General features: G+C 43.7%; 1 protein-coding gene across 2 annotated transcripts; it reads right to left on the bottom strand.

The window, feature by feature from the left end:
- Positions 1-18,258: 18,258 nt before the first annotated feature.
- dna2 (DNA replication helicase/nuclease 2) lies at positions 18,259-94,005 on the bottom strand. Of its 2 annotated transcripts, XM_078565844.1 has the most exons (22): positions 93,927-94,005; positions 91,380-92,650; positions 85,551-85,724; positions 80,813-80,996; positions 80,021-80,169; positions 72,218-72,349; positions 68,053-68,278; positions 65,224-65,341; positions 62,211-62,376; positions 56,086-56,280; positions 54,978-55,208; positions 47,859-47,975; positions 38,438-38,547; positions 38,039-38,148; positions 37,508-37,732; positions 33,419-33,612; positions 30,251-30,340; positions 29,984-30,170; positions 26,060-26,149; positions 22,085-22,270; positions 20,662-20,808; positions 18,259-19,463 (listed from the first exon to the last, which is right to left on the bottom strand). In XM_078565844.1, exons 1-22 carry the CDS (start codon positions 93,954-93,956, stop codon positions 19,419-19,421), a joined length of 4,377 nt encoding a protein of 1,458 aa, XP_078421970.1. In that variant the 5' UTR covers positions 93,957-94,005; the 3' UTR covers positions 18,259-19,418. The 2 variants fall into 2 exon arrangements, with proteins under 2 accessions (XP_078421970.1, XP_078421971.1); XM_078565845.1 differs by lacking the exon at positions 54,978-55,208.
- Between the last annotated feature and the right edge of the window lie 17,814 nt (positions 94,006-111,819).

Genomic DNA, 111,819 nt, shown 5'->3' with positions numbered 1-111,819 from the left:
TGAGGGGATGAGCAGCATCCTGGTTGGGGTAGAGGCTGAGGGGGTTGAGCACTCACCTGGTTGAGGGGTGGGATGAGTTGTATCCTGTTTGACAGGGGAAAGGTGTGAACACTGTCCTGGTTATGGGGCAGGGGTGATTTGTGCCCTGATTGCGGCGGGTGGTGTTGTACCTAACAGACAGGGTCATTTAAAAGCTCTACAAGTCATTGAACTGAAGTCAAACCTCATGGGGAAACCTTAGCGTCTTCAGTTTATGACAACAATGTGGAAGTGGCTTCACTGTAGTTGTTTTTCTGCTCCTTGATTGATTCAAATTGGAGCCAAGACAGGAAGGTCCTCAGGCTCCAACCTAAAAAAATAAGGGCACAGTTTTGAATGTGGTCTGTGGAGTGTGTTCCTACTCCGCCACTGACTCGAGAGTCTGGACCAATATGCTCAAAATACTCAGCAGTTCAGGAGGCATAATAACATAAAAAGTAGGAACAGAAGTAGCCCAGGAGCAGGGAGACAGGACCATAAGTGGAGTTAAGGCCACATTAGACCTGCCATAACCTGGCAGTGCAGGCTCGAGGGTGCAAATGGCTTATTTGCACCCTCGAGCCTAGCATTTTTAGTTTTTACTTCAGATTTTCGGCAGCACTATTTTGTTTTTATGAATCTTTTGGATTTGATTGCAGTCCTCTACCTTCTCTTGCACAGTTTGGTGTCATCTGCAATTTTACTGACCATACTCCCAAGATTACTGTCCAGATCTTTAATAAAGACTATGAAGAATAACGTTTTAGAACCAGTCCCTGCGGGATCTACGAGTAACATGTCTTCAAGCTGAACCACATCTGTTAACTACAACTACTTTTCTGTGAGATTGAAGCCAATTCCTATTATCAGCATTTCCATTTCTACTGAGATTACAAGCTGTTACCCTGTGAAGGAACTTAGTGTGAGTTACCTTATGGAAGACTTCCTGAAAATCCAGGTAGCCGAGTCAACCTGATTTTCTTCATGCACAACCCCAATGACCTCAAACTCATAGCAAATTTGTACAGCACAACTTACTTTTTTGGAAGCCATGTTGTCAATTTCTAATGGTTCCTTCCCTTCGCCAGTGATCATGAACACTATCTTTTGCTCTGAGGTCATTGCTTAACAGATTAGGAACCTTTTAATGAAGAGATTTATGTCCCTGCAATGACACTCCTAGGTCCAAACCCTTCATGGTCTTTATTAATGACCTAGACCATGGTTTTGATGTGTGGTCAGTAAGTTTGCAGATGACACCAATATTTGTGCAAGGGTTAAATGGTAGAGGGGTAATCAGATCGGAAAACATGTAAATGTGCTAATGGGCCACAGGATGGCAAATGGCATAAAATTTAGGTAAATATAGTGTAATGCACATTGGTTGGGCAGAATCCATCTATATTCGCAGTAAACAAGAGGTTTAGGGAAGGAAAGATCTTGGTGTTAATGTGCACAGATCATTGAAAGTTCAATGTAGAGAAACTAGCTAAAGTTTGTATTAAAGTTTGTTAGAATCATTCAGTATAAAAAATATGCCCGGGTGCCTAGCAAGGAAGTTCGGAGATGTGCTAGAATTCGTGGAGTCCCTGAGAAATACGTATTTTTTTCATTCATTCATGGGATTTGGGTGCCACTGGCTAGGTAAGCATTTATTGCCCATCCTTAATTGCCCTTAAAAAGATAGTGGTGAGATGCCTTCTTGAATCACTGCAGTCCATGTAGTGTAGTGCTGTTAGGGAGGGAGGGAGGTCCAGGATTTTGACCCAGCAACAGTGAAGGAACAGCGATATATTTCCAAGATAGGATGCTAAGTGGCTTGGAGGGTAGCTTCCAGGTGGTGGTGTTCCCATGTATCTGCTGCCCTTGTCCTTTTAGATGGAAGTGGTCGTGGGTTTGGAAGCTGCTGTCTTAAGGAGCCTTGGTGGGTTTCTGCAGTGCATCTTGTAGATGGTACACACTGCTGCCACTGTGTGTCGATGATGGAGGGAGTGAATGTTTGTGGATGGGAGCCAGTCAAGCAGGCTGCTTTGTCCTGGATGGTATCAAGCTTCTTCAGTGTGTTGGAGCTGCACTCATCCAGTCAAGAAGACAGTATTCCATCACACTACTGACTTGTGCCTTGTAGATTGTGGACGGGGTTTGGGAAAACAGGAGGTGAGTTACTCCCTGCAGGATTCCTAGCCTCTGACTTGATGAGTTGATACAGGGGGAAAATTGGACAGCGTTATAGAATCAAAGAATCATTATAGCACAGAAAGTAGCCATTCAGCCCATCCGTTTGTTCTGGCTCTCGTAAGGAGAAATTCATGTACTGCCATTCCTGTGCCCTCTCCCCACATTCCAACACATTCCTCTTTTTGAGACATTTAGAAAATTCAGAAAAAGTAGAAAAATTTGCAGCAAAGGAGGCCACTCTGGCCATCGTGTCTGCACCAGCTGCAAGCCAATATAGATCAATGAGCCCAGGGGCGATAGGGGAATGGGAGTAAGGATATAGGCAGCAGAGATTTGGATGACCAGACCTATGGAGGGTGTAATATGGGAGACCAGCCAGGAGTGCATTGGAATAGGCAAGTTTAGAGGTAACAAAGGCATAGATGAGGGTTTGAACAGCATTTTCGTTTGTTCATTCAACGGACGTGGGCTGAATCCTCCAGCCATCTGGTCTTTTCGAACTGCCGAGTACATCCAGGTCCTGTACACCCTTTAGAATTGTACGCTTTATTTTATATGTCACTCTGTGTTCTTCCTACTAAAGTGAATCACTTCACATTTCTCTGCCTCAAAATTTCATCTTTCACTTGTCCACCCATTCCACCAACCTATCTTATGTTCTTTTGTAGTTCTACACAGTTCTTCTCAATGTTCACAATGCTTCCAAGTTTTTGTATCATCTGCAAATTTTGAAACTGTGCCCTGTACACCAAGTCATTAACATATATCATCAAGAGCAGGTTTCCAAACACAGCCCTGAGAACTCCACTATAAACCTTCCTCCAGTTCAAAAAACAACACTCTATTCTCCGTTTGCTGTCACTTAGCCAATTTTGTATCCATGTTGCTACTGTACCTTTTATTCTATGAGCTCTAAGTTTGCTTACAAGTCTGTTGTGTGACACTTTATCAAATGCTTTCTGGAAGTCCATGTACACCACCTCTACAGCATTACCCTCATCAACCCTCTGTTACCTCATTAAAAAACCTCAAAGCAAGTTAGGTAAGCATGATTTCCCTTAACAAATCCCTGCTGGCTTTCCTTAATCAACCCGCATTTGCCCAAGTGACTATTATAGTTGCTAGGCTTATCTTTAAACCCTTTTTGAACAAGGGTGCACATTTGCACTTCTCCAGTCCTCTGGCACCACCCCTGAGTCTTAGAAAGACTAGAAAACTATGGCCAGTGCTTCCACAATTTCCACTCTCACTTCCCTTTCGTATCCTTGAATGAATCTTATCTGGTCTTGTTGTCTTATCAGCATTAAGTACTGTCAGTCTATTCAATTGCTCCGCATCGATTTTAAACCTTCAAGTGCCTGAAGTACCTCCCCTTCACCATAACATGCGCAGCATCTTCTTCACTGATAAAGACAGATGCAAAGTATTCATTTAATACCCCTACCTCCATGCATAAATCCCCTTTTTGGTCCCTAATTCGCCCCATGCCTCCTTTTACTTTTTTTGTCTATAAAGGCTTTTGGATTCCCTTTTATGTTAGATGTCAATCTCTTCTCATATTCTTTGAATCTTATATTTGCTTTTTCAATTCCCCTCTGAACCTTATACATTCAGCCTGGTTCTCAGTTGTATTGTCCACCTGACATAAGCACTTTTTTTCATCTTAATCTCTTTTGTCATCCAGAGAGCTCTGGATTTGTTTTCCCAATCTTTCCTCTTTGTGGGAATATATCTTAACTGCACCCAAATTCTCTCTCTCTTAAAGGCAGCCCATTGTTCAGTAATAGGCCTGCCCTGTCAACCTTTGATTCTTATTTATCTGGGTCAGAACCATTCTTATCCCATTGAATTTGGCTTTCTCCCAGTTAATTATTCTTACTCTGGATTGTTTTTTGTTCTTTTCCATTGCCAATCTAAACTCCACGTTACAATGATCAGTATCGCCTAAATAGTCCTCTACTGACACTATCTACTTGGCCTTCCTCATTCCCAAGAATCAGGTCCAGCAATGCCTCCTTTCTTGTTGGACTGGAAACATTGTTATTATCGTAATCTAAGTGCCGCAGAGTGGCATAGGTGACCGTGGTCTTCCAAATTTTCCAATCGTGGTAACAGTGAATGACCTCGTTATTGGAGTTCAGGTTATGCCAGTCTTTAATGTTGCCGAGCTGCTTCCTTTGCTGTCGGCCTCTTGCTCTTCCTTCTGTTAATCCTCCTGGTGGTGATTAGGCACTCCAACCCTTATGCCCAAAGCACTCAATTTGTCTTCTTTTGATATTATTTAAGAGTTCTTGTTTTTCTGGCCTCATTCAGTACTTCTTCATTAGTTCTTTTCTCTACCCAGCTTACCCTTAGAATCCTTCTTAACGACCACTTTTCAGAGCTGATTTTTTTTCTTCCTCTTTACAAATTCTCCAAGCAGTTGAAAATTGTCCTGAACACACTTGAGAAATTCTTGCCCTTTACATTGCTATTAATTATGGAAAATAACTGGGATAAAGTCCCCCATAATAACAGCTCTATAATTCTTGTACCTCTCTAATTTCCTTGTAAATTTGTTCTTCTACATTTTTCCCACTAGTTGGTGGCCTATAGACTACACTGTGCAATCTAATTGCACCTTTTTTGCTCCTTAGCTCTAGCCACATAGTTTCTGTCCTTGACCCCACTGGGACATCATCTCTCTCCAGCACTGCAATGTTCTCCTTAATCAATACTCCCCTCCCCGCCTTTCCTGAACACTTTAGATCCATGAATATTTAATCCTATTTATCTTTGGGTCAGGTCTCCATTATTACCGCAACTTCATATTTCAATGTGCTTGCACTCAAACAGAGGAGAGACCTCATCTTGAGTGAGACACAGCCAGAGTGAGTGTGGGTATTGGCAATTTGATGCACAGTGGGAATTCGGTGCAGAGGGGAAGAAGTGCTCTTTGCATTTTTTCTTTGCTATCCAGCTTCTTCAATCTTCAGAGAGTGGTCTTGCCCTGCTGCAGCAGTAGAGGCTACAAGGAAGAGAAATGGCTGGTAAGTAGTGAGTAAGGTCAAGTAAGTATTTACTACTTTTATCGCTTATAGTTTAAGGTCTTTTTGTGGTTTACAGTTTGTATATTCTGTAGTAACAAGGATCAGGAAAGAAGGGCCCTAGAGTAATTGATTTAAAAGGTTTAATTTAAAGGGATAAGTCATGGCAGGAGAGCTCAAAGCCGTGGTGTGCTCCTCGTGCTCCACATGGGAAGCCGGGAACATTTCCAGTGCCCGGGACCAGCATGTGTGCAGGAAGTGTGTCCAGCTGCAGCTCCTGGAAGCTCGGGTTTCAGAGCTGGAACGTCAGCTGGGGACACTGTGGAGCATCCGCGAGTCTGAAAGCATTGTGGATAGCACATTTAGAGAGGTGGTCACACCGCAGCTGAAAGGACTTGAGGAAGGAAGGGAATGGGTGACCACCATTTTGGAGGCTGATGAGGGCGCTGGTTCCTCCAGGGAGTGCAGACAGAGCCAAGCTTCTGGCACTACAAGCAGCCTGTCTGTGAGGGGAGGAAGAGAGGAAGAGCAATAGTAATAGGGGATTCTATAGTCAGGGGAACAGATAGGCGCTACTGTGGCCGTCAACGTGACTCCAGGATGGTGTGTTGCCTCCCTGGTGCCAGGGTCCGGGATGTCATTGAACGGCTGCAGTGCATCCTGAAGAGGGAGGGTGATAAGCCAGAGGTCATGGTACATGTTAGTACCAATGACATAGGTAGAAAGAGGGATGAGGTCTTGCATCAAGAATTTAGGGAGTTAGGCAGTAGACTAAAAAGCAGGACCTCTCGGGTTGTAATCTCTGGATTACTCCCAGTGCCACATGCTAGCGAGCACAGAAATAGGAAAATAATGCAGATGAATACGTGGCTTAAGAGTTGGTGCAGGAGGGAGGGTTTTAGATTCCTGGATCACTGGGACCATTTCTGGGGAAAGTGGGACCTGTACAAGTGGGACAGTCTACATCTGAACCAGAGCGGGACTAACATCCTTGTGGGCGGGTTTGCTAATGCTGTTGGGAGGAGTTTAAACTAATTCGGCAGGGGGAGGGGACACAGAATGTCAGCAGAATAGGCACACATCATAATACAGTAAAACAATCAAGTCAGAGGGAGTACATCTGCATTAAGTTTCAAGGGAGTAAGGCAATGCTGGATGGCCTCTACTTTAATGCCAGGAGTATTGCAGGTAAAACGGATGAGTTAAGGATGAGGATTGACACATGGAAATGTGATATAGTAGTTATCACAGAGACGTGGTTGAGGGAGGGGCAGGATTGGGAACTCAACGTTCCAGGATATAGAATCTTCAGGTGAGACAGGGCAGGGGGTAAAAGAGGAGGAGGCATTGCATTATTAGTTAAGGAGCCAGTTACTGCAGTAAGGAGAGATGATATCTTGGAGGGGGCATCAAATGAAGCTTTGTGGGTAGAGTTTAGGAATAAAAAAGGGGCAGCCACATTGTTAGGTGTTTATTAAAGGCCCCCAGATAGTCAGCGGGAAATTGAGGAGCAAATATGTGCACAATTTGTGGAGGTGTGTAAAAACAATAAAAATAGGGTAATTATATTAGGTGATTTCAACTTTCCCAACATTAATTGGGATTAGTGTTAAGAGCTTGGATGGAGTGGATTTCTTGAAATGTGTACAGGAGAACTTTTTAGGTCAATATGTAGAGGGTCCAACAAGGGATGGCGCAGTGCTGGATCTAATTGTGGGGAATGAAGCCGGACAGGTGGTTGAGGGGGAGCATTTTAGTGATAGCGACCACAACATGGTACAATTTAAGCTTGTTATGGACAAAGAAATAGACAAGTTGCAAAAAAATGTTTTGGATTGGGGGAGAGCGGATTTTGGTAAAATAAGGCAGGATCTGGCTAAGGTAGACTGGGAATAGCTACTTGTGGGGAAATCTACAGAAGAGCAGTAGGGGACATTCAAAAAGGAAATGGGGAGGGTACAGGCTCAACATGTCCCCTCTAGGGTGATAGGAAGGAGTAACAAGCTCAGAGAACCATGGATGACCAGAGATATTCAGGATACGATGAGAAGGAAAAGAGAGGCTTTTAGCAGGTACAAGGGGAGCAAATCAGCAGAGGCATTAGTGGAGTACAGAAAGTGCAGGGTGGAGCTTAAGAAAGCAATTAGGAGAGCAAAGAGTGGATATGAGAAAGCTCTGGCTGGTAAAAGTAGGGAAAATCCAAAGATATTCTATAAGTATATCAATGGGAAGAGGATAACCAGGGAAAGAGTAGGGTCCATTAGAGACCAAGGGGGCAATCTATGGGTGGAGGACGTTGGTGGAGTGTTGAACGAATACTTTGCAGCTGTCTTCGCCCAAGAGAATGAGGATGAAGATATGGAACTTGGGGAGAGGGACTGCGAGTTTCTTGACCAAATTGATATAGGGAGTGACAAGGTATTGGAGGTGTTGGCAGGCTTAAAAGTGGACAAATCTCCAGGTTCGGATGATTTGTGTCCTAGACTGCTGAGGGAGGCAAGGGAGGAGATCGCAGGGGCTCTGTCCCAAATTTTTAATTCTTCGCTGGCCACGGGGGAGGTGCCAGAGGACTGGAGAACAGCTAATGTGGTTCCGCTATTTAAGAAGGGTTGTAGAGATAAGCCAAGGAACTACAGACCAGTGAGTCTCACGTCAGTGGTAGGGAAACTATTAGTGAAAATTCTGAAGGAGAAAATCTATCTCCACTTGGAGAGGCAAGGTTTGATCAGGGATAGTCAGCCTGGCTTTATCAGAGAGAGGTCATGCCTTACAAATTTGATTGAATTCTTTGAAGAAGTGACTAGGTGCAGTTGATGTAGTTTATATGGATTTCAGCAAAGCCTTTGAGAAGATCCCACATGGGAGACTTATAAAGAAGGCAAATGCACATGGGATACAGGGTAAGAAAGAATAAAGAACAAAGAAAAGTACAGCACAGGAACAGGCCCTTCGGCCCTCCAAGCCTGCGCTGATCACATTGCCCGTCAACTAAAACATTTTGCACTTCCGGGGTCCGTATCCCTCTATTCCCATCCTATTCATGTATTTGTCAAGCTGCCTCTTAAACACCACTATCGTACCTGCTTCCACCACCTCCTCTGGCAGCGAATTCCAGACACTCACTACCCTCTGTGTAAAAAACTTGCCCCGCACATCTCCTTTATACTTTTCTCCTCTCACCTTAAATCTATCTCCCTTAGTAATTGACTCTTCCACCCTGGGAAAAAGCTTCTGACTGTCTACTCTGTCCATGCCACTCATAATTTTGTAAACTTCTATCAAGTCGCCCCTCAATCTCCATCGCTCTACTGAGAACAATCCGAGTTTCTCCAACCTCTCCTCATAGCTAATAACCTCCAGACCAGGCAGCATCCTGGTAAACCTCCTCTGCACCCTCTCCAATGCCTCCATATCCTTCTGGTAATGTGGTGATCAGAATTGCACGCAATATTCCAAGTGTGGCCTAACCAAGGTTCTAAACAGCTGCAACATGACTTCCCAGCTTTTATACTCAATACCCCTGCCAATGAAGGCAAGCATGCCATATGCCTTCCTGACTACCTTATCCACCTGCGTTGCCACTTTCAGTGACCTGTGGATCTGTACACCCAGATCCCTCTGCCGGCCGATGCACTTAAGGGTTCTGCCATTTACTGTATAATTCCTGCCTGTATTAGACCTTCCAAAATGCATTACCTCACATTTGTCCGGATTAAACTCCATCTCTCCATTTCTCCGCCCAAGTCTCCAACCGATCTATATCCCGTTGTATCCTTTGACAATCCTCTTCACTATCTGCAACTCTTCCAACCTTAGTGTCGTCTGCAAACTTACTAATTAGCCCAGTTACATTTTCCTCCAAATCATTTATGTATACTACAAACAGCAAAGGTCCCAAGCACTGATCCCTGCGTAACTCCACTAGTCACAGCTCTCCATTCAGAAAAGCACCCTTCCACTGCTACCCTCTGTCTTCTATGACCAAGCCAATTCTGTAACCATCCTGTCAGCTCACCTCTGATCCCGTGCAACTTTATCTTCTGTACCAGTCTGCCATGAGGGACCTTGTCAAAGGCCTTTCTGAAATCCATGTATATAACATCCACTGCCCTTCCATCGTCGATCATTTGACAAGGTGGATTCAAAATTGGCTTAGTTGTAGGAGACAAAGGGTAATGACATTAGGCTGCTTTAGTGACTGCAAGCTCCGAGGACAATCCCTCCATCCCAGGAATTAATTTAATGAACTTCCCTCTATGGCAAGTATATCCTTCCTTAGGTTAGGAGACCAAAACTGTACACAATAGTGAGTGGAAGCCAGTGTCCAGTGGTGTATCACAGTGGTCTGTGCTGGGTCTCCTATTATTCGTCATTTATATAAACAACATAGATGACTATGTGGGGGGTAGGATTAGGAAGTTTGCGGATGAACAAAGATTGGCCAGGTGGTTAATAGTGAGGTTGAGTGTCTTGGGCTACAGGAAGATATAGATGGGATGGTCAAATGGGCAGATAAGTGGCAGATGAAATTTAACCCTGAAAAGTGTGAGGTGATACACTTTGGAAGGCGTCATTTGACATGGAAGTATTCAATGAACGGCATGACACTAGGAAGTTCTGAGGAACAAAGGGACCTTGGCGTGTGTGTCCATAAAGCTCTGAAGGCAGAGGGGCATGTTAGTGGGGTGGTGAAAAAGGCATATGGGACACTTGCCTTTATCAATCGAGGCATAGATTACAAAAGTAGGGAGGTCATGTTGGAGTTGTATAGAACCTTGGTGAGGCCACAGCTGGAGTACTGTGTGCAGTTCTGGTCGCCACTTTACAGGAAGGATGTGATTACACTGGAAGGGGTGCAGAGGAGATTCACCAGGATGTTGCCTGGGATGAAACATTTAAGTTATGAAGAGAGGTTGGATAGACTTGGGTTGTTTTCGTTGGAGCAGAGAAGACTGAGGGGTGACCTGATCGAGGTGTACAAGCTTATGAGGGGCATGGATAGGGTGGATAGGGAGCAGCTGTTCGCCTTAGTTGAAGGGCAGTCACAAGGGGACACAAGTTCAAGGTGAGGGGCAGGAGGCTTAGGGGGGATGTGAGGAAAAACGTTTTTATCCAGAGGGTGGTGACGGTCTGGAATGTGCTGCCTGGGAGGGTGATGGAGGTAGGTTGCCTCACATCCTTTAAAAAGTACCTGAATGAGCACTTGGCCCATAGCCTTGAATGTTATGATGTGCCAAGTGCTGGTAAATGGGATTAGGTAGGTAGGTCAAGTGTTTCTCACATGTCAGTGCAGACTCAATGGGCTGAAGGGCCTCTTTTGCACTGTGTGATTCTGAATGTAGCTATCTGCACCTGCAGCTCATCAATCCTGTTTTATCTCACTTCACACATTCACATATGTGCATAGTAACCCAATTTAGACTTTATTACATGCCCCCTTATGATGAACCCACTGAATACTTTACTATTTGCTACTCTGGTGCTACCTGTCTTTCCCAGTATTCTGTGCACCATGATATACCTTTCCACTATTACCTCCTCATTCCCACAACCCTGCCAAGTTAGTTTAAACCGACCCTAATAGCCCTAGCAAATCATCCCGCAAGGAAACTCATCTCAGTTCAGTGGGACCTGTCCGGCCTGTACAGGTCCCATCTCCCCCCCAGAACTGTGCCTAATGTCCCAGGAATCTAAAGCCCTCCCCCCTGCACCACCTTTACAGCCATGCATTCATCTGCTCTATCCTTCCACTTCTACACTCACTTGTGCATGCTACCGGGAGTAATGTAGAGATTTCTGCTTTTGAGGGCCTGCTTGCCACCTAGCTCCCTAAATCCTGACTGCAAGACCACATCCCTCTTTCTACCTATGTCGTTGGGAGGCAACATACCATCCTGGATTCATGTCTACAGCCAGACAAACTTCTGTCCGTTCTCCTATCAAATCATCTACCAGTATTCCTCTTCTAGTCTTCTTCGTTCTCCATCGTTTGCTGAACCAGGCTTAGTGCCATGGACTAGGCTCTGGCTGCATTCCCCAGACGAACCATCACTTTTTGGTTAGAGAGTGAGATGCACTCAAGGGATTCCTGCACTACTTGCCTGTTTCTCCTTAACTGCCAAAGAGAAAATTCAGATATAAATTGGTCCAACAGAGGGCGGTAGTGAGAAGTGACTGAGAAGCATTCTGGGAGAAGTCAGCACAGTCAGTGCAACTCAGAAGGGGATTGAGAAGGACTCTTGCCCTCAACAGGAGGAAGAGCATCCAACAGATGGCGGTAGTGAGAAGTGACTGAGAAGCATTCTGGGAGAAGCAGTCACTGCGACTCAGAAGGGGATCGAGGAGGACCCACTGTCAAAGAACGGAATAGCCCTAAGCATTACAATGTTGTAAAAACAAAAAGCTAAAAGCTACTGCGGATGCTGGAAATCCAAAACAAAAACAGAATTACCTGGAAAAACTCAGCAGGTCTGGCAGCATCGGTGGAGAAGAAATCAGTTGACGTTTCGAGTCCTCACGACCCTTTGGCAGAACTGAAGTATAGTTAGGAGAGAGGTGAAATATAAGCTGGTCTAAGGTGGGGGGCGGGGGGAGAGAGAAGTTGAGGGTGGGGTGGTTGTGGGGATAAGCAAGCAGTGATAGGAGAAGATAATCAAAAGATGTCACAGACAAAAGGATCAAAGAGGTGTTGAAGGTGGTGATATTATCTAAGAAAAGTGCTAATTAAGAATGGAAGGCAGGATACTCAAGGTACAGCTCTAGTGGGGGTGGGGTGGAAAGACTAACAAAGTTTTAGTTTTAGATTTAAAATAATGGAAATAGGTGGGAAAAGAAGAATCTATATAAATTATTGAAAAAAAGGGGGAGGGGGAAGAAACGGGGTGGGGAGGGGGAGTTTAAGATCTAAAGTTGTTGAATTCAATATTCAGCCCGGAAGGCTGTAAAGTGCCTAGTCGGAAGATGAGCTCAGTACAGGAAGTTAGGAGATAAATTAAAATGCAAGACCTCAAATGTAGTAATCTCAGGATTACTCCCAGTTCCACATGCTAGCGAGAGCAGGAATAAGAGGATAGACCAAATGAACACGTGGCTGGAGAGATGGTGTAGCCAGGAGGGATTCAGATTCTTGAGGCACTGGGACTGGGTTTGGGGAAGGTGGGACCTGTACAAACCGGACGGGCTGCACCCAGGCAGAGCTGGGACCAGTGTCCTTGCGGGGGCTTTTGCTAGTTCTGTTGGGGAGTATTTAAACTAGTGTGGCAGGGGGATGGGATCCTAGGAGTAGGATCAGATAGGTCAGATTCAGATCAGAAAAATGGAGGTAGAACATTAGCAAGGGATGTTGTGGTCGACATGGAGTTACAGGAGAAGCAAAGTTTACAAATTATCCAGCAAGGGAAATTGATGGGGTTAAACTATTTATACTTCAATGCAAGGGGTATTACAAACAGGGTAGATGAGTTAAGGGCACAGGTAGACACATGGCAGAAGAATGTCATTGCTATAATGGAGACTTGGCTAAAGGAGGGACAAAACTGGCAGCGAAATATCCCTGGTTATAGAGTCTTCAGCCACTATAGAGTAGGAGAAAAAAAAGGAGGGGGGTAGCACTAATGGTTAAAGAATCAATTCCAGTTGTGAGAAGGGATGATCTACTAAATGCGTCAACAAATGAGGCTTTATGGATTGAGCTTAGAAATAAAAAAGGGGCAGTCACACTACCGAAAGTATACTACAAATCCCTAAATAGTGAAACGAAGATAGAAGAACAAATATGTAGGCAAATTTATGCTTGTAAGAACAAGAGGGCAATAATAATATCAACTGGGATTCAAACAATATAAGGGGCACTGAGGGAGAAAAATTTATGCAGTGTGTCCAGGAAATTTTTTCAACCAATTTGTGACAAACCCAACGAGAGGAGATGCAATTCTAGACCTAGTCTTGGGGAACGAAGAAGGGCAAGTGGGTGAAGTGACAGTTGGCGACCATATCGGGGACAGTGATCATAATTCAGTTAGATTTAGCATTACCATGGAAAAGGACAGAGATAAGGCAGGAGTAAAAGTCTTGAACTGGGGGAAGGCAAATTTTGCAGAAATGAGAAGGGACTTGGCTGAGGTGGACTGGACAGCACTGCTGGAGGATAAAACAGTGGGAAGCACTAAAAAGCAAGATCCTAATTGTACAAAGTAGACATGTCCCCGACAAAAATAAGAGTGGTACTGCCAAATCTAGACCCCCCTGGCTGTCTAGAGGAATACAGGGGAAGATCAAACAGAAAAATAAAGCGTACGATAGGCACAAAGAACTAAGCACTGCAGATAGCCTAGACGAATATAGGAAGTGCAGGGACGAAGTAAAAAAGGAAATAAGGAAATTAAAGAGAGGGCATGAAAAAAGATTAGCAAGTAAAGTTAAAGATAACCCAAAGATGTTTTACCAATACATTAATGCTAAAAGGTTAGTTAAGGAAAAAGTGGGACCTATCAGAGATGAAGATGGAAACTTGTGTGTAGACACAGAGGCTGTGGGAAGGGTTTTGAATGAATATTTTGTCTCCGTGTTTACAAAGGAAAGGGAGGATGTAGATTTGGTAGTCCAGGAGGAAGACTGCAAGATATTGGATGGGATAGTCATAAAGAGAGAGGAAGTACTAGAAGGGTTGAAATCCTTGAAAGTGGATAAGTCACCAGGGCCAGATGGATTGTTTCCGAGGCTGCTGAAGGAAGTCAGGGAGGAGATAGCAGTAGCTCTGAGGATGATTTTCCAATCTTCATTAGATACAGGGGAGGTACCAGAAGACTGGGGAAATGCAAACGTAGTTCCATTGTTTAAAAAGGGATCAAAGGAAATGCCAAACAGTTATAGGCCGTTAGTCTTACATCGTTGGTGAACAAATTAGTAGAATCAATCCTGAGAGATAGGATTAACTGTCATGTGGAAAGGCATGGACTAGTCCGGGATGGTCAGCATGGATTTGTTAAAGGAAGGTCTTCCTCACAAATTTGATTGAATTCTTTGAGGAAGTGACAAGAAGGGTTGATGAAGGTACTGCAGTAGATGTTGTGTACATGGATTTTAGCAAGGCACGGTCCCACATGGCAGATTGGTCAGGAAAGTAAAAGCCCATGGGATTCAGGGTAATGTGGCAAACTGGATAAAAGATTGGCTTTGTAACAGGAAACAAAGGGTAATGGTCGATGGATGCCCTTGCGACTGGAAAGTTGTCTCAAGTGCTGTTCCACAGGGCTTGGTGTTGGGACCCTTGCTGTTTGTGTTATATATTAACAATTTGGACGTGAACGTGGGGGACAGAATTGGGAAATTTGCAGATGACACAAAGATTGGCTGAGTAGTGGATGATGTAGAGGATAGCCAAAATCTCCAAAAGGATATAGATGGGTTGATGGAGTGGGCGGTAAAGTGGCAGATGGATTTTAACATAGAGAAGTGTGAGGTCATACATTTAGGGAGGTCAAACAGTTACAGGGATTACACAATAAATGGGAATATACTAAGAGGGGTAGATGAAGCGAGAGATCTTGGTGTACAAGTACACAGGTCCCTGAAGGCAGCAGTTCAAGTAGACAAGGTTGTAAAGAAGGCATATGGAATGCTCTCCTTCATTGACAGAGGTATAGAATATAAAAGTAAGGATATAATGTTGGAATTGTATAAAACACTGGTGAGGCCACAACTGGAGTATTGTGTGCAGTTCTGGTCACCACATTACAGGAAGGATGTAATAGCTCTGGAGAGAGTGCAGAGGAGGTTTACAAGAATGTTGCCAGGGTTAGAAAAGTGTAGCTATGAGGAGAGATTGGATAGGTTAGTGTTATTTTCCTTAGAACAAAGAAGGCTTTGAGGTGACTTGATTGAGGTGTACAAAATTATGAGGGGAATAGATAGAGTGGACAGGATAAAATTGTTTCCCTTGGTGGAGAATTCTTGAATCAGGGGACATAGATTCAAGATAAGTGGCAGAAGGTGTAGGGGGGACATGAGGAAGAACTTTTTTACGCAGAGGGTAGTGGGTGTCTGGAATTCGCTGCCCAAGTTGGTGGTAGAGGCAGAAACTCTAAACTTTTAAAAAGTACCTGGATCTGCACCTTAAGTGCTGTAAACTGCAGGGCTATGGGCCGGGTGCAGTAAGGTGGGATTAGAAAGAGCACCTGGGTGTCCTTGGGCTAGCATGGACAAGATGGGCCGAATGGCCTCCTTCTGTGCTGTAACTTTTCTATGGCATTGAAAATTCTGATTGGTCAGGATTTGTGTGAATCTTAAAAACTTGGAACTAAAGTTAACGTTTCAAGTTGATAACATTTCATCAGAAACAAGTACACAGCCAAAGGGGGCAATGAAGAACAAAAGGGAAGGTATGTGATAAAGTGAAAAGCAAATAGAAAAGGTTAAATACAAAAGGGATGATAGTGCAAGGTGAAACAGGATGGCGATGGGTCAAATTTTTAAAAATAAGTCGAGACGAGGTATAAACAATTACTCTGAAAGGAAGGAAGCATGGAAAATAAAGCCCAGGAAGTTTGCAGGCTAACCCCAGGGTGCGTAAATCACCCTTCTGGCCATGTATAGAGGGGTTCCCACTCCAAGCACTGCTCTGCTAATGTGGACCATGGAAGAATGTTCGCTACAGAATCCTGAAGGGGAATGGGAAGATGTTTTTAGCGGTAGCATCTTGCTGGAGATAGCAGAAATGATAGAGAATGATCCATTGAAAGTGGAGGCTGTGGGGTGGAAGATGAGAACAATGGAGATTCCATCATGATATCTTCCACAAACAAACAACTTCTGCAATGTCTTAATTTTTCTTCTGCTGACGATTCTCCTTCACCATGGTTGACAGAACCTTTGATTGCATTGTCCCATTTCCTGCATTCAATTTTGATTGGCTCCTGGCCAGGTTGTGTGTGAGTTTAGTACAGTAGATCAGCTCCTAGCCTGAAGAGAGAAAAGACCTTAAACTTCCCTGTGTTTTGTAAGACTCCAGTAATCCTGCCATAGTAGCTAGCTGGCTATTCCTCATATCCCTGTTTCCTACTTTCTTTGAGACCCCCTGTCAGGAGGAAAAGGGGAAAAATCACCAGTAGAGGCATTAAAAAAGTTTCAACTAGAGAACCACAGACTGCGAGTGATGGGAGACCACCTCGTGTCAGCCTCCAAGAAATTTGGAAGAAAGCAATCAAAGTCAACCCATCTAATCCTGAACTCCGGATTGGTGCTATTGAACTGTTTTACCTCACCCTTAAAATCCATGTTTTGCGTGTCTTATATGTATGTGGGTGTGATTGTGTATTGGGGTTTAAGAAGGGGTAGTGTTTAAGTTATAGAGTTAAAAGTTAGCAGTTCGTATTTTATTTTGCCACTGATTACCGACAATTTGTTTAATAAACAGTTATTTACTTGTAAGTTTACAAACCTGGTGCCCGTATTGTTCATTTAAAGTAAACAATTAGGTAGAATTGGGACAATTTGGTGGTCTGATTAAACTTCCCACAATTGTCACGGCTCAAGGAGCAGTGAGACTTGATACAACAGCGCGCTATCCCCAGTGAGTCATGATATTCTTCCAACATAGCGTATTGTATTGTGTTCACAATATATCTCTACACTGGAGACACCAAACACATTATATTTACTGTTTTTCTCTCTCCAGATGCTGCCAAATCTGCTGAGTGTTGCTAGCGTTCTATTTATTTCAGATTTCCAGCATCTGCAGTATTTTACTTCTTGTTGAAACAAAATAGTCCCAGGTATAATATTTGAAAAAGGGGAAAAAAATCAACGAATATCAAGGATTCAAACTTGAGTTTTGTTTTCATTCTCAGAATATGGATTCTGTTGGCAAGGCTGGCACTTATTGCTTATCCCGGTTTCCCTAAGCAACCACTGAAGTGTGTGTGGTGAAAGTACTGCCACAATGGCATTAGGTAGGAATTTTCAGATTTTGGCCCAATGATGATGAAGGAATGTCAGTATGTCCAAGTCAAGGTGGTGTGCAACTTTGAAATGGTGGTGTTCTCATGAACCTGCTGCCCTTTTCTTCCAGGTGGTGGAAGTTGCGAGTTTGGGAGTTGATGTTGAAGAAGCCTTTTAAACTGCAGATTGTACACCATGCAATCACAATATGCTGGTGGTGAAAGGAGTGCTGTGCAAATGGTCTGCTTTATCCGAGATGCTGCTGAGTAGCTTCGAGTATCTTGCACCCATCCAGACAAGTGTATACCATCACGTTCCTGACTTGTGCCTTGTTGGTGATGAAAAGGTTTTGGAAATCAGGAGGTGAGCTACTCATTGTAGAATGGTCAGCCTCTGACCTGCTCTAGTCATCATGGCATTTATGCAGCCAGTCCAGTTGAGTTTCTTATCAATGATGACGCCCCCAGGATGTCAGTGGTGGGGAATTTGGTGATAGCAATGCTGTGGAATGTCAAGCAGAAATGGTTCAACTCAGTCTTGTTGGGGATGGTCATTGCCTGACATTTGTGAGATGCAAATGTTATTTGCCAGTTATCAGCCAAGTCTGAGTGTTGTGCAGGTCTTGTTCAATGAAGGCATGGACTGCTTCAGTATTTGAGGATTTATGAATAGAATTGAACATTGCAATCATCAACAAACATATGAGGTTCTGATCTCTGATGGAAGGAAGGTGATTGGTCAAACAGCAGAAGATGCTGGACATCTAAGAAATTCCTGCAGTGATGTCCTGGGGCTGAGGTCATTTGCCTCCAACAACCACAACCATCTTTCTTAGTGCTAGGTAAAACTCCAACTTGTGGAAAGTTAGTTCCTGCTTTCAGAGCACCAAATAGTGAGCAAATGAGATTTGCAGCAAGTAACAAAACGTTAATAACTAGGGGCTTCAACTAACCTGAAGTAGACAGGATTAAGACAAAAGTTTGTGGTCAAAATAGAAGGAGCTCTGTTCCTGCTAAGTAATCAGACTCCCCACAAATTGTATATCTTGTTCCCTTCTAAGGAATCCTCATTGCAGAACAAAATAAGACTGCTGCAATGTAAAAATGAATAACCACTTTAATTTTTCTAACACATTATTGAAATTACAGTGCAACTGCAGCATCAACTTATGCTAAAATAGGTAAATCAGCAGGTATGGTATTTAATAGACAGGAAATTCCTCAAATAGTAATTAGTTCACAGCTTGTTTAGGAGCTCTCGTCAATCTTACATTATATGAAGTGTTGCACCATCCCCGACTCCAGAGTAGAAGAAATAGTGTTCCACACCATCAGACATACAGCATACTCCTCTTCCACCCCCATCATATGACAAGGATTTAATGCACCTCTTCTTTCCACTAGGCATAAAGGTACTGCAATAGTTGTGAAGGGTGGCCATTAAATGAGAAACAAATGGTTATACACAGCTCAGCTGCAGAAAGGTAAAACAGGAAGTATAGTTTGAATATACGTGGGCTGAATGAAATCTATTCTAGACAGTCCATTCCCCTTTAAGTTCTGTAATAACTAAAATCCCCCCCGTCATAGTGAAAAGTTATCAGAAATGTTTGAAATCTTTCAGGGTTAGAGAAGAATGTTGCATTGCATTACCACATGATTTGGGGAATATTATGATACAGTTTCAGGGGATGTTACAATAATGATTCAGGAGTTGTTACAGCAATAACATAGGTGTTACACATTTTGTTCAATACGTTTTGGTGTTCCACATCAATATGATGCAGTGTGGGATGTTACATTAACGGTATGAAGTTTGGGGTAGGGTATGTGTTACAGATTAATACGATGCAGTTTGAGGCTGTCACACATGTTAGTTAATATGATGCAGTTTGGGATGTGTTAGTGTTACGATTCAGCTTGAGCAGTGAGATGCATGTTGATGGAAAATAAAAGAACTTGCATACAGTTATTTTTAGATGACCTGGGTAGTGATTTTGTGTGTTGGAAATCTAAGTCAAGTTAAAGGAATTCAAACCTATTCAGAACTGACTAAACAATACAAGATTTTCTGATCAATTGGTTTGAACTTGTCTTTTGGAGGTAATAGATCCAACTGAATAACAGACTAAGTTAGACCAGAGCAGCAGTGCTTGTCCAGGAGCTAGGTAGAGGTTCAGCTGAGACGCAAATACATCCTTGTCGTAGGCATGTAGCACCAGCTCTCCCATATTCACATTATTCAGGAGGATGAATGCACTCACTTCACAGTGATTGTGTGCGCTGCAGGGGGAAGATCAATGATGTAAAGCTGGTTAAGGAAAAGGAAGAAATGTCATAGCCCTACATTGTGGAGAGACCGAAGTCCATAGAATCACTCAGCTGTTAAGTGAAATTAGCAACCAGTGATGACCAAGGCTCCCCGTGGGTGAAGAGTCAGCGGTTTGCCCAGGCTGGTGTACACAGTCCTATAGACGGGCACCAGTCACCCTCCCACAAGGATCTGTGATCATCCCACAGCATCCCTAGTGCGCTCTTAGTACCTACAGAGATTATTCACAAAGGACTTGAGGCAGCGGTTGGATGGAGGGGTGGCAATGTAATTTGAGCCAGGAACTTGTTAAACAATGACATGAAAGCACACTAGTGGCTTCTACCAGCTGTGCAAAAAGTGATCCGATTTAACACAGCACTTCCAAGAAATGGTGGGATACACAGATGCCCGGCCCTGTCTCCCCGACGGCCCAGGTCCCAGCCCTGTCTGCAGGACAATCAATTCTCAGCCCATCTGGAAGATCGGTCAGTGCACAACCCCATCTGCGGGACAGCCCATGTTCACGCTCTCCATCCCCGTCATGCAGGAATGTGGCAGCTCCGATTTAAAGCAGTGTGAGCTGATGCATTCAGAGAAGAAAAACAAGGTATGGGAAGAGGCATGACGTGGAGAAACAAAGACTAAATTGTAGTCCAGATACATAACTCCTTGAAAGTGCAGATGTGCTATAAAGAGACCAGCAACACTTTTGGCTTTATAAATAGGGACAGAGTGAAAAAACAGATCTATACAAGGGAAGAGTCAGAGGACTGCACAGTTCTAAATGCATTACAGAAAGGGTATTAAAGCTATAGAGAATGTAGAGCATGGATTCACCAGGATGCTATCAAGGATGAAACATTAGTTACATGGAGAGAGATGCGAGACATTTCCAATGGACAGGGAAAGCCACAAACTGATACCTTTATCTCCTATGACACAGCTAATTTCCCAGCAATTTCTGTTTGCTGCCTGGGTGAGATTGCTGATTAATGATTAAGGATCCCATGAGGAAGTGCAATGAAACTGTCCAACACATTTCTGAGGCCCTTACAGCCAGTCACAGGTGATTCTGTCTCATCAGTCTGAGTTGCATCTCAGCCCAGTCTAACCCATTACCTTCAATACTTGATTCCTGGCCTTTATATATTCTTTATTCTAATAATACATTATCACTTATAAAGGATATCATTTCTTCAGTTTTTAAGTGATCAAGTAATTTTTTAAAAGGAGCATATTGACATAGCGTCGGCATACATCCCATCATAACCAGCTTGTGCTTGGGTCGAGTCAGGGCTACGTTGAGTCTTCGCCAGTCCTTCAGTAACTCTCCAAGCTGTTAAGAAAGTTCAGTGCAGTTATCGCCTTTGATGTAACATACATTTCATCGTGGAAATACCATTGACAGTATATGTAGTTTCAGATGTGTGTGTTTCATTCTCAATCATATATTTTAATTATAAGAACGATTTCTTTCTCAGCTTTGAAGAAAACTCTAAAGCCAAATCAGATTAACAATGCCTAGTCCTGTCCACTCTTATGATGATTCTTCATCTTCTGTTACATGGCCTCAGCGCACTCAATTTCCAGCCCTAGGTATGACGACTGAATGTTACATCTTGATTGCCCTTCAGCCTTTGATAGGGCAATGAAAATGAGGCTGAGGTGTTTCTTAATGTTTCTCTCAATTCTAACTAGCAACTAACCGCTCTCCACTGTAACACCTCCAACTATAGTCCTCCTCAATTCACTGACATTTGTTAACCTCACTGTTTCTCACTTCCTGATCACTGAATCAACCTGTAAAGAGTTTGGTTTCCTCCTCTATGCCTCTTTTCAAGAATTATTAACTTTCGACAATGTCCATGTGTTGAAGGCTTGAATAGTGCCTCTCAAACCTGTGATGGCTTCACTGACATCTGTAATAAATAGTCTTTTGCTACAGGATATAAGAAACAGCTTCTTGCTTGATGGGCAGTCTCTCCCTTAACCCATCACTTTTTTCTTATTGCTCTTTCTCAACAATCCAATGGTCAACCTCCCTCTGAACTTTTCTCTACCATCCATCACACTCTTCTTCCCCCCCATATGTTCTTAGTGTGAAAATCAAGGACCTGAACATCCTCTGTTCTCATTGATTTCTAGGACTTCAAAACTGGAACTCAATTCTCAGATTTCCTTTCCTTAGTTCAGCTCAAAATTTCAAGTGAATACTTCTCAATTCACTTCATCTTCCCTGTTACTCTTGCTCTCTCGGCCCTGGCCATTCACCTGGGCTTTAAATGAGTGTCCACAACTGCAAACCCCAAAAGGAATTCTAATTATGAATCACCTCATCACAGAGCATTCTTTAGAAGTTGGGAACAATGTCCATTCCAATGAAATCAGCCTATTTGAGATAGACAAGACATCATACCAAAACCACAAATGCATCCTTTAGCTCACCTTTAATAATTATAATTGATTTTCAAGTAAAGTCTGATTTAAGGCTGGATGGATATTAAAAACAGATCCAGCTCTCCTGGGTTGATGTTAACATCCTCCCTCAGGATTACACACATTTACAGCATGGATTTGTAACAATACACAGTAACAGGCATCACTTCACTCACCTTTCCCTCTCTGTTACTCCTAACAAAGGACACAATGATAACACTTTTGTCTCTCCCCTGGTACTTGTCCACCGTATTGACCTCAACAGCACTGAAGGCCTTGTCCTGCATCAGCACGGCTGAGACTGCTTTAAGCTGCTGTCTGTATGGTGCAATAATCCCAATGTTACAGGGCTTGCATCCAACCTGCATATAAAACAAACCCAACAGTCTGGGTCAGCCACAGAAACATCAACCACAGCTTCCTTCCCACTTTAGGAAAGCTGTCTCACACTGTCACTTCACCAAACTAACTTTGGCAATGAAGTAACAGAGCAATTTAGAACATTAGCTTATTTATAGAGTGAGGTATTTAAATAATCTAATACCCCTTAAATGTTTTAAGAGTACTGAATTCAGCTATCAGCTGTCTCAGGGTTCTTGTTTCAGAGTCAAAAGATCTTGGGTTAAGTCCTACTCCAGAGACTTGAGGTTATCATCGAAGCCGACACTCCAATGCAATACCGAGTGAGTGCTGCACTGTCAATCAACATCACTAAAGCGAATTATCCAATCATCATCACACTGCTGTTTGTGGGAGCTTGCAAATTAACTGCCACCATCTACTGTTATGATCCCCAGCTGAGATTACCGCTGGACAAGCCTGATCTCAGGGTGGAACTCGGCTTGATCGATCCTAACTTTTATTTGTTTGTTTAGATATATGGAGAGAGGCCATTGAACAGAGTCAGCTAATGAACTTTTAACAAAAGCGTAAAACATTTATTCAACAACAAAAGACGAGCTATATTACAATACTCCTTCACCCACAACTATACCTTTACAGATATATACAGATTTGTAAGGATAACACAAGTTGCAAAAGCTATCTTATACTCTAATGTTCACAGTTAGTCCAGTCCACGTAAACCAATAGGCAACCTGTGTTCAGGCTTTAAATCTGCTTTCGACGGCTTTTGTCTCTTTAAATCTGAAGCTTGGAGCCTTTGTCTTTGCCCCCCTCTCTTAACTCACTTAACAGGACCTTTTCCAGGTTCCTGTCCTTCCTTTGACTACAAGGTCTGCTTGGGACTTTCTCTTGTTCCACTCCCCTAGATTTTGGAGTCTTTTCCTTAGCTTGGGACTGGCTATCTGTCCCCAAAGTACTCCAGCTGAAGCTGAAAGGGCTGTTAGACAGAAAACAGGACACGGACAATGTTGTAAAGTGCAAGTAAAACAAGTAAATTAGGATATCGTGGTTAGATTATAGTCAAGACAGGTTTCCAGAAGCTTAAACATTATAGGAGACAGAAAAGATGGTGGGCCAAAGAGTGCCACAGTTTATAATGTTAAGATTAAGGAAGATATTCAAACACATTGACTAAAGTTTGAACTGCATCTTAGTCCCTCCCTCCAACCTAACACACAAGCCTGATCCTATCTTTACGTAACATCTAGACAAGAACACCACTCAGGAGGGTAAATGGCCAGGAGTAGGGATTCTGGATGAATGGATTTTCATAGCACAGGAGCACGATGACCAACTGTGCTAACAAACTAGAAGTGGAAGCACTGGGCCTTCCTGATCTGCACAGCTCAATTTAAAATCCTGCAGTCACCAAAGGAGCCAAACTGTAGAATGTGGGAGAAATATTCGACTTGAGTATAATGCACAGAAAATAAACTAGCTTCTGTTAAGTCAGTAGCCACTGGAACAAACCCTGAGGTATATTTTGCACAATATGGATACAAGTTCAAAATCGATGGGGAGACTGCATTATTCACACAAGCTAAGGAAGTTAAAAGAAAGTTAAATTGCTATACTATGCCACAGTTCTGTGAGGATCTGAATGAACCAAATCAGCACAGGCAGCGAGGGTCAGAGCATCATCCCATGCATGCACCCACTTACCACACACTGCGTAATACACTTATAAATACACGTATATACACTTATAAAGTGTATACACTTTATATTTACACTATTTACACAGTAAATACACTTATAAACATAAACAATAGGAATAGAAACAGAAGTTGCCTATACAGCCTCTTGAGCATGCTCTGCTATTTAACACAATGATAACTGAACTTCTACTTCAACTCTATGTCCTATCCCCATAACCCTTGGCTCCCTTAGTAACCAAAAATCTATCAGTCTCAGCCTTGGATATACTCAACAATTGAGCATCCCTGTGGGGCAGAGAATTCCAAAGGTTCAAAATCTTAAGCAAAGAAATTTCTCCCCATCAGTCCTAAATGGCTCACCCCTTATCCCCAAGAATGTGACCCGAGACTCTCCAGCCAGGGGAAAAAGGCCTCTCAGCATCCGCACATTCAAAACTTCTAAGGATATGTTTCAATCAAATCCCCTCATTCTTCTAAACTCCAGAGAATATAAGCCCATTCTACTCTATCTCTCCTCATCTGAGAGTTCTCACACACCAGGAATCGCTCTATTGAATCTTTATTGCACATCTTCTAAGGCAAGTATATCCTTCCTTGGGTAAGGAGACCAAAGCTCTACATAATATACTCCAGGTGTTTGTCTCACTAAATCACAGAATTATTATGGTGCAGGAGGCCGCCATTAAGCCCATAGTGTCTGACTAGTCAAAACAGAAAATGCTGTAAATACTAAACAAGTCTGGCAGCATTTGTGGAGAGAGGAACAGAGTTGTTAGAATGTTTCAGTTCTGATGAAAGGTCAACTTGAAACGTCAACTCTGTTCCTCTCTCCACAGATGCTGCCTGACCTGTTTATTTCCAGCATTTCCTGTTTGTATTTCAAATTTCCAGCATCCATAGAATTTTGCTTTTCTATTAGTGCTCGCTCTAAAACCAGGTATGGTTGCAGCAACACCCCTTGACTCATACTCCAACCCTTTACAATAAATGCTAACTGACCATTTGCCTTCCTATTTGCTGCTGTACCTGTATATTAACTTTTAGTGAAGTGCAGGACACCCAAATCCTTCATTTACTAGTCTCTCCTCTACTAAAAATATTGTTTTTCCGTTTATCCCAAAGTGGATAATTTCTTATATTCCTTATATTATACCCCCATTTGTCACCTTCTTGACCATCACTTCCTCAGTCTACATCCCTTTTCAATCTCTTTGCATCTCTCAAATCATCGTAATTTTCGAAGTGCCCTGTTTGTGTCCTTAATAACAGATTCTAACATTTTGCCTTCTAATATCAGCCTAACTGGCCTGATTTCTCCTCTTTTTTTTTAAATTGCAGGGTGATATTTGCTTTTTTCCGATTCACCAGGACCATTCCAGAATCAAGAAAATTTTGGAAGATCACAACCTGTGCATTCACTATCTCTGCATCTTTTAGAGTCCTAGGATAAAGGTCATCAGGTCCCTGGGTATTTGTCAACTTTCCCGTCCCATTAATTTCTCCTGTACTTTCCTTTTGCTAATATTAATTACTCTCAAGTTCCTCACTCTCATTACAGCCTTAGTGCCCCACAATTTCTGTGAGTCCTCTACTGTGGAGACAAACAAAATAATTATTTAATATCTCTGCCATTGCCTTACCCCATTATAATTTCTCCTGTCTCTGCCTCTAAGGGACTCACATTTATATTCACCAATCTCTTCCTTTTTACATACAATGTATATTTTTGTATTTCTTTCAAGTTTAACTCTCCCATTTGCTCCCTCTATTGATCTCTTGTTCATGCATTCAATTTGCATCCATGTGTGCTCTCCCTCACTAAATAATTACGGACATACTACTGTCTCCAGCGAGCTTTAATTAAATAGGGACACAACAAATACCTCAACTCACTCACTCGATTCTGTTTGACCAATTATAAAACCAGGTTAGAAAAGATTTAATTTGTGCAGGAACATAAATGGAACGTTGTGAAATGTGTGATTTCCATGACTGCCATTTTTGCCTAGAGTGCTGTTGGCTTCAATATTTCATCTTAGTACTGATCAGTGTGATGCACACTGTCCCCTCAGGGTCGGAGACACATACCTTAAGCAGCACCTTTGTCAGGCAGTATACCAGGTCAGCTTCGGTCAGGTTACTCAGTCCACATTGCTCGTCTGTCTCTGGGGCTGGTACCTTGCATATAAGGCAAACACATCAGACCCCAAATGAAATGCACTGTACAGTCAGCTGGTAACAAATGCTTTTCAACAAATAGAGCACGTAACCCACACATAGTGCCTTTAACATAATACAACATCCCCAAGGCACCACAGGAATACCACAAACAAAATTTGACACTCAGCCACATAAGGCAATATTAGGGCAGATGCCCAAAAGCCTGGTCAAAGAAGTAGGTTTTGAGGAGTGTCTTTAAGAAGACAGACAGAAAAGTGTAGGAAGGGAATTCCAGAGTTTGGGGACTAGACAGCTCAAGGTCACAGCTGCTAATGGTGGAGCGACCAAAATTGGGGATCCTTGGAGGCCAGAATTAGATGAGTGCAGATATCTGATGGTTGTGGAGCTGAATCAGATTACAGATATAGGGAGGGGCCTGGCCATGGGGGGGATTTGAAAACAAGGATGAGAATTTTAAAATCTAGGCTTTTGACTGGGAACCAGTGTAGGTCAGTGAGCATAGAGGTGATAGGGGAATGGGAGTAAGAATATAGGCAGCAGAGATTTGGATGACCAGACTTATGGAGGGTAGAATGTGGGAGACCAGCCAGGAGTGCACTGGAATAGGCACGGTTAAAGATAACAAGGGCACAGAATGAGGTTATGAACAGCATTTTTTTTATTCATTCAAGGGATGTGGGCTTCACTGGCTAAGCCAGCATTTATTGCCCATCCCTAACTGCCCTGGAGAAGGTAGTGGTGAGCTGCCTTCTTGAACTGCTGCAGTCCATGTGGTGTAGGTACACCCACAATGCTGTTAGGGAAGGAGGTCCAGGATTTTGACCCAGCAACAGTGAAGGAATGGCGATATATTTCCAAGTCAGGATGCTAAATGGCTTGGAGGGGAGCTTCCAGACAGCGGTGTTCCCTTGTATCTGCTGCCCTTGTCCTTCTAGATGGTAGTGGTCGTGAGTTTGCAAGTTGCTGTCTAAGAAGCCTTGGTGAGTTCCTGCAGTGCATCTTGTAGATGGTACACACTGTTGCTACTATTCGTTGGTGGTGGAGGGAGTAAATATTCGTAGATGGGTGCGAATCAAGCAGGCTGCTTTGTCCTGGATGGTGTCAAGCTTGCTCAGTATGTTGGAGTTGCACTCATCCAGAGGAGAGCATTCCATCACACTCCTGACTTGTGCCTTGTAGATTGTGGACAGGCTTTGGGGAGTCAGGAGGTGAGTTACTCGCCACAGGACTCCTAACCTCTGACCTGATGAGTTGATACATGGGGAAAGTTAGACAATGTTATAGAATCAAAGAATCATTACAGCACAGAAGGCAGCCATTTGGCCCATTGAGTCTGCACTGGCTTTCTGAAAGCACGTTCAACCTAGTCCCACTTCCCTGCCTGATCCCCATAACATTGCACATTCTCACTTTTCAGGTAGCAATTAAATACCTCAATTGAACCTGCCTCCACCACCCTTTCAGGAAGTTTGTTCCAGACTACAACCATCCTCTGGGTGATAAAATGTTTCCTCACAACACTTTTATTCCTTTTGCCAAATATTTTGAATCTGTGCCCTCTAGTTCTTGATATTCTCAAGTGGGAACAGTTGCTCACTATTTACCCTACCCAAACCCCTCAGGATCTTGAACACCTCTATCAAGTCTCCTCTCAGCCTTCTTTTCTCCAAGGAAAACAGTCTCAACTTCTCCAAAACAAAAACAGAATTACCTTGAAAAACTCAGCAGGTCTGGCAGCATCGGCGGAGAAGAAAAGAGTTGACGTTTCAAGTCCTCGTGACCCTTCAACAGAACTGTTTGCTTCTGTTGAAGGGTCACGAGGACTCGAAACGTCAACTCTTTTATTCTCTGCCGATGCTGCCAGACCTGCTGAGTTTTTCCAGGTAATTCTGTTTTTGTTTTGGATTTCCAGCATCTGCATTAGTTTTTTGTTTTCAACTTCTCCAATCTTTCTACATAGCTACAGTTCTTCATCCCGGGAATCATTCTTGTGAATCTCCTCTGTACTCTCTCCACTGCCTTCACATCCTCCCTCAAGTAAGGTGCCCAGAACTGGACACACTACTCTAGGTGAGGCCTAACTAGTGTCTTATACAAATTCAAGATGACCTCCTTACTCTTGTACTCAATGCCCTTATTAATAAAGCCTAAGATACTATATACTTTATTAACTGCTCTCTCAACATGCCCTGCCATCTTCAGTGACCTATGTACGTATACACCAAGGTCCCTCTGTTCCTGCACCTCCTTTAGAGGCTCTCTCTTTATTTTATACTGTCTCACCATAACTTTCCTGCCAAAATGAATCACCTCACATTTCTCTACACTGAACTTCATCTGCCACTTGTCTGCCCAGTCCACCAAAATGTCTATGTCCTTTTGAAGTTCAAGACTATCCCCATCACAGTTGACAACATTTCCAATCTTTGTATTATCTGCTAATTTTGAAATCATGCCCTGCACACCACATTCTAGGTCATGAATGTTTGTCAGGAAGAGCAAGGGTCCCAATACTGACCCCTGAGGAACTCCACTGTAAACCTTCCTCCAATCTGAAAAACCATCATTTATCACCACTCTTTCCTGTCACTCAGCCAATTTCTTATCCAAGTGCCTACTCTCCCTTTTATTCCACGACCTAGAATTTTGCTCACAAGTCTGTTGTGTGGCACTGTATCAAATGCCTTTTGAAAATCCATATACACATCAACAGCGTTTCCTTTATCAACCTTCTCTGTTACCCCTCAAAATACTCCAGCAAATTAGTTAAACATTATTTTACTTTGATGAATCCATGATGGCTTTCCTTAATTATCCTGCATTTGTCCAAGTGATTATTGATTTTATGCCGTACTATAGTTTCCAGAAGTTTCCCTACCACCGAGGTCAAACTGAATGGCCTGTAGTTGCCAGCCTTATCCTTGCATCCCTTTTTGAACAAGGGTGTAACATTCGCAGTTCTCCATTCCTCTGACACCTCCCCTGTGTCGAAAGAAGACTGGAAGATTATCACTGGTGTCTCTGCAATTTCCAATCTCGCTATCCTTACTTAAAACAGATAAGGTACCAGGACTGGATGAGATGCATCCAAGGGTACTGAAAGAAGTGCAGCCCCACCCAGCTAAGTGACAGTTGGAGGTGGATGATGTGAGGTCAACCACATCAAAGGCTACATAGACAGGTCAAGAAGGACAAAGAGGGAAAGTTTACCTTTATCACAGTCACAAAGGCTGTCAGGGTTGGGGGTGGGTGGCGAAATTTAGAGGACTTTGACTCGATGGGCCAGTGGAGGGTGGGGGGGAAATGTGGCAGAGGCAGCTGATGAGATGGTCTCACACTGCAGTTCCTTACTCAAGCGAATTGCTTTGTCACCTCTCCTCTCCTGCTCTGACTGCCTCAGATCCATAGGCATTTGCTTATCAAATTTATGTGAGAAAATTATCTCCTTATAACACTCCATTCCCATACTGGAGAGCAAGAAAAGCATGGGAACAGTCCTGAATGCAGTGGCTTTAATGCATGGAAGCTCTGTGCCGAGAGCCAGTTTGTAGGAGGGACAGTGACTTGGAACTGAGGAATGGGAGAGGTGAGCTCTGGGCTGGGGATGGGGGAGGTAAGCTTCAGAATAAGGATGGGGAGGCAGGCACCGCAATGGAGGACTGGGGGAAGGTGGGCTCTGAGCTGTTACGAGCATCAGTGCTGCTGACTCACACTGTTTCTAGACATAAGCACACCAATACTTTGAGTGTTAAGGATGCCTTTGTTGGTTTAACATAACATAACTGAAAACTGTGTGAGCTACCATGACTGCGGAATTGAATATCACCTCACCTTTTCAGTGTTAAGGAAACAAACAGGTTTATTTGGTTCCAAAGCTTCTTGTAACCAAGTATCTTGCAGGCTGAGTACAACCAGCTCACTCCATTTGGGCAGCTGTAATGTTGCAGTTGCTATTTGTTCTGAGCCACATACCAGCTTTCCCTCGTATATGAGCTTGTTGCTGAGTGACATAATTGTGCTGTGGAGATTAATAAAGGGTTGTTATGGGACAGTAGAATTCATTTGAAACAAATCAAGTGTTGTATTCAAAGCAACTACCTGTTCATTCTGTACTGAACATTCAGCTGAACGACTGCATCAAAATTTTGCTCCAGATGCTTAAATAAGCTCTCATCCATTCCCAAAGCTCTGTTGACACAAACATATTAAATTAGCAGTGTGTGGTGTGTCATGTGTTGGCGTGCAGCTGTGGGCACAATGCGAGCGTGTGTCATGTGTTGGCGTGCAGCTGTGGGCACAATGCGAGCGTGTGTCATGTGTTGGCGTGCAGCTGTGGGCACAATGCAAGCGTGTGTCATGTGTTGGCGTGCAGCTGTGGGCACAATGCGAGCGTGTGTCATGTGTTGGCGTGCAGCTGTGGGCACAATGCGAGCGTGTGTCATGTGTTGGCGTGCAGCTGTGGGCACAATGCGAGCGTGTGTCATGTGTTGGCGTGCAGCTGTGGGCACAATGCGAGCGTGTGTCATGTGTTGGCGTGCAGCTGTGGGCACAATGCGAGCGTGTGTCATGTGTTGGCGTGCAGCTGTGGGCACAATGCGAGCGTGTGTCATGTGTTGGCGTGCAGCTGTGGGCACAATGCGAGCGTGTGTCATGTGTTGGCGTGCAGCTGTGGTCACAATGCGAGCGTGTGTCATGTGTTGGCGTGCAGCTGTGGTCACAATGCGAGCGTGTGTCATGTGTTGGCGTGCAGCTGTGGGCACAATGCGAGCGTGTGTCATGTGTTGGCGTGCAGCTGTGGGCACAATGCGAGCGTGTGGCGTGTTGGTGTGCAGCTGTGGGCACAATGCGAGCGTGTGGCGTGTTGGTGTGCAGCTGTGGGCACAATGCGAGCGTGTGGCGTGTTGGTGTGCAGCTGTGGGCACAATGCGAGCGTGTGGCGTGTTGGTGTGCAGCTGTGGGCACAATGCGAGCGTGTGGCGTGTTGGTGTGCAGCTGTGGGCACAATGCGAGCGTGTGGCGTGTTGGTGTGCAGCTGTGGGCATAATGTGAGCGTGTGGCATGTTGGTTTGCAGCTGTGGGCACAATGCGAGCGTGTGGCGTGTTGGTATGCAGCTGTGGGCACAATGCGAGCGTGTGGCATGTTGGTGTGCAGCTGTGGGCACAATGCGAGCATGTGCCGTGTTGGTGTGCAGCTGTGGGCACAATGTGTGGGTGGGCGAGCAGGGGGACGTAAGGGCACATGGATGTACATATTGAAACAGGAGGGGGATCAGTTATACAACTGGTTAATTCTAATAAATACACATAACACCCATGGGGTTACATCCTCATGAAAGATGGCCCTTACTTCTTGGAGTGCTTAAAATTAGAACTAGAAGCTGTTGTGAGGGGGTTTTGACTGCAGTGAGTTCAAAAAATTTGCTGGGCCTCTCACTGTAAAAGAGGTCATCCCAAACTATAAAAAAAGGTTGTGACTGGTTAAATATTCAAAACCTTGTCTGACTGAATGTATTCAGTTTAGGCAATGCTTCCACTAAGCTGCAGTGGTATGCAGACCACACTTTGTGATAAATAACATACAAGAAAATTTAAAGGGACGATGCACTAAAAAAAACAGGCCACATGCAACAACTAAATTTTAATAGGAACATTGGTTGTAGGGAGTAACTGATATAAATGCAAAACCGGTAACCAGCAGGAACCACCTGGTATGTTTCATTTTCTCACAAAGCTATAATTCAAAGTGACCAAGTCCTGAAAAATTACCCAATTATTTCCTCTTCATTCGTGAAGACAGATGCAAAGTACTCATTCAGTATCTCAGCCATAGCCTCTGACAGCCTTTTTCACCTTTTCCCCTAATCGGCCTCACCTTTCCTTTGACTACCCTATTACTATTTATATGTTTGCTGAAGACTTAAGTGTATCCTTTTACACTACCTGCAGAGCTTTTCTATTTGCCCCTCTTATCCCCGTTTTCTGTTCTCCTCTTCACTTTCTCTGTTTGTCTTTATTCTCTATTGTATTATAAAACTGAAATTTATCATAAGCATCTATTTTCTCTCTCACTTAAATCTCTCCATCTTCAGTCATCAAGGGAGCTCTAATTTTAGATGTCCTTCCTTCTCCATCCCCTCACAGAAATTTGTCTACTGACCTGAACTATTTCCTCTTCGCAGGTCTCCTACAGCTCATTTACAATGTTATCCGATAATTTTTGTTTCTAATCCACCTGAGCCAAACCACCTTTCAACTCTCTGAAATACCACTTAAATATCTTCACATCAGATTATTCCTTTTCCATAAGTAAACATATTGATATTATGGTCACTCTTGCCCCAATAATCTCCCATTAAAACATGCTCCACTTGTGCCACTTCATTCCCTAGAACCAGATCCAGCACTGCTTCATTCCTTGTTGGACTAGAAACCAAATCATCAAGCAAGTTTTCTTGTACACATTTCAGGAATGTTCCACCTCCCTGCCTTTTACATTGTTTTTCCCCAGTCTGTATTGGCATAACTGTAGTTCCCCATTATCACTACATTATTTTTTTCTGAAAATTTGGGGACCTTTCCACTATTTGGTGGCCTATAGTATACAGCCAGTCACAAAAGAGATCCTCAACTTTGAACAAATAGAGTATGCCTTAGAACGTTCAAAAACATTATCCCAAGGGTACTAAATTAGTATTTTTCATCTGTCTTCACTAAAGTGCTATCAGTTTGTCTTTGACCAATATTGCCATCCCTTCTTCTCATTTTCCTCCTGAATACATTGCAGCCAAGAATTTACATTCTGGCTCACGTTTGAGCCAGGTCCCCGTTATTGTAACAATATCATAATCCCATGTGACAAGTGTGCCTACCAGCTTATCAACTTTATTTACCAGGCTCCCTACATTTACACACATGTACTCCAAAACAATTTTAGTTCGCTTTGCATTTTTCTCCTTTCTGATTCCTCTTCTTTCTGGACTACTCTTTATTCTCATGCTGCTCATCTCACCCAGTCTTCTACACATCTTTTTACCATCTTCTAATTCTTCATCCTGGTCCCTCTCACCTGCCAAATTAATGTAACTCTCCCCCCGCAGCACTGGTTAACCACTCAACAAAGACATGGACCTCAGCCCTGGTCAGGTGCAATCCGCCCACTTTGTAAGCTCCCTCCTGTGAGAAGATGGCTTCTCTATTTGACACTATTCATTACAGACTAGCTGGCTTTCGAATGCAGCTCAGATTGAAGTTGGTAAAGGATCATACCTGGCTTCCGAGCTCTGAATGATGGGTGGCAGCTGTTGATGATCTCCCACCAGCACAAACCGATCAGCAGCAAATAAGGGGCCCAGGCAGATCAGCTGGTTGATCTGAGATGCCTCATCCACAATACATAAGTCAAATCTCCTTTGACTGAAGATTGGGTGCTTCATTCCCATACAGGTTGTTGCAACCACCAGCTGTAACAAAATGACCTACCATTAAAACTAGATCACCTTTGGTGCCACTGATTGTGGCTAAGAAAGACAGACTTGCATTCATATAGTGCCTGCACACTTTCACAAACACTTCACAGCCAATCAAATGCTTCTGAAGTGATCCCAGGTACAACACTGAATGCCCAGGTGTAAAATAAGGTGGTAGTTTTAATGGATGCAACAACTCAAATTTGGCTAGGGTACAGAAGACAAAGAGCAGGAAGAATGAATGTTTTTGCATTTGTAGAAAGTGGACAGTGACGTACCCCAGCAACCTGTTGGGAATTCTATATAAAAAAAAGTGTGCACATGTACACTGTCAGGGGCTAAGACTTCACACTCTATATTTTTATATATATCTCTCAAAATGGCTGAAGCTATGTCTGTGACTGTCAAGCAATATCAGCTAATATGGCAGTTTTGCAGAAGCTAACACCTCGTTATCTCTGAAGGGACCCTAATAACCCTGTGGGCTGCAGGGACCAAATTCAAAAGGAACTGTACAAAGGCCATCTACATTTCATAAGCCAAGCCTGGCCAACTGGAGCTGATTCATCTGCTAGGACAAAGGACCCCGCAATTTCCCTTTAAGCTTAATGGTTGGAACTTTAATAATCTCAGGGAGCCAAACAAAGGGATACACACCCTTTGTCAGGTTAGTGGAACCATTAAGTGCCTCGCAGAGCTACAAAGCTCAGTCTGCAATCTTTCCATCTACCGCACAGCAGCACAGAAAAGGGGCTCAGTCCAGGTTGGAATGCCTATACTATTTCTACTGAAACTTCCCCCAGACGCTTGTTCACACCGTGAGCCAACTTGTCTCACTGCACTCTGTCTTTCACAAGTGGATTTCCAATCTCTACTCTCCAAGACCTCACCTTGGAATCTTCTCCCAAACCAATGCTTTCTCTCAGGCCCCTTCTGTAAGGGCTCACACTTCCAGGCTTTCAAACTCTCCTTCCGATGTTCCTCTCCCCTGGGTCACCACATGCATTCAAGCTGTCTTCCATGCACTCTCTCTCACTGACTCAGCTATCAACAGTACCACTGCTTCACGTGCAAAGAGTTATAGACCTTCAGCCATCCCTTTGGTCCTTCTTGCCTCTTGCAAGCTGTTCTTGCTTTAAATCTGCATTCTGCAGCTCTTTAAATCTGAAGCTTGAAGCGTTTCTCTCTCTGCCCTTCACCCTTAACTTCACTTAACAGGACCTTTTCTGGGTTCCTGTCCTTCCTTTGACTAGGAGATCTGCTTGGGACTTTCTCTTGTTCCACTCCCCTAGACTTTGGGGTCTTTTCTTTAGCTTGGGACTGGCTACCTGTCCCCTTTTTGTCCAGTCTCTCTCTGGCAGCTACTTTCAAAACCAGCTGAACTCCAACAGCCTCCAAAACAAATTGCTGTTTCTAGCTTTTGTGTGTGTGTATGTGGGAAGGACTGCCTCTCTGGACCCTGTTGCTAGGCAATAGCCCAATTCTTCCACCCTTGTTTGTTTATCTTTGCTGCAACAGTCGTAAAAAAAACCATTAGAAATGCAGGCACCTTTTTGAAGTAAAACTAAAACTCAATTTGACCTTTAACACACAGATACAGAAATACAAATCAAACTTAAACTTTAAAGTCAAAACTCATTCCTAACACCCACAAATACAACTTAAACTGTCTCTATTTCCTAACAGAAGGGCTAAGTGAACTTGTGTTGGATTCATGTGATTCTAATGTCGCTTTTTAGTACCTTTGATATACTATGAATTATTGGTTGTCTGCCTGGAATGTAGAGATCAAGGCAAGATCAGTATAAGACAGACTCTTTATGCACTCAATATGGAATCAAGAAAGATATCTGAGCACTCATACTGTAATCGTGAAGTATGATGACTTAATGAAGAACTGATCCTGCATGTGTACACCCTGGTGTTTAAGTAAGACAATCATAAGAAATAGGAGGAGTAGACCATCAGGCTTACCAAGCCTGCTCTGCTATTCAGTAAGATCATGGCTGATCTGCTTGCAGCCTTAAAATGACAGGCAAGAAAGTGAAGTTAACTTTTATTTTTGGACTCAATTTCTCGTTTATGATCTGTGTGCGCATGTTGCATTTTTATTATTTTTTCTCAGGTTTTAGTAACTAATAAACTTACTTTTTCTATGTCTCAAGAAAGCCTGGTTAAATTGGCTCCTTCTAAAACATAATAAATTTGGACTGGGAAAAGGTATCCACAAGGGAAGAGATCCCTTTTAAATTAAACCTCGTACGACCAACGGTGGGGGCTGAATAAAGAAGGGGAGCCAGCTCATTCCTCCTTACCATGCAGGAAGTTAACAATTTGGAGTATCACATCCGGGATCATAATAAATTGGGGGACCTCACCCAGGGACCAGGTGTAACACAATAAAGATCAACAACCCATTTGCCTTTCTAATTACTTGCTGTACCTTCATGCTAACTTTTTGTGATTCATGTACAAGGACACCTAGATCCCTCTGTACTTCAGAATTCTGCAGTCTCTCTCCACCGAGAAGGCACAGAATTAAATAATTGGCAAAAGAAGCAAAGGCAACATGGGGAAAAGCTTCTTCACACAGCAAGTGGTAAAGGTTTGGAATGCACTGCCCGAGCAAGTGTGGTAGAAGCAGGTTCAATCAAGGAATTCAAAAGCGATTTAGATTGTTATTTGAAAGGAAGAATGTGCAGGGTTACAGGGAGAAGGCACGAAGTGAATTACTCATTCAGAGTCGGCGTAGACACAATGGACCTCCTTCTGCGCCATAATTCTGTGATTCAGTGAAAATTCTGCTTTTCTATTCTGTCTGCTAAGGTGGGCAACCTCACATTTTCCACATTATACTCTATCTGCCAATATTTTGCCTACTCACTTACTTATCTATATCCCTTTGCAGGCTCTTTGTATCCTCCTCACAACTTGCTTTCCTAACTATCTTTGCATCAGCAGCAAATTTGGTTACAATCCAGTCGGTCCCTTCGCCAAGCCACTAATACAGATCATGAATAGTTGAGGCCCAACACTGATCCCTGTGGCACTCCAATAGTTAGTTTGCCAAACTGAAAATGACCTGGTTCCTGTTAGTTAGCCAATCCTCTATTAGCACAAGATTAAACCTCCCAGAAGTTTGTTCAAAATTAAATTTGTGTGTGTCAAACAATCTGGATTAAATTATTTTGAAAGATAATCCTCTATCCTTGCTATTATATCACCTCCAACACCATCAGTTTTTATGCAGTAACCTATTATGTAACATCTTGTTGAATGCCTTTTGGAAATCCAAATATATCACATCTACTGGGACTTTATCCATCTATTTTATCCACCCTGCTGGTTACATCCTCAAAGGACTCTAATAAAAACGGTTGGGCCTAGGAGACTACCCTGAGGATCTCCTGTAGCGATGTCCCGGGGCTAAGATGATTGGCTTACAACAACCACAAGCATCTTCCTTTGTGCAGGAATGACTGCAACTGCTGGAGAGTTTTCCCTGATTCCTATCAACTTCAGGTTTGCTAAGGCTCTTCGATATCACACTCGCTCAAATGCTGCCTTGATGTCAAGTCACTTGTACTTCAGCTGGCCTCAACCAGTTAAGGAGGAGGTAGAATAATTAAAAAGCGAACAGGGTGCCCACTCCTGATCAATATCCTGTGCTTGCTAATGGGGAATGCACTGACTTGCTTGTTGAATGAGAACAGGATCAGGCTACTCTGTGATATATTCCACAGTAAAAGAGGCCACAGGCTAGATGCAGACAAAGAAATTGGCCACCTGAGAGAAATAGAAGAGGGCACCCAGGAGCTGTGGACCTACTATTGCAACACACGGCACAATGAGACTAAACCAAAGCATCAGCCAACATTGTTACACTTACTTCACTCTTGTACAGCCCTTCCAGCTCAGTCAGAGTTTGAATGGATTTCCTTCTGCAAATATCTTCGTCTGTGAATTTCCGAATGTCAGGATGGACCTTCTGGTAACGTCCCAACCGCAGGAAGCCAACCTTGAATCGAGCCAATTTCAGCAAAATGTTATCAACAGCTGAGTGAGTGTAGCTAGTCAAGAGGACACTGAAACCACAGGCGTGAAGGATTCGAACCTGAAAGAACAGAAAAATAGCCACTAAATATATCTGAAAATTAAAATCGAAATAAGCTTTTCATATCAACAGTAACATATTGGTTTTATTATTTACAACATAGCAATGACACACTGAACTCCCCAGCAGACTTTGCTGATACAGCTGGAGACGCAGCTAAGGTTCTCCTTTCTTTGCCACATCCAGAGCCGACATGGATCAGTGGACCCTGCTGCAGGCAGCCAACACCCACATGAGAAAAAGAGCATTGGCCATTTTCCTACGAGTGTAACACTATGCTCTACCATCCTGGGTGCTATTCCTTACCAGGGTACAGATGGTGGTAGTTTTGCCTGTTCCAGGCATGCCCACGATCAGCGTGTAGTCCTTGGAAAGCAAAACCCGCTTCATTGCTTGTTTCTGAGGTTTGTTCAGGCCTTGCGTAGAAGAAAACAAGAGGAGTGTTTCAGTGGCTGAACAAGAAGTGGGGGGGGGGGGGGAGAGAAGCTGCGCGTAGGGGCGGGGCCACACGGGCTCGCAGGCGGTGGGGCCGCACGGGCGGGGAGTCAGGGGGGGTGGGGGGGGCGCACAGGCGGGGCCGGGGAGAGCACTAAACAGGGGGTGATAGAGAGGGGTAACCACCTGTATTCCAGTCCATTAAGCCTGATTTATTAATATAAACTTCACAAAAACACCAGCAGCAAATTTAAAAAGCACACAGCATACCTCGCAGAATATTGGCCACGGTTTCCTTGGCTTCCCGTGGGAGTACAGTGCTCAGGTAAGGAATGAACTGCGGAGGCCTGAGTCCTATGATCAGATCCCGGAGTTTATTGCTAAGGAAATACAGAACAGCTCATTATTTTGATACTATATTATATCAAACAGAAATGTAAAAAAACTGCATTGGGTTTTTATTTTGAGATGGTGTTCATAGGGTGTCATGCAGCTTGTTACCAAACACTGCCCTGTGTCCAATTGCTTTAACTCTGAACCTAACTTGTCCTGTATCTGTAAGTGTTTTATGCAACAGTATGGATCATAGAATCTTACAATACCACAGCACAGAAAGAGGCTAAGTCGTTCATTGTTTCAGTGCCGCCTCTTTGATGGAGCTATCCAATTAACCTGCATTTTCCTCATAGCTGTTTTTTTTCCCAGATCACAACTTGCTGTGTAAAACGTTTCCTCCTATCATCTCTGGTTCTTTAACTTTAAATCTGTGCTGTCTGGTTACTGACCCTTCTACCACGAGGAGTAGTCATTTACGGCACAGGAGGCTACTCTGCCCAATGAGTTTTTCCTTATTTACTCTATTAAAGCAGTTCATGATTTTTAACTCCTCTAACAAACCTCTTCTTAACCTTCGCTGCTCCAAGGAGAGCAACTCCGGCTTCTACAGCCTCTTAATATTACTGAACTCCCCAATCACTGGTACCATTTTAATAACTCCCTTCTGCACCTTCTCCAAGGCAAGTGTCACATCCACAATTGAACACAATTTTCCCACTGAAACCAACCAGTATTTTATAAAGATTCAACATAAAAACACAAGAAATGGGAAACAGGAGCTGGAGTAGCCAACACGGCCCTCAAGCCTGCTCCAGCATTCAATAAAGTAACAGCTGATCTTCGACCTCAACTTTACCCCGATCCCCATATCCTTCGATTCTCTTGTAGTCCAAAAACCTATCAATTTAAGGATTGCAAAGCCTCAACAACTGAGTATTCACAATCCTCTAGGCTACAGAATTCTTAAGGTTCACAACCCTGAGTGAAGAAATTTCTCCTCTGACTTGCTCTTGTAGCCACAGTATTTATATGGCTGGTCCAATACAGTTTCTGGTCAATGGTAACCCCCAGGATGTTGATAGTGAGGGATTCAGCAATGGTAATGCTACTGAATGTCAAGGAGAGATTCTCTCTTGTTGGAGATGGTCATTGCCTGCCATTTGTGTGGCACGAATGTTACTTGCCACTTGTCAGCCCAAGCCTGGATATTGTCCAGATCTTGCTGCATTTGGACATGGACTGCTTCAGTATCTGAGCAGTTGCGAATGGTGCTGAACATTGTGCAACCATCAGTGAATATCTCCACTTCTGACCTTATGATGGAAGGAAGGTCATCGATGAAACAGCTGAAGTTGGTTGGGCCCAGGACACTACCCAGAGGAACAGCTGTGGTTACAGCTTGCCAACCCAAAAAAAACCCATTTAACCCTACTCTCTGCTTGTTAGCCAATCAGTCATTTATCCATGCTAATATGTTACCCTCTACACCATGTGCTCTTACCTTGTGTAGTAAACCTTTGGTATGGCACCTTATGGGTAGGCGGTGACTTAGTGATATTGTCACTGGGCTGGTAATCCAGAAACCCAAGGTAATGCTCTGGGACCCAGGTTTGAATCCCACCACAGCAGATGGTGAAATTTGAATTCAATAAAAATCTGGAATTAAAAAGTCTTATGATGACCATTGTCAATTTTCGAGCTGGTTCACTAATGTCCTATAGGGAAGGAAATCTGCCGTCCTTACCTGGATGGTGCCTACATGTGACTCCAGACCCACAGCAATGTGGTTGACTCTTAAATGCCCTCTGAATAAGGGCAATTAGGGATGGGCAATAAATGCTGGCCCAGCCAGCGACACGCACATCCCATGAGCAAAAAAAAAAATTATTAAAGGCTCTTTGGAAATCCAAGTACACGACATCTACAGATTCTCCTTTATCCACGTTGCTTGTTACTTTCTCAAGTAACTCAAATAAATTAATTAAACACAATTTCCCTTTCATAAAACCATGTTGACTCTGCCTAATCCAATTATGATTTTCTAAGTATCTTGCTATAACCCTCCTTTATTAAGGATTCCAGCAATTTCCCTGTATATTACTAGGCTAACTGGCCTATAGATTCCTGCTTTCCATCTCCCTCCTTCCTAGAGGCATCACATTTGAAGTTTTCCAATCCTCTGGAATTTTTCCAGATTTTAGAGAATTTTGGATGATTATAACCCATGCATCAACTATCTCTGCAGCCACTTCTTTTAAGACCCTTGGATGCAGGCCATCAGGTCCAGGGTACTTACCAGCCTAGTTTTCCTAGTACCCTTTCTCTAACCTATTCTATCTTCCACCTTCTTGCCCACTCACTTAATCCATCCTTAATCCTTTGCAGCCTCTCTGTCTTGCTCTCACCTTCCTGACCCACCTAGCTCTATAATCAGTAAACTTGGATACATTACATTCTATCCACTCATCTAAGTTATCAATTGTAAATAGCTCAGCCCCCAGCACTGATCCTTTTAGCGCCCACATTTATTCCTACTTTCTTTTCTGTCCTTTAACCAATCCTGTATTCAAGCTAAAATATTAACCTCAATTTCAGGAGTATGTATTTTGTGCAACAACCTTTTATGTGGCAGCTTATTAATGTCTTTTGAAAATCCAAGTATACTACTGGTATATAAAACGGGCCAAAATTTGGCAGATGGAGTTTAACGTGGGTAAGTGTGAGGTTATCCATTTTGGTCGGACGAATAAAAAAGCAGCTTATTATTTAAATGGAGAGAAACTTCAGAATGCTTCAGTGCAGAGGGATCTGGGTGTCCTCGTGCATGAATCGCTGAGAGCTAGTATACAGTTACAGCAGGTAATAGGGAAGGCAAATGGAATTTTAGCATTTATTGCTAAAGGAATAGAGTATAAAAATAGGGAAGTGTTGTTGCAACTGTACAAGGCATTGGTGAGACCGCACCTGGAGTACTGTGCACAGTTTTAGTCCCCTTACTTGAGGAAGGATGTAGTTGCATTGGAGGTGGTTCAGAGGAGGTTCACTAGATTGACTCCAGAGATGCAGGCCTTGTCTTATGAGGAGAGATTGAGCAGTTTAGGCCTGTACTCGCTAGAGTTTAGAAGGATGAGAGGAGATCTAATTGAGGTATATAAGATGCTAAAGGGAATAGACAAAGTAGACATGGAGTGGATGTTTCCCCTTGTGGGGCATTCCAGAGAGGCCATAGTTTTAGGCTAAGGAGTGGTAGATTTAAATCAGAGATGAGGAGGAATTACTTTTCTCAAAGGGTCATGAATCTGTGGAATTCACTATCTCAGAGTGCAGTGGATGCCAGGATGCTGAATAAATTTAAGGAGGAGATGGACAGATTTTTAATTAGTAATGGGTTGAAAGGTTATGGGGAGAGGGTGGGAAATTGGAGTTGAGGCCGAAATGAGGTCAGCCATGATCGTATTGAATGGCGGGGCAGGCTCGAGGGGCTGAATTGCCTACTCCTGCTCCTAGTTCTTATGTCCTTCATAATGTGTTGTGGGACGAACCAAGGAAGAGGCTATTTTAGATCTTGTTTTGTGTAATGAGACAGGGTTAATTAATCTTAAAGGGTCCTCCATGGAAGAGTGATCAGAAAATGATAGAATTTCAGATTGAGTTCAAGAGGACACTCAAAGTCTTGAAACCAAAGCAATAAACTTAAAACCAATTACACAGGTGTGAGGGCTAAATTGGGTATGGTAGATTGGAAAATTAGATTAAAAGGTATGATGGCAGATAAGCAAACATAAAGAAATAGTTCATAATTCTTAGTGAATATACATTGTATTGATAAATAAAAGATCCAGAGGAAAAATAATCCATTTATGGCAAACTAAAGAGGTTAAGGGTGGTATTAGATTAAAAGAAGAGGCTTGTAATGTTGTGAAAAGGATAGTAGGCTGGGGACTGGGAGACTATTAGAAACCAGAGAAGAATTACCAATAAATTTATGGAGGGAAAATAGAGAAAGTGAATAAGTTTGCAAAAGATATAAAACAACAAATTGTAAGAGCTTCTAAGAGCATATAAAAAGGAAAAGTGTTACAGAAATAAACATGGGTCCCTTAGAGGCTGTGACAGGAACCATTATAATGGAGAGTAAGGAATGGCAGAGACGTTAAACAAATATTTGTATCTGTCTTCACAATAGAAGGCACAAAAAACATTCCAGAAATAGTAGGGAAGCAAAGTTCTAATGAGAGTGAGGAACTTGATGCAATTCATATTTGTAAAGAAAAAGTGCTGGATAAAATAATGGGGTGAAAAGCATACCAATCCACTGAACCTGATAGCCTAGATCCTGGGCTGCTTCAGAGGAGGCTGCAGTGAACAGTGAATGTACTGGTTATGATCTTCCAAAGTTCCCTAGATTCTGGAATGATCCCTGTGGATTGAAAGGTAGGGGGCAGATGTAACACTGCTACTCAAGAAAGAAAGTTGAGAGAAAGCAGGGAACGACAGGCCAGTTGGCCTGAAATAAGTCATCAGGGAAAATCCTGGAGCCCATTGTTAGGGAATTGGCAACAGGATACTTTGAAAATTATATTATCAGGCAGAGTCAACATAATTTTATGAAAATAAAATTGTATTTGACAAATCTTAGTTTTTTGAGGATGTAGAGGGACTAAAGACTAGGGGACTAAAACTGTGCACAGTACTCCAGGTGCGGTCTCACCAATGCCTTGTACAGTTGCAACAGCACTTCCTTATTTTTATACTCTATTCCTTTAGCAATAAATGCTAAAATTCCATTTGCCTTCCTTATTACCTGCTGTAACTGTATACTAGCTCTCAGCGATTCATGCACGAGGACACCCAGATCCCTCTGCACTGAAGAATTCTGAAGTTTCTCTCCATTTAAATAATAAGCTGCTTTTTTATTCGTCCAACCAAAATGGATAACCTCACACTTACCCACGTTAAACTCCATCTGCCAAATTTTGGCCCGTTCACCTAACCTGTCCATATCCATTTGTAAATTTCTTATTCCTTCATTGCAACTTACTTTCCCACCTATTTTGGTGTCATCTGCAAATTTAGCTATAGTACCTTCTATCCCTGAATCCAAGTCATTAATATAGATTGTAAATAGTTGGGGCCCAAGGACCGAACCCTGTGGCACCCCACTAGTTACAGCTTGCCATCCAGAAAAAGACCCACTTATCCCGACTTTCTGCTTTCTGTTGGTTAGCCAATCCTCTATCCAAGCTAATATATTACCCCTAACTCCATGTGATCTTATCTTGTGTATTAATCTTTTGAGCGGCACCTTATCAAAGGCCTTCTGGAAGTCCAAATATACTACATCTACAGGATCCCCATTATCCACTTTGCTTATCACATCTTCAAAGAACTCTAGCAAATTAGTCAAACATGATTTACCCTTCATAAAACCATGCTGACTCTGATGGATTGCATTTTGACTTTCCAAATGCCCCATTACTACTTCCTTAATAATGGATTCCAACAATTTCCCAATGACAGACGTTAAACTAACTGATTTATATTTTCCTACTTTCTGCCTTCCCCCCCTCTTTTTGAATAAGGGCTTTTTGAATATTAGCATTTTTCCAATCCACTGGAACCGTTCCAGAATCCAGGGAATTTTGGAATATTATAGTCAATGCATCCACTATCTCCGCTGCTACTTCCTTTAAGACCCTGGGATGTAGGCCATCAGGTCCTGGGGACTTGTCACCCTTTAATCCCAATAGTTTGCTCAGTACTTTTTCTCTAGTGATGATGATTGTTCTAAGTTCCTCCTTCTCTATACCCTCTGCGCTACCTGTTACTATTGGGGTGGTACTAGTATCTTCCACCGTGAAAACTGAGGCAAAATGTCGGTTAAGCGTCTCTGCAATTTCTGCATTCCCCACTATTAACTCCCCAGTCTCATTCTCCAAGGGACCAACATTCGCTTTAGCTACTTTCCTTTTATATACTTGTAGAAGCTTTTGCTATCAGTTTTTACATTTTGCGCTAGTTTTCTTTCATAATTTACCTTTGCTCTTTTTATTTTTTTTTTGTAACCCTTTGTGATCTTTAAAAGTTTCCCAATTATTCTAGGAAACAGTCTCACATGCATTCCACGAATCTGTCCTGCAAACTTTGTCAATTTGATTTTACCAGTCGATACGAAGATTAAAGTACCCACAACAATAGTTTATTGTAACTCTTTCGAGTTATCAACAGTCACAGATTGTAACTCTTTCGAGTACATTCACAGTTCTTGGTTTTTTTTTCCAGGAGTGGGACATGAACCCACAACCTTCTGATTCAAAGGCGAGGGTGCTATGAACTGAGCCACAGCTGACACCTCGTTAAGAAGATGTAACTCTTTTGAGTTATCAACAGTCACAGAATGTAACTCTTTCGAGTACATTCACAGTTCTTGGTTTCCGGGAGTGGGACATGAACCCACAACCTTCTGATTCAAAGGCGAGGGTGCTATGAACTGAGCCTGAGCTGACACGTCCTAAATAAGTAATTAATACTCATTTTGACAATTTCACAAGATCAATGAAACTGCATTCCCTGACCAGGAATCGAACCTGGGCCGCGATGGTGAAAGCGCCGAATCTTGACCACTAGACCGCCAGGGAAACCATGAAGAAGTAATCGAGTTTGGTCTTTTGGCTCAAGCTGGTTTATTTTCAAGGCAACTCCTCAGTGCTATTGACTTCCAAGTAACTGCCACACAAAGCTGTTTCTTTTTATTCTATTTAGATGGAATAATCAATGCCCATCACCTGTTTAATTAGCAATTGTCTTTAACAAGCTGATTGCTATGCAGTGTGATTATTTATACATTGACATTTGATGCACTCTATTTCTGTCTCAAGTTTGCAACTTTTCCAGTACAATCACAGTTCTTGGTTTCCGGGAGTGGGACATGAACCCACAACCCTCTGATTCAAAGGCGAGGGTGCTATGAAGTGAGCCACAGCTGTATAGCCTTTATTACAAACTCCTCTTAATTGGAGTCAGATGCACAGAAGGTCAATTAGTCAATCGAGTACTTGCTGGCTCTCTATAAAGCAATCCAGTCGGTCTCATTTCCCCACTCTATTCCCATAGCCCTCCAAGTTTATTCCCCTCAAGTGCCCATCCCATTTCCTGTTGAAATCATTGATTGTCTCTGCTTCCACCACCTTTGTAGGCCGCAAGTTCCAAGTCATTACCACTCGCTGCATAAAGGTTCTTCCTCACATGCCCCGACATCTCTTGCCCAAAACCTTAAATTTGTGTCCCCTAGACTTTGTAAACAGTGAATGGGAACAGCTTTCTTCGTCTACCTTTTCTAACCCTGTCATAACCTTGTACACCTCCATTAGATCTCGCCTTAAGCTCCTTTATTCCAAGGACAGCAACTCTAGCTTCTCCAACCTAATCTTGCAGTGAAAATCCCTCATTCCCTGAACCATTCTGGAAAATCTCCTCTGCACCCTCTCAAGAACCCTCACATCCTTCCTAAAGTGTGTGGTCTAAGCAAAACTCAATAAAAGTTCAGCATAATTTCCCTGTTTTTGTACTCAATTCTATTACCATCTCAATATGTCCTGCCACCTTTAAAGATCAATGCACATGAAGCCATGTTCTACTCCGAGAAGTCAGTTGGCGAAGTATAGTACCGGAACCAATCATTACTCAGTCTTACATTTATTTAGAGTGAAACGTTACAAGTATGAACTTAACACAGCCACACCAGTTTCAAAAAGTGTCTCAAATGAAATCAAAATTAATATCCTCCATCTGCATATAATTAAATATAACTGATATCCTATTAAGACCAAGTCCCTCCGTCCTTGTATGCTCTTTAGAACTATGCCATTTAGCCTATCTTGCCTCTCCCTATCCCTTCTGCCAAAATGAGTCACCTTACACTGTTCTGCATTAAATTCCATCTTATTGACTAACAAAGGAGTCAAAGGTTGTCGGGGGTAGGCGGAATGTGGAGTTGAGGCCACAATCAGATCAGCCATGATCTTATTGAATGACGGAGCAGGCTGAAGAGACCGGATGACCTATTCCTGCTCCTAATTTACAGGTACGTTCATATGTTCTTGTCTGCCCATTCTGCTAACCTTTCTATGTCCTATTGCAGTTGATCGATATCATACTCACAATTAGCCACTCCTCCAAGTTTACTATCATGTGCAAATGTTGAAATTTTACTTTGGATTCAAATATCCAAATCATTTATATATAGTAAAAAAGCAGCCGTCCTAGCACTGACCCGAGGAACACTACTGTCTATCATCCTCCAGTCTGTAAAACAACCATTTATCATGGCTCACTGTTTTCTGTTCTTAAGTCAATTTTTTATCCAAGCTGACACTGACCAGCCTATTCCACGAGCATCAATTGTGTCAAACAATCTTTACATGGTACTTTTCAAGCACTTTCTTAAAATCCACTGCAATCCCATCATTGATCTACTCAGTTACTTCACCAAAAAATTCAATTCGTTAAACATGATCTTCCTTTCATAAATCTGTGTTGGCTTTCTTTAACTAACTCAAACCTCTTCAAGGGCCTGTTGATTTTTTTCCGATTATTATTTCTAAAATGTCATCCACCACTAATGTTAAACTTACCGGCCTGTTGTTACCAGGAGTGTCCGTACACCTTTTCTTGAATAATAATACAATCCAACAGTTGGCCTATAACCTACTCCTACAATTTGTTCTGTCCCTCATCTCCACACAGAATAATTCTACCTCCTGTTCTTCCAAACCAGGATTATTTCACACTACTGTCCTTATGTCATTCTTTATTGTCAACGTCAAGACAAAGCCCAACCCCTCCAAGAACATTTTCCATTTTGCATATATTTTCAAAACGTCAAGTATCCTGGGAGCATAACCTCCATCGTTTTGTACTCATTAATAAAGCCAAGGATCCCAGAGGCATTTTTAACGGTCTGCTCAACTTGTTCTGCCATATTCAAAGGATGGTTTACATTCACACCCAGATCTCTGTTCCCGCACTCCCTTTAATATTGTACCATTCAGTTCATATTGCCGCTCATTCTTCTAACCAAAATACAGCACTTCACCCTCCTCTAAATTAAATTATATCTGTTCAATTCACCAACCTGTTTATATTCTCCTAAAGTCTATTACTATCCACATTATTCATGATATTTCTGAGTTTGTATCATCTGAAAATTTTGAAATTATGATCTGTAAACCCAAGTCTCAGTCAAATATCAGATGAGAATGCGTTCCATCACCTAGGGGACTGACAGCCCCCTTTCTGTATAAGCACAAAAAATAAAAGAACACAACAATGTGTCTCTTCCACAGTTCCAGCTTACCTGACTGCAGATTGTTCCATCAATTTTGAAAGGTTCCCTAAATGAGTGCTCATATTTCCAACTCCCTCATCATGGTCGAGTCTGAAGACAGTTTCTAGAGGAAACCTAGAGAGGTTCCTGCACAGCAAGGAAGAGTTCTAGTCAATGTGATGCAGCATTCTGACCCCAGTATGTTTAAAGCACGACTATGTGGTAAGAGTCTGAAATTCCCCATTCATAAAATTCCAAACAAATAATTGAAGAGTGGAAGTCATTATACATATATACCTTTTAAACTCATTTACCTGATTTGGGCATCACTGATATGGTCAGCATTTGTTGCCCATCCCTTATTGCTCTTGAGAAGATGATAGTGAGACCACACCTGGTGCATTGTGTAGTTTTGGTCTCCTTACCTAATAAAGGATACACTTGCCAGAGAGGGAGTGCAGCAAAGGTTCACCAGACTTATTCCAGGGATGGCAGGATTGTCGTATAAGGAGAGATTGGGTCGGGTAGGCCTGTGTTCACTGGAGTTTAGAAGAATGACAGGGGATCTCTTCGAAACGTATAAGATTCTGACAGGGTTGGGCAGACTGGGTGCAGGGACGATGTTTTCCCTGGCTGGGGGTTCTAGGGCAAGAGGTCACAGTCTCAACACACGGGGCAGGCCATTTAGGACTGAGACAGGAAGAAACTTCTTCACTCAGAGGGTGGTGAACCTGTGGAATTCTTTACCACAGAAGGCTGTGGATGCCAAGTCGCTGAATATACTTAAGGAGGAAATAGATAGATTTCTGGACTCTAAAGGCATCAAGGGTTATGGGGAGAGAGTGGGAGCATGGCATTGAGATAGAGGATCAGCCATGATCATACTGCATGACGGAGCAGGCTCATAGGGCCAAATGGCCTATTCCTGCTCCTAGTTGCTATGATGTTGAGCCACTTTTTGAACAGCTGCAGTCCATTTGGTATAAGTACACCCACAATGCCATTAGCAAAGGAGTTCCAGGATTTTGAGCGAGTGAGTGAAAGAATGGCAATAGGGACATTGAGTACAAAAGCAAGCAAGTTGTATTAAACCTGTATAAAATACAAATATAAAATACCAGTTCAGCCTCAACTGAAGTATTGTGTCCAGTTCTATGCACCAAACGTTAGGTAGGATGTGAAGGCATTAGAGAGAGTGCAGAAAAGATTCATGTGAATGGTACCTGGGATGAGGAACTTCAGTTTCATAAAAAGATTGGAGAAGTTGGGATGGTATCCTTGGAGAAGAGACATTGAGAGGAGATTTGATTAAGGTGTTCAAAATCATGAGGGTCTACATAGGGTAGATACTGTTCCCATTGGTGGATGGATCGAGAACCAGAGGACACAGATTGAAGGCAGTTTGCAAAAGAAGCAACGTTGACATGAGGAAAAACTTTTTCATCCAGCGAGTGGTTAAAATCTGGAATGCACTGCCTGTGTGTATGGTGGAGGCAGGGTCAAACCAACATACAATTAGGAGGAGTAGGTCATTCAGCTTTCAAAAGGAAATTGGATCATCACCTGAAAAGTAAAAGTTTGCAGGGCTATGGGAAAAAGGCGAGGAGGGCACTAGGTGAAATGCTCCTTCAGAAGGCCAGAAGAAGTGATGGCCTCCTTCTGAGTTGTAACCATTCTATGATACTATACTGGGGTGCTAATTGGTCAGAGTGGATTTGTCCTGCTTTTGTGGACTGGACATACCTGAGCAGTTTTCCACCTTGCCAGGTAGTCACTCCTACCAATACAGTCATGAACAGATGCATCTACAACATGTAGATGTAGACATGGTATCAAGGTCTAGTAGGTTTTTCCCTCTTCTTGTAATAAGATGTGCCAACTGGAAGCTATTGAGGCAGTAGATGTCTTGGGAAGATGAGAAGGGGTGATATTATCAGTGATTCTCGGGACATGTCCCATTCACTGCAAGGATTATGAATGTGTGCTCGAGTCCAGTATTGAAGTTTCTAAAGACAAAACATTCTCACCAAAGGAAAGACAAAATAGGAATACTGTTGTTGAGAACATGTAATAAAGTTATTGGGATGAAACAAATTAACCTGTAAAGTTATAACAAAGATTTGGCATCAACAATTTTGTGGACTTTTATTTCTGGATGAAGCAACTTGAGTATAGAAGGAGAGAAAGAATATGAAGAAACTAAACAAAACAGGGTATATGATGCATGGCAGGTGAATTCCTCAAGTGAGAATCAGGCAACAATCAAATACAATAGGTTGAGAGGGGAGTGAAGAGGAAAATAAGGCTGGTAAATAAAAGAATAGAGTGGCAGTTAACATAAAAGGGAATCCAAAAATCTCCTAGCAGCATGTAAATAATAAACAGGTAGAAAGCCATGAGGTGGGTCCTATTAGGGACAAAGAGGGTGATGTGTGACATGCACAGAGCATGGCTTGAATACTTAATGCATATGTTGCATCAGTGTTTACCAAGGAAGATGATGCTGACAGAAGATCGGTAGAGGTGGAGATGGTAGAGGTAATGAATGGGATGAAAATTGATAGACAGTATGTACTGTACAGGCTGCCTATGTTTAGAGTAGATAAATCACTTGATCAAGATGGCGTGCATCCCAGGTTACCAAGAGAAGGGGGGATGGAGATAGCAGAAGGGCTTGCCATAATATTCCAATGCTCCCTAGATACGGGGGAGGTGCCGGAGGGTTCGAAAATGGCAATGTGAAATGCATCCTCAAGAAAAGGTATAATGACATTCCTTGAAACTACAGGCTGATCAGTTTAACATCAGTGGTGGATAAGGCTTTAGAATCAATAATCGGAGAAAAAATCAGCAGCACTGGGAGAGATTTGAGTTCATTAAGGAGAGCCAGCACGATTTGTAAAAGGAAGATCGTGCTCAGCTAATCTAATTGAATTTTATGATCAAGTAACAGAAGATTGATGAAGGGAATGCAGTGGACTTTGTCAATATGGGTCTTAAGAAAACATTTGACAAAGTACCCCATAACAAAATTGTGGTTAATGGAAGAGGAGGTGTCATTGACAACTTGCCAAAAAAGGGCTTAAGAACAGAAAATAACAAGTCATGGCAAATGGTTGTTTTTCTGACTGGAGGATGGTAGACAGTGGTGATACTCAAGGTTCGGTGCTAGGACTAGTGCTATATATAAATGACTCGGGTAATGGAATACAGAATATAATTTCAAAATTTACCTATGATACCAAAACTTGGAGGAGTGACAAACAGTGAGGATGATACCATCATATGCAACAGCACATAGATACAGTAGCAGATTGGGCAGATGGGATTTAATACGGAGAAGTGTGAGGTGATGCATTTTGACAGAAGGGACTTGAAGAGGCAATATAAAGTTAATGGCACAGTTCTAAATACTGTGCAGGAACAGAGGGACCTGGGGGTTCACGTGCATTGGATCTTTGAAGGTGGCAGGACATATCAAGAATGTGATGGGCAAAGCATATGGGATCATGGGCTGCGTAAACATGGGTATTGTGTTCGAAAGCAGGGAGCCTGAACCTTTATAAAGCTCTGGTTAGGGCACAACTCAAGTATTGTGTCTGGTTCTGCTCACTACACTTCAGGAAGAATGTGAAGATTGTTACAATTATGAGGTTTATAAGATTGTTATATTTTGGCACAGGAGCTTCAAATTTAGGGTAAATGACCTGCTCTGCAGTCTGCTTGACTGTATGCCTGAGTGGTTTGATTTTTGAGATCGAAGACAACTTAAACTGTTTTACTGAGAAGGTGCAAGATATTTACACTTGGGAGACAGTAGCAGCAGTCTGACTGTACCATGACTGGACACTAAGTCTCCCTTTCTAGAAAGGTGTCATAGGTATTGAGTTGTAAACAGCTGTGTTGTAAACTATCCATTTACTTCTAAGATGAAAGGGAGTTGGGATGAAAATTAGTTAATTAGCCCTTTATCTAGGTACAAATGCTAATGTGGTTCATGTTGCCAGGGGGAAGGCAGCAGAGGAAGCCACTTTTGAGATCAGGTTACAGGCTTCCCTACAAATCCATGCGTACCAGACAGCCAGTAGTTTTGTTTGGTGTAGTCTACAGCCATCTGAGAGGTAGAGAGCAGGAGATAAGAGGCAGCCAGGCCTGCACCTGAAGCAGAGAAAATGCTGACTCTATTGTTCACTACGCAGAATGCAGGTGGGTAGCTCAAGCTCAGACTGAAGACAGAGTTCATGAGGATTTAAAAGGAGGCTGGAAGATTTGCCTAGCTTGGGGCTAGAAGGAAGAAGTTCACAGTGTAACCCGCACAGTGAAAGTTAGTTCTGGATAAGAAGTTACCCAGCTGGGAAAATGAAAGAGAAGCAAGCCATTGGGAGCTAAGAATAATTTGAGACTGGTTCCTGGAGGATGAAGTGCCCACTTAAGGAACAGTTTAATGTATAACTGTAGTGAGAGATTTTTGGTTGAAAGTTAAACGTGGAATCTCTTTCCTGGAGTTTGAAGTATGTTACCTACAAGAAAATAGTGTGTTTTAGTCATTTGTTACAGTACAAGTTTTAAAACATAAAGTCTTGATGTGTCAGTCTTTCAGCTGTTAACTTTTAAAGAGAAATTCGAACTTCCAGTTATCAGTTTGTATGAAGATTGTAACAAGCCCCTTGAGAAGGTGCAGAGATTTACCAGAATGGTTCTCGGGGTTAGAGATTTTATCTACAAGGTTAGACCGCAGAAGGTTGGATTGTTCTCTTTGGAGCAAAGGAGGCTGAAGCAAGATCTGATAGAGGTATCAAGATTATGGCAGGTTTACATAAGGTAGACAAGAAAAGCTGTTCCCATTAGCTGATAGTACAAGGACTAGGAGACACAGATTTAAGCTTTTAGCAAGAAATAAGGGGGGATGGGAGGAGGAGCTTTTTTTTAAATGCAGCAAGCAGTAATGACCAGGAACTCAGCTGACACTACCCTTGTAGGCAGCAAGACGATAAATGCTTTCAAAAAGAAATTGGATAGGCGCTTGCGGGAAATAAACTTACAAGGTTTTGCAGATAGAGCAGGAGAATGAGACTGACTGAACCATAGAACCATAGAAAAGTTATGGAACAGAAAAAGGCTATTCAGCCTATTGTGCCTGCTCTGGCCCAAAATGAAAAAATAAAAAAACTAGCTGCCCATCCTAATCCCACCTTCCAGCACCTGGTCCTTGGCCTTGCAGGTTACAGCACTTTAGGTGCAGATCTAGGTACCTTTTAAATGAGTTGAGTATTTCTGCCTCCACCACCAAAACAGACAGCAAATTCCAAACACCCACCATCCTCTGGGTGAAAAAGTTTTTCGTCATGTCCCCTCCAATCCTTCTACCAATCAGGTTAAATCTGTGCATCCTGGCAATTCATCTCTCTGCTGTGGGAAACAGGGCATCCCCTGTCTACTCTATCTAGGCTCCTTGTAATCTTGTACACCTCAATCAGATCACCCCTCAGCCTCCTCCGTTCCAATGAAAAACAACCCCAGCCAATCCAATTTTTCCTCTTAGCTGTAATTCAAGCCTTGGCAACATTCTTGTAAATCTCTGTACTCTCTCCAGAGCAATTATGTCCTTCCTGTAATGTGGCAATCAGAACTATACACAAAATTCCAGCTGTGGCCTAACCAGCATTTTAAACAGTTCCAGCATTACATGCCTGCTTTTGTATTTATTACCTCATTCAGTGAAGGAAAGCATTCCATATACTTTTTTTTAACCACCTTATCCACCTGTCCTGCCATCAAAGACCTATGACATGCACTCCAAGGTCTCTCACCCCCAACATCATCACAATTATAGTGTATTCCCTAGCTTTCTTTGTCCTCCCCAAACGTATTACCTCACACTTCTCTGGATTGAATTCCATCTGCCACTTTTCCGTCCACTCAACCAAACCATTGATATTATTCGGAGACAAGAGCTACTTTCAATATCAACTACATGGCCAAATTTTGCGTCTTCTGCAAATTTCCCAATCACGCCACCCACATTTAAGTCCAAATCATTAATATATACAATAAACAGCGTGAGACCCAACACTGAGCTGTGGAGTGCCAGTGGAAACCACTTCCCATTCGCGAAAATATCCATCAGCCATTACCCTTTATTTCCTGTTGCTGAGCCAATTTTGGATCCAACTTGCCACATTCCCCTTTATCCCTTAGGCTTTTACTTTTCTGACCAATCTGCCATGTGGAATCTTGTCAAATGCCTTACTAAAATCCATGTAGGCAACATCCACTGCACCCACCCTCATCAATCTTCCTTGTCACTTCCTCAAAAAATTTTAAGTTAGTATCACTGATTAATCCATTCCTTTCTAAGTGAGTTTACCCTGTCTCTCAGAATTGATTCTAATAATTTGCCCACCACCGAAGTCAGACTGACCGGCCTATAATTATTTGGCCTATCCCTTGCACCCTTCTTAAATAATCGTATAGCGCATGCAGACCTCTAATCCTCTGGTAGCTCGCCTATATCTAGTGGAGATTGGAAAATGATCCTCAGAACATCCATTATTTCCTCCCTGTCTTCCTTTAACTGTCTGGGATACAAGGCTGGATTGTCTACAGAGAGCTGTCATGGACTCGGTGGGCAGAATGGCATCCTTCTGTGCTATAACTCCATGACTAGTTGCTGACAATGGGTCTAGTCGTAACAAGTCAGGATGCCTGATGATATAAAAAGTCAAACATTTTTGGAAGATTTTCAGAAAAAATTGGAAGAGATCACGTTATAACCCTGGAACTAAACTTTACTATTACTGTATATTCATGCTGTCAGTTAGTTACTTTCACTGTAATCACGAGCATTAAACCTTTCATTCATAATCACTACAATTAAATCAAGCAGCTCATCAAATTTTGTATTATGCTCCTGAGATCTTCCAAGTGCGACAAGACCGAACAATAAACCTGGTAGCGCTGCATTATAGTCACATTAAACACCAAGTTTCTACAGTTTCTTTACAAGTTGATTTGCATAGACTTACTCCCCAAATCTAACAGTATTCCATAAAATCTCAGATGAAAGTAATAAATCTCTATTGAATCCCTCCCATTGGACTTTAGGTTCAATGCCTCCTACAAAATCATGACAATGTATGGAGCCCTTACCGATCTAGTGTGCAGGTAATCTGGGAGGAGTGGACTTCAGTAACATATCCAGAAGACACTGCAAGCAGCATTTTCTCCTGACCACTTACTACCACTCTGTCTCCAACCATTAGTGCAGTTTTCAATATCGACCCACTTCTCCGTGTGAACTGATGCTGGTACTGTCCATCAGTAATGATCTGCACACAACTACTGCGCACAAGGTTAGCAACACAACATCCCTGCAGCTCCCTATCAAAACAAAATCATCCAAACATGAACATAAAACAATGTCAAAAACCTTCCACTGCTCTTCTCTTCAATGGAAAATAAACTAATAAAACCACAGTGCTATTACAAAACCAATGGAAAATCTCTCCAATATCTTCTCAATACACAGGCCGGTCAGTGCAATACTGTCCCAAAGACAGAAAGCTCTCATTTGCAGCAATGCTACTGTTTTCCCTGGGTTAGAGGGAGAAAAATTGACCAGCCAGCAGCCCAATTAGATACTGGACGATGTCAGGTTCAGGGATGCTGCAACTCATCACCTAGATCAAGTGAAGAATGGTCATTTGGGCAAAGTACCAAAGATCAGTGTGTGGAAAACATCTCCTGCAAGGATGTGGTGTTACAATCCTTGGGATTTGATATCACTTATCTAGATAGTCAGCAGCTGCAATTGGGATTGTAGGAGTTGAGATCCACTTAGAGGAGTGACAGCAAGAGAACATGACAGTTTTCAAGATTCAAATAAAGTACACAATTACTAGATCAACTGATTGAACCAGGACCTTTGGCAAAAGATATTCCATACCTGAGATCCAGTGATCCTCAGAGATGCAGAGCGGCAGGTCAATGAAAATGCACAACCACACGACCTGCAACACTGACTTTGCTAGAAATGCATCTGATAGTTCAGTCCTGAACTGAGAACAGGGACCGTAGGAAGCCCTTTCGAAATTTCAGCCTGTTTTGGAGATGTATCCGATTTCCCCAAAGCCCCTCCTGCCAACAAGAGCCCCTCCTACAAACCTCCCTCCAGTCCTGGGCCCCTGCTGTCGCCTGCCCCATTCCTCTCACCCATATCAAGCTCCACCCACCACCCGCACAGAGCAACCTTTCTCACCTTTCCTCTGCAGAGTTCATCCAGATGTTTCTCGATCCTCCCTTCTTATCAATTGCTTGTGCCTCCAGAACACAGAGCAGGTACCAAAGCCGGAAGTACTGCAGGTGCACAAGTTCCAAATGTTGCGTCTCCTGCTGCTGAATGGATTCCACATCTGCTGGCACAAAACAGCCCTCCACCTCCTTCTCCACTGCCCTGTAGAAAAATATAAAGGCATAAGCCACCAATGAGCTCAGTGCCTATTCCACAGGCTCCATTAATATTTGCTTCACTGTTCATCTCTTAGTGCATTCACTAAATTGGAAATTTCATACAGGCTGGAACTAGGGTCCTCGTGAAAGGGGTAAATAGGGCGATCGCAAGGAGTTTAAACTAGTAAGTGGGTAGTAGGGCTCAGGCAAAGAAGGCAATATAAATGGTAGTTGAAAATCAAAGAGTAGAGTAAGTGTACTAAGAAATTGTGCTTTAGGCACTACAAGTACAAGGTTATTAAACCAGGAAAGTGATATAAGAAACAAATGAGTAAAACACTAGAGATGAAGGTCAGGTTAGGGTGTGTGGCCCAAATAAGCATTCTTTTATAATAAACACTAGGATAAAGGCATTCTTTTATACAAATTTAAAGTACAAGGAACAAACAGAATAAGTTGCAGGTGCAAATTCAAATTCATGGAGGGTATGACATGGAAGCCATAACTAAGACATGGCTGCAAGATGGTCAGGACTGAGAACTAAATATAGAACCATAGAACACTACAGCACAGAAAACAGGCCATTCGGCCCTTCTAGTCTGTGCCAAAATATTATTCCGCTAATCCCATTGACCTGTACCCAGTCCATAACCCTCCAGACCTCTCCCATCCATGTATCTATCCAATTTATTCTTAAAACTTAAGAGTGAGCCCGCATTTACCACGTCAGATGGCAGCTCGTTCCACACTCTCACCACTCTTTGAGTGAAGAAGTCCCCCCTAAACCTTTCCCCTTTCACCCTAAAGCCATGTCCTCTCGTGTTTATTTCTCCTAATCTAAGTGGAAAGAGCCTACTCGCATACAGGAAAGAAAGGGAACATTTGAAGAGGGGGAGGAGTAGCCTTAATGATTAAGAATGAAATCACCTCAATAATGAGAGGATGTGGCAAGAGGTACTGAGAGAGAGAGACACTTTAGGGGTAGAATTAGGAAATAGAAAAGGATTTAAGACTGTAGTGGAAGTTGTGTACAGGCCCCCAATAGCAGCTATGAAGTGGTAGATTGCATAAAGGCAGAGAATAGACAAGGATGCAGCAAAGACAGAATGGTTTTAATTGGAGATTTCACTTTCATATGGGTTTGGATAAACAGACACGTATCAAAAAAGTAGTGAATTTCTTGGGTATGTCTAAATTCTTCTGTAACAATGCATCCTAGAACAAACAAAAGGGCGTGCCATAGAAAGTGTATCATGAGTCATGGCCTAGACTTAGTTTTAGGTAGCGTTTGACAGAGACTGATGTTGATAAGAGAGATCATCCACAGTAAACTGGGGCAAGTTTGCTTATAGGTAAAACTACAGAAGATCAATGAAAGATGTTCAAAATAATTAATGTAGAACAGAACAAGTTTATATCAAGGAACAGGGCTGTGGATGACTAAAGAGCTAAATGGCAAAATAAAACTAAAAGAAAACGCATACAAAAATTTTAAAATAGCACATATCCTGGCAAATGGGAGAGATACAGGGAACAGTAAAGGGTGAAAAACAGACAGTACGAGCTAAAAAAGGAATATGAGAAGAAATTTGCAAGGGATATCAAAATCAACACAAAACGTTTTTACAATTCTATTAGGAACAAAGGATGCTCAGGAGTAATGTGGGCACTTTGAAAACAGTTAATGGTGATATTGTCAATAAAATTAAGGAAACGGCAGACATGTTGACTTAGTGTCACAACTTACATAGAGGAAGAGGTCAGCATGTTGGAAATGTCAAGGACACTGATATTAAATCAGGGACTGGGACTCAGCAAAATTAATGTAAGCAAAGAAGAAAATAATGGAAACCAAGAGTCACAAACCTCCAGGACCAGATGGTTTCCATCCTAGGATTTAAAGGAAGGTAGAACATTGCAGATGCCCCAAACATAAAATTTTCCCAAATTCTCACAACTCATGAACTGTTCCTTTGGATTGGAAAATTTCATGTCACTCCACTATTTCTGGAAAGTGACAAAGGAAAACCAGGGTATTAAAGGCCAGCTAGCCTGATATCTGCTGGCAGGAAGTCACTTGAGATCATAAAAGATACAATGACCAAAAAATCTTGAAAATTTTCAGTTGGTCAGAGACAGACAAACATGGATTTGTGAAGAGTAGGTCATGCATGACAAATCTAATTGAACTTTTTTAAGAGGTAACCAAAATAGAAGACAGAGGAATGTCTATGGGTATTATTCACATGGACATCCAGAAGACATTTGATAAAGTGCCTCATGAGAAATTGTTAGCTATTATTGACCTTGTTAAAAAATTGGCTGAGCAGCAGAACACACAGACATAATCGGGGACTCTAATTGGTAGGGAGTGACGAGTGTTCTTCCTCTTTCACCGTTTTGCTCCTTGCCCGGTTTCCTCGGGGATGCTCTCAGCTCCCACCTCTTGTTCACCTTCCTGCCCAATGGCTGGATCAGTGCCTGGCACCGGCTCCTTGGTTACTTTCCAAGGCCGCCCGCCCAGCCTCCAGACGCCGCTTCCCTTGGTGGCTATCCTCTGGCCAGTGCTGCCCTTCCTCCGCCCGCCTTCTTCTTCTTCGCCCAGGTGGGGTTCCTCTTCATCTTCCCCTTGCAGCCGCTCTCCACTGTTGGCCCTGGGCTTTGGGGGTCAGCACAGCGGCCAGGCGGCTCTGGCCCTCCAGGTGCTGCCGATTGATCTTGAAGAAGGCCCCGGTGCCCACCGTCTGCAGCAGCAAGCCCTCAGTGACCAGGCTCCGGACCGCCTGGTTCACCCGCGAGTTGATCAGCGGCACGTCATAGCCAGCAGCTGACAGTGCCTTCTTAACGCCAGGCAGCAAGAGGCCAAGGCGCTCCCGGGAAGTCATCACCACCTCCAGGATGTGGCTGGCCACGGTGGGCACACCCGCCAACTGCTGCACCTTGAGCAGGCTCCTCTGCCTTCTCACCTTCCTGCCTCGAGTGTTGTCCCACAAGGATGTGTGTCGGGTTCAACTATTTACCGTAATTATTAAACCAGTTAGATGAAAGGATTCTTGCAGAAGCATTACCCAGACCTCCCTGTCGCTTGCCATTTCAACACTCCACCCTTCTCCCATGCCCATATGTCCGTCCTTGGCTTGCTGCATTGTTCCAGTAAAGCTCAACGCAAACTGGAGGAACAGCACCTCATCTTCCGACTAGGCACTTTACAGCCTTCCGTACCGAATATTGAGTTCAACAATTTTAGAGTATGAACTCTCTCCTCCATCCTCACCCCCTTTCCATTTTTTTTCCCCCTCCATTTTGTTTTTTTTCCAATAATTTATATAGATTTTTCTATTCCTACCTATTTCCATTATTTTTAAATGTATTTCCATCCGTTGTTTTATCTCTACCTTTTAGCTTTTTTTTTAAAATTCCTGCCCCCCACCCCCCCACTAGGGCTATCAGTACCTTGCCTGTCCTGCTGTCTACCCTTAATTAGCACATTCCTTTAGATATCACCACCTTCAACACCTCTTTGTCCTTTTGTCTGTGACATCTTTTGGTTATCTCCACCTACCCCCACCCCTCCCAGACCAGCTTATATTTCATCCCTTTTCTATTTTTACTTAGTTCTGTTGAAGCATCATGAGGACTCGAAACGTCAACTGTGCTCTTCTCCGGCGATGCTGCCAGACCTGCTGAGTTTTTCCAGGTATTTCTGTTTTTGTTAAGGAAGATGCAGAGCCTACCAAAGAAATTTGGGCTAGGCTTAAGAGGGATCATGGTGTTGTGAACTCACTTAAAAGAATAGCCACAGCAACTTGGTTACAATGCAAATTCGTCTTCTGAAAGCCCTTGCCGGTGACAATGTATGGCTGTGAAAGCTGGACTATCAAGAAGGGTGCCAAGGCTCGAATAAGAACATTTGAAATGAAAGGACTCAGGAAGATATCACGTGTCATGGACGGCCAAGTAGGCAAACAAGTGGGTGCTCCAGAAAGCTCATGTAACAAGGAACTTGTCTGAGGCCTTGATATCAAGGAAGCTCACATAATTTGGACATGTGACACGAACAGGAGGGGAGCATTCAGAAGAAGAGGTAATGTAAAGCCAATGATCTGGAAAACATGCACAAGACTGACCCAAGATGGCATGGATGGATAATATCAGAATGTGGACTAACTTCTCTATGGGGCAGGCAGTGAGGATAGCAGAGAATAGAAATCAGTGGGGAAAGATTGTTCATCATGCGGCCAGCCCCCAGAATGAAGACAGCTGAAAGACATGATGATGGGATAGAAAGCCACATATCCAAGTTTGCCAATGATACAAAGATGGACAGTAATGCAAAGCAGTGTAGATGTAAACATACGAAGAGATATTGATCGATTAAGTGAATGGAGAGAACTGTGGCAAATGGATTTCAATCCATTTGGACTAAGATAGACAGGACAGAGTGCTTTTTGAATAATGAAAGGCACGGAACAATGGAGGACTAATGGACTTAAAACGATCATGTAAAGGTAGAAAACGATCAAAAAGCCTAATGGAATTCTGGCCTTTATCTCTAGAGGACTAGAATACAAAGGGATAGAAGTCATGCTTTAGGAATACAAAGTCCTGGTTAAACCACACATGGAACACTGAGCAGTTCTGCGCACCGCACCTCAAGGATATACTGGCCTTGGAGGCAATGAAAGGAAAAAAGACTTGAATTTATACAACTCTTTTCACAACCACCAGGTGCCCCAAATCACCTTACAGCCAATTAAGTACTTTTTAAGTGTAAGTACTGTTGTAATACAGAAAACACAGCAACCAATTTGCGTACAGCAAGCTCCCGATATCAGTATTGTGATGTTGACCAGATAATCTGTTTTTGTGATTTTTTTTGAGGGATAGATATAAACCAGGACAAGGGGATAAATCTTGTGCTCGTCTTCGAAGTAGTGCAATGGGATAGTTTACATCCCGAGGGGGCAGATGGGGGTCTCATCTGAAAGACAGCACCTCCATCAATGCAGTACTGCCTCAGTTCTGCACTGGAGTATCAACCTTTCCTTTTGTGCTCAAGTCCTGCAGTGCGACTTGAACCTGGAACCATGTGACTCAGAGGCAAGAGTGTTACCGAGCAATTGCTGACAGTCAGAGTGCAGCGTAGATTTACCAGAATAATACCTTGACTCCAAGGGTTAAATTACAAGGCAACATTACACAAACTAGGGCTGTATTCCCTGGAATTTAGAAGATTAAGGGGTGATTTGGTCAAAATTTTCAAGATATTAGGGGAAACAAATAGGGTAGATAAAGATAAACTATTTCTGCTGGTTAGGGAGTCTAGGATTAGGGAGACAGTCTAAAAATTAGCGCCAGACCTTTCAGGAGTGAAATTAGGGAACATTTCTACCTGCGAAGAGTGGTCGAAGTTTGAAACCCTTTCACAATGGCAAATGATGTGAGATCAATTGCAAATTTTAAATCGGAGATTGATAGATTTTTGTCATCCAAAACTATTAAGGGATATGGTGCAAAAGTGGGTATATGGAGTTAGGTCGCAGATCAAACACGACCTCTATTTATAGCAGAACAGGCTCGAGGAGCTAAAAGGCCTCCCCCGTTCCTATGTTCCCAAAATGTTGCCTGCTGAAAGTGTGTGTGACTGTGATTGCAATTGTAGCTGTGTATGTGTGCAAGATACAAGTGCATAGAAGTCCGGTCTCAGGCTGAATCCCCAGGATGAACGCGTGCTGTTACCTTAGTCTTGACCCAATCAAGCACCAGGGCCAATGGACATAGGTCAATAAAAACAGAGCCATGAGCAGCAATACAACCCCTCTCACCACTGTCCCAGGATTGAATACTCTCTCTCTGTTTCCGAGTACAGTTGCAGTTATTGGACACACTCTCACTGAGTTCTCGTAAGGCCCCAACAATTGGATACTCCCTCACCTGCTGTATAAAGCACAGTTACGTCGTTGCGAGCAGAACCTGCAAGTTTGTTGGTCACTGATGACAGCAGGTAGTGGTGCAGGCTGTGCCTCAGTATTCTCTGATGGTGGCCAAACTATGCCGTTGGTTAAATAAAAAGCCAACTGGTTCCTTAGCTTCAGCAGCTCTGTGTGAGGATTGAAACAAAAACACAATTTTCAGGTAAAATAACTGCCCTCACACTGCAAAAGAATGCTGTTGATGCTCATCTAGTTGTTGGTGCCCAGTGCTCTCTACAATCTGTGCAGTTACACCTCCCTTCCAGCACATTATGTAGCTTCACACCTTCTTGACCAGTTGTGTGGTCAACAGTCAACTTGGTAAGAACATAAGAACCCCCAGTTTTTGGCTCCTCAAGATTGAGGCCTCAGTGTGTTATTTATATAAATCTACATTATACTTGGATACCATGATACTGAAATCAACTGGTCAAATATGCCATAATACCAAAACAGAGAAATAGCTAATGAAGTGCAAAAGGATAACTATCAGGCAATTAAATGGCAAACGAATATTTAACACCAATCACGGTGAAATAATAGATTAGATACTGAGAGAGAGGTTCAATGAATCTGAATTACATAGAAAAACTTTCAATATATTTTCAATGCTGAATAACCTGGCAATGTGGTCAGAAAGGTAACTAGAATGTTGGGGTGTGCATCCAGAACAGAGCATCTTGGTCAACTGTCATTACCAGCATCATAAAATGGAATAGTGCTATTAGAGAGATACAGAAAAAAAAAGTAGCTAAACTGGTCCTCATTTGAAAGGGATGAGTTGCAAGGGATAATTGAAGCTGCTTCAGTTCTATATTCGGGAGAGGAGATGGGTGACGGGAATGTTAAATGGCGAATGAGGGAAACCAGGAGAGTGGGCACAGAGCAGGTAAATTTTATCAAGGAAAGTGAGAATCACTTGGGATAATCTACCAGGCAGGACTGAAGATAAAACCATTGGGGTTATTCATAAGACATAATGATGGAGAAGTTGAGCATCAGGAGGTTGAACATTTCTTGAGTTTTTGAAAACAAACGCAGAGCACTACAAATCAGTAAGACATTGGATTATAATATTATATTACAATCCCTAATAATGTGGACCTGACACAAGGACAATTCTCAATAAGCTCCAGATAAACTTTCAACTCTAATAGGTAATGTGTTCCTGGCTCAACCCTCATTCTCTCCCTGTATGGGTTTAGATACGAGTTGTGTGTGTGTGTGAGAGAGACTGTAGGGAGTGTATTGCTTCCATATCTCAAAATTATTAAAGCGCAGGAGGCAGCCGTTTGGCCCATTGTGTCTGCATTGGCTCTCCGAATGAGCAATTCACCGAGTGCCATTCTCCCCATAACCCTGCACATTCTTCCTTTTCAGATAACAGTCTAATTGCCTTTTGAATGTTTCAATTGAACCTGCTTCCACCACACTTCTCAGGCAATGTATTACAGGATTTTACCACTTGCTGCTTGATGAAGTTTTCCCTCCAATCGCCTTTGTTCCTTTTGCCAATGACTTTAAATCTGTGTGCTCTCGTTCTCGATCCTTTCAGGAGTAGGAACAGTTTCTCCTTATCTACACTGTCCAGACCCCTCATGATTTTGAGCTCGTCTATCAAATCTCCTCTCAGCCTTCACTTCTCCAAAGAAAACTGTCCCAGCTTCTCCAAATCTATCTTTGTAACTGAAGTTCCTCTTCACTGGAACCATTCTCATGAATCTTTTCTGCACTCTCTTCAATGCATTCACATATTTCCTAAAATGCGGTGCCCGGGACTGGACACAATCTGAGGCTGAAGTAGTGTCTTATACAAGTTCAGCATAACCTCCTTGCTCTTGTACTCTATGCCCCTATTAATAAAACCTAGGATGCTGTATGCTTTAATAACTGTGCTCTCAGCCTGTTCTGCCACTTTCAATGATTTATGCACATATAGACCCAGGTCTCTTTGCTCCTACACCCACTTTAGAATTACATCTTTTATTTTATATTGTCCCTCCATGTTCTTCCTACCAAAATGAATCACTTCACTCATATCAGGCACAGGCTATCCCTGTGTGGGTTTCTCAGTATTAAAATGTGTTTCTGTGTATGTCATGATACCTGGACAAAGTCTTCCTCCTTCTAGTTTTAACCCTGTTGCTCGTGCACTCTTACTACGCATGCACCTAGAGCAATTTGGTATCTCACCAAGCTTGGGCCAACATAATGAGCATCTGTAAGCTATTCAACCATAGGGTTCATCACAGTAGAGCCCAACCCTTTCATCACAACCCACAATCCCATGTCCTTCCCAGCAGTGGGTCACTCTGCCAGTGATCAGAAACAATAGCCCTGCCATATCATTCCTCTCTAGGATACTGAAGCCAATTACAATGCTCAATCGCTGCCCAGGGTGGTCAGCTATCTCGGCAGAGACAAAGTTGGCCTATTCTAGTCTGTAGATGAAATGCTGCAACACACACCTGTCTTTGCTCCTTTCCAAATCCTCGACCAGTAATGCCAGCTGTCCCCAATTTTGCACTATTTTTACTTCTCATCATCTTTTGCTGATTTTACCCTTGCTTTCTTCTTGAGGGCACTGACCCATGATTTTAATTTCATGGGTAGTTTGCCCAAGCAGCCAGTGTTCAGTTGTCAGGGCTCAGTTGGTAAAAGCCATCATGATCAAGTCAAATCCTGCCTTCTCCTGACCTCCGCATGTTAGCTTGCAACAGGCAGGTCAGTGGATGGTGATCTGGACCCACTGTCACTCACACCCATTTGGTCCACACAGTGAAACTGCCGGTACAGGAGAATTTCAACCTGACACAAACAACTGAGCCGGCCAGCTCTGGCCAGAGCCTAACACCAACTGGGTGCCTGGGCTCTGAACACCAGCCCCTGAGACAAATGGAATACCACATTCTACCACTTCACATGAGCTATGGCCCAATAATCTTCATATCCTAAATTCACCAATTGTTTGATACCTCTCCTGTCCATACGATTGCCTGGTACTGGATGCATAGCACCAGTTTTGAGGTAGAGGAGAAATCCAGCCTCGGGATCTTCCCTGCGTTCCTGGGTCAGCAAGGTGTACAGAATTACCTGCAGAAAAGGATAAAAATTTACCTTTGTTTATTTATTTTCATAGTTGACCAAAATGAACAAGCTTTAAACTCACACGGCACCAAAAATTTACATTTACTTCCTAAATGTCAAAATTCAGAAGTTTAAGAGGTAATTTGATCAAAGTTTTTTAAGATATTAAGGGGAACAGATAGGACAGAAAGAATCTATTTCCACTGGTTAGGAAGTCTAGGACTAGAGAACATTGTCTAAAAATTAGAGCCAAACCTTTCAGGAGTGAAATTAAGAAACGATTTTTCACTCAAAGGGTGGTGGAAGTTTGGAACTCTCTTCTGCAAATGGCAGTTAAGGATCGATCAACTGTTAATTTTAAAATGGAGGTTGATAAATCTTTGTTATCCAAGGGTATTAAGGAATATGGTTCAAAGCTGGGTTTATGAAGTTCGATCGCAGTTCAGCCATGACCTCACTGAATGGGGGAACTGGCTCAAGGAGCTAATGGCCTACCTTTGCTCTATGTTCCTCCCCGCTCCCATATGAAGGCATTGACTCTTACCGAGTCCAATTCCCTGGGCAGCAGACAGAGATAACAGATGCAGGTAGATACAAGCAAAAACAAAAAATGCTGGAAAAACTCAGCAGGTCTGACAGCATCTGTGGAGAAAAAGAGAGTTAACATTTCGAGTCCGTATGACTCTTCTTCAGAGCTAGACTTCCCTAGCTCTGAAGAGTCATACAGACTCAAAACGTTAACTCTGTCTTTCTCTCCACAGATGCTGTCAGACCTGCTGAGTTTTTCTGGCATTTTTTGTTTTTGTTTCAGATTTCCAGCATCCGCAGTATTTTGCCTTTATCCAGGTAGATACAAGCCCAACCAGAAAGCTGGTATGCAATTTAATACCAGATAGCATCAACACAATTAAGGGGATACTTGATGGATGGATGAAGGAGAAGGGAATAGTGATACAGAAGCAACGTGTGGGGAGTGGTAACTAGAGTGAGATGTGGGAAGGTGCAAGTTAAGCATTTGCAGACAACTGCTGGGCCAAACGGCCTGCTTCAGTGCTGGAGATTGTGTTCTAGAGCCAAGGTGATCCCAGTCCCATATTGCTTTCTTCATGCCTAACCAGCTGGCAACCTAGGTGCTCTCGTTAACTCACTAAGCCAGGGTGTCTAAGATAAGATCAGCAAGCTCCTGCTGCTGGACCTACACAGCCCTAGGCTCATTATTTTCTGCTGCTTGTCTCCATTAACCGCTCTCAGCGGTTGTCGTATTTACCTCCATGGGCTGCAGGATTGGAAAATATTGCTCTTCCACTAGTAGATACAGATCAACGAGGGAGCAACCTTGACCAATTCTTGACACCCACAAAGCTCAAACCATTGAACTACCAGGAGAAAAAGCAAGAGGTGGAAAGTTGGAGCAAAAACTACCAATTTCTGTGGTTAATGCTCCCCCCACACCATCCCATCCTAAGGATGCCTAAAGGATGTCTGACCCCATATTGGGTGAAGCAAATTGCCAGGCATCTGATAGCTATGTAAAATGGACCTTGGGCCCTTCCAAATGTAAATGAGGTGTCTACACCTGTTCTAGGCTTCCTCTGTTAAAGTGGTCAGAGTTGAGAGAAGCTGGGCCTTAGGAATCTTCAACAATAGCTTCAGACACCAACAAAAGCAGTCCTCTCAGGTATACAACAATCCCAAGGGCTGCTATTGGTCCAAGATGCCCCCATCCCTTCAGTTATCCTCCTCATACATCCTCTGGAAATAGGGCAAACTACCTGAGCATATTGACAGGCAAATGATTGAAAAGAGGCCCAAGACCCAATTTCAGTTGAGCCTTAAGCATCTCGGTCTGAGAGACCCCGGAAATGCAAAATGTTTTAGGTGACGGGCAATATGATCGGCGCAGGCTTGGAGGGCCGAAGGGCCTGTTCCTGTGCTGTACTTTTCTTTGTTCTTTGTTCAAACACTGGCTGAAACAAATTTCCACCCCAGGAAGTTGCAAGAGTGCGAATTGCAGGTGGTTGCCCAGATAAGCTACAGCGAAAATACGTGAAAAAAACGTTAATTGGAAAAGAACAGGAGTTTCTGCAGCATGTTCAGGACCACTTTCTACATCATTGTGTTTCAATAAAAGAAATGGGGCCATGTTGGATTTAAGGAATAAAATGGGACAAGTAGTCAATGTAAGGGCAGGAAGACAGCTTGCAAACAACAAACAGAGCATGATAGGATTCAATATAAAAACTAAGGCAGCAAACAAAAATAAAGGCACTAGGTTGGGAGAAAGCTAATTTCAAGACGATAAAAAGGGAACCAGTCCAGATAAATTGAAAAGGCAAAAAATGGCAAATAAGATTGAACTAACTCCTACAAGGAACAGGTGGTGAAGCAAAAACTGGAGGTCCTTGGATAAATGCAGAAATACAAGTTTAAAATAAACCATAACGAATGCACCCCTAATAAAATCAAGCAAAATATAGAGGGGAAAGAAAGTTTAGAAAAGCTAAGAAGAAATATGGAGAAAGACCATCAGAGAACTTAGTAGGAAATGGGAAAAGAATTCATAAACACAGTCAAGAGTCAGCACCTTCAATGACTATCCTCCAGTGAGTCAGCTCCTTCAGGGACTGTCCCCCAGTGAGAGTCGGCTCCTTCAGGGACTGACCCCAGTGAGAGTTGGCCCCTTCAGAAATTGTATCCCACGATAATGAGCCACATACCTGACTTCTGTGCTCCACGGAGTTAGATTCTTTCCCAGTTTTAAGCTCCAAAGGCATGACTTTAGTTTGCGTCCTGGCTGGGCGGTGAATTTTAACACGAGCTGTTACATCAATCTTGCCTTTTAAGCCAAACCTGGGGGACCAAATATTCTCTTCAATGTCTTCAATATCAAGCACTGTGATGCCACATACAGAATCCAGTTTGTTCAGGTCTCTGTCACTGGGGCTAGGAAAAATATTCAAATAAATTAGGTCATACTTAGGATGCCCATAGCTCGCCAGCAAGTGATGTGAGGGGTATTAGTGGAGATGTAAGTGCGCCGGTAGCGGTGGGTGGTCACGGGAGATAGGGGAGTGTGAAGTAGAGCTAGGGTGAGAGATAGCCAGTGAGATGGGAAGTGGCAAAGTTAATAGTAGATAGTCAGAGCACTTTATTAAACTTAAAAATTCGAGAAATAAATGAAGAAAAATGGAAATTAATCTGAAAAGAGAGACATGCTGCTGAAGCTTTTCATCTTGCACTCATCAGGACAAAGGCCAGAGTGCTAAATTTCAAATGATTACAACAATTTATTCTACAGGAGAAAAGGGTGCTGAAAGGTGCAAGTTGACTCTGATTAGTCAAGGCATTATGATCATTTGAAATTTGGCCTTCTTGCATTTGTCCTGACGAGTGCAAGATGAAAAGTTTTGTAACATGTTTTTCTTTTCAGCAATATTCAAGAAATTAATTTGTTACAAGTATCCTATCCCTAGAACTCAGCTGCACTTTACATTCCCCAGCACCACTAATATATAATGATGGTGTTGGAGGAGGCGTGTTCTTGCTTACAACTCACTCTTCAAATTTCATGGGTTTAGAGTATTAAGTAAACAATAATAATTAACAATGATTAAACATACACTTGACACACAGCTGTACAATAAAACCTTGCAAGTATTAGCTGGAGAATCCAAGCATGAGATTAGTGTATCTGGCTGAGCAGATTTGTGTCATATTCTGAAGTATCTGCTCTTTCACCCACTTTTTACCAAGCCTGCTGTGACAATTCACGCATTTCTGCATTACCCAATGAACTGCTTTCTTTGTCTCTTTTGCCACAGACAAGTATAACTCCCCCTCCTTGGTTACACTCCCTTGCATGCTTGCACAAGTCCTCATATTCAAGTTAGGCTAAGGACCTTCCTAACACAGGATTACCTGGAAAAACTCAGCAGGTCTGGCAGCATCGGCGGAGAAGAAAAGAGTTGACGTTTCGAGTCTTCATGACCCTTCAGCAGAACTGAGTATAGTTAGGAGAGGGGTGAAATATAAGCTGGTTTAAGGTGGAGGGTGGGGGGGAAGAGAGAGAGAGAGAGAGAGAGAGAAGTTGATGGGGGGGGTGGGTGTAGGGACAAGCAAGCAGTGATACGAGCAGATAATCAAAAGATGTCACAGACAAAAGGATCAAAGAGGTGTTGAAGGTGGTGATATTATTTAAGAAAATGTGCTAATTAAGAATGGATGGCAGGACACTCAAGGTACAGCTCTAGTGGGGGTGGGGTGTAAAGACTGACAAGGTATTAGTTGTAGATTTAAAAATAATGGAAATAGGTGGGAAAAGAAAAATCTATATAAATTATTGAAAAAAACAAAAGGGAGGGGGAAGAAACAGGGTGGGGATGGGGGGAGGGAGTTTAAGATCTAAAGTTGTTGAATTCAATATTCAGCCCGGAAGGCTGTAAAGTGCCTAGTCGGAAGATGAGGTGTTCCTCCAGTTTGCGTTGGGCTTCAGTGGAACAACGCAGCAAGCCAAGGACAGACATGTGGGCAAGAGAGCAGGGTGGAGTGTTAAAATGGCAAGTGACAGGGAGATTTGGGTCTTTCTTGCGGACAGACCGCAGGTGTTCTGCAAAGCGGTCGCCCAGTTTGCGTTTGGTCTCTCCAATGTAGAGTTCCTTCGCCTCCGTCGCATCTGTTCTGATGACGCTACCTTCAAAAACAGCTCCTCTGACATGTCCTCCTTCTTCCTTAACCGAGGTTTCCCACCCACGGTCGTTGACAGGGCCCTCAACCGTGTCCGGCCCATATCCCGCGCATCCGCCCTCACGCCTTCTCCTCCCTCCCAGAAACATGATAGGGTCCCCCTTGTCCTCACTTATCACCCCACCAGCCTCCGCATTCAAAGGATCATCCTCCGCCATTTCCGCCAACTCCAGCATGATGCCACCACCAAACACATCTTCCCTTCACCCCCACCGGCGGCATTCCGTAGGGATCGTTCCCTCCGGGACACCCTGGTCCACTCCTCCATCACCCCCTACTCCTCAACCCCCACCTATGGCACCTCCCCATACCCACGCAGAAGATGCAACACCTGCCCCTTCACTTCCTCTCTTCTCACCGTCCAAGGGCCCAAACATTCCTTTCAAGTGAAGCAGCATTTCACTTGCATTTCCCCTAACTTAGTCTACTGCATTTGTTGCTCCCAATGCGGTCTCCTCTACATTGGAGAGACCAAACGCAAACTGGGCGACCGCTTTGCAGAACACCTGCGGTCTGTCCGCAAGAAAGACCCAAACCTCCCTGTCGCTTGCCATTTTAACACTCCACCCTGCTCTCTTGCCCACATGTCTGTCCTTGGCTTGCTGCATTGCTCCAGTGAAGCCCAACGTAAACTGGAGGAACAGCACCTCATCTTCCGACTAGGTACTTTACAGCCTTCCGGGCTGAATATTGAATTCAACAACTTTAGATTTTAAACTCCCTCCCCCCATCCCCACCCCGTTTCTTCCCCCTCCCTTTTGTTTTTTTCAATAATTTATATAGATTTTTCTTTTCCCACCCATTTCCATTATTTTTAAATCTACAATACCTTGTCAGTCTTTCCACCCCACCCCCACTAGAGCTGTACCTTGAGTGTCCTGCCATCCATTCTTAATTAGCACATTTTCTTAGATAATATCACCACCTTCAACACCTCTTTGATCCTTTTGTCTGTGACATCTTTTGATTATCTGCTCCTATCACTGCTTGCTTGTCCCTACAACCACCCCCCCCCCATCAATTTCTCCCCCCCCCACCCCTCCCCCCACCACCTTAAACCAGCTTATATTTCACCCCTCTCCTAACTTCACTCAGTTCTGCTGAAGGGTCATGAGGACTCGAAACGTCAACTCTTTTCTTCTCCGCCGATGCTGCCAGACCTGCTGAGTTTTTCCAGGTAATTCTGTTTTTGTTTTGGATTTCCAGCATCCGCAGTAGTTTTTTGTTTTTATTCCTAACACAGGAACCTGCTCTGTTCTCTCACACATTCCATTCTGCAGAACTTGTTACTAACCATTTACAGCTCTTCAACAGGAATGTCTTTTAAATAGGCTGACTGTCTAGTCTGACCACAGCTTTAAAGTCAATCTTAATTCAACTGTTTAGTGATCACTGCATCTAAATTGACTTTTAATTCCTCACTAAACACAAAAACCTAAAAGCTAATATTACTACAATATAGAGAGAAATCAATGGCATTTAGTAAGGTCAAATCAATCTGATTAATCCTTTCCTTACACTGAGGGTCACATTTTCTAATTCTCCAATTCTCTGCTATGTCCAATGCTCACCAGCTATTAGCTGGTGAGCATTAAGTGCCTTACACCTTAGGCACGGACACGTAGCCAAGAAACCAAGGTGAGAAAAGATCATTAGGTAATTAGCCATAGTCCACAAAGGACCATCTCCATGAGAGGTGGATAATTGTTTATATATAGCTTGAGGGGTACCACTCATGGGGCAAGGTGAGGAGGCAGGCCTCGATGAACTACTACAGCTGAAGGACTGCTACAAGGACTGAACCCACACCATTAGAGTCATTCTGCATCACACTCTAGCTATCTAGCCAATTGAGCTAACCAACTCCCCAGCAAGAACCCAATTATAACTAGATTTGATGAAATTAAAGCTTAAAAATTTCATTGGGGGCAGGTTGAGAAGGTGGTTAAATAGGCATATGAGATCCTGGGCTTCATAAATAGAGGCATCAGAATACAAACATAAACATTAGCAAAGACCAGTTAGACTCAAAGGATCTGCACAAACAGACCAATGTAATTCAATTTCAGTTCTTCACAGCTTGCTTGCTCAATGTACCAACCTGTACACTAAATGTAATAGATATGGAACACCACGTACAGTTTAAGTTGCAACTGCTGTATGCCAGACTGAGCAGAATTATCCATGAAATCTTGAGCCCAGGTCACCAACGATGGGAGGTATTCATCTACTGCTTGCTTCATATCCGCTTGACTCAAATTCAAGCTGTACCTGCATTTCAAAAACAGCTTAAGATAAATGTTATTCCAAAGGCTGAAAAGGGCTCCCTCATCGGTCAGTGAGTTAATCCAGTGAGTATCCCCAAGGGAGAAATGGGGATATTACCTTTAGTTTCTGTTTTCTCTGACCCAAAGAAGTCACTCCCATACCATCCGAACCCATCGGCAGTCATTCCCTCACTGTCCTAACCCAATAGGACTCACTCCCTCACCGCCCTAACCCAATGGAACTCACTCCCTCACCGCCCTAACCCAATAGGACTCACTCCCTCACCGCCCTAACCCAATGGAACTCACTCCCTCACCGCCCTAACCCAATGGAACTCACTCCCTCACCGCCCTAACCCAATGGAACTCACTCCCTCACCGCCCTAACCCAATGGAACTCACTCCCTCACCGCCCTAACCCAATGGAACTCACTCCCTCACCGCCCTAACCCAATGGAACTCACTCCCTCACCGCCCTAACCCAATGGAACTCACTCCCTCACCGCCCTAACCCAATGGAACTCACTCCCTCACCGCCCTAACCCAATGGAACTCACTCCCTCACCGCCCTAACCCAATGGAACTCACTCCCTCACCGCCCTAACCCAATGGAACTCACTCCCTCACCGCCCTAACCCAATGGGAGTCACTCCCAATGGAAGTCTGTTCTAACTCAGAGGAGATATCCATCACCAAAATACTAGAATCTACAGTGAGGATTCACCTGCAAACATAGACCATGGAGCAGTAATAACTGCACAACTAGTTGCATGTGCAACAATTGTGACTTGTCAAGCAGGATACTCACCAAAGGTATTACGAAGTATTTGAGTCATCAGATCATACATACTTTAAGCCATCAAAATCTTCCAGGAATATTTACAGCACAATTGGTGACTATTTGGCCATTATGTCTGTGCTGGATCTTTGCTTAGGTGTTTGAAAATAGTTATCAACCTCCCTTGTTCAAATTCTGGAGTCCTTCAAATTGAAGCCTTTGGCAAGGCATAGCTAGGCCAGGAAGCTAACATGGACTATGAAAAAAATAACAAACCCGTAAAGGAAAAATACTGTAATCTCCAGACTCAACAATTCCAGTGTTCTCCTAACCACCTTCACACCTTCCACATGCTTGGCCAGCACCCATGCTCACTGACCTTCACCAACTCCATGTCCAACCCCATCATGGTCTTCCCCATTTCCATCACAGTAAACAAACCTTCAACTAAACCTATCCCTAGAACATTCTAAATTTAAAGAATCATAAATATTCGAAACATTAACTGTTTCTCTCTCCACAGATGCTGCCAGACCTGATGATTTTTTCCAGCTTTTACATTTTTTATCCCAGAACATTATCCTCCTCTAACTCCACACTGTTCTGCATTTGCCTCTCTTCCTCCCTTTGCCTAGCTACCATTCTCTGGCATTACCTACCAAAGCACTTGGGCTCACCACTTCTCTCTCCTCTAAGCCCATCTTTTATACTCAATCAAGATAGTTAAACCTATCCAATTCACAATCTACAATGTCAGTTTATTGTTCAGTCAGTTTTTAGGTTTTAATAAAGTTAACAAAGTTAACTTTTAATAAGTTAAAACCCAAGGCAGAGTTTATTCTGCTAGCTTCTTAAACTCAAAGGACATCCCATGAGGGTGCATGATAAAACCGCCGAAGGGAAACTAAGTGGTAAGTTCGCTGTTTATTCCCTAGCCACACCATAAATTTACCTCTCTGGAAAAATTAAAACATCTCTGTGACTCAGAAGGAGTGAGGGCTGACTGACAGTAATCGCCTGAAATGCAAACGCCAAAATAAGTAAAGGAAAACCACAAAATTATAACTGGAGTGATGTTCAGATGAAAACTTCAAGTGGACTGAATAGATCACATAGCACTATTTGAAAAGCACCAAGGAGTTTATGCTGACCTTGTCAACATTCCTTCGTCATCTAACATAACTCAAAAATAGAGTTTGTTTTTCATCTCATTTGCAATTTATGGAATCATGTGTGGAAATTGGCAGTTGTGTTTGTCAACATAACAGTGATTGCACTTAAAAAGCAATTCATTAGCTATCCTGAGGTTGGAACAAGGTTCTACCTAAATGCAAGTTCTTCCTGCTTTTCTGAAAAGCATTAACTTGTGTGGGGCTAGTCCCATGGTGCCAGCAGCCTTGATCCACATACATGGATAGGCAGCAAGTTTTTAAAAAATTCATTCCTAGCGAGTGGGCATCATGAGCGAGGCCAGTCTTTATTGCCAATCCCTCTTTGCCCTTGAGGTGGTGGTGGTGAGCTGTCTTCTTGAACCGCTGCAGTCCATGTGGTGTAGGTACACACATGAACTGCAGAGGTTCAAGAAGGCAGCTCACCACCACCTTCTCAAGGGCAACCAGGGATGGGCAATAAATGCTAGCCCAGCCAGAGAAGCCCACATCTCGTGAAAGAATTAAAAAAAAGCACTGCAGGAACTCACCAAGGCTCTTCCAAAGCCACAACCTCTACCATCTAAAAGAACAAGGGCAGCAGACACATGGGAACACCACCACCTGGATGTAGATGGTACACTGCTGCTACTGTGCGCTGGTGGTGAAGGGAGTGAATGTTTGTGGAAGGGGTGCCAATCAAGCAGGCTGCTTTGTCCTGGATGCTGTCAAGCTTCTTGAGTGCTGTTGGAGCTGCACTTATTCAGGCAAGTGGATAGTATTCCATCACACTCCTGACTTGTGCCTTGTAGAAGGAGGACAGGCTTTGGGGAGTCAGGAGGTGAGTTACTTGCCACAGGAATCCTCGCCTCTGGCCTGCTCTTGTAGCCACATATAGCTAGTCCAGTTCAGTTTCCAGTCAATGCTAAGTCCCAAGATGCTGGTAGTGGGGATTCGGTGATGGTAATGCCATTGAATGTCAAGGGCAATGGTTAGTTTCTCTCTTATTGGAGATGGCCATTGCCTAGCACTTGTGTGGCACGAATGTTACTTGCCACTTATCAGCCCCAGCCTGGACGTTGTCCAGGTCTTGCTGCATTTGGACGTGGACTGCTTCAGTGTCTGAGGACTCATGAATGGTGCTGAACTTTGTGCAATCATCAGCGAACATCCCCACTTCTGACCTTATGATGGAAGGAAGGTCATTGATGAAGCAACTGAAGATGGTTGGGCCTAGGACACTACCCTGAGGAACTCCTGCAGTGATGTCCTGGAACTGAGCTGATTGACCTCCAACAACCACAACCATGCTACATATGACTCCAACCAGCGGAGAGTTTTCCCCGATTCCCATTGACTCCGGTTTTGCTAGAGCTCCCTAATGCCACACTCAGTCAAACGCGGCCTTGATGTCAAGGGCAGTCACACTCACTTCACCTCTGGAGTTCAGCTCTTTAGTCCATATTTGAACCAAGGCTGTAATGAGGTCAGGAGCTGAGTGACCCTGGCGGAACTCAAATTGAGCATCAGCGAGCATGGTATTGCTAAGCAAGTGCCACTTGACAGCACTGTTGATGACATCTTCCATTACTTTACTGATGATTGAGAGTAGACTGATGGGGCGCTAATTAGGCAGATGTGTCTTGCTTTGTGTGTACAGGATATACCTGGGCAATTTTCCACATAGCCGGGTAGACGCCAGTGTTGTAGTTCTACAGGAATAACATGGCTAGGGGTACAGCGAGTTCTGGTGCACAAGTCTTCAGTACTATTGCCGGAATATTATCCTGGCCCATAGCCTTTGCAGTATCCAGTGCCTCCAGGCATTTCTTCATGTCATGTGGAGTGAATCGGCTTGGCTGAAGACTGGCATCTGTCTTCTGGGGGAGGCCAAGATGGATCATCCATTCAGCACTTCTGGCTGAAGACGCTTGCAAATACTTCAGCCTTCTCTTGTGCTGGGTTCCCCCATCATTGAGGATGTGGAGCCATCTCCTCCAGTGAGTTGTTTGATTGTCGACCACCATCCACGACTGGATGTGCCAGGACTGCAGAGCTTAGATCTGATTGTTGGCTGTGGGATCGCTCAGCTCTGTATATCACTTGCAGCTTACGCTGTTTGGCATGCAAGTAGACCTATGTTGTAGCTTCACCAGGTTGACACCTCAGTTTGAGGTATGCTTGGTGCTGCTCCTGGCATGCCCTCTTACACTGTTGAACCAGGGTTGGTCCCCTGGCATGGTGGTAATGGTAGAGTGAGGGATATGCCGGGCCATGAGGTTACAGATTATGGTTGAGTACAATTCTGCTGCTGCTGATGGCCCATAGTGTCTCATGGATGCCTTGTCTTGAGTTGCTGGATCTGTACAAAATTTATCCCAATTAGCATGGTGGTAGTGCCACATAACACGATGAAGGATATCCTCAATGTGAAGACAGGACTTTGTCTCCACAAGGACTGTGCAATGGTCAATCCTACCAATACCGTCATGGACTAATGCATCTGGGCAGGTTGGTGAGGATGTGGTCAAGTATGTTCTTCCTTGTTGTTGGTTCCCTCACCACCTGCCACAGACCCAGTGTAGCAGCTCTGTCCTTTAGGACTCAGCCAGCTCAGTCAGAGGTGGTGCTACCGAGCCACTGTTGGTGATGGACATTGAAGTGAACTGGGAAATTAGGTTAAGGGATAGGTCAGTAGAGATGCAGTGGCAGATACTGAAGGAGAAATTTCAGAATACTTAGAGCCTTCCGCACTGGGATATATCTTTTCAAAGGGAAGGATGCACCATCCATGGTTAAAGATAGTATCAAATTGAAAGAAAAAATGTATCATTCTGCAAAGATGAGTGGCAGGTCAGAAAGTTGGACAGAATATAAAGAACAGCAAAGAATGACCAAAAGATTAATAGGGAGGGAGAAATTACAGTAAGAGAGAAATCTAGCCAGAAATACAAGCACAGATAGTGTTTCTACACGTATTTAAAAAGGAAAAGAGTAAGTAAAGTGAGCATTGGTTCTCTAGAGAGTGAGAATGGGGAATTAATAATGGAAAATAAGGGAATGGCAGATGAATTAAACAGTCATTTTGCATCTGTGTTCCCGGTAGAGGATACAAATAACATCCCAGGAATAATTGAGAGTCAGGAGGTGAAAGGGAGGGCGGAACTTAAAACACTTATAATCACCAAGGAAAGGGTACTGAGAAAATTATTAGAACTAAATGCTGACAAGTCCCCAGGTCCCGATGGAGTTCATCCTGGTGTCTTAAAAGAAGTGGCAGCTGAGATAGTAGATGGATTGGTTTTAATTTTCCAAAATTCCCTAGATTCTGGGAAGGTCCCATCAGATTGGAAAATAGTGAATGTGACTCCTGTATTCAAGAAAGGAGGGAGGCAGAAAGCAGAAAACTACAGGCCAGTTAGATTAACAAATATCATATGGAAATCGCTGGAATCTCTTATTAAGGAGGTTATAGTGGAGTACTTAGAAAATCTCAATGCAATCAGGCAGAGACAAAGTACTTCTCTGAAAGGGAAATCATGTTTGACTAATTTATTGGAGTTCTTTGTGGAAGTAATAAGCAACATGGATAAAGGGGAACCGGTGGATGTGCTGTGCTTAGATTTCCAGAAGGCAGTTGACAAGGTGACACATCAAATGTTACTATGCAAAATAAGAGCTCGTGGTGTAGAGGGTAACATATTAGCATGGATAGAGAAATGGTTAGCTAACATTTTTGGATTGGCAAGATGAGACAAGTGGAGTGCCACAGGGATCAGTGCTGGGGCCTCAACTATTTACAATTTACTTCAGTGGCTTGGACGAAGGGACCAAATGCATGATTGCTAAATTTGCTGATGACACAAAGATAGGTAGGAAAGTAAGTTGTGAGGGAGACACAAGGAATTTAGCAGATGGAGTATAATGTGGGGAAATGTGAACTTGTCAACTTTGGCAGGAAGAATAGAAAAGCAGCATATTATTTAAATGGAGAGAGACTGCAGAACTCTGAGGTACAGAGGGATCTGGGTGTCCTGGTACATGAATCATGAGAAGTTAGTATTCAGGTGCAGTAAGGTGATTAGAAAGGCAAATAGAATGTTGCTGTTTATTGCAAAGGCAATGGAATATAAAAATAGGGATGTATTGCTTCAGTTGTACAGGGCATAGGCGAGACCACATCTAAGAGTACTGTGTACAATTTTGGTCTCCTTATTTAAGAAAGGATATAAATGCGTTAGAAGCAATTCAAAGAGGTGTCATTCAACTGATACCTGGGATGGTTGGGCAGGGTTGGGCCTGTATCCCATTGGAGTTTAGAAGATTGAGAGGTGATCTTATTGAGGGGACTTGACAGGGTGGATGCTGAAAGATTGTTTCCCCTTGTGGGAGAGACTAGAATTAGGGGACACAGTTTAAAAGTAAGGGGTCTCCCATTTAATATTGAGATGAGAATACATTTTTTCTCTGAGCGTCATGAATCTTTGGAACACCCTTCCCCAGGGAGTGGAGGAGGCAGGACCCATGAATATTTTTAAGATTCTTGAGTAACAAAGGAGTTGAAAGTTATTGGGGATAGGCAGAATGTAGAGTTGAGGACGCAATCAGATCAGATCTTATTGAATGGCAGAGCAGGCTTGAAGGGCCAAATGGCCTACTGCTGCTCCTAATCCGTATGTTCATAAATCCCCCACCCAGAGTACATTCTGCACCCTTGCCAGCCTCAGTGCTTCCTCCAAGTGGTGTTTAACATGGAGTACTGCTTCATCAGCCGAGAGGAGGGAGGGAATGGTAGCCCATGTTTGACTTGATGCCATGAGACTTCATGGGGCCCAGATTCAATGTTGAGGACTCCTAGGGCAACTCACTCCCAACTGTATACCACTGTGTCGCCACCTCTGCTGGGTCTGTCCTGCCGGTGGGACAGGACATGCTAAGGGATGGTGATGGTGGTGTCTGGGACATTATCTGTAATGTCTGATTGCATGAGGATGACTTTGTAAGGCTGTTGCTTGACTAGTCTGTGAGACAGCTCTCCCAATTTTGGCACAAGCCCCCAGATGTTAGTAAGGAGGACTTTGCAGGGTCGTCAGGGCTGAGTTTGCCATTGTTGTTTCCTGTGCCTAGGTCTATGCCAAATAATCCATCCGGTTTAATCCCTTATTGACTTGTTTTTAGCAATGTGATACAACTGAGGGCAGTTAAGAGTCAACCTAATTGCTGTGGGGCTGGAGCTACATGTAGACCAGACCAGCTAAGGACAGCAGATTTCCTTCCCTGAAGGACACTAATGAATTGGATGGGTTTGTACGACAATTGACATGGTTTCATGGTCATCATCATTAGACTTTTAATGCCAGATATTCCATTGAATTCAAATTCCACCATCCTGGTGGTTATTCAACTGTGAAGGGCCTCACAATTCAGCTTTATCTGATTTTCAGCTCACATGATCTTTAAAGCTGATGTACTAATCAGGAGGGAACCTGGTCATTTTTCTCTCTTCTACACTCAGAGAAAGAGGATGCTTGTAATAACTTGTCTGCTGCCGTGGGTGAGAGTAGTTCAACAGACTAAAAACTAGACTCGCACACTGGTGCATCAGCTGGAGTGATATCCTCATCCACTCAGCCAAGGAAGAAAGCTGCATTTCACAATTAAGGTCACAGATATTAAAACCATTTCTAAGTTCTCCAGCTGGTAAAACATTTCCACTAAAACCAAAAGAGGTAAGAAAAACGCTGCTTACATCTCTCCCAAGTACTTTTGGGCATAGATTGTTTGAGAGGTTATTTCTTCCAGCGCTTTCTGTGTAAACCTGTTGTTCATTGCTGCTTTTTGAAAGATCTCATGAACCAAAGTGCCAACCAGCATCTGTCTCGTTCCCTTTTCACAGGCCTTGAAAACAAAAACAAGGAATAAAAATATTCATCAAAAAAATGCAGAAAGGTCCATTACTCAGAGCACACATAAGCTGATCTGCACAACACTATCAGATGTTACAATTTAATGAAACATTCCCTGACTTCAAGCTCTGGGTGTGTGTGGAGGAATGTGGAGATACACAGCTCAATCACTGACATTCCAACTGCTCATTAAGGACTGAGTTATGGTACTACAGTAACCATGACAATCAAAATCACAAGACACAATGCAAGCAGAAAATAAATTTGCAGTGGACAAAGATGTGGAAATTTACAGAAAGGGGGATAGCTTCTGAGGGCTGGATAAATGGGAATTTTATACAAACCGGGATAGTGTCTGGGGGTTGAGAGATAGAAATTTATAGATGCATGGACACTATCCCAGGGTTGGGAATTTAAAGAAAGAGATACTTTCTCAGGGTTGGGAGAACGGGGAATTCATAGAAAGAGGCAGAGTGTCCATGTATTGGGAATTTCTAGAAACAGGGATAGTGTCCAAGATTTGGGATCATGGAGTGTGCTGGGCATAACTGAAGTGCACATAAGTGCAGTAATGGTACATGGGCCGAATACTCATTGCACATTTCCTCAAGAGGGAGACGGTTTCTAAATCTCACCTTAAATCTCTCATTCAGCACAGCCCTGCGCATACACCGAATGCTGTTTGCAATGCTAGTCCCAGAAATAAGGTGGTCTGGGCTCACAACCAGGTACCCAGCTTCCTTGCTTATTACCCAGGTATCCAAGTGCTTCTCGCCTTCAACATGAACCGTATCTCCAACTTTGACTTCAACAGTGTCCCTGAAATGGATAACAGAGTTTCTCCAAGTATATCTAAATTCACTCAACAGCTGCAACAACTTATGTTTATATAGCATCTTTAATATAATGTCCCAAGGCATTTCACAGGACCATTACAAAGCAAAATTGGACATGGAGCCACATAAGTCACCATAGAGTAACTGACCCAAAGCTTAGTCAGAGAGGTAGGTTTTAAGGAGCATCTTGAAGGAAGGAAGCAAGGTAAAAAGATGTTCCAAGTTTAGGGCCTAGGCAGCTGAAGGCGCCCTCCACCCTTGATGGAGCAAATAAAATCAGAGAAGCTCAAGCGCCCAGGATTAGATGAGTGCTGATATTCTGGAGGAGATAACAGGGGAGGGGGCAAGGGAATGAAGAATTTGAAAATGAGGATGAAAGTTTTAAAAATCAAGGCGTTACCTGACCAGGAGCCAATGCAGATCAATGAGTACAAGGTGATAGGTGAACAGGACTAGGTGAGTCAGAAACGGGCAGCAGAGTTTTGGAGTTCCAAGTCTACATGGGGTAGAATGTGGGAAATCAGCCTTGGAACAGTAAAGTCTAGAGATGAGGGGTGAAAGTCAGGCAATGTTACAGGGATGGAAATAGATGGTCTCGGTATTAGCACAGAAACCCATCTCGTGATCAACTATGACACCAAGGTTGTGGACAGCCTGGTTTAGTCTAATTCAGTTGCCAGGGAGAGCGATGGAGTCGGTAGCGAGGGAATGGACCAAAGATGATGGCTTAAGTCTTTCAAGTATTTAATTGGGACAAAATTTTGCTCATTCTGTACTAGATGTCAGGTATGTATTCTATTAATTTAGAAACAGTACAGGAGTCAACAGAGGTGGTGGTGAGGTTGAGCTGGATGCCATCAGTGTGCAAGTGAAAACTAATGCTGTGCTTTTAGATGATGTCACTGAGGGGCAGATTGCAGATGAGAATAGGAGGCAGCCAAGGATAGGTTCTTGGGGGACACCAGAGGTAATGGTACAGGAATTTTAAGAGAAGCCATTGCAAGTGACACACTGGCTACAAATAGGTAGGAATGGAACCAGGCAATTGTAAGTCCTCCCAGCTGGATGCAGTAGAGAGGCATTGGAAGAGGATTGCATGATCACTATGTCAAAGGGATCGTTTCCCTTTGTCACACTCTCAGGATGTCACATAGGATAGCTGAATCATGGAGTATTAAGGTTTATGGAAGTAATTCAAATACACAAGCAAAATACTGTAAAAATACTGTCAACAAAAAGCAGAAAATGTTGGAAATACTGAGCAGGTTATGCAGCATTTGCGGAGAGAGAAGCAAGAGTTAATGTTTCAGGTTTATTTTTTTATTCAGTTCCGGGATCTGGGCATCACTGCATTTATTGCCCATCCCTAATTGCCCTTGAGATAGGGGTGGTGAGCTGCCTTCTTGAACTGCTGCAATCGATATGGTGTAGGTACTCCCACAGTGCTGTTAGGAAGGGAGTTCCAGGATTTTGACCCAGCAACAGTGAAGGAACAGCAATATATTTCCAAGTCAGGATGATGAGTGGCTTGGAGGGGAACTTCCAGGTGGTGATGTTCCCATGTGTGTGCTACCCTTGCCTTTCTAGATGGTTTAGAAGATGCTGCCTAAGGAGCCTTGGTAAGTTTCTGCAGTGCATCTTGTAGATAGTACACACTGCTGCCACTGTTCGTCAGTGGTGGAGGGAGTGAATGTTTGTGGATGTGGTGCCAATCAAGCGGGCTGCTTTGTCCTGGACGGTGTCAAGCTTCTTGGGTGTTGTGGGAACTGCACTCATCCAGGCAAGTGGAGAGTATTCCATCACACCCCTGACTTGTGCCTTGTAGATGATGGACAGGCTTTGAGGAGTCAGGTGATGAGTTACTCACTGCAGGACTCCTAACCTCTGACCTTGTAGCCAATGTTTATATGGCTAGTCCAGTTCAGTTTCTGGTCAATGGTAACCCCCAGGATGTTGATAGTGGGGGATTCAGTGATGGTAATGCCATTGAATGTCAAGGGAAATTTGGTTAGATTCTCTCTTTTTGGAGATGGTCATTGCCTGGCACTTATGTGGAATGTTACTTGCCACTTGTCAGCCCAAGCCTGGATATTGTCAGATCTTGCTACACTTGGACATGGACTGCTTCAGCTTCTGAGGAGTCACGGATGGTGCTAACATTGTGTAACTGTGCATCCCCACTTCTGACCTTATGATTGAAGGCCATTGACCTTTTGTCAGAGCTTGTGAAACATCAACTCCATTTCTCTCTCCAGACCTGCTGCCTGAACAGCTGAATGTTTCCAGCAGTTCCTGTATTTAGCTCATAGAATCAAAGAATGGTTACAGCATATAAGAAAACTATTCAGTCCATTATATCCTTGCCAGCTAAATTTGCTTCATCACATAAGGGACTTGAAACCACAATTCCTGGCTTAGGAGGCCAGTGGGGTGGTGAAAAAGGCATTTGGGACACTAGCCTTTCTCAATCGAGGCATAGATTACAAAAGTAGGGAGGTCATGTTGGAGTTGTATAGAACCTTGGTGAGGCCACAGCTGGAGTACTGTGTGCAGTTCTGGTCGCCACATTATAGGAAGGATGTGATTGCACTGGAGAGGGTGCAGAGGAGATTCACCAGGATGTTGCCTGGGATGAAACATTTAAGTTATGAAGAGAGGTTGGATAGACTTGGGTTGTTTTCGTTGGAGCAGAGAAAAACTGAGGGGCGACCTGATCGGTGTACAAGATTATGAGGGGCATGGACAGGGTGGACAGGAAGCAGCTGTTCCCTTAGTTGAAGGGTCAGTCTTGAGGGGACACAAGTTCAAGGTGAGGCGCAGAAGGTTTAGGGGGGGATGAGGGGAAAAACTTTTTTTATCCAGAGGGTGGTGACGGTCTGGAATGCGCTGCCTGGGAGGGTGGTGGAGGCGGGTTGCCTCACATCCTTTAAAAAGTACCTGGATGAGCACTTGGCACATCATAACATTCAAGGCTATGGGCCAAGTGCTGGTAAATGGGATTAGGTAAGTAGGTCAGGTGTTTCTCACGTGTCAGTGCAGACTCGATGGGCCAAAGGGCCTCTTCTGCACTGAGAGATTCTGTGATACTTTATTTATTAGGCCATTGATCGGTATAATTTCGGAATAATCTCTTATGGTCAGTCATCTTGTGGTTGTGGTTCTGGTCTGGCAACCCAAAGATCATCAGTTCACAGAACAACTTGTCATTTGTGAGCCAGCACAAGGAAAATGATCATAAAAGATTGTAAAATCTCAACATACTCACTGATGGCCTTCAAGATTTGTCTATATCGGAGATATATCTGATGCCAGGCCCATTCAATTCTCTCAGGGCAACTCAGACTGCTAGTAAATACAGCCTTTAGCAGTGCCACTCAAAGAAACTCCACATGTAGCAATATTTAAGAGGTTCATCTTAATCTGATTTATCTCTTTGCCTCTCAACCCCTCCATCTTGTCAATCCTACTCAAACACTCAAAGTGAGAGAGAGGAGTAAAGTATGTTTTCCATAGGACACCCTGCCTTCCCAGTATCATCCACTTCCCAAGAACTGTGAAAGTGGACAGAATGAAATGAATTCAAAGTGGTGTATATAAAGTTAATGAAAGCAAGCAGAGAAAGAGATAGATGAAAATTGAGGGCTTTAATGTGTGAACACTGAAAGATAGCAGGCTCTGGGACTGACTATGGAGATCTCAGACACAGGCCTGAATTCCATCACCATTGAAATGTCTGCATCTCTAACAGCGACCCAGGAGCAAAGCATTCCAAGGGGCTACGACTTACTAAAGGTTAGTGAGAAACAAGACATCCCACCAGCAACATGACATCATGTGCAGTGAATCCTCTCTCACCTGCATCACAGGTAGCTTTTGTGTAGTTGGGCCTCAGGTTTATCATAACATTTTAGCGCTGATTTGTAGAACATTCTCTTTTACCCACACTACATAACTGGTGACTCTCACTTTTCTGATCTTGATAACCTTTAGGTGACTGGTGACAGCATTCTGTAAACGGTGATCATTTGCCCAACCGGTATCTCGTTAGGAGTCATATCACTTTTTTAACTCCTGGGCTTCTGCTGGGTTTACCTCAGAATTTAGTTTAAATCCCCACCTAATTCGAGCTCCTGATGCTAAATATTTGGGTCTTCTCATTCAAGAGTCATCCATCAATGAGGTAAAAGCACAAAACACCAGGTCGTTTTCCAAGTCTCCAGGTGCACAGAATTTGAACACAACAAACCAGCAAATATCACCAGCACAAATACAGCTGCTCAAGACTGACTTCCTCCGCCCAAAGTAAACATGAACGTGCCAGGGACTGTTCATACCTGTGACCTCCTGCATGAAGCAGCCTGGCATCTACTCAGGACTCTCACAGTAGAAACAAGTGAGCAGCAGGAATAAAGGGGAGCAGAGTTCCAAGCGTAACATCTGCTGTCTCAGCGGTTTCAGAGTGCATTCTACACAGCCGTTGCATGAAGACACAGAGAATGTGCATGTACAGAAGAGTGCAAAAGCTGCAGCTCCTTACCAATCATCTTTCAGAACACACTGCTCTGTGCCGATGCTGCTGCCAGTGCTTGTTTGGCTCGTTGTAATTGTCAAGTGTTTCTCTAGATCACCACTGGGGCTGAGGATTTCATTCACCGTCACCACCTGGAATCGGCCTTTGCAGAACGTTACACCATCACCTAAACACTTCTTACTGATGGTGAAAATAAGGAGAAAGACAATTATGTACAATTTTAATTACACTGGTGAAAAATCTCACCCAATTCCATATTCCACAACCAGTCATCATACTTCATCAGAAATCAGAAGGGCAGCTCTTCGGGTGGCCCATTGGGTAAATACATGAAACAGTGGAACACAGACAAGGAAGAGAAGCACCAGTTCCCGCACCGGGCTGCAAAGAGTAAGACCATACATAGGCTACTTCAACAACTCTGGGCTCGGATATCAGGGTTCCCATTCCAAATCAGTACCCAGTGATAGACAGGGCAGTTGTGTGGTTTAAGCTGTGACAACATACCAGAGACTCAGCAGCACCTCAAGGATTAATGCCTTCAGAAACAGGGGGGGAGGAAATACACCAAATAGATGAGAAGCTTAATGGGAATCCTCAAGACTGTCAAAAACACACCCCCAAGCACTAGAAGCACTCTTTAACCTCTCAAATTACATTTTTGCCACGACCTGTTAGAATAGTTTGAAGTGATCCAAGTGATCCCATTATGCTTTGCTTTAGCATTTTAGGCAGTTAGAGTATGTTGTGAAAATACTGAAGTTTTAAAATAATACCTCAATAAAGGAACTAGTTTCTATGAAATCCACAACCTAACGTGCAAGGCTATACTGCTCGGGCTTGGCATGATGCTGAACTCTTCTTCCACCGTCTTCGTCTCCGTGCTCACTTCTTTGGGCAGGAGTCCTCTCCCCGTTCAACGGATCCTTTTACCCACCTCCAATATTCTCCCTCCACTTGGACCCCTCCCTCTGGATTCTTACCTTCTCTTGATCTTTTCATTGAGAACTGTCGGCGTGACATTAGTCGTCTCAATTTCTCTGCTCCTCTCACCCATTCTAATCTGTCTCTCTCTGAACTCACTGCACTCCGTTCTCTCAGGTCCAACCCCAACATTGTCATCAAACCCGCTGACAAGGGTGGTACTGTTGTTGTCTGGCGCATTGACCTCTACCTCGCGGAGGCTGAGCGTCAACTCGCAGACGTTTCCTCCTACCTCTCCCTGGACCATGACCCCACCACAGAACATCAAGCCATTGTTTCCAGGACTGTCACTGACCTCATCTCCTCTGGAGATCTTCCTCCCACAGCTTCCAACTTGATAGTCGCCCAACCTCGGACGGCCCGCTTCTACCTCCTACCCAAAATCCACAAACAGAACTGTCCTGGCAGACCGATCGTGTCAGCCTGTTCCTGCCCCACGGAACTCATTTCTCGTTATCTTGACTCCCTTCTCTCTCCCCTTGTCCAGTCCCTTCCCACCCACATCCGTGATTCCTCTGACACCTTACGTCACATCAACAATTTCCAGTTCCCTGGCCCCAACCGCTTCCTCTTCACCATGGATGTCCAATCCCTCTACACCTCCATCCCCCACCAGGATGGTCTGAGGGCCCTTAGCTTCTTCCTTGAACAGAGGCCCCAACAATCCCCATCCACCACTACTCTCCTCCGTCTGGCTGAACTTGTTCTCACACTGAACAATTTCTCCTTTAACTCCTCTCACTTCCTCCAAATAAAAGGTGTGGCTATGGGTACCCGCATGGGCCCCAGCTATGCCTGTCTCTTTATGGGGTATGTGGAACATTCCTTGTTCCAGTCCTACTCCGGCCCCCTCCCACAACTCTTTCTCCGGTACGTCGATGATTACTTCGGTGCTGCTTCATGCTCTCGTCGGGACCTGGAAAAATTTATTAATTTTGCTTCCAATCTCCACCCCTCCATCATCTTCACATGGTCCATCTCTGACACTTCTCTTCCCTTCCTTGACCTCTCTGTCTCAATTTCTGATGATAGACTGTCCACCAATATCCATTACAAGCCTACCGACTCCCACAGCTACCTCGACTACAGCTCCTCACACCCCGCTTCCTGTAAAGACTCCATCCCATTCTCTCAGTTCCTTCGCCTCCGTCGCATCTGTTCTGATGACGCTACCTTCAAAAACAGCTCCTCTGACATGTCCTCCTTCTTCTTTAACCGAGGTTTTCCATCCACGGTCGTTGACAGGGCCCTCAACCGTGTCCGGCCCATATCCCGCGCATCCTCCCTCACGCCTTCTCCTCCTTCCCAGAAACATGATAGGGTCCCCCTTGTCCTCACTTATCACCCCACCAGCCTCCACATTCAAAGGATCATCCTCCGCCATTTCCGCCAACTCCAGCATGATGCCACCACCAAACACATCTTCCCTTCACCCTTGACGGCATTCCGTATGGATCGTTCCCTCCGGGACACCCTGGTCCACTCCTCCATCACCCCCTACTCCTCAACCCCCACTTATGGCACCTCCCCATGCCCACGCAGAAGATGCAACACCTGCCCCTTCACTTCCTCTCTCCTCACCGTCCAAGGGCCCAAACACTCCTTTCAAGTGAAGCAGCATTTCACTTGCATTTCCCCTAACTTAGTCTACTGCATTCGTTGCTCCCAATGCGGTCTCCTCTACATTGGAGAGACCAAACACAAACTGGGCGACCGTTTTGCGGAACACCTGCGGTCTGTCCGCAAGAAAGACCCAAGCCTCCCTGTTGCTTGCCATTTTAACACTCCACCCTGTTCTCTTGCCAACATGTCTGTCCTTGGCTTGCTGCATTGTTCCAGTGAAGCCCAACGCAAACTGGAGGAACAGCACCTCATCTTCCGACTAGGCACTTTACAGCCCTCCAGGCTGAATATTGAATTCAACAACTTTAGATCTTAAACTCTCCCTCCCCCCATCCCCACCCCGTTTCTTTCCCCACCACCCCCCCAGCTTTTTTTTTTCAATAATTTATATAGATTCTTCTTTCCGCACCTATTTCCATTATTTTTAAATCTAAAACTAAAACCTCTAGTCTTTCCACCCCACCCCCACTAGAGCTGTACTTTGAATATCCTGTCTTCCATTCTTAATTAGCACTTTTCTCAGACAAAGACCACCACCTTCAACACCTCTTTGACCTCTTTTGTCTGTGACATCTTTTGATTATCTGCTCATCTCCACAATCAACACACCACACCCTCAATGTGTCTCTTCCCACCCCCCCCACCCACCTTAAACCAATTTATATTTCTCCTTTCTTCTAACTATGCTCCAGTTCTGCCGAAGGGCCATGAAGGCTCGAAACGTTAACTGATTTCTTCTCCGCCGATGCTGCCAGACTTGCTGAGTTTTTCCAGGTAATTCTGTTTTTGCAAGGCTATACTGTTGCCTGGTATGATGCTAACATGTAAAGATGATGCACAGTAATAGGAGAGAGCAATAACAATTAGAAGGTAGCTTTTACAGCTCAGCCTGGTGTCAGCTAGGCAGAATACTGGTAAGTAGTTGCAGCCCTAAATAGTCAACCAGCATATTCCCCTCCGCCCACACCACCCCCGCACTAAAGTTAGAATCACCTCAGGGCAAAGGGGAGTCCACCGTAATAACAGTGATCCACAAAAGAGAACAAGTCTGATCCACTTTAATGTGAACTAGTGAAGGAAACAGGTTGCACTAATTGTTTACCTTTCATGTAATACTATACGTTATATAATAATTACAAGAATAGTTATGGATCAAGGAAACCACTTGGGCCTGTATTGTTATGGGATTAACAATGCTTTGTTGTGACCAGTGCCACAGGAAATCCAACAATTACAAAATGTGATTGCCAGTCAAAATGGTTTCTTCACACTCCCAGCATCTTTACATCTCTAGAGGAACCTCACCCTCCAGTCGCCCCAGGTTCCACAATATGGGAGAATGCTCAGCCTCCGTTCCTCCAGCACAGACTGAATCAGGAACACAGACTAACATCCGTCAAAGGTACCATCCTTTGGAAGCGACATTAAATCGAGAACCTGTCTGCCATCTCAGGTGGATGCCCCAATGCATAATAGGAAGGGGAGGAGAGTTCTCCTTGGTACAATATTTATTCTTTAACCAAACACAAAATGGACAGATGATCCAGTCTTTATCTTATTGCCGTTTGTTGGAGCTCTGTGCACAAATTGGCTGCTGCCTTTTCTAAAATTACTACATTCCATTGGCTGTGAAGTGCCTCAGGATGTACTGAGGTTCTATAGGGGCTATATAAATGCAAGTCTTTTTTTTCTGTTTCACATGACAGAGACACCCTGATTGGACAGCAAATGGCAAGACCTCGTACTGGGTCCCTTGCCATTCGAGGAATAGATCAAGTCTGAAATCTGCAGTAAGTGTCTGGCTTTAAGCAGCTTTGGCTCAGAGTCACTGAGTTGGAGGCCAAGCTACAGACATCAGGGAGGAGGATAGCTACTGGGCACTTTATCCCAGAAAGCAGTCACAACCCTTAGGCTCAGAACTTCTGATTTCATCAGTGGTCAGTGGCAGGGTATTCATTCTCAGCATGTGGGCTTCACTGGCCAGGTCAGCTTTATTGCTCATCTCTAGTTGCCCTGGACTGTGAGCAAGGCAGGTAAGGGGGTCAAGAAAGCAGAGTGGAGGAGCCTCAGCCCTGGCAATTGTCCAACAGGTTTAAGGTTCTTTCATCTTGTATGGATGAGAAGGGGAAGTCGCAGGATGGATGAGCAAACTGACCATGACGCCAGGGAAGCCATTCAAGCAGGGGAGTAAACAGAAATGTAGAGGTAGGAGGATACAGTAGGGTCAGGGGGATAGACACAGTTCTCTGCAACCATGAGCGAGGGTCCAGATGGCTGTGTTGCCTGCCCAGTGCCAGGGTTCAGGGCATCTTAGGGCTGGAGAGGAATTTGCAGTGGGAAGGGGAGGGTCTAGTTGTCATGGTCCACGTAGGTGCCAATGACATAGATAGAACAAGGAAAGAGATTTTGCTTAGGGGTTATGAGCAACTAGGGGCTAAATCAAAAATGAGAACCTCAAAGGTAATAATCTCTGGACTATTACCTGAGCCACAAGCAAATTGGTGTAGGATAAATAAGATTAGGGAGTTGAATGCATGGCTCAAAGACCGTTGTGGGAGAAATGGGTTTCAACTCATGGGCTACTGGCACCAGTGCTGGGGAAAGCAGGACAGTCTTCACCTGAACTATTCTGGGACCAGTGTTCTGGAGTGTTATATAATAGGGTGGTAGAGAGGGCTTTAAACTAAATAGTGGGGGGAAGGGATTAAGTGGGGGGAAATGTGATAAATTAAGGGAGAGGACAAGGCAATAGGGTAATGTAGCAATAGGAGAATGATATTCAGAGTGTGGCAAGAAGGGACAGAACACACAAATACAATAGTGCGTCAGCAGACAAGACCAGAGTTTGCAAAAGTAGTAAAAAGACAGAACTAAAGGCTCTGTTTCTGAGTGCGCAAACATTCACAACAAATTGGATGAATTGATCACACAAACAGAAATAAATATGTATGACCTGATAGCCATTACAGGGACACGGCTGCAAGATGACCAAGGCTGAAACCTAAATATTCAAGCGTACTTGACATTTCAGAGGAATTAAGGATGGCGTAAATACAATAGCATTGAAAGGAAGCCAGGATTATTGATGTAAAGTATAAAAGTAGAAAGCATATAAAACAGCAGAGTGAGTTACAGATGAGCCTAGCAATGGTGTGTTTGAGATTCAAGCAAGATCTTGAAATTGCAAATAAATCTGCACAAGTTAAGTGAGGTCATATATAGCTGTACCTCAAGGAACCCAACTTCTCTGCTGCATGACTGAAACTCTTTGATTCTTGAGGGTCATCTGATTGCTTCGCAGCGTTCGTGAGCTGGGTTTTGTTTGACGTACTAAAATGCAGGTCAGCCAGAAAAGACTCAATCTTTAAACCTCCTGTCACAGCACCTCTTTTGTCTTCCCCACATTCAGCATGTTGCTCTTCACACTCTGAATCAACACAGCTGGGGTTACTGCTCCCGTCGCGCTGGTCATACCCCACAGTTGTGCCTGAGATTTTCACAGCCTCCATCTCTCTTGTTGCCTTTAGCCAGGTTTCACCCATTGGCACTGTGGGTTGAACAAGATTCCAGTCTCCATCCCCTTTACTGCAGTTACTGTATTTATTTTTAGCTATCTGAACAAACACTGAATCACAACTTCCGTTCTGGGAATTTGCATACAGTTTATCTATTCTCTTGAAGGGATTTCTTAACAGAGCTTTGGATGTGGGCACCTGTAGGCTCCCCATCTGGTTCCTTGCAGTTACACAGAACTTTGAACCTTTAGATAAACAGTTTGGAGAAGAGGGTGACCTCAAAACACAACTTCCACATCGTCTTGTCTTCCCATTTTCCAGTTTTTCATTCACAGGTTTCTTCATAAAGTTACACAGCTGTGGCCCAGGAGGGGCCTGGTTAATAGCCATTAGACACTCCTGCAGAAGATGATCAGAAGAGCCCTGTGTGTCCTGGACCATTGGACCACCTACTTCCTTCATCAGGGTGGATTTCCACTTCTTCGATCTGGGCACCTCATCAGGGCTAGTTTCAGATCTCTTCCCAAACAGCCCAACGGGATAAATATTTTCACAATCTCGCAACGAATCCTTTCTCTTAGTCTTACCAGTAACACTGTATTGTCGAACTGGTTTCACATTTTCAGTGTTCAAGAAAAGCTTAACTTTAACTCTGGTACATTCCTTTGATTGGTTAAACCTGGAGCGACAAGTGTGGGAGATGGCAGGAGTCACCATACTGGACACCGGTAACTTGGATTGTACTGCAATTTCACTATCTGGTGTTTCAGGAACAATGAAAGTATCTGCTATGGCCACTGGAGATTCAGGAACCACTCCATTGTCAGGTAGCTTCAGAATGGATTCCATCCAATCCTCTTCACCATCATTGCTTTTCAAAAGACTGATAGTCACTGGGACGGTGCTGCAACGCCACTTTGTTTCACCTGTTCTACGGCCATGTCCAATTTCTGAAGGAGGTTTCTTCCCCACCAACAATGAAGACTATATCAAGAGAGGAAAAAAGTAATTTTCCATATTTTAATTGAAATAAACTAATTCAAGCATTAAGTGACAAAATATAATAAAATGCAATTAGACACATTCAGTGTTGTCCCAAAACAGAACAACACTCAATGATCATACCTGATCTATGAAACAGCCACTAGGTGATTGAGAGAATCACTGAACACAAATCACTGTCAATGACACCTGGCACAGGTGATTTAGGAACCGGAGCAGACCCTTTAGCCCCTCGAGTCTCTTCTAACATTCAATGAGATCATAGCGGATCTGTGACCTAACACCATATACCCACCTTTGCCCCATATCCTTTAATAGCCTTGGCTAATAGAATTTATTCATCTCAGTTCTAAAATTAATTGTTCTTGCACAAATTGCTACTTGTGGAACAGAGTTCCAAACTTACACCATTCTCTGCATGAGGAAGCATTTTTTAATTATCCTCCCGAGAGGCCTGCCTCTAATTTTTAGACAAATTTATCTAATTTATAGACAAACTTATCTAATTTTATGCACCCAAGTCCTGACTCCTCAATGAGCAGAAATAATTTCGCTATTTACTGTTATATTTCCCTTCATATCTTAAAAGCCTTAATCAAATAAACCTTTAACATTGAAAGTTTCAGAGAACACAACCTTAAGACGTTTAATCTATCCCTGTACCTTAAGGCTAGAAGTTCAGGTATCAATCTGGTAAACCTACATTGAATTGGCTAGAGCTACTCTGTCTTTCCTGAGGCATGCCGGTCAAAATTGCTCACGGTATTTGAGATGTGGCCAACCCAAGGTTTTGTATAGTTGAAGAGGTAAGGGGGAGCCGGGGGAGTGCAGAGGGTACTGGGGGGGGCGGGAAGGTGCAGAGGGTACTGGGGGAGCCGGGGGAGTGCAGAGGGTACTGGGGGAGCCGGGGGAGTGCAGAGGGTACTGGGGGGGGGGCGGGAAGGTGCAGAGGGTACTGGGGGAGCCGGGGGAGTGCAGAGGGTACTGGGGGAGCCGGGGGAGTGCAGAGGGTACTGGGGGGGGGCGGGGGAGTGCAGAGGGTACTGGAGGAGCCGGGGGAGTGCAGAGAGTACTGGGGGGAGCCGGGGGAGTGCAGAGGGTACGTGGGGGGGGGGGGGCGGGGTAGTGCAGAGGGTACTGGGGGGGAAAAGGGTATTGAGGGATTCGGGTAGGTATGGGGGTGTGCAGAGTTGAGAAGCTGAAGAGGCAGGCGCGTTCCCCTATTCAGGTGTTCCGGCTTCCATCACCGAAAACTCACCGGACAAGCCCGCCGCCCGCTCCGCAACATGGCGCCAAAAGACAACTATCGGGTGCGCTGCCAGGCCGCTCCCACTCCCAACAAACGTTGCGACAACCCCACCCACAATGTGACGCCGAGAAGGCAGTCAACTCAAGTTGCAAAGTAACGTAGGGGGCGGAGCTTCATGTCCCAGGGCGGAGCTACAGGCTCGACGGGCTTCGCGCTCGGGGCCTCTGGGACAGGGGGCGGGGCTAGTTGAGGGTCGGCGAGGCCGCGGTGTTTATTGACCCGGGTTCTCAGTTAAAAGTGAAATACTGCCGATGCTGGAAATCTGAAACAGACAGAGCTCTGAAGAAAGGTCATACGGACTCGAAATGTTAATTCTGTTTCTCTCTCCACAGATGCTGCCATACCTGCTGATTTTATTCAGCATTTTCTGTTTTTGTTCCTTGTTCTCTGTGGCCTGTTTCCGAAAGCTGCAGTCTCATCTGCTGCCAGTGCTACAGGCCCTGGTCTGGGTTTACATTCCCGCCCTGTTCACCCACCAACCAATCTAATCCTGAATGTTGTCCGTTTCTGCCCCAACCCTGAAGTGAATTCCACAGCCTCACTACTCTCTGTATGAAGAGGTTTACCAGGGCTAGCTCAGCTGGTAGCACTCTTGCCTCCGAGTAAAATTTATGGTTCAAGTCTCACTCCAGAATTTGAGCACAAAAATCATGGTTGACATAGCAATGCATTACTCAGGGAGTGCTGTACTGTTTGAGGTGCAACTCTTTCAGATGAGAGTGGAAACCAAGGCCCTATTTGTCCTCTCTGGTGGATATAAAAAACCCCAGCCAATATGTTGCAGCTCTTAACTGCTGGAAACAGTCTGATTCTACTTGCCCTGTCCCATAACTTTAAACACTTCTGTTGACTTGAAATTATCCTCTGAAAAAAGACACAATTTTTCAAAATCATGTTTGTGTTTCCTCATCCCAGCCAGCACCATAATTAAAGTGTGTGGTTAAGAGGCCAGAATTGGATGATTGCATATTGGCTTACTAAGATTATAGAGATGGGGAGGAGCAAGATCATGGAGGGATTTGCAAACAAGGTGAGAATTTTAAAATCAAGGCCTTACCAGGCTGGGAGTCAACATAGGTCAGTGAGAACAGGGGTGATGGGAGAACAGGACTTTGTGCAGGTATAGGTTACAGCCAACAAGAGTTTTGGATGAGCTAATGTTCTTGACTGCTATGTTGAAGCGGATAAGGGGTCGGGAGCTCATCTCAGGATTCGAAACGACATCAAGGTTGCAAACAATTTGGTTCAACCTCAGACAATGACCGGGGACTGGAGGGAGGCAAAGACGATGGTAAATATTTAATAGAGGAAATTTTTGCTCATCCAATACTGATTGTTGGACAGGCAGCATGACCAGTGGGAAGGTCAAGAGAGAGTTGGTGATGTAGAGTCGGGTGTTTCCAGCATACATGTGGAAACTGATGTGTTTTCAGATGATATCACTGAGGGTCAGGGTGTCAATGAGAAATGGAAGGGGGCCAAGGATAGGTCTTTGGGGGACAGCAGAGGCGCAGGAGCATGAAGAGAAACCATTGCAGGTGATTTTTTGGCTACAATTGGATAGATAACAGTGGAAGCAGGTGCATGCGGTCCCACTCAGCTGGCCTGTTAGGGGGAAATTAAAAATGCTAAAAGAGAATACAGTAAGAATTTACCGAAAAACCCTTAAAATCTCCAGGCAGACATGGCTGCTAAACATTTAAAGGTTACCAGATGAACATTGCACAGCCTTGAGAGTCAGACTAGAGACACAAGCAGGACATAAATTAGATTAAGTGTACTTCCCTCTCACATAGGGAAGGGGCAGATGGTTTTAGCTTAGATGTGGGAAGATGAACAATGGACAAAGAGGGGCTTTGATGAAACACAAACAGTTTTGAGCTGTGAGAACCAAGGTCTTTGCGTACGTGTTTTAATTTTGATTGGATAATATAATTATGTATACATCCTTTAGAATAATTGGTAGCAAAATCACATATTTATGTACTCAATAGGATAGAGTTAGCATGGGACCGGTGTGCCAGTTACCGATTGGATATATTCAAATGTACTCAAATGTATTATGATAAGAAAAAGCACAAAAGTAATGAAATGTAATCAGTCTGGGAGCTGGGTCTTCATTCTTAGGAATGATTGAGGCTCCCTTGCATATGCTTGAATAAAACCGGTTAAAGGAAGCCTGAGTCTCTGGGGTCGCTGTGTGATCAGGGATTGTAATTTCTCCTCTTCAACTGGCCGATGTGGTAGTTGCAAGATTGGAGAGAGTACCTTCTTCATGGCCAATGGGGAGGCATTGGAGGAGGATGGCGCGGTGAACCGTGACAAAGGATGCAGAAAGAACAAGAAGGACAAGGAGAAATAGTTGCCATTATTACAGCCACTTAGGATGTCATTTGTGATTTTGATAAGAGACATTTCAGAGCTGTGACAGGGCAGAAACCTAATTGGAGGGGTTCAAATGTGGAGTTCTGGGAAAGATGAACACTGATTTGAAGGCAGCAAGAACTTTAATTGGGAATTTGTTAGGAGGTAAGAGAAAAAAAGTAATGATAACGATGACATGGGAATGATTAGTGGTAATGTTACTGCACTCGTAATTTGGAGAGCTAAACTAATGTTTCAGAGATGCAAGTTCAAATCCCAGCACTGCAGCTGGGGGAATTTAAATTCAATCAATTAATAAATCAGGAATTAAAAGGAAAAAAAGCTAGTCTTGGTAATGACGATCATAAAACAATGGGATTATTGTAAAAATCCATCTGATTCATAAACATACTTCAAAGAAGGAAATGTGCAGTCTTTATTTGGTGTGGCCTATGTGTGACTCCAGACCTGCAGCAATGTGGTTGACTCTTAACTGCCCTCTGAAATGGCCTAGCCAGCCACTCTGTTACATAAAACTGCTCCAGAAAAGTCAAGAATAAAAACACTTCGACCACTTAGCATTTACCATATCATCACTACTGATGGAGCTGGATGAGCCCTGAAGATATGAAGGACATATCTACCCAACTGAGACTGCAGCAGGTGCTGGGAGAACAAGAGGGAAAGCCCCACTTGATGTCGTTCTCACCAATCTACCTGTTGCAAATGCATCTGTCCATGACAGTATTGGTAGGAGTGACCACCACACACAGTTCTTGTAGAGACAAAGTCCTGTCTTCACACCGAGCAAACCCTCCATCGTGTTGTGTGGCACTACCACTATGCTAAATAGGATAAATTCAGAATCGCAGAATTGTTACTACATGGATGGAGGCCACTAGGCCCAACATGTCTGCATCGGCTCTCCAAATGAGCATTATGACTTAGTGCCACTCTTCTGCCTTTTCCCTGTAATCCTGCACATTGTTCTATTTAAACAATCATCTAAATGTCCTCTTGAATGTCTCGATTGAATCTATCTCCACTACACTTCCAGGCAGTTCATTCCAGACCCAAACCACTTGCTGTGTGAAAAAGTTTTTTCTCACATCACATTTGCTTCTTTTGCAAATCACTTTAAATCTGTGCCCTCTCATTCTTGATCCCTTTATAAACGGGAACAATTTCTCCCTGTCTACTCTATCCAGCCCCCTCATGATTTTGAACACCTCTATCAAATCTCCTCTTAGCCTTCTCCTCTCCAGGGAGAACAGTCCCAACCTCTCCAATCTATCTTCATAACTCAAGTTTCTCATCTCTGGAACCATTCTTGTAAACCTCTTCTGCACTCTCTCCAATGCATTCACATCCTTCCTGTAGTGTCATGCCCAGAGCTGTACACAATACTCCAGCTGAGGTCTAACGAGTGTCTTATATAAGCTCATCATAACCTCCCTGCTCTTGTACTCTATGCCCCTATTAATAAAGCCCAGGATACTGTATGCTTTCTGCATACCGCTCTCTCCACCTGTACTGCCCGCTTCAATGATCTATGCACATATACATCCAGGTCCCTCTGCTCCTGAACACCCTTAAGAATTGTACCCCTTACTTTATGTTGCCTCTCCATGTTCTTCCTACCAAAATGCATCACCTCACACTTCTCTGCATTGAACTTCATCTGCCACCTATCTGCCCACTCCACCAACTTGTCTATGTCCTTTTGAAGTTCTACACCGTCCTCCTCACAGTTTACAATGCTTTTGAAATTGTCCCCTGCACACCAAGATCTAGATCATTAATATATATCAGGAAAAGCAAGGGTCCCAATACCGACCCCTGGGGAATTCCACCACAAAACTTCCTCCGGCCCAAAAAATATCCATTGACCATTTTCCTCTAGTTTCCTATTACTCAGCCAATTTGTATTAGCGTTGCTATTGTCCCTTTTATTCCATGAACTATAACTTTTCGCACAAGTCTGTAGTGTGACACTGTATTGATTGCCTTTTGAAGGTCCGTACACTACATCAACAGCATTACCCTCATCTACCCTCTCTGTTACTTCTTCAAAAAACTCCAGCAAGTTAAACATGATTTCCCCTTTAGAAATCCATGCTGGCTCTTCCTAATCAACCCACATTTTTCCATGTGACTACTAATTCTATCCCAAATATTTGTGTCTGGAAGCTTCCCCATCACTGAGGTTAAATGACTAGGCTGTAATTGCTGGGCTTATCTTTACAACCTTTTTTGAACAAAGGTGTAATGTTTGCAATTCCCCAGTCCTCTGCCACCTCCCCTGAGTCTATGGAAGACTGAAAGATTATGGCCAGTGCCCCTGCAGTTTCCACTCTTATTTCCTTAAAAATCCTTGGATGCATCTCATCCGGCTCCGGTGTCTTGTCAACTTTAAGTACCGACAGTTTATCCAACACTTCTTCCTTATCAGTTTCATACCCTTCTAGTGACAGAGTTTCCTCATCTGTCACCGTGGCCTCGGTAGCATCTGCTTCCTTGATAAAGACAGATGTAAAGTATTCATTTAACACCTCAGCCTTGCCCCTGGCCTCCATGTGTAAATCCCCTTTTTGGTCCCTATTCGGCACCGTTCCTCCTTTTACCACCCTTTTACCGTTTGTGTGCTGATAGAAGACTTTGGGATTCCCCTTTATGTTGGCTACCAGTCTTTTCTCATAATCCCTCTTCACTTCTCTTAATTGCTTTTTCACCTCCCCTTTGAACCTTCTGTATTCCGCCTTGTTCTCAATTGTATTTTCTACCTGATACCTGTCATAAGCATACTTTTTCTTTTTTATCTTAATTTCTGTCTCCTTTTTCATCCAGGGAGCTCTGGATTTGTTTACCCTATCTTTCCCTTTTGAGGGAATATACCTTGACTGTGACTTCTTTGAAGGTAGCCCATTGTTCAGTTTTAATTTTTACCACCAACCTTTGGTTCCAGTCTCTCCGGCCCACCTCTGTTCTTGTCCCATTCAAGTTGGTTCATCCCCAGTTAATTATTCTTACTCTGGATTGCATATTGTCATTTTCTACTGTCATCCTAAACTTTATGATACAATGATCACTGTCTCCTAAATGTTCCCCCACTGACACTTGATCTACTTGGCCCACCTCATTTCCAAGAACCAGGTCCAACAGTGCATCCTTTCTTGTTGGACTGGACACATACTGCTGTAGAAAATTCTGCTGAACACAATCTTGGAAGTCTTGCCCCTCTCCGCTCTTTACACTACTACTGTCCCAGCCTACATTTGGGTAATTAAAGTCCCCCATTATAACTACTCTATAATGTTTGCATCTCTCTATAATTACCCTGCAGATTTGTTCCTCCACATCCTTCCCACTAGTTGGCGGTCTATAGATTACACCGAGCAATATAATTGCACCCTTTTTGTTCCTTAGCTCTAGCCAAATTGATTATGTCCTTGAACCCCATGGGACATCCCCTTTCTCCAGCACTGCAATGCACTCCTTAACCATCCCTCCTCCTTTTCTTCCTTACCTATCTTTTCTGAAAACCTTATACCCAGGAATATTTAACTCCCAGTCCTGCCCTTCCTTGAGCCAGGTCTCTGCTATCACCACAACATCATATTTCCACATGGCAATCCGTGCTTGTAACTCCCCAATCTTAATTATTATACTCCGTGCACTCACATACATGCATAGTAACCCTGATTTAGACTTCATGACTTTCTCCCTTATTCTGACTGTGCACCCTGTTATTCCTCTCTAATATTCTCTCCTAGTCCCCTCCCAACAGCACTAGCGAAACACCTCACAAGGAATTCGGTCCCAGCTCTGTTAAGGTACAACCCTTCTGGCCTGTACAGGTGCCATCTTCCCCAGAGCCAGTCCCAGTGTCCCAGGAATCTAAAGCCCTCCATCCTGCACCGTCTTTCCAGCCACGTATTCATCTGCCTTATCCTCCTATTTCTGTGCTCACTTGCATGTGGCACTGGGAGTAATCCAGAGATTACTACATTTGAGGTCCTGCTTGCCAATTTTCGACCTAGCTCCCTAAATTCTGACTGCAGGACCACATCCCCCTTCCTACCTAAATCATTGATACCAGTGTGGACCACGACCTCTGGCTGATCACCCTCCCCCAGAAGAATGTCCTGCAGCCACTTGGTGACATCCTTGACCCTGCCACCAGGGAGGCAACATACCATCCTGGAGTCACATCTATAGCCGTAAAAACACCTGTCTGTTCCTCTAACTAATGAATTGCCTATCATTATTGCTCTTCCTTTCTTCTTCCTCCCCAACTGTACAGCCAAGCCACTTGTGGTGCCACAATCTTGGCTCTGACTGCACTCCTCTAAGAAACCAGTGGCCTCACCAGCTTCCAAAACTGAAAACCAATTTGTGAGTGGGACCCCAGGGGACTCCAGCACTACCTGCCTAGTTCTCTTGGACAGCCTGGGAGGCACCCATTCCCTTTCTGCCTCCAGGTTCCTAAGTTGCGGTATGACCGCCTCTCTGAACGTGCTGTCCACATAGCTCTCAACCTTGCAGATGTGCCACAGTGACTTCAGCCACTGCTCAAGCTCCGAAACCCAGAGCTCTAGGTTCTGAAGCTGGCAGCACTTACTGCACATGTAGTCGTCTAGGACACTGGTAGCGTCCACAACTTCCCACATATTACAAAACACACATTCCACACGACTGAACTGCCCTGCCATGCCCAGCTCAAAACTAGGCATCCATGAGGTGCTGTGGGCCATCAGCAGCAGCAGGATTGTATTCAACCACAGCCTGTAACCTCTTAGACTGGCATATTCCTCACTCGACAGTTACCACCAAGCCAGGGGACCAACCCTGTTTCAATGACGAGTGCAGGAGAGCATCCCAGGAGCAGCACCAGGCAAACCTAAAAATGAGATGTCAACCTGGTGAAGCTACAATACAGCCAATATGCATGCTAGACAGTGGAAACAGAATGAGATAGAGAGCCAGGCAATCCTACAACCAACAGATCAGATCAAAACTTTGCAGTCCTCCAGTCATAAGTGGTCGTAGACAATTAAACAACTAACTGTAGAAACATAGTAGTAGGCTATTCAGCCTGTCAAGCCTGCTCTGCCATTCAATTAGATCAAGGCTGATCATCTATCTCAACATCACTTTCCCATGTTATTTCCAATAGGAGCATAGGCTTCGAAAATATCCTCATCCTCAGTGATTGAGGAGCCCAGCACATCAGTGCAAAAGACAAAGCTGAAGCATTTGCAACTATCTTTGCCCAGAAGTGCCAAGCAACTGATCCATCTCCTCCTGAGATTTTCAGCATCACAGATGCTAATCTTTGGCCAATTCAATTCACTCCACATGATATCAAGAAATGACTGAAGGCACTGGATACTGCAAAGGCTATGGGCTCTCACAACATCCTGGCAATAGTACTGAAGACGTGTGCTGGAAAACTCTAGCCAAGCTGTTCCAGTACATCTACAGCACTGGCATCTACCTAACAATATGGAAAACTGTCCAGGTATGTCCTGTCTACAAAAAGCAGGATAAATCCAATCTGGACAATTATCGCCCCATCAGTCTCCTTTTGATCATCAACAAAGTGATGTAAAGTGTTGTCGACAGTACTATAAAGCAGCACTAACTCAGTAATAACCTGCTCACCAATGCTTAATTTGAGTTCCACCAGGGCCACTTGGCTCCTGAGCTCATTACAGCCTTGGACCGAAAATGGACAAAAGAACTGAATTCCAGAGGTGAGGTGAAAGTGACTGCCCTTGACATCAAGGTAGCATTTGACCGAGTGTGGCAACAAGGAGTCCTCGCAAAACTGGAGTCAATGGGAATCGGGAGAAATTCTCCACTGGTTGAAGTCATATCTAGCACAAAGGAAGATGACAGTCATTGGTGGAGGTCAATCATGAATAAAATGGCAGATGGAAATCAATATGGGGAAGTGTGAGGATGCACACTTTGGACATAAGATAGATTAAAACATTTTCTAAATGGTGAAAAGCTAGAAACTGTAAAGGAGCACAACTCACTAAAACTAGCAGACAAGTACAAAAAATATGAAGAGCTAATGAGATGTTCCTGTTCCCTTCACTCCTGTGCTCACTAACTTACACTGGCTCCCAGTCTCACAACATCCCCAGAGAAGTCGGGAGTTGAAAAGGATCGCGAGGGGAGCCAGGAGTTGAAAAGGAGCGCGAGAGGATTCCGGAGTTGAAAAGGAGCGCGAGAGGAGTCGGGAGTTAAGAGGAGCGCGAGAGGAGTCGGGAGTTGGAGAGGAGTCGGGAGTTGAAGAGGAGCGCGAGAGGAGCCGGGAGTTGAAGAGGAGCGCGAGAGGAACCGGGAGTTGAAGAGGAGCGCGAGAGGAGTTGGGAGTTGAAGAGGAGCGCGAGAGGAACCGGCAGTTGAAGAGGAGCATGAGAGGAGCCGGGAGTTGAAGAGGAGCGCGAGAGGAGCCGGGAGTTGAAGAGGAGCGTGAGAGGAACCGGATGTTGAAGAGGAGTGCGAGAGGAGTTGGGAGTTGAAGAGGAGCGCGAAAGAAGTCGGAAGTTGAAGAGGAGTGCAACAGGAGTCGGGAGTTGAAGAGGAGCGCAAGAGAAGTCGGGAGTTGAAGAGGAGCGCAAGAGGAGCCGGGAGTTGAAGAGGAGCGCGAGAGGAGCCAAGAGTTGAAAAAGAGCATGAGAAGAGTCAGGAGTTGAAAAAAAGCTGGGAGAGCAGGGGTTACTGAGGGAGTTCGGTGAGGAGGGAACGAGGTGATCCTTTGAATACTGTGAGTACAGTCAGGTAAGTATTTACTACTTTTATCGCTTATAGTTGTTAAGGTCTTATTTTGCAGTTCGTCGTTTATAAGGGCTAAATTCTGTAACAATGAGGAACAGGGAAGAAGGGCCCTAGAGTAATTGATATTATTTGATATTAAGTATCTTTCAAAAGGTTTAATTTAATTTAAAGGGGTAAGTCATGGCAGGAGAAGCTCAAAGCCATGGTGTGCTCCTCCTGCTCTATGTGGGAAGCCGGGAACATTTCCAATGCCCGTGGTCAGCATGTGTGTGGGAAGTATCTCCTGCTGCAGCTCCTGGAAGCCCGGGTTTCAGAGCTGGAGTGGCGGCTAGGGACACTGTGGAGCATCCGCGAGGCGGAGAGTATCGTGGATAGCACGTATAGAGAGCTGGTCACACTGCAGGCTAAGAGTCCACAGGCAGGAACGGAATGGGTGACCACCAGGCAGAGCAAGAGGACTAGTTAGGCAGTGCAGGAATTTCCTATGGCTATTCCCCTGCAAAACAGATATATCGCTTTGGATACTGTTGAGGGGAATGGCCTCTCAGGGGAAAGCAGCAACAACCAAATTCGTTACACCACGGTTGGCTCTGCTGCACAGGGGAGGAGTAAAAAGTATGGGAATGCAATAGTTATAGGGGATTCAATTGTAAGGGGAATAGATAGGCGTTTCTGTGGCCACAAACAAGACTCCAGGATGGTATGTTGCCTCCCTGGTGCTAAGGTCAAGGGTGTCTCAGAGCAGCTAGAGGACATTCTGAAGGGGGAGGGTGAACAGCCAGTGGTCGTGGTACACATTGGTACAAACAACATAGGTAAAAAAAGGTACGAGGTCCTAAAAGCAGAATATAGGGAGTTACGAAGTAAGTTGAAAAGTAGAACCTCAAAGGTAACGATCTCAGGATTACTACCAGTGCCACGTGCTAGTCAGAGTAGAAATAGCAGGATATACCGGATGAATACATGGCTGAAGAGATGGGTTTCAGATTCCTGGGACATTGGGACCGGTTCTGGGGGAGGTGGAACCAGTACAGACTGGATGGGTTACACCTGGGCAGGACCAGGATTGATGTCCTAAGGGGAATATTTACCAGAGTGGCGGGGGGGGTTTAAACTAAAATGGCAGGGGGATGGGAACCTATGCAAGGAGTCAGAGGAGGGGGAATCAAGGACAAGAACAAAAGACAGAAAGGGGAATAAGAAAAGTGAAAGGCAGCGAAATCAGGGGCAAAAATCAAACAGGGCCTCAGTGAAAAATAGTGGGAACGGGACAAGTAATGTTAAAAAGACAATCCTTAAGGCTTTGTGCCTTAATGCAAGGAACATTTGCAATAAAATGGATGAATTAACCGTGCAAATAGATGTATGATATAGTTGGGATTATGGAGACATGGCTGCAGGGTGACCAGGGATAGGAACTGAACATCCAGGGGTATTCAGTATTTAGGAAGGACAGACAAAAATGAAAAGGCGGCAGAGTTGCATTGCTGGTTAAAGAGGTAATTTCCTCAATAGTGAGGAAAGATATGAGCTCCGACGATGTGGAATCTGCATGGGTAGAGCTGAGAAACACCAAGGGGCAAAAAACGTTAGTGGGGGTTGTATATAAACTCCCAAACTGTCGTGGTGATGTTGGGAATGGCATTAAACAGGAAATTAGAGATGCATGTAATAAAGTAACATCTGTAATTATGGGTGACTTTAATCTGCATATAGATTGGGCAAATCAAATTAGTAACAATACCATTGAGGAGGAATTCCTGGAGTGTATACGGGATGGTTTTCTGGACCAATATGTTGAGGAATCAACTAGAGAACCTAGACTGGGTATTGTGTAAGAAGACAGGAATAATTGGCAATCTAGTTTTGCAAGGCCCCTTGGGGATGAGCAACCATAATATGATGGAATTCTTCATCAAGATGGAGAATGACGTGGTTGATTCTGAAACTAGGGTCCTGAATCCTAATAAAGGAAACTATGATGGTATGAGGCGCGAGTTGGTTATGATGGATTGGGAAACGTTATTTAAAGGGATGATAGTGGATAGGCAGTGGCAAACATTCAAAGAGTGCACGGGTGAACTGCAACAATTGTTTATACCTGTCTAGTGCAAAAGTAAAACAGGAAAGGTTGCCAAACCATGGCTTACAAGGGAAATTAGAGATAGTATTAGATCCAAGGAAGAAGCCAGAAAAAACAACAGACCTGAGGATTGGGAGCAGTTTAGAATTCAGCAAAGGAGGACCAAGGGATTGATTAAGAAGGGGAAAATAAAGTACGAGAGTAAGCTTGCGGGGAACATAAAAACTAACTGTAAAAGTTTCTATCGGTATGTGAAGGGAAAAAGATTAGTGAAGACAAATGTAGGTTCCTTACAGTCAGAAACAGGGAAATTTATAATGGGGAACAAAGAAATGGCTGACCAACTAAATACATACTTTGGTTCTGTCTTCACAAAGGAGGACACTAATAACATACCAGAAATGTTGGGGAACACAGGGTTTAGTGACAGGGAGGAACTGAAAGAAATCAGTATTAGTAGGGAAATGGTGTTGGGGAAATTGATGGGATTGAAGGCCGATAAATCCCCAGGGCCTGATAATCTACATCCCAGAGTACTTAAGGAAGTGGCCCTAGAAATAGTGGATGCATTGGTGGTCATCTTCCGAGATTCCATTGACTCTGGAACAGTTCCCACACATAGAAACATAGAAACTAGGGGCAGGAGTAGGCCATTCGGCCCTTCGAGCCTGCTCCGCCATTCATTATGATCATGGCTGATCATCCAACTCAATAGCCTGCTCCTGCCTTCTCCCCATACCCTTTGATCCCTTTCACCCCGAGAGCTATATCTAACTCCTTCTTGAAAGCATACCAATATTGGTCTCAACTACTTTCTGTGGTAATGAATTCCACAGGCTCACCACTCTCTGGGTGAAGAAAATTCCCCTCATCTCAGTTCTAAATGGTCTACCCCATATCCTCAGGCTGTGACCCCTGGTTCTGGACTCCCCCACCAACGGGAACATCCATCCTGCATCTACCCTGTCTAGTCCTGTTAGAATTTTATGGGTTTCTATGAGATTCCCCCCTCATTCTTCTGAACTCCAACGAATATAATCCTAACCGATTCAATCTCTCCTCATATGTCAGTCCTGCCATCCCAGGAATCAGTCTGGTAAACCTTCATTGCACTCCCTCTATAGCAAGAACATCCTTCCTCAGACAAGGAGACCTAAACTGCACATAATATTCCAGGTGTGATCTCACCAAGGCCCTGTATAATTGCAGTAAGACATCCCTGCTCCTGTACTCGAATCCTCTCACTATGAAGGCCAACATACCATTTGCCTTCTTTACCGCCTGCTGCACCTGGATGTTTACCTTCAGTGACTGGTGTATGAGGACATCACTGAAAGTGGCAACGCAGATGGATAAGGTAGTCAGGAAGGCATATGGCATGCTTACCTTCATTGGCAGGGGTATTGAGTATAAAAGCTGGGAAGTCATGCTTCAGCTGTATAGAACCTTGGTTAGGCCACACTTGGAATATTGCATGCAATTCTGGTCACCACATTACCAGAAGGATATGGAGGCGTTGGAGAGGGTGCAGAGGAGGTTTACCAGGATGCTGCCTGGTCTGGAGGTTATTAGCTATGAGGAGAGGTTGGAGAAACTCGGATTGTTCTCACTAGAGCGACGGAGATTGAGGGGCGACTTGTTAGAAGTTTACAAAATTATGAGTGGCATGGACAGAGTAGATAGTCAGAAGCTTTTTTCCAGGGTGGAAGAGTCAATTACTAGGGGACATAGATTTAAGGTGAGAGGAGAAACTTTAGAGGAGATGTGCGGGGCAAGTTTTTTACGCAGAGGGTAGTGAGTGTCTGGAATTCGCTGCCAGAGGAGGTGGTGGAAGCAGGTACGATAGTGATGTTTAAGAGGGAGCTTGACAAATACATGAATAGGATGGGAATAGAGGGATACGGACCCCGGAAGTGCAAAATGTTTTAGTTGACAGGCAATATGATCGGCGCAGGCTTGGAGGGCCAAAGGGCCTGTTCCTGTGCTGTACTTTTCTATGCTCTTTGTTCTTTGTTGCACATTCCCCTCTCTCAATTTATAGCCATTTAGAAAATAATCTTGTCTTCCTGTTTTTGCTACCAAAGTGGATAACCTCACATTTATCCACATTGTACTGCATCTGCCATGCATTTGCCCACTCACTCAGCTTGTCCAAATCACACTGAAGCATGTCTGCATCCTCCTCACAGCTCACCTTCCCAACCAGCTTTGTGTCATCTGCAAATTTGGAGATATTACATTTAGTTCCCTCGTCTAAATCATTAATATATATTGTGAATAGCTGGGGTCCCAGCACCGATCTCTGCGGTACCCCATTAATCACAGCCTGCCATTCGGAAAAAGACCTGTTTATTCCTACTTTTTGTTTCCTGTCTGCCAACCAGTTTTCTATCCATCTCAATACACTACCCCCAATCCCATGCACTTTAATTTTACATACCAATCTCTTATGTGGGACTTTGTTGAAAGCCTTCTGAAAGTCCAAATAAACCACATCCACTGGCTCCCCCTCATCAACTCTACTTGTTACTTTCTCGAAAAATTCCAGTAGATTTGTCAAGCATGATTTCCCTTTCGTAAATCCATGCTGACTGTCCGATTCTGCAACTGTTTTCCAAGTGCTCAGCTATTAAATCTTTTATAATGGACTCTAGAATTTTCCCCACTACCGACATCAGGCTGACTGGTCTATAATTCCGTTTTCTCTCTGCCTCCCTTTTTAAATAGTGGGGTTACATTAGCTACCCTCCAATCTGTGGGAACTGTTCTAGAGTCTATAGAATCTTGGAAGATGACCACCAATGCATCCACTATTACTAGGGCCACTTCCTTAAATACTCTGAGATGTAGATTATCAGGCCCCGGGGATTTATCGACCTTCAATCCCATCAATTTCCCCAGCACCATTTCCCTACTAATACTGATTTCTTTCAGTTCCTCCCCCTCACTAAACCCTGTGTTCCCCAACATTTCTGGTATGTTGTTAGTGTCCTCCTTTGTGAAGACAGAACCGAAGTATGTATTTAGTTGGTCAGCCATTTCTTTGTTCCCCATTATAAATTCTCCTCTTTCTGACTGTCACTAATCTTTTTCTCTTCACATATCTATAGAAACTTTTACAGTCAGTTTTTATGTTCCCTGAAAGCTTACTCTCGTACTCTATTTTCCCCTTCTTAATCAATCTCTTGGTCCTCCTTTGCTGAATTCTAAACTGCTCCCAATCCTCAGGTCTGTTGTTTTTTCTGGTCACTTTGTATGCCTCTTTCTTGCATCTAATACTACCTCTAATTTCCCTTGATTTGAGGGTAGCTAATGTAATCCCACTATTTAAAAAGGGAGGTAGAGAGAAAACAGGGAATTATAGACCAGTCAGCCTGATGTCGGTAGTGGGGAAAATTCTAGAGTCCATTATAAAAGATTTAATAGCTGAGCACTTGGAAAACAGTGGCAGAATCGAACAGTAAGCATGGATTTATGAAATGGAAATCATGCTTGACAAATCTACTGGAATTTTTCGAGGATGTAACTAGTAGAGTTGATGAGGGGGAGCCAGTGGATGTGGTTTATTTGGACTTTCAGAAGGCTTTCAACAAAGTCCCACACAAGAGATTGGTTTGTAAAATTAAAGCGCATGGGATTAGGGGTAGTGTATTGAGATGGATAGAAAACTGGTTGGCAGACAGAAAACAAAGAGTAGGAATAAACAGATCTTTTTCCGAATGGCAGGCTGTGACTAGTGGTGCTGGGACCCCAGCTATTCACAATATATATTAATGATTTAGATGAGGGAACTAAATGTAATATCTCCAAATTTGCAGATGACACAAAGCTGGGTGGGAAGGTGAGCTGTGAGGAGGATGCAGACATGCTTCAGTGTGATTTGGACAAGCTGAGTGAGTGAGCAAATGCATGGCAGATGCAGTATAATGTGGATAAATGTGAGGTTATCCATTTCGGTAGCAAAAATAGGAAGACAGATTATTTTCTAAATGGCTATAAATTGAGAGAGGGGAATGTGCAACGAGACCTGGGTGTCCTCGTCCACCAGTCGCTGAAGGTGCAGCAGGTGGTAAAGAAGGCAAATGGTATGTTGGCCTTCATAACCAGAGGATTCGAGTACAGGAACAGGGATGTCTTGCTGCCATTATTCAGGGCCTTGGTGATATCACACCTGGAATATAATGTGCAGTTTTGGTCTCCTTGTCTGAGGAAGGATGTTCTTGCTATAGAGGGAGTGCAGTGAAGGTTTACCAGACTGATTCCTGGGATGGCGGGGCTGACACATGAGGAGAGATTGAGTTGGTTAGGATTATATTCGCTGGAGTTCAGAAGAATGAGGGGGGATCTCATAGAAACCTATAAAATTCTAACAGGACTAGACAGGGTAGATGCAGCACATTCCCAATGGTGGGGGAGTCCAGAACCAGGAGTCACAGTCTGAGGATACGGGGTAGACCATTTAGGACTGAGACGAGGAGAAATTTCTTCACCCAGAGTGGTAAGCCTGTGGAATTCCCTACCACAGAAAGTAGTTGAGGCCAAAACATTTTATGTTTTCAAGAAGGAGTTAGATATAGCTCTTGGGGTGAAAGGGATCAAAGGATATGGGGAGAAAGCAGGAGCAGACTATTGAGTTGGATGATCAGACATGATCATAATGAATAACGGAGCAGGCTCGGAGGGCAGAATGAATGTTTCTATGTATCTTGACTTTGAAATTCTAATCCTGGTTTTCAAATCCCACCATAGCATCTCTTCCCGAGATCTGTAATGTCATGGAGCCCCACTACCCTGAGACATCTATCTGCACCCTTCGAATTCTGCCTCTCAACCTCACTTTCATCCTTTGAGACACTCTGAAAAATCTACATCTTTGATCAAGCTTTTGGTCATCTGACCTAATATCTCGTGTGGCTCAGTGTCCTTCTTTGTTCAATAATGCTTCTGTGAAGCACCTTGGGATGTTTCATTACATTAAGGGCACTATAAATTGTTGGTTAGCCTTAATCTCATGTGGGCTAAAATATAAACAGGTGGAAGTTATGCCACAGTTGAAAAAAGGTCTGTTTGGACCCCATCTGGAATACTCTGAGATGTGCTAACCAGAACTAAACAAAAAAGATATACTTTTTTTAATTCATTCACATGATGTGGGCTTTGTTGGCTGGGCCAGCATTTATTTCTCATCCCTAGTTGCTCTTTTGAACGTGATAGACAGCCAGGATTGCCTGACTCTCTAACACATTCTGTTTCCACTGTCTAGCATGCATATTGGCTCACCAGTGGTTAACTGCCTTCTTGAAGCGCTGCAGTCCCTGTGGTGTAGGTATGCCCACAGTGCTGTTAGGGAGGGAGGTTCCAGGGTTTTGACCCAAACTGACCAGAATCATTCTGGAGCTTAAGCAGGTTAAATTAAGACAAGTTGTATGGACTAGGCTTGTAGAACCATACAAAAGTTACAGCACAGAAGGAGGCCATTCGGCCCATCTTGTCCATGCCAGCCCGAGGACACCCAGGTGCCCTTTCTAATCCCACCTTACTGCACCTGGCCCATAGCCCTGCAGCTTACAGCACTTAAGGTGCAGATCCAGGTACTTTTTAAAAGAGTTTAGAGTTTCTGCCTCTACCACCAACTTGGGCAGCGAATTCCAGACACCCACTACCCTCTGCGTAAAAAAGTTCTTCCTCATGTACCCCCTACACCTTCTGCCACTTATCTTGAATCTATGTCCCCTGGTTCTAGAATTCTCCATAAAGGGAAACAATTTTATCCTGTCCACTCTATCTATTCCCCTCATAATTTTGTACACCTCAATCAAGTCACCTCTCAGCCTTCTTTGTTCTAAGGAAAATAACCCCAACCTATCCAAACTCTCCTCGTAGCTACACTTTTCTAACCCTGGCAACATTCTTGTAAACCTCCTCTGCACTCTCTCCAGAGCTATTACATCCTTCCTGTAATGTGGTGACCAGAACTGCACACAATACTCTAGTTGTGGCCTCACCAATGTTTTATACAATTCCAACATCCTTACTTTTATATTCTATACCTCTGCCAATGAAGGAGAGCATTCCATATGCCTTCTTTACAACCTTGTCTACTTGAACTGCTGCCTTCAGGGACCTGTGTACTTGTACGCAAAGCTATCTCACTTCATCTACCCCTCTTAGTATATTCCCATTTATTTTTTAATCCCTGTAACTGTTTGACCTCCCTAAATGTATGACCTCACATTTCTCTATGTTAAAATCCATCTGCCACTTTACCGCCCACTCCACCAACCCATCTATATCGTTTTGGAGATTATGACTACCCTCTACACTATCCACTACTCGGCCAATCTTTGTGTCATCCGCAAATTTCCCAATCGTGTCCCCCATGTTCAAGTCCAAGTCGTTAATATATAACACAAACAGCAAGGGTCCCAACACCGAGCCCTGTGGAACACCACTTGAGACAACTTTCCATTCGCAAGGGCATCCATCGACCATTACCCTTTATTTCCTGTTACAAAGCCAACCTTTTATCCAGTTTGCCACGTTACCCTGAATCCCATGGGCTTTTACTTTCCTGACCAATCTGCCATGTGGGACCTTATCAAA

The sequence above is a fragment of the Cetorhinus maximus genome, chromosome 20 (genome assembly GCF_964194155.1).
Source record: "Cetorhinus maximus chromosome 20, sCetMax3.hap1.1, whole genome shotgun sequence".
NCBI classification, from domain to species: Eukaryota; Metazoa; Chordata; class Chondrichthyes; order Lamniformes; family Cetorhinidae; genus Cetorhinus; species Cetorhinus maximus.
Note: the sequence above shows the minus strand (reverse complement) of the source record. Positions and strands in the feature narration are given on the sequence as shown.

What these genes read in the sequence shown, in the direction of transcription:
- dna2 (XM_078565844.1), bottom strand. Translation starts at nt 93,956, where the DNA reads ATGTTGCGGAGCGGGCGGCGGGCTTGTCCG. An exon ending in GAGAAGTTGGGTTCCTTGAG is followed by an intron (nt 85,725 to 91,379) that starts GTACAGCTATAT and finishes TTTCACCATCAG; the next exon opens with TAAGAAGTGTTTAGGTGATG. An exon ending in CAAAAGTACTTGGGAGAGAT is followed by an intron (nt 72,350 to 80,020) that starts GTAAGCAGCGTT and finishes TTTGAAATGCAG; the next exon opens with GTACAGCTTGAATTTGAGTC.